Below are 144179 nucleotides of genomic sequence, written 5' to 3' on the forward strand. Positions count from 1 at the left end.
TTTAATGTCTGATTATGCCTTTCTACAAGGCCTGCTGCTTCTGGGTGTCGGACACAATGGAACTTCCACTGGTATCCCAATAACAAGGAAACTTCTTTCATTAGGGCAGACGAGAATGGCTGACCGTTATCTGAGTACACAACACGAGGCAAGCCGTACCGTGGGAAAAATTCACGAACCAACTGTTTGGCAGTGGTCGGAGCAGTGTAATCTGGGACTGGGTAAGCTTCGGTCCAGCGGGACAGAGCACAGACAACTACGAGAACATATTTAAATCCTCGACAGCGGTCCATCTGGATATAATCCATCTGGAGGACTTCAAAAGGGTGATCGGGAGGATGAAATCCACCTTGCTCTACAGGGACGCTTTTACCTGGATTGAACTGACAACAGATCATGCAAGTACGCACTTTCTGTTTTGCGGCTGCTCGTAAGTGTTTATTGTTCCAGAGATTTTGCAAACTGTCTAGCATGGCTTTCTCTCCCAGGTGGGCAGGACTATGTGCTGTATTTATCATGACTTGAACCATAGAGTCAGGGAGAAACCATGTAGATTTTCCCTTCGTCATCCAACCCTGATCTGTCTGGATCCCTCCTAGTTCGATCCATTTCTTTATTTCGTCTGGAGTAGCATGTGTCTGTATGTCAATAACATCTAGTGTGGGATCTCTGACTGTCATGCAGTTTGTCGGATCTGTTGTCTTGATCGTGTCAGCTGTCTGAGTGTGAGTCAGTGCTGTATGTTTTGCTGTCTGATCTGCCAGGTCGTTACCCTGGGAGACAGAATCTGTGGCTTTAGTATGGGCTTTACACTTCATGACTGATATGGCTGAAGGCAGATGTATTGCTTCTAACAGTGCTTGAATGAGAGGACCGTGCTGAATCTTGGTACCATGAGAGGTCAGGAAACCTCGATCCTGCCAGAGCATGCCGAAGTCGTGTACGACTCCAAACGCATAACGGGAATCTGTGTATATGTTAACATTTCTGTTCTTTGCTAGAATACAGGCTCGGGTCAGAGCGATGAGCTCTGCCGCTTGAGCAGACAGTGTATCAATACGATGTGTTTCTTTAACTTCAGTTTCAGTGGTCACGGCATATGCGGCCACTAACTCTCCTGTACTTGTTCTCATGCATGAACCATCCACATAAAGTGTCAGGTCTGGATTTGTCAGTGGAACATCTGTTAAATCTCGTCTGGGCTTTGTTACTGCATTAATAATCTCTATACAATCATGTGGGGCTGGATCTGTCATAACTGTAGGTAACAATGTTGCTGGGTTCAAGATACTGCAGCGTCTGATTTCTATGTGTGGCTGGAATAATGTCAATTCATAACCTGTCAATCGTGCTATAGTCAAGTGTTGAGTCTGGGTTCTGTTTAACAGAACCTCTACAGAATGTGGAACTTGTACTGTTAACTGATGACCTAAAACAATTGAATCGCTTTGTCTGATTGCTAACGCTGTTGCTGCTACTGACTTTAAGCATGCAGGGAGTGCCTGTGCTACTGAATCCAATGTACTTGAAAAATAAGCGCAAGGCTTATGTGAACCTGCTTGATCTTGAGTGAGGACAGACAATGCTGTACCATCACGTTCTGTAACAAAAAGTGTAAACGGTTTACTGTAGCATGGTGTCGCTAAAACCGGTGCTTGGCATAAAGCTTTCTTTAATTCCTCAAAGGCTTGTGTGTGTTCCTGAGTCCAAGGAAGGACAGTCGAAGTCGCTGCCTCCTGTGTCGTTAACTGGATGAGTGGTTTAGCTAGAAATGCATATTGAGGAATCCATTGTCTGCAGTACGAGGTGAGGCCTATGAAGGCCCGCACTTCTTTTTGTGACTGGGGTCGGGGCATGTTTACTATTAACTGAATGCGATCGGGAGTGAGCTGTCTCCCCACTTTGGACAGCAAGTGACCCAAGTACACAACTTGCTGAACACAGAATTGTAGCTTCGAAGGAGACACCTTGTGTCCCTTGTCGGCCAGAAAATGCAAAACCATCAGAGATGCTTGTTCACATTCGGGCTCACTTCGTGCGGTGATCAGCAGATCATCGACGTACTGTAGTAAAGCTGTATTAACTGGCATTTGGATACAATCTAGTTGTCTTTTCAGTGCTTGACTATAGATGCTGGGGCTTTCTGTAAATCCTTGAGGTGCGCGGGAAAATTTGAAACTTCGTCCATTTAAACTGAATCCGAAGAGATATTGGCTCTCCGGGTCAATGGGTACACTGAAGAAGGCGTTCTTGAGATCTATTACAGTAAAGAACGTTGCTTCTGAATCAATAGCAGTTAACAGGGTGGAGATATCGGGGACCACAGGATACTGTGGTACAATGCATTTGTTCAGTTCTCGAAGATCAATCACCAACCGGTATACTGGCGGTGCATTGCGGTCTGTACGTTTAAGAATTGGAATGATAGGCGAATTACAGATATTGGAGTCGGTCTCTACGACCACTCCTTGGGCGATAAGCTCTTCAATGATTTTCAGTAAGGCCACTACAGCATCGGGTGGTAACTTGTATTGTCTGATTCTGGGTAGAACAACACCTGTCTTGAGTGTAACACGGTATGGTGTGATATGCATACAACCTACATCAGCTGGGCCTTTTGCCCATAAGTGATCTGGTACATTTTTCAATCTGACATCAAAGTCACGTAGAACATAATGACCTTTGAAATCTCGTAGAAAGAGTCTGACTCCCTCCGGGGAACAGCAAATTATAGCTCCTAAAGCCTTTAGTGTTTTAATTCCTAACAGATTTTCGGGACATGATTTCGTAAGTAACAAGTCTGTAACTCGAGATAATGGACCCACAGCTAGTGGTACTGGTTCTGATACTTCATTTACAATGGGCTGTCCTGAAAAACCAAGGGAAACATTCTGTGAGCCTGAGAGGGGTGCCCCTGGAACTTCATTATGACTTATAGTAGTGCGACTTGCCCCTGTGTCAATTAAAAACTTTCTGTCTTTTCCTAATACGTGACTATGTACATATGGACCTTCTTGATCTACAGGAATTTCAATAAGAGGCAAATCACTTTCCCTCCCTAGGCTGTTTCATGTGTAACGCTGATAGTCCGGATATGCCGACTGGGCATACTGGTACATTTGTTGTGAGACTTCTCTAGTTGCAGCAGCGGGCTGTGTCTGAGCATGCTGTGGCTGCGGTACTGCTACTGTCTGTACTGTATGGGACTGATCATGCATAGGCTGTGTATTCTGCACTGTCTGTTCGTTCTGTGAGGTCTGTTGATGACCCTGTTCATGTCTAGGCGGACGCGGTCTTTCTTTAGTTTTACCTGTCTCGATGTTATGTTTCAGGACTGGACATTCATGTACGTAGTGACCTGGCTGTTTGCAATAATTACATGTCCCTTTAACGGGAGCAGCAGAATGATTTGTCTGAGCCCCACCTTTTCTATGACCCTCGGCTGGAATTGTCTGAGCTACTAACATTTTCATTTTCGTGTCTTTCATACGTTTCTGTTCCTGCTCTTGTTCTTCCCTAATTCTATTCTGGTGATATTGTAACATTTGTAACATCTGTGATGGCGTATTTGCCTGCCAAGTACTTTCAACCTTGTACACTCTATTTTTAACCAGTGGTAGGGCGTTCTCTACTAATTTCGTTACAAAAAGGTGTGGATATGACTCGCTACTTGTTTTTAGACCACTATTGATAATGAAACATTTCTCGAATCTTGAATAAAAGTCACTAGTATCTTCATCTTGTTTCTGTTTGCAGGACGAGATTGCGTCCCAATCTTCCTTTCTAGTTGTCAATAATCTTGGCAGAACCTGTACTATTAAACCTGGTAATGCTTTAGTCAGATCCCCAAGGCCTAACCCTGGGACTCGTTTCTTTTCTTCGTCTTCTATCTCCGCCCATGCTATCTTTGACTCTCCCACTTCCCAATCCTTCTCCTTTAATTTCTCGTAAATGCCCGTGGGCAACAGTACTTTCAACATTTTCATAATATCATCATACGTGTAATCTCCCATCAATAACATGTCTTTAAGCTCTCTGTGAAAACCTGCAGGGTCTTTATCATGGCACGGAACTAATTTCTTCATTTCTAATAGTTCTAACTTAGTCAGTGGTGTGTGAACATACACACGTTTCAGGTGTTGGTCCGCACCCATAACTGGGTGTACTTCTCGTAAGGGATTCTGGCTTTCAATGCCGCCACCGCATTGCATGTGGTACATTTTTCTTTCTGGAGGCGGGGCGGGAACATATTCAGAGCTCAGGAAAGTGTTATACTTACGTCGTTGTTCTAGAATTATTTGTATTAATTTGGTACTAAAACCTCTCCATCTATCCATGATTAGTGCTTCTAATGTTTCGTGTAAGGGACCTGGATCAGAATGATGGTTTCTGAACTTGATGAGGAGGTGCTGAATCATGTATACACCTGCTATTTTCTGCTCTTCCGGGGAAAGGTTCAAGAATGTCTGCACTAACGTGTCATCATTATATATATCTGGGTTTTCTGCCCACAACACGGCGGACCGGGCTAGTTCCTGTTCATCCATAGAATTGAGTATATGATACCCTACTCGATCTCGAAGCCTTTTATCAGTTTCCTGGAACTGATGTTCAGAAGAATTCGGATTTGTTAAAGCGGAGAAAAGAACTCTCTTGCTCTCCGGACGGACACCTTTCCTAAGGTAGTTTCCCCTACCTACATACGCTATGATATCTGTAGACTTTTCTGATGTTTCATCTTCATCTTCCTCCCCGGAGGACGTTTTATCTGTTTCTTCCTGATGTGCAGTTAATACTGCCTTTCTAATTTTCTGGGACATAGTGGCTATACATGATAGCTTGTCATGTTTCGCGTCTGCTATATTTTGGCCCCACTTGTTTAATGCGTCTAACTCACTTTGATCTGTCCCGGGCCTGTCTCGTTCTCTTATCACACAATTTATGAAGAATCGTAAAATCTGTTTTTGAACGTCAACTTTCTGTTTATACATGGCAGCTTTGACACTGTCGGGGTCTTTCCCCGTCTGTATGAATTTGTATAGTCTGTCGAGAGCTTCCTGCATTCCTACATAGCATAGCAAGCTATCGGTGGCAGATCTTAAGCGTAGTGATGCTAATACCATCAGATCGTCTGTTCCGGGTACTGGATCATATCTGCAGAATGACATCCTATCTTTGAATGCGTCAAGCCGGGCTGAATAGGGAGACTGGAAAGGATTCTGTGTGTCCTTTAAATGTAATCTGTGTGTCGGTGGCGGGGTCTGTAGACCCGCTGTCGCACCTCCTGAGGCGGATGCTTGGGCATTATCTCTCCGCGGAGTCTGTATCTGGACTTGAATCTGTCTTTTAGTAAGATCAGGTAGTACTGGTTTCGGTAGGTCTGTCTTAAGTACGGGGGGTGGCGGAGCTGGCGGAGCGGGAGAGGTCTGTTGCGGTACCGGCGGAACTGGATCTGGGGGCGTAGTGCCACCCCCATCCCTGTCAGTAGGCAGGGCACGAACCGGCAGATTGGTGTAAGCTGGTGCTACATCCTCTAGATATGAATTCAGGAATATGTCTTTAGTAGTTTTATGCATTACCTTAGTTGGAACTAATGGTGTCGGTAAGTTTTTCGGTATTTCTGATTCAGTTTCGGATGGGCCATCTGCTGCGAGGTACATACCGTTTACAAGATTATTTCGGGCACGGTCTATTTGTTCTGTTTTTACTCGGATCCCTTCAGTAACTAATTCGTTTTCTCGCTCTTTATCTGATTCTTTAAGTCTGTCTTCTCTACGGAGTGCTTTGTCAGCACGCTTACGTGATTCCTTACGCCAAAATTCTATGGCGTCCTTCTGAGATTGCCTAGCTTTCTTTTTCCATAATGCTTCTTCTACCCTCATGATGCACTCGGCATCCCACGTTCCGGTAACAGGCCATCTGTGTCTCTCGTCTAGGTGTTTGGTGTAATCGGCCCATAAATCTAGATATAATATGGCATCTATGCCGTGCTTCTGATACATAAAATTGCCTGGAGTGTCCCTAGGGGGGATAGGAATTTCTTCCTCTAGTAACCCTTTCCTAGTTCCTATCTGTTTTAACTTGCTGAGGAACGGCATCTTGTTTACTTATTACTTGAACGCTAGATCTTTATTCCTTGATACGAGTTGCTAGTTGATGCAAGAAATACAATAATACACAGTAAAACAGTCACATTCATACCACAACATTAATCACATGAAAACATTGAAGACATAGCTAACTACCCCCTACACTGAATGTACCGCTCAACGGTACGGATACACTGGTATAACAGTGCAGAAATTCGGAATACTTTATATACTGCTAAACAGTACAGATACACTGCCTAAAAACAGTGCAGACCGGACTTGCGTACCCAAACCCGTCTAGATACGACCCGGCAATGGTACTCACCGGGAAGCACGGAAACAGAAGGCCTCGGAAAACTCGACTGGACTCGACTCGGAACTTCGGAAAACTTCGGAAAACTTCGGAAAACTTCGGAAAACTTCGGAAAACTTCGGAAAACTGGTGGGCCTCTTCACACCTCGGACCTTGCTTCTTTCGGCTGGGCTCTGGTCGGGATCCTCCGCACTCCTCACCGCCTCGTCTGGGCACTGATCGCAGTCTTCGTCACCTCCGTGTGTCAGAGGGGGATGCAGGAAATCCTGCCAGTACACGTGTTGTCCGTCTAACTGATGGCAGGGGACACGGATTGCAACGCACCTTCCGGCGCGTGAGGTGGGGGAGGGGTCCCTATTCGGGCGCCAAAATGACGTAAATAATTAATTTACTCTCTTAATTTCTAGGCAGGTAAGTACTTAATCAATAATAACTCAATCAGAAGGAAAGAAAACAGAGTCCGTGGTGTTAGAGTTTCTAAGGGTTTTATTCCTCATAAAGGAATCAGGATATCATGTTCTGACCACCACAGGGGTGTCAGAAGGGATAGATGAGCGCGCGCTCTCGTTTATTGACATTACATAGCTTATATACTTGATTTACATCATAGGTTTCAGTGTGAGAGGCGTAACAGCTGAGAGAAGACAAGATAACAGTATACACGTGGTACCAATACATCATCAAGAGGCGTAAACTAGGCGTGAACTAGAGGTGTGTGCTAGAAACGTCACTGATAGGTGACGCAAGTGGGTGGCACCAAAGGGGTGGTGCTAACAGAATGTTGCAATGTCAGCAGAAATCGGAAGCTTGGATGCGCGCGCAGCTGCATGACGTGTGACTGACGGGGTGCAGGGGTCTTGACATTTACACTGACGGAAAGAGACAGAAGTCTGGCATGTCAGATCAACTTGTACTTCTATCATATCTGATATCTGATGTTTAGGAACTATACTATCTGGGCGGAAAGGTCTCTAGGGTAGAAGCTATTCTATGCTAACTGTGGATGCGTGTATAAGCGCCTGAGTGTCTACATGTGAAGCGTGGGGGCACGGGGCCTTCCATGGCAGCATGGCAACGGAGGCTATGAATTACTTGCATTAAGACAGATCGGCCTCTTGGCTCTGCAGCTGGAGAGGATGTTTACAGGATCTAGTAGGCAGGAATGTATTCTCGGGGAGCGGAACAGATAACTCGAAGGTTATAGTCAGTCTTGGCAGAAAGCAGGCTTGAGCTGAGCGCGAGGGGCCGCGCTGAATATAGGGCATAGTTCATGAGTACAGAGGTAGCCTGGGCAGAGCCAGGAGCCACAAAAGAGGTTCAGATGGCAGGAATTCAGGGCCTACTCTGGCTAGAGCAGGAAAAAGCGAAAAGTGTACTACAAAAAGACGTTGGCATAGCATACTTAGGAACGGACTATATAATCCATTCATGGTGCGTCTGAAAGAGGACAAGTTGACGGTGGACGCAAATGTATTTGCGTCTTCATAACTGGTACAGGAGGGAAGTTACATGCACTTTAAGCTGTTACATGGAGTCGGTGGGGTACGCGCTAGGGAACACAACATGGCCAAAATTTAATTTTCCTCAATACCACAATATACATCTGCAGTATGCAATTTGTCTTGTATGATGCAAACATGTACATCTCAATGGAGAAGTGTGGCTCAATGGTTAGAGTGGCAGACCTTGATGCAGAGGTCTAGCCCGGGACCAGGGTTCAATACCCTGCCTCGGCGGGTCTTGGGCTCAAAAATTCCACGGACCTGATAATTCTCGCCTCGGTGCCTATTCTAATCATGGAGTCCCACTCTGCAACTCTGGGCAATAGCTTGCTTAATCTCCACAACGGCCCCAACAGCGCTAAGGATGCCTGGCCTCCACCTTGGGGGTGCCCAGGAGTGGACGCCTCACAGGGAAAGGCCAGGAAGGGTTCCACAGCGGTATGAATACAGCGCCAGGACACCCCAGTTGGGGTATTAGTGCGCTTTACAAGTACAAATTACATTTACAAGTACAAATTACATCTCTTCCTTAGCCAAAGCGTGTAATTTGCTTGTCTATTTGCCCTGTAATGCTACCACAAACCGTGTAAACTCATTCTCTATAAAATGCACTTTGCCAGCAATTTTTTATTAGTTAAAAATGATGGGGCTTATTCACAAATAAGTAAAGTAATACTACTTACATACTTCAAAACGCCATTCACAAACCTAAGACTATAGATCTCCTCCATGCCTATCTTTTCTAGGTAGCGGTCTATACCACACGTGAACGCGTTTTTGTAGAAAATGTAGAAAGCACCAGGAGAGAATACTAAATGGAAAGGGTTTAAGAAAATTTAAGGAGGGGTAAACAGGCATGTAAAGAAGGGTTTATGAAAGGGCATACCAATACGAACACACCCAGATTGAGATCCTTGCTATTCTACATATGGAACATTTTGAAGGTGACCTTGAAACCTGAGATGGCAACACACTAATCTAGTTTCCCCTTATCTTCCAAATTGACTCCATAGTCGTCAATGGAGCCATCATAATGTCTGCCAACCTGTGATGTACATGTTCCAGATGTGATTTCTCAGATTGCAACACCCCTCTATCTTTTCCTAGCCAGTAGTTCTACTGACAAAACAAATATGGTTGAGAGGAGGGGGTGTTGTGCAACCTGGTCACACTTGCTGGCCAAAGTAAAACTGTTTGGTTTGGCATAGAGTGCACTTAGCAGTGCTGGATTCTTCTGACTTCTTCTGTATAAAAGGTTTATTAACAATGTCAACTCTGTACTGGTAAATCACAATGGCCCGTCTATCCCTTTTCCTTGTGATGACAAATAGCCTTTGTGAGTTCCTCTTCCGACTTCAATGTTTCGAAAGCATTTTTGCCTCATAACCGCTTTGAAGGCATGTATAACAATGAAGGATTCTTCTCTTCCCATTGGGCGTCAAAAAATCCTTTATCTGCAACTTAATCTTTAAGCATAATCCTTGACAGTTCTGATAGTTCCTTCAAGTGACAACACCTTAATCCTCAACCAAGTGACTGATGGTCAGAAGCAGCAATATAGTCCTTTAGACACAGTCCAGGGATTGTGGTGTTTGTCTCTGTGAATATGTTGAAGTCTCTCGCTGTATGACCTTGGGTAAAGAATGATCCTGTGTTGTCCAACAGGCTCTTAGATGGAATAAAATATCCCTTCTAGTCTTCTGCCACAGTCATTTGCAATTTTAGGATTGGTTCAAGACCTACACGACAACACATGGTGTAGAGTATTATTGGGGGGGGAAAGAGGCCTATCCCAGCTCATACCATCTGCAAATGGCCTCAAACAGGGTTGCCTCCTTGCCCCCCTGTTATTTTCCCTATATGTAAGTGACCTTCCCCGTATAATATCTGCAGGTGACGGTATTGCCCCTCGCTTAGGAGACTCATACATCTCTTGCCTAATGTATGCGGATGACATATTGATCTTAGACCTCACCCCAAAGGGACTTAACAATCGTCTCCAATTATTACATGCATTTTCCGAAGAGCATTACCTGAAAATAAACATCTCTAAAAGTAAGGTAATGTGTATGGAGGGGAGGAAAAAACTAAGATTCGAAACCATCAGCTGGGAATTGGGAGGAAAGAAATTAGAAAGAGTAGTATCCTACGTATTCCTGGGCAAGGTTGTGAACAGCAATCTAAGCAATAAATCACATATTGAAAATAGCACCCACAAGGCAAAAACACAGGGAAATGGCTTAAGAGCACTATATAAGTCGACTGGTAAAAGGCACTTTGATTACCTATTGGAGGCATTCCGGGCAAAAATCCCCCCAACTTTGCTTTATGGTATAGAGTTTATTAAATTAGCTGAATGGGGCTTCTTAGATACAGTTGAGGGATCCCTCTTGAGAAGCTTAATATCAGCTAATAATAGCTGTAGCACTGCAGCTCTTCGTCTGGAACTCGGGCTAAGAAGCAGCTGGGCACAGGCTCTGGCAGGAGTCATTCGCTGGGTAATATGTCTGATCAAGGGAAAGCCGGCATCATTAAGATCCCTAATTAAAAAAGAGTTGATGGGCCCATTAAAAGAGTACTCTTTGCTTATAAGGAATTATAGGAAGGCCCTCAAACTCTTGAATCTGGAGGAAGTTTCCCTCCTAGCCCTTTCTACTCAACAACTAAAGCTCACATTAAAGCATGCCACCTGGAAGTTGAGCTATGAAAGGGATCGTACCCTGACCTTACAAAAAAGGGGGACAAACCAAGCTGTTGATTCTTGTATGGTAAAACAATTACAACCCTACGTCACTTTGAATATGCCCCATGGCTTGCGCCGCTTCTGGCTACTCCTTAGGCATGATATACTTCCATTGAATAAGCTGCTAGCTAAATGGTACGGCACTACCAATATATGTAACTTTTGTAACAGCTCAGTCCAAGACTCCCTACATGTCTTGATAGTTTGCCCAGCTCTAATGACGCAGCGTCGGCAGTGGGTAAAGCCCGTATGTATCCAATTTGGTATTTTAAATGCTAAATCTTTGATTAATGCAATCATCTGTCCCCCGAATGAAATTTTCTGTAACAGAATTTTTAACTTTTTTAAATGTTTCTTAGAATTGTATTAGACGAATGGCATATCACTGTTAAATAGGTTGATAACATGTGGTGTTATTTTATTATGTTTAATTTGTATTATTGTAATATGTGGATCTCCACGGAGTTCCAAAATCATATTCAAATAAAATTGAATTGAATTGTATGTCCTTGTGGATTGCAACAAACCAACCACATTTATTCAGTGAGAAATATTCCAATGGGAAAGTTGAGTGAGAACAGGTATGCATAACATTTTCAATGAGTGGGTCTCATGGAGACATACACAATTCTGTCTATCAATCTTGTTTCTCCAAACAAGATTGATAGGCATTTCCTGCCTAGAGGTCAGAATCTGGGTGTACTGTGCGCATCAATTTTGAGTAGTATAATTTTTCAGTTTCAAGTCAATTCTTTTCTTGCTTTCCTTGGATAAGAGGACAAACTATCCTTTATCTATCAAGTGTGTGATAATGCTCAATTGTTTAAATCATTTTGTAGACAGTGGCTGTGCATTGAGCCCTCTGCCTCAAAGGGCCCTTAAAAAAAAGCCCTGTGAAGAAGTTTGCTGCTGTTGCTTTATTCATTCTCAGACCCTTTACAGTCCCCCCCCCATCCAATCAAAGTCCTACGACTTCTGTTATTGCATTACGGGCATACAGGTAGTTAGACAATTTAGGTAAACTCAAAACTCAACACCTTACTTTTATTAAACCCTAGATCATAATTTAACAGATTGCAATTCCATATTGTAGTAGGAAATTCCTGCCCCACCAAACAAAAAAACAGATGGTGACCATTAGACATGTTTCGCTCTTCTCAGCCTGTAAGCCCAGATATTTTGTCTATCCCTTTTCCTTGTGATGACAAATAGCCTTTGTGAGTTCCTCTTCCGACTTCAATGTTTCGAAAGCATTTTTGCCTCATAACCGCTTTGAAGGCATGTATAACAATGAAGGATTCCTCTCTTCCCATTGGGCGTCAAAAAATCCTTTATCTGCAACTTAATCTTTAAGCATAATCCTTGACAGTTCTGATAGTTCCTTCAAGTGACAACACCTTAATCCTCAACCAAGTGACTGATGGTCAGAAGCAGCAATATAGTCCTTTAGACACAGTCCAGGGATTGTGGTGTTTGTCTCTGTGAATATGTTGAAGTCTCTTGCTGTATGACCTTGGGTAAAGAATGATCCTGTGTTGTCCAACAGGCTCTTAGATAGAATAAAATATCCCTTCTAGTCTTCTGCCACAGTCATTTGCAATTGTATGTCCTTGTGGATTGCAACAAACCAAACACATTTATTCAGTGAGAAATATTCCAATGGGAAAGTTGAGTGAGAACAGGTATGCATAACATTTTCAATGAGTGGGTCTCATGGAGACATACACAATTCTGTCTATCAATCTTGTTTCTCCAAACAAGATTAATAGGCATTTCCTGCCTAGAGGTCAGAATCTGGGTGTACTGTGCGCATCAATTTTGAGTAGTATAATTTGTCAGTTTCAAGTCAATTCTTTTCATGCTTTCCTTGGATAAGAAGGCCAACCTATCCTTTATCTATCAAGTGTGTGATAATGCTCAATTGTTTAAATCATTTTGTAGACAGTGGCTGTGCATTGAGCCCTCTGCCTCAAAGGGCCCTTAAAAAAAAGCCCTGTGAAGAAGTTTGCTGCTGTTGCTTTATTCATTCTCAGACCCTTTACAGTCCCCCCATCCAATCAAAGTCCTAAAACTTCTGTTATTGCATTAGGGGCATACAGGTAGTTAGACAATTTAGGTAAACTCAAAACTCAACACCTTACTTTTATTAAACCCTATATCATAATTTAACAGATTGCAATTCCATATTGTAGTAGGAAATCCCTGCCCCACCAAACAAAAAAACAGATGGTGACCATTAGACATGTTTCGCTCTTCTCAGCCTGTAAGCCCAGATATTTTGTCTATCCCTTTTCCTTGTGATGACAAATAGCCTTTGTGAGTTCCTCTTCCGACTTCAATGTTTCGAAAGCATTTTTGCCTCATAACCGCTTTGAAGGCATGTATAACAATGAAGGATTCCTCTCTTCCCATTGGGCGTCAAAAAATCCTTTATCTGCAACCTAATCTTTAAGCATAATCCTTGACAGTTCTGATAGTTCCTTCAAGTGACAACACCTTAATCCTCAACCAAGTGACTGATGGTCAGAAGCAGCAATATAGTCCTTTAGACACAGTCCAGGGATTGTGGTGTTTGTCTCTGTGAATATGTTGAAGTCTCTCGCTGTATGACCTTGGGTAAAGAATGATCCTGTGTTGTCCAACAGGCTCTTAGATAGAATAAAATATCCCTTCTAGTCTTCTGCCACAGTCATTTGCAATTGTATGTCCTTGTGGATTGCAACAAACCAACCACATTTATTCAGTGAGAAATATTCCAATGGGAAAGTTGATTGAGAACAGGTATGCATAACATTTTCAATGAGTGGGTCTCATGGAGACATACACAATTCTGTCTATCAATCTTGTTTCTCCAAATATTGTGTCATATAATAGAGGAGGTGAAGTTTTTAAAATCCAATGTTAAAAACAAAATGTAATCTGGTTTGAGCTCAGATTCTTTAACAACACACATTGGGTGTCTGTCTCCAGGTGGGAACTTTTAGAATAGATCAACCCCTTGTGATGAACAATGCCTACTCTCACCATGTGAGACAGATGATATTAGTTGCCCCTCCACCTTTTATGATCTATGGGTAATCATCCTTACGGTACATTCACTTATGAGTATGACTGTTTACTGCTCTTTTCCACATATCCTGACATACCTTTTCTGCTTTTGGATGACATATTTCTGTTAGCAGGGCAGCATGAGATAGTAGGACTTTAAATCCACTGAGGATCTAATAGTACCCGAGGCCATGATGAGCTGAAAATGCATTACAAGAGAAAAGCCACCTGTACTTAAGATCATGTTTGGTTCCTTAGGCCATGCTGAGCTGAGGTGTTCCTCAGTATCTTCGTGCATCTCCAATGATCTGCTTGATGTTATCGAATGTAGTTGGAGACTGTCTTGATTTGTACCTTGTTACCACAAAAGCTAGTAATGTCCTGCTTCCTTTCTTGTCTGATTTATTCTGCCCTTGACTTGGCTTTTCCCTTGAGTTTGACCTGGCATCCATCCATCTTCCTTTTGGGAGACTTCCTCTGGGGCTCTCAAAATTATAGTGCACAGGTAGGCCTCTTCCAAAATGTCTCAGACATATGTGTTTGGAAACTCTAAATAGTCACGTTCTTCCAAAACCTTCATGTTTTTCATCCTAATGTTAAGCCTTGGAGATCAATATTCCAAATCGACCACCAGTCACAAAAATCCTGTAGTTAGACCTAGCTTTCCTTTTGACTTTTCTCTTGAGAGTTTACTTGGGGAAACTAGAGACCAACTTTCATTACATATGTTGCTTCTTATCCCTGACATGGCAGCAAAGCACTCAGATTTGCATGAGGGCCCTGGCTCTTTTTCTGAGCGTGTGTTAAAGGGGCGTTGAATGCCTCTGTCTTGTGTAGGAAGCATCTGCAGAGGATTATCCTATCCAGAAACATTTTCAAACATGATGTAGGGTGCGTCACAGCACTTAATCATGTAACGTTAATATTGAGGTATTATTAATGTCTATTATTGCAGCTAATGTGACTAAATATTGTGATCATTTAAATCTTATTTGTGCTTTAAAGAGAAGATGTGGTTTGAGCTTCTGAGTTTTAAACGGGGGCCCCAGGTTCAAATTCTGGCCCTGGTGCTTAGTTTAATATTGTGTGATTCTCCGTAAACCACTTATTCACTATGTGCCTAAAACATTTTTTGTAAAATGTAAAATATGCTGTGTGGAACTAGTTTCTGTAATTCCCACTTGATGTATTTGATCTTGTAGATCGTGTTCCATGCCCCAACCTCCCCTTAAGATGTAACCTAGCGCTTCGTTTGCTACATGAATACCAATACAGACATGCATGTCTTCTTGTGCCTTATACCATTCTGCGATACTGTACATATCAATTTTTTTCTACTATGACTGCTAATACTATGTACATGTGGTAATACTTGCAACAGTGCAGTGTTATCAGTGCCTTTCCATCTTTCCACATTCCATCACAAGCAGAGAACTCTTTTACCCCACAATCAGAAAGCATACAACCTGAGGGAACACTGTTGGAACCAACAGTTCCTATATTGGGACAGTACCCTGCAATAACACAAAGATATCACAAGCAAAGAAAATAAGTTAAAAAACACACAACACAAGAGTTCATAAAGACGTTATACTTTTGTCATTGGATGCCATAAACTCATCACTCTTAATCTACCCTAAATGCTTATGAATTTTGAGACATTCGGGTGATTTTGTACAGTTTTCAAAATGAGTCATGTTATCCAATGACGAAGTTTAATGTCTTCATGAACTCTCAGGTTGTGTGTTTTTTAACTTATTTTCTTTCTTTTTTATATCTTTGTGTTATTGCTGCATTTGTGAATTAGGAACTTCTCCTTATGGGCCATATGTATCAAGGCAAAATGGGTTCCCAAACGCCGAAATTCGCAGAATTCCGGCATTTGCGAACCCATTTTCGCTAAATGGTATGCATGAAACATTTTTGGTGCAAAATAAGGAAATGCTAAATTTGCCATTCCTTATTTTGCGATTGCATTTAAGGAATTGCAAATTTTGCGATTCCTTAAATGCAATGTATCAAGGAAAAAAATTCCAAAATGCCATCACAAATTACCACCAACTTCTAGTTGGTGGTAAGTTGCGAATTCTTTTAAAAAAGCATTTTTTTTTTAAATCAAAAGGTGCCATGTGACGCTTATACATGCCCTTAGGGCATGTATGTGCGCCATATGCGCACACATGTCATTTTCAGGGTTGCAGCAGGGTGTTCTTGAGACACCCCTGCACCCTTGAAAATATTCACAATTTGCGATTAGCATATTGCGATTCGCAATTTCCCCTTCATTCCTATGGGCCTCCTGGCCCATAAAAATGAAAGGGAAATTATTCCTTAATTGCGATTAGCAATTTGCTAATCGCAATTATGGAATTTTAATGAATCGCTAAAAATAAGCGATTTTCTACATACATACCATTTTGCGATTTCTAAATAGCGATTACTTAAAAATCGCTATTTAGGAATCGCAAAACGGAATGTTGATACATATGGCCTATGTCCTGTATAAAAAGTTTTTAATTTTGTACTATATTTTTTATAAATTGACTATATCAATGTATAATATAGGAACTGTTGGTTCCAACAGTGTTCCCTCAAGTTGTATGCTTTCTGATTGTGGGGTAAAAGAGGTCTCTGCTTGTGGTGGAATGTTCTGTAAGTAGATTTAATTATTCCCAAAGGATGTTCCTTTTTTGAGTTTCTGCTTGAATCCTAGTTCTTTGGGTACCAAAGGGTCCCTCTCTTTTTTAAGAAGTCTTATGACTGATACTGCCACAAAACCAATGGCCTTTAGGAAGCACAGGTCTGGTTTGTGATAGTCAGAAGCACTGATTACCATCAATGTAGAGATTTCCTTTTTAGTCAACTTCCATAACTTTGATGGTAACACTATTGAGGTTCGATAATGTAATGTAATGTAATGTAATGGCTTATTTATACCACGCAACTCTCGCTCCAAGGAGCATCTAGGCACCCATGAGTGACCAGGAGATGTAAAATGGTCCAGCTGCTTAGTCTTCACCAGTCCAATTATCACACTAATGCTCTAGCAGTGGTATCTTGTAGCTTAAAAATCCAGGTTTTCAGTTCTTTACGGAATTCTGTTTCTCTCTCTAGGGTACTTAGGTGGGGTGGAGGAGTATTCCATGCTTTCGAGCCCAACACTGACAGTGATTTACCCCCTCGCGCCCTAAGTCTAAACCCTGGGACAGCCAATAGATTGGCTTTTGAGGAGCGTAGGGGTCGTGTTGGATGATACCTAGAGAACTTCTTCCGTAGATATGTTGGCCCTAAGGAGTGGACTGCTCTGAAGGTAATAATCAGTATCTTAAAAAGGACCCTTTTGATTATTGGTAGCCAATGTAGGATATTTAATGCGTCCGTTGCTGACGATCTTTTCGGCCATTTCAGCACCAACCTGGCTGCTGCATGTTGCACCATCTGGAGTCTATGAGTGACCCCTTTGTTAGTGCCTGCGTAAAGACTGTTACAGTAATCTATTCATGATGTCACCAGGGCTATTGTAACCGTTTCACTTGCTCCCAGTGGCAGTAAGTCAAAAAACTTCCTTAGTCCCTTTATGATACTGAAACATGTCCCTGCTACTTTTGATGCCTGTTGCTTGAAAGACAGGGCGAGATCAAAGTTAACCCCCAGGTTACGGGCCGATAAGGGCCCAAAAGTAGATTTTCCTTTGTAAAGTCTTCTTTTGGGGCTTGTTTGAAGGCTTGGAGGCTGAGAGGGAGCTTCTGAAGACTATCTGGTTGCGTGTAAAGGAGAACTGGGGTACCTCAGGGAATATAGTCATGTCTGTGGACAGACTGGTGGAATCTGAGGGCAGCTGATGGTGGGTATTTTCAGGTAAGCGGATAGTCTGTGAGATCTGGCTTGGGAAATTTAAAGACTGACTTGGGTGTCCGGAAGGAGACAGAGCACTTCTGAGGGCCAGCCAGGTTGTGACTGAAGATGACCTGGGAGCCAATGGAGAAACGCTGGGGGTGTTTGAGGACCAACCAGTTGGGCCAGAAGACATGCAAGGGATATCATTGGATGGGATGAGGGTTTCTTTTCTGCTAACTTCTTGCCCGTGATTGAAAGCTGAAAGTCTCTGAGAGCTAGCTAGTGGTGTTTAATGACCAGCTTAACTGTTTGAAAGCTGTCTGACTGCCTTTTAGGGTAAGAAAGGCTGCTCTCTGGGCTATTTGTTCATAATACAGGCTGAAGGAATCTGGAGGACTGCAAGATGTCTTTTGCTGTGGAACTCAGCATGCTGGCTTGGATTGTCCAAGGATGGGTTGGGCCCTTCTAACCTCTAGTCAGGGGTGTCTGTGAACCCGTTCTAACGTCCAGCTGAAGGTGTTTGGGCCTCTGCAGGGTATCCCTGGAAGAAAAGTGATAAAAGAGAACTAGAGGGAGAGCTGTTGTGTGGATTAGTCTTACAGTTTTTAGATTCCCATATTTTTTTTGAGAAAATGTCCATTATGAACAAACGCATCCTGGCTTCTTTCGACTGTAGACAATACAGTCCTTTTGCTGGGGTCTCTGAATGTGTAACTTTAAATTAACAATGTGCATTATCTGTGCGTGATTGGCCAACGCAGGGGATGATAATAGGAGACATTTGCAATGACATAGTCACTCAACATTTAATGAAAAGTGTTGATATTGTCCATCACTAGTATAGAAACCAGCTCTATAAGAAATGTTGGCAATTTAAAATATACATTTAACTGAAATGTGCTTTTAACTTTCCTGTTCTTTTTCTCTGTCTCTTATTTTGTCTTTCTTTCTCTCGCTGTCAGTCAGACACACTCTCTCGTTTTCCCGACTTCACGCTCCAAACAGATCAGGGATAATTCAATATAGCCAATGTGGTAAAGACTTTAGATGAGTTATTGTGGAGTGTGAAAATTTGTCATCACATTTGACCCAACCCCTGATTCTGGTCTCAAGGTTCCCTGATCGCCCATGTGCCCAACATCACCAAAACATTCTATACTAGACAAATGCTAGCCAAACCCATGTGGGTTCTGTGCGGTCATTGTATATGAAGGATTTACGAATGACCGTCATGGAAAGTATAATAGTGGCTGTATGATTAATGCAAAATCATTTAATTTTTTTGTATTGTCTTTTTAAGAGAACCTTATGTATTAGACATATTTAAGGGACCTCCACTTGTTTCAGTACAACAATTGGAAGTGTTTTGAACCATGCATTTCTCAATTAAAAAAAATACGCGATATTATGAAACAGAAAATGTATTGTTAAAAGTCAAAAGAGCAAAACAAATGCCACTTTCCAAATGTTCAAAGAAACCGTGCCACTTGTGGCTCACACGTAGTGGGATATCATTGTGGAAAAGTCTTTCTAAATGTGCTTTTTATCTGCTGATAATCTTTTTCTTGTTGTTCCTTGGTGGGTAACCAGATCCAGGGCACGATTGAAAGATTATGTATTACAGTAAATCGTCTGAATCACTGCAGACATTGCTGTTCCAAAAGTGTTTCTTAAAAACAAATATTGAGGTCAGATTGCAGAGTGATAATTCTATGCATGTCGCAGGATGTTAACTTTTTCTGTAGCCATTATTTGAAAATAACATTCTGACACTGCTGAATCATACAGAGATAGCATTAAATTCCCATTGTCCACAACATCAATGATCCAGATAGAATGTTTATTGGTGGAGAAAGTTAATAATTAAAGATTACATTGTCTAGTATTCTATTCCTCATAAGTACCACTATTGGATAGAATTATGAAAAAAATATGTTTTACAAAATTTTCACGTAAAAGATTCATACTGTATGGATTTGGAAAGAAAGGTCATCCTCATAATTATTTAATATCCATGTTGTTTATAATATTGGGCGCGAGCCACTACATCGTTGGAATAGTCATGGCCGGTTGTACGACTGTCCACTTGTGAGTAGTTTCTGATGTTTCCGGGGCCAGCATTATATGCAGCAATTCCACCTACAGTTAAAAGTAAATGAAACACACAGAAATAAACGCAATTAATTTTCCGCAAGTTTGTTTACCATACGCAAAATAATGTTTAAATTAATTAAATAATACACCTGTTACAGAGTGCAGGCCCCTCTATTTCTTATCTAGGTCACACACCTGGAGAGCGACCTTTGCTCAAATGTTGCTGAAACAGTATTGACTAGCCACAATTTATGAAGAAAAGTTCTGTACTTGCTAATAATCTAATTGTTTTTCTCACAAGAAAGGGGCATGAAACCTTTACTGATTGGCCATTGTGGCTTCCAGAGTGCGAGTGGTCATGCCATTGTCATAACTCTCTTAAACAAGCATTTGCAACACAATCAGTCTCGCCTTTGGGACCTTTTATGTATTTAGCTATGCAGCACAATCGCCTGGGTGCTGAAACATCTATTGTTTTTTAACATGGAGGGAAAAGGAGCACAAAACTGCGTGATACGCTAGGTATGGGAGCACATGGAGAGAAATATTGCCTTTTAGTGGGAAATGGTATAGTCCAAAGCTCTGTTTTTAAAATAAAAGCAGGGCCTTCGGTGGTCATATCACTGAAAATACTGGATTTGAAAAAAATATTATTGTCTACAGGTTCTCGTGAAAGACAATTTCTATGGCCTGGAATCTAGAGAATACTAAAGTGATTCTGGTATTTTACTGACCTCTGCCCGTGGTTGTCTATCAAGACAGGTAAATAGAGGCAGTTGAACAGTAAAAAAAGTACCTAAGCGGAAGCAGACAAGTTCTAGGGCTGATCTCCAGAGCCCACAGAGTACATATACATATAAGTATATACTAAAGTATATATGCTAAAGTATATACAGAAGTATATACAAAAGATCATGAATGTTCGACCTAAAAACCCAAGGCCGATCCCACACCGCTGGTGAACCTCCTCCCCATATCCATTTTGCCTTTCATTTCTAAACTCACCAGATCATGGTACATTTGCAACTTTAGGTGTTTATTGAAGAACGTGGCCTACTAGATGCTGCCCAATCAGGTCTGCACAAGGGGATAAGGCCATTCTGTTTTCTTTCCTTCATAACCTTAGTCTGGTTCAGGACCATAGTAGTGCTTCCGTCCAGGTCCTTTTTAACCTTCCTGATGCATTCAGACAGTCTCACATGCTCTCAATCGTCTCTGGAGATTGCGGTGAGAGAAAGTGCCGTGGAAGATATGAGCTTGTTTTTTGCTGATTGCACCCTTCAGCAAATTGCTGATTGCTACCTTCCTCAGAATCTACAACTATGCAGACGACATGCAGGAACTCTTTACTATTAACAACTTGTCAGAATCACAAGAAGCCTTTTGAAACACAATGCTATTAATCCATGATTGGACCAACGGCAACCATCTAAATGTAAATTCAGAAAAACTGAAATTTTCATAACCAGAAACAAGTATGATTTTTGGAGTCCCTCTTTTTAGCCACCAGCGATGGTAGTTGCTCCACAGCCCAAGAAATAATTAAAAAGTTTTGGGGTCTTCATTGATGAGGATCTCTCTATGAACCCTTAGGTAGGAGAGACTACTTCTTCCTGTTTCTTACAAATCCGAAAAATCAAGAAAATCAGGAAACTCCTTAACTTTCAGACCCATGTCCAAGTAGTCATTACTTTGGTCATAGAATCTAAATTCCTGGTAACCAGGTCTAGAGCAGGCGCTCAACTTTTGGTAAGGGTGTAATCTTAATAAGCACACATATCAATCAGTGGTGCATTTAAAAGGGTAGAAAAGGAGGTAGGCTACCAAACAACCCCAAATGTACTCACGACGTGAGCACTTAAACAATAATAATATATTCTTCCCTGAGCACTCAAATAGTAAGTTTCACTGTGAACTCCAACGGTCTCAAATAAATAAAATATCCGCATAGATATAGCAAAAGTCCATAATATGATGATCCACTGTAATTCCTCAGTTAATTGGAAACTTACTATTTGAGTGCTCAGGGAAGAATATAATATTATTACTTTGGTCATGTCTAGGATAGACTACAGAAACTCTCTCTACCTGCGCCTCCCAAAAGGCCACAGTTGCTGACTTCAATTTGCTCAGATCCTGGCAACCCGGCTCATTTTCCATAAACCCAGGCACTGCCACATTACCCTTCTGATGAGAAAATGACACTGACTTCCTGGAGAACAAAGGAACGTATTCATTTCAGCCTGCATCATTTTTAAATCCCCTCACAGAAGAAACCCAGCTTTCATATCAGCCCCAATTCAAAAATACATTCCCAACCATAAACTAAGATCCATCCACATGAACCTTCTCACAAATCCCAAATTTAAAAAGGAAAGAGATGGGAGGTTCCAGATTTTCAATTCTGCCCTCTGTGATAAAAGCCACACCTAGCTATAAGAGATTCAGGCAAATAACAAAAACATGGATTTTGCAACAAGCATATGACTAGACAACCACTTCTCAGGAACAAACAACTATTCAGGCAAGATGGCGACTGGCTGACCAGCACCTTCATGATGCTCTGGTGAGCATCCTCTGTAAAATGGAATTTTAATGGTTAGAAACAGAAAATCCATACCGATAAAAATCAGCCCAGCCATACCGCAAAGATCACAAACCAAACTCCTGTTTCTGATCTGGCGACAGCCGGGGGGAGAGAGGCAATCACCGACCTTGAGACACTGTCACTCGCAGACTGTGTTTTGGGAGTCCTGAGAAGACATCCCCGGGACAGGATTACTCGTGGCCCCTCCCGAGTGGTCTATCAGGGAGCGGGTGAGCAAGCAGCAGCGGTGCTGCAAACTTGTTGGCGTACGGAGGGGAGATAGGAAACTGACCGTGTTGAAACACTGGCAGTATCAACAGGCTTCTCTCCGCTCTGATGCCTCAGAAGTACAACATCTACTGAACACTCAGGAAATACAAGTAAGGATGGCTAACAGGGGGGGCCGCAGCACAAAAGTGAACATCTACAAGTATATGACTAATCCCTGTGAGTAGTGCTCAGTACTTCTGTTATCCAAGTGGCAAAAAAACCTTCCTGGTATCCGTGTGCTCAACAAACACTAGTAACACATAAAAAAAACACATAGGACTAAAGAGGGTATGGCACTCGTACAGCACCCATTAGACAAGGTCTATTGCTACTATTCATCAGTCCACAATTTGAATGTTCAATTGGACAGAATGGTGGGCACCCGGTCCCTCCTACCACTTATTGTAAAATCAGCATATTGAAATGAAGTAAGGTCCTCCAATGAATTTGATTAATATGTATAGCTTTATTTAAGATAAGCTTACAAGTTGTCTATACATAAAAGCCTGGGTCAAACTGTCTCAACTGGAATCTGGGAAATCCCGTGTTCCAGATTCCAGCTGTGACATCACCAAGATACCACACATTCCCCTTCGTAGCAATTCAACAATGTTAACAAAAATAAAAGAACAGTATAATCAAAAATAGATTAACAGAGAACATTAAACGCATAGGAAAAGAAATTACACAACATTAGGTATAAACAGACGGTGATCAATAATCCACATAATAATCCTTGAACCATGCAGGACGTTGACGATATCTTTGCACAATTTGATCTGAAAAAGAATCATCACAAGTATTGGTGAACTTTCTCCAATTCTTACTGTTATTGACAGATCTGGAGAACCTGTGAGAAACAGAATCATCAGACTTTACATCAGGCCATAGCCATTGTGGAATTTTGACAATTTTGGACATGTTCCACACATTACCATCAGATAATTCCACAACCTGACGCCCAACTCGAAGAACTTTCAAAGGATTAGAAAATTTAGATTCACCGGATTTAACAAACCTACCTTTTTTAACTCTAGCCTAGTTGTTGACATTGATAAGAGGGTTTTTCACATTACCACAGTTTTTCACATTTCTACTCAGAACAACTCTATCCCTCTTATCCTTCTCCTCAAGAAACAGGTCTTTCATCCAAGAGTGATACATGTTGGAAATGCATTTCCTACCTCTCATTTTTTCAAAAGGAGTTAAATCATACATACTTCTAGGAGTATTTCTGTACCACCACAATATTTTGCTCAAAGTCTGTTTACAATCCTTCCCATGGGACATTGCCAATTATAAACCTTCTTTAAAAACCCTAATCCACCTTTCAACAATACCATTACTTTGTGGGTAATAAACAGAAGCACGTTTGTGAATAATCCCATCCTTGTCGCCAGTGAAATGAAGTAAGGTCCTCCAATGAATTTGATTAATATGTATAGCTTTATTTAAGATAAGCTTACAAGTTGTCTATACATAAAAGCCTGGGTCAAACTGTCTCAACTGGAATCTGGGACATCCCGTGTTCCAGATTCCAGCTGTGACACCACCAAGATACCACACATATCTGGGGAGAACACATTCCGATCATAAACCCCTGTTGTTTCAGATTAGTTGGGAGGCAGACCGTCCCCCTGTCTCGACGTGGAGGTTGCAGCCTGTTGCACTGGAGGATGCGAAATTCCGCTCCTCATTAGGCACGGCCATTCTAGCTTACTTGGATGCCAATGAGGGGACTGCGAGCAACACCATGGTTGAGTGGGATGCACACAAAGTAGCTATCAGGGGGCATTGCATGGGGGCCACGTGGAATATACGCAAAATGCTCTCCACCTCTCTCTAGCGCATCTGGAAGCTGAGCTCCTACAATACGAAAAGGAGGGGAAAGGCCCGGGTGGGCACTCGCGTAAGCAAGGAGACCTTCACACCAGGCATGCGGTGCTCCTGGAGAGATTAAGGTGTCACAACTATGCAGCGCACAGGGCTAGAACACATGCCAGTGCGGATAGGGAGGGCCGACTATTGGCTTGGCTGATACAGCGGGAGGGGCATGGTGTCCCAATAGGAGCCCTATGTACATCTAGGAGAGAGATGGTGTACAGGCAGCACAAAATTCACTGAGCCTTAACTGATCACTATACGCAGCTGTGCTGGTTAGGGCTCGGGGTATTGCCCCAGGCATGTTTTGGAGGGGTTCCTAGACTCTATCCACTTACCTGTGGCCTCTGAGGAGCAGAGTGACTCACTCAGTGCACCCCTTATACTGGAAGAGGCCGGAGAGGCAATTCGGTCTATGGCAACAGGGAAGACCCCGGGCCGGATTGCCTGGCTGCTGAATACTATAAAGCACACAGGGAAATCCTGACACCATTACTCCACAAGGTATATGCTACTGCGATAGAAGAGGGCTTGTTCACCCCCTCTTTGCAGGAGGTTTTTTGTTTTCCCTGCCTAAACCGGACAGAGACCCTACAGTCCTGGGCTCATAGCGGCCACTGGCAATGCTCAACGTGGACTATAAGGTCTTTGCTAAGATACTGGCATAACAATTGGTGCCGGTGGTCCCTCATTTAATTCATACTGACCAAAACGGGTTCGTAAAAGCGAGATCCACATCCTTGAATCTCAGGAGATACTTCAGAATGGCAGCTTAGGCCTCGAGGGAATGGCCTAAGGCAGGGTGCCTGATATTAGACCTAGAGAAGGCGTTTGATTGCCTGGAGTGGGGTTCCCTGTCGACTGTCCTGAGGCGCTATGGGCTTGACTTCGAATTTCTGCAAATCTTTGATTTTTTATACAAGAACCCCATAGTCCGCGTGCGCCTGGGTCCTTACATCTCAGAGGCGGTGGCGGTGGGCTGGGGAACCGCCAGGGATGTCCCCTGTCCCTGCTGGTGTTTGTGCTGGCTATCGAACCCCTGGCGGCTGCCATTCGTCAGACACTCGGCAATGGCATCCCACTGGGAGATGCAGTTCTTCAGTTATCGCTTTATGCAGGCAATCTGCTGGTGTTCGTGAGGGATGTGGGATGTATACCAGACCAACTGGCCCAGCTGCTACACACTTTCACGGATGTCTCGGGGCTCCGAGTAAATGCGGGTAAATCCTGACTTTACACATTCAGTGACGAGTCTACAGACCCGGGATACCACCTCAAGGGCACACGAGTCCAATAGCAAGCGGACACCTTTCAGTATCTGGGGATCCAGATATACCATCACCCGACTGACCTATTTGACGGGAATCTCGGGAGGGCAGTTGCAGCGCTCAGGTCTCAGATGGGCTTTTGGGCCACACTCCCGCTGATGACCATGGGCAGAGTGGCCCTTGCCAAAATGGTCCTGCTTCCCCGACTCCTGTACTACTTCGTCAACCTACCTCTGTTCATTCCGGCTTCCTTTTTTACCATGCTCAACAGGCTGCTGCGTGATTTTATCTGCGGCACCTCTAGGCACAGGCTGGCATTAGCGAAACTCTTCCTCCCCACAGATAAAGGGGGGCTGGTTGCTACCTGTTTTGAGGACTAATACCTAGCTGCGCAGCTCCAATGGGTTGCCCACTGGTTAACAGATAGAGGTAGGGAAGACACAGCTACGTCAATGCTGCCATACTCCCTAGCACGTATAACCTGTCATTTTCACCCGATAGCACCGATAGAGCGCCCTACCCCGCTCCTGCTGGCTGTGGCATATAAGGGCTACGGAAAGGCCTTGCGCCTTACACGTGGCACGATTCCCTACGTGTCTGCTATACTATTGGAGGGCTCTCCTGGAGGTGAGGGGGTGCTCACATCCCACATGCTTATGGAGTGGCGGGAGGCTGACATCCAGACACTTGGCGATCTATATAGAGATGGGGCACTCATGGCGTACGAGATGCTGGTGACAGAGGAGAGCCCCCCTCCTGGAGGGTTCTTAATGCATCGTTCGCTGACAGCGAAACTGTCTGCCAGATGGGGGGACATGGTGACAGAGCCTGAACAACATTTAACTATACAGTATCTCCATGTCATGGGAAGGGGCAAGCACTTGACTCGCTGGTTTGCGGCATCGTCACCGGCACATGTAGCATCTAACTTGGGGCCACTTAGAGGCAAGTGGAAGCTGGATCTGGGAAGGCCACTAACTGACAAAGAGTGGAAAAGGGTCCTTAAAAGCCCGGTGCACATCCCCACAAGCAGGCCATTCCGCAAGATTCAGCTTTTTAATGTCCACAGGGCTTATCTTACCCCTGAGTTGATCAGCAAGTACTTCTGTCGTACTGACGCGTTCTGCCGCAGATGCAATGAGATGGGGGCGGGATTACTGCTCACAATGTGGAGTTGTCCTGGGTTGGGCACTTACTGGAGCGCCATTAGCGAGCTGCTAAGAAGATGCACAAACCGCACTATACCCTTTAATTGGCCCGAGTATATTTTGCACCATTTCAGGAGACCCCCCAAAGACAAGGTGTCGTCCCGCTTCCTGGACTTGGGACTGGTGGTGGCAAAGTGCCTCCTCAGAGGGGTTGGAAGGCGCGTGACCCGACATGTGTACAGGCGTGGACTTCCTCCCTCCAGGCATGGGCCCGGGCAGAGTGGACCGCCATATGTAGGGATGAGAAGTTGGGGCTCCAGAAGGAGCCCATGGTGGAACGCTGGAGTACATGCTTACTACACTGCAGCAGCTGGCTGGGGAGGGGGACACGGGTGGCAAGGAGGAGACGGGGGCGCACATGGGGATGGGAGCATTACACAGATCGTATCTCCTGTCGAGGTAATTCGCTATGTACAGTTTTTGCTCCTACGAGGCATGAAGGCAACCACGCAAGCGCAGTCGAGTCCCGAGGGTGTGCAAATGCTCTGGGGGTGGGGGGGTGGGGGTTGAGGGCCCGGTAGGAGGGGAAGAGAGAGAGGGAGGGTAGAAGGAGGGTTGGAGTACGAATGTGGTTTTGCCGCTGCAGTTAAAGTTTTCTCTTTCTGTTTCATGAAATAAATCATCAGTTTGTAAGCCCAAGTGGGAGGGTTTTCCCTTAATCACGTGGTTGGACAAGAATCCAGCATGCTGGTTATCATGCACAACAGCAATTTAATCTGAGCACATAGTTAATAGGATTCTTATGTTAAAAAAACAGAAGCCTGGGGCAAAAGTTCGCGCCAAACTCCGAAACAAGATATAAATCAATTATTCAAGACATCAGATTTTGGAGGATAAAACATACAAACACAGACCAAGAATAATTTGTCCACCAAACAATTTAATGTATTCGTATTCAAGTGGAGACTCTTTTGATATTCAAGGAGTAACAGTTAGATTGAGGTTGCTCGAAGAGGGATCGTGCTAATAGAGTGAGATGTGCTCAGTGTAAAGGAAGAGAAGGATTCAGTGACATAGAGGAGAGAAACTGCGTATTATTTCAAAGAGCAATATGAAATGGTTAACATTCACCATCATATGCAGCCTAGCCATACAAAATGATATAATCCGTTAAATTGTAACATGTATGACTACAGAATTGAATTCAGCTTCTTGCACGATAAGGGACAGCAAAATAATATTCATAGTCTAGGCCTTAATCAAGAGCGTCAACGTTTCGATCCAACTTAAGGCACAAGGGAATTTCCAAAATAGAACAAGAAAAACAGTCTGCCCCTTCGAATATATCAAGGCTCGGCACGAGTCCTTAGGTTAAATACGCATTGTTAGGCTCACTGAGACGGGAGAGACATCAAGACATCAACTCATTTATGAAAAAGTTTCCTTAATTTATTTCATTCCTTTTTTAATAAAAACATCTAAAGTAAATATAAATACATGTTATACAATAGCAATTAAAGAGAAGCTGGACATCTTAAACAAAATGCGGTAGGCATTCAATCAATCATTCAATTTCCCACACATCCCTTCATGCATTCAACTGGATTCAAAACTCAACCATTCTTCAAACATCCCAAGCCTAAAAGGATTCACACATACTCTCACATCCTTGAGTCATCCAATACAAATCACACAACAGTTGCCAGATTTAACGATATCTTATGTCCTGTGATGGCTACCTAGGAAAACCAGGAGACCAGATGGTTAGGTAACAGGACAGGTTCAAGGCGCCAACGTGCGTTTCGGAGCTAGGGCCAATCTATGGCCACACCTTCATTAGAGCAAACTGCAGAAGGGAGGGGGATGAAAAAGGCAACTGCAAACAATCTTTCTCACAGAAGCTTGAATTTCAAGTATGAGCAAGCAGTTTCCAAGTTTTTATAAATCGTGCCAAAAAGACTGCAGAACGGCACACCGCAGATCACGGATGTAACTCGAAATCACAACCGGAGATGATCCCGTTTCCCCAAAAATGTCCACCAAGTGAATCGAGGCCAATGCCAGGGCTGGGGCTCCATGAATAAGAGTGCCTCGCGGTCTCGGGCGCTTAAACTTCCAAACACTCTCGAATGTTTTTTTACGCACTCAGCTGGTCCATTATGGCGAGAAAAAACAAACAGTCTTCGCTCTGTATCTTAGTGGGGAAGATCCTTCTCCAAAATCAGTCCGATCGGCATGCAGTACGGGGTTCCAGACAAACTGCAAATAGTTAATACACCCTCTGCATGTGGCCGTCTTGAGCCAGCGAGGGATGTTCGCTGTGCCGTATCCAGCAAAGGATGGATACGGCATGGCGACCATCCCTTGCTGGCTCATGACGGCCGATCTATTCACCGTGACTCAGACACGGTTTGAGGCGGCATCCGCCCCTTTCCTGGCTTGATTCCTGACTACAAATAGAGTGGCCAATCCTTGATGCCTAGATGAAGATGTATTACACATTGAACAGCCATTGACTGGATGTACTTTCTTGTGGCCCCATGCCACACGCAGAGGGTGTATTAACTACCTCCCTCCAGGTTGCCCCACTACCCCAGTCCTGATGAAGATCCGCACAGCCTAGCTGGAAATTCCCATGTGCCTTAAGTCGGTTCAAAACGTCGATGCCCTTGATTAAGGCATAGACTATAAATATTATTTTGCTGTCCCTTATCGTGCATGAAGCTGAATTCAATTATGTAGTCATACATGTTACAATTTAACGGTTTATATAATTTTGTATAGCTAGGCTGCATATGATGGTGAATGTTAACCATTTCATATTGCTCTTTGCCATAATACGCAGTTTCTCTCCTCTATGTCACTCAATCCTTTTATTTCTTTACACTGAGCACATCTCACTCTATTAGCAAGTTCCCACTTGAAGCAACTTCAATCTAACTGTTACTCCTTTAATATCAAAAGAGTCTCCACTTGAAAACAAATACATTAAATTGTTTGGTGGACAAATTATTCTTAGTCTGTGTTTGTATGTTTTATCCTCCAAAATCTGATGTCGTGAATAATTGATTTATATCTTTTTTAGGAGTTTGGCACGAATTTTAGCCTCAGGCTCCTGTTTTTTTAACATAAGAATCCTATTAACTATGTGCTCAGATTAAATTGCTGTTTTAAATAAGGTTCTAGGACCATTGTTTTCTGTATCACGTTGTGCCCAGGTCCAGGACTAACCTTGGGAATACCCCATTTTTTAAAATGGTTATCATGCACAGTCCCGGAGTATGCATTTGGACAAGAGCATCATGGCTCCATCAACTCTGGGCGAATATTCCATGTCTTACTTCTTGCACGCCTTGAACATTGTACACTTAGCATACTATCTTGTTGTGCTCGTGCTTGTATGACTAATATGCCTATACCATGGTGCCTGCATTGATGATGCTGCTACTGTGATATGTAACGTATCCTTTTAAAAATGCCAATAAAAAAGATTTGACAAAAAAAGAGGGTATGGCACTCAGAAAGAATGAGCATAATTTAATGGCCTACTTGGTCCTCCATGCCATTTCTCCTCACTCATTGCAATACCCTCAATGTGCAAACAGGTGGTTCTCTACTGTTTACGTGAATGTGTTTAAGGGAGACTTGCATGTAGAGCATTATACATGGGTTTCTACTCAAAACGAAGACTGTATTTAACACCTTAGGTTAAGCTGTGTGTTGATTGAATATGATGTTGCACAGGCCTTCAATGGAACAATAAACTAGACTAACATCATAGCTGCCCACTGCCCTTGAGGGAACTTCTGTACTTTACAGGTCCTCTCTAAAGCAGTGATCCTTTTATGGATGTCATCCCCCTCCTGGTAAGGAGGGACTACCTGCCCAGGTTCCTAGTTTCAAAGTAGTGTTCCCTGACCTTAGGTTCCCTAATGCTGCTACCATGGGATCCTGCACCCAAATTCTTCATAGCACTCTGAACTTCCAGGGTCTCCTTATCAAGGGCCAACTGCTCCTTCTTGACTCTGAGCTTTGCTCTTTCAAGCTTGAGCAGGTGATATTCCCTCTTTAAGGAGTCCTCTCTCTTGCTCAAGATGGAGGTCCCTATGGAGTGGTTAGAGGAGGTTGAATTGACAGAGGAGGACCTAGAACTCCCATAGACTCTTTGCAACCTTCCAGGAGGAATTAAGATGGGCGTACCTCCAGGTACTTCCTCTGTACCTTCTGTACTATTCCCTGGGGATTAGAGTTTACAGTGAGGGATCTTTAGACTCCTCCTGGTCAGGATCAAATTGGGGTCACTGGGGTGAGACACCCCTGACTATTTATCTTGAGCCCCACCAATCATACCCACATTGTCTTAGTCTTCTGACCTGTCAGGATTCTGGAGGTCACACTACATGAGCAGATCTAAGAGTTACTGTGTGTTAGGGTTGCTGCCTGTCTTTATTCTTCTCGATGAAGGAAAGGCCTTATTTCCTGGAAGTTAAGACCACTGTATGTCCAGGGTGGGGGCTCACTGGACCCACAAATTAAAGTTACTAGGTATATTAGTGAAATATAAACTTCCAAAGATTGGAGAAAGGGTTATGCTAGACCCTTAACTACCAATCCAAATGGTTTAGTACAACTTACTAAATCACAAAAGTATTATATGTGCCTAGCTAGTGATGTCTTTTCATGTAAGCCTCACCTTGATTAAATGGTAAAACAGAGCAGGCTTTAATCACACTGCTGCCACCAATGTAGGAGGCTGACTTAGTTTATGGTGCACACTTATTTAAAGTTATGCACCTTGTACTAACCCAGGCAAACTCAGGGTGATTTTAGTGGGCTTTGATAACCATAGAAATCTCTAAAAGTGGTAGCTGTGGAGAACAGCCTTCAGACTTAAAGGAGTGTAATGTAGCTTGTTTTACCAGTTTAATAAATAGTGTGAGTTAACTTAAAATAACCACATAGTGTTTATATGAAAACAATTCTATTTATTACACAACACTTACTATTGGTATATCTCCTACCTGGAGATCTCAACACAGTATAACAAAATACTTCAAATGCAATCAGGTAAGTAACACAACATACAGTGGTCTCTAGGCGTAGACCCAGCCATTTACTAAAAAAGTGAAATGCAGACTGCAACCGGGGAAGGGACTTAGACCAGCAAATCCAGAGCAGCTGGGGACACAAGGAACCACCCACTGTAAGTAAACAGAAACCCCATGTAGGCTCTGCGCTGAGTGGAAACACATAAACACAGCTGCATGTCCAAAAGAAGTCAATGTGGAAGTCGCAGTTGCAGTTTTCCATTAGAAGGACCCTTCCCAGAGGACACCGAAGAATTCCATTAGAGCGCGACCCCACCCGTGGATGAACCAGATACCAGGTTATAACACCAGGCCAGCCATGTTCAATGGGGTGAGGAGACGTCTGAAACCTTTTAGACAACAATGGAAGACTTGGAAGAAAATGCCTCTGGAGAAGAAGGTGAAGAAGTCTGGTGGGATACAAGGGTGGCAGCCGTGGCCCGTGGAGGGAGTTGCAGTGGGGCAGACATGCGGGGCGGGGGGACGCCCAGGGTGGGGGGTGATAAACACCGGAATATGGATGATTGCAGGTAAGTAAACAATTAAATTAATAAAACAAATTTCGTAGCGTGCCCTGCATCGCATTTTGCGATGCAGGGCACGGATCAAAATTCGTTTTATTCATTTAATTGTTTACTTACCTGCAATCACCCATATTCCGGTGTTTATCACCTCCCACCCGGCCCTTCCCCCGCCCCGCCTGTCTGCCCCACCGCAACTCCCTCCACAGGCCGCAGCTGAAGTGTGTATTCAGGAAGTGAAGAACCTGCAAGCAGAGGGGACAGAGGCTATGCCACTCAGAGGTGACCAGGAGTCACGGATGATCAATGCTCACCAATGTTGGGAGGTTCAGAAGAGTGAATGGTGACCTTGTTGCTCCAGCTTTGAAGACCAGAAGACAGTGAGGAAGACAAGGACCGATGCACAAGCTTCCTATGTCGGTGACTAGGTAGTCAGTGTCTAGCACGGACACCAATGAGCCTTGATAGCCGTAAATTGCATGGCTAATGATGAAGGAGCAACGGTGGGGAGAGCAAGGTCCAAGATACTCACCAACAGCAGGAGAGTCAGAGCAGGCCGAGCTAGCAGCAGAGCCCGTGGAAGCAGTAGAAGACCCTGAGGAGTATCCACAGGCCAAAGACACAGGAGTTGGAAGAGGACCTCAAGCAGATCGCCAAGGAGGAGTGTCTCCCGTGGAGAAGATGTGGTGAGGGCAATGATCTTGAAGGAAAGAGATGTTGGAGGCTGTAGTTTCTTGTAGCCTGAAGATTTAAGAAGTGCAGTCTTGACAACGACAAGGCAATGCAGTGCACACCAATTCGGTCCCAGCAGTTCCTACGAGAGATACTGGCATCAAAATTGCAGAGAGGACAGGTCAGGTCTTGAGGGAGTCGCAGAACCACCACCTCTGCTGAGCCTACGGACGTACACAGGATGACAGTAGCAGCAGACCGCCAGCTTTGTTGCTGCAGCTGCAGATGCAGGGCAGTGACTCCTTCACTTCAAGGGAGATTTCTTTGGATGTCCCTGATGGCCACAGCTCTGTTGAAGAACCTAGATGGAACACTGATAACGAAAAAGACTTGAAGAACAGCGAGGCCAGGAGCGGCAGGAGTCTTTCTTGGTGGAGTCTCGGTTCCAGTTGTAGTCCAACAAAGTCCAAGTGTCCAGACAAGTGAAACGCAACATAGTTTCAGGGTTGAGCCTTGTCCCATGAAAAATGAAGGACCCACCAACATGTAAGCCCTCAATTAGCCTAGGGAAAGGGTAGGACCGCTCATAGGTCTCTCTCAGAGGAGGTTGTTACAATAAACAGGTAATCCGAAATTAGAAGGAGTCAAGAGGAATCGGAGTTTGAAAAACACAGTGGACTTTTTTGGGTTACCCCATTTGCTATAATAGTCTCTGAGAAGAAGGGCTTATCAGATGGAAGAAAACTCCCATGTTCTGTGTACGGTTTTGCGTCAGAGCAATTGCCAAGGGCTCCCTGAACTGGCTCAAACTGGAGGGCATGTAATGTGTCCTTTAAAGCAGTCAGATGGCACTGGTAAGCACCCCCACCCCATCCCCGTACACTAATTCCTGTCTGGGAGATGGTCACACTTCCCTGTGAAAGGAAACTTATTGTTCTACCTTCCCTTTCTCGAGCTTGGCTAAGCAGCCGAAGGGCAGCATCGCGTCTGTGGTCAGCAGCAGCACTAGCTGGCTGGCTGACACTGAAAGGCTGTGATCTGGTGTACAGGGGGTACCCAAGGGAGCCCCCAGCACATGGGATCATACTTCCAACGCTGAACTCGGTGTTGGGGTATGATTCTCGCATGCTTGGAACCAAACATGACTGGGTTCAGTGAAAGCATTATATAGTCAGACATGTCGTAATGAATGATGTCCACTAAATGTATTAAAATGGCTGACCTCACTTACAAATCCTGGAACATCAACTCCGGGGTTTGTAGGGGTGTCCTGCTTAGGCAGCCATACCCTCACACTTATACCCAAGCCCCCTGCCCTCAGTACTGAATAGCCTGCCAAAGGGGTGACTTATAGGTTTTAGGTGTAGTGACCTTAAATATAAGAAAATATATCTGTTGTGAGAGGTGGAAGCGCCAAATCACACAGGCTGCAATGGCAGGCCTGTAGTCACAGTTTGAGTGGACCCATGGGTAGCACAATACTTGCTGCAGCTCATGGGGGACCCCTGGTGTACCTATGCCCTGAGTATCTTAAAACCACATACTAGGGACTTCCAAGGGTGCATCAGTAGCCAATTGAGGATGTACATAAGCTAGTTACCATGGCCAATTTAGTATAGAAAGCACAGTTTTTGGTGTTCTGATTAGCAGGATCCCGTCAGACTTTGCCAAAAACACACTTACACAGGGCAAAAATGGGGGTAACCATGCTAGATGGATCCTACCTTCCTAAACCCACCACTGTTTGCTGTCCTATATGCCTTCCTGTCAAGATATGTGTAATCCAGATGCAACATAATTGATATACTACAATGGCTGTTGAAAATTGTTTAAAGTTTTTAAGAAACAAGTTCCTAGCAGTGATATAAATACAATTTATCTAGGTTGGCGAACCTAAACTTTTTATCCTTTAATAGGAATATTTCCTGGAACCAAAGCTAAATTCCTATGCAGAGGGAGGGAATATTTAGCTGTCTATTGTAATTAAAGTATTGTATATAATATCCTTTGCCTCTCTCCAAAAAGAAAAATATGATGGTTCAGGAAAACAGCCTTCAGCAAGACTCAATTATGATTTTAGAACTGGAATAAGTGGGTTAGTGTTTACACTCATGGAGCAGAGCATTTTAATGCAGGTCCTTAAAGGGAGAAAAAGGGGCAGGAAAAGGAAGGCTGCAGATATTAGGTTTATTGTCAGAGAGTTCTTCAAAGATTTCCACGACCAAAAATCAAGCTATCTGGAGCGAGTTCAAAACACTAACTGAGGAAGAGGTCAACAAGATCTTACTATCTATGAAACCAACTTCACATTTCAATGACCCCATCCCCTCCACAACACTAAAGGAACTAAGTAACCTCTTCTCACCTATACTAGTGAAGACTGTAAACTCATCACTAACACAAGGCAGTATACCAGAATACCTGAAGACTGGGCAAGTGACATCCCACTTGGAAAAAGTGGGTGCTGACTATACATTACTGAGCAAATTTTGTACGGTGCACAACCAACTGAGCCATCACATTGATCAATTCAACCTACGCAACAAATTTCAATCAGGATTTAGAACAGGACACAACAATGAATCAGCCATAGTTTACATAATGGACAACACCCTTACGATACTAGACAAAAACGCCTCATGCCAACTCATTCTCCTAGACCTCTCATCAGCGTTTGACATGGTCAATCACAACATCCTACTTAAACTACTAGAAAACAGAATTGGGTTGTCTGGGAAAGTCCTTTCTTGGTTCCCTTGCTTCCTGCAGAATCACTCACAACCCATCAAACTAGGCAACTAATTCTCTGCCTCCTCACCATTGAGGTGCGAAGTCCACCAAGGGTCGACAATTTCCCCACACTCTTTAACCTTTATATGGAACCACTAACTAAAATTCTCAATCAATTGAACTCTGCATACCACATTTACAAGACAGCACACAAATATACTTGAAGATAACCTCCCTATATGACGTCATTCAACTAAATAACACTCTAGTCAAAACTCAGTGATGCCTCTCTCAAAACAACCTCAAAGGGAACTCTACAAAAACAGAATACCTTTCCTCCCCACAAAACAGTTCCACACTTATACAAGATTGGCTCTAGCAATAGACACCCTCAATTGCAAACCTCCCATCATTGGCTCCACGAAATCCCCTGGAATAACACTAGACACGAATCTAAACATGAGCTATCACATCAGTGCTGAAACATGCAGTACGGCATTCCAACTCAGATTACTGAAGTAATTGAAACCATTTCTGCACCTTCAGACTTCAAACAAGCAGTACAATCACTTGTGGTCTCCAGACTAGAATAGGGTTTGTTGACCCTGGGAGGTCTGACCAAAGCGAGAATAGCTCCACTCAAAATTACTTTTAATGATGCAGTGATAATGGTAAAAGGAACTAGAAGCTTTGACCACATCACCACATCGCTTAGGTATCTATACTGTCTTCCCTTCGAGGCAAGACCTCAACTGAAAATTGCCTGCCTCACACACAAATCATGACATTTTAATTAACCAAGTTACCTGGCAGAAAAGGTTTGAATCTCAGTTGGTGTCCGCTACCTAATAAGTGCTAACTCTCTCAGGCTTGAACCTCCTAGATTCCGAAAACAAAACATTTACGCATGCTCCTTCTCTGGGGCAGCACCAAGGATCTGAAACTTCTTACCACCCAAAGTGCTTTCAAACCCATCGACCCTCTTTTTAAAAATAGAGGTGAAAAAGATCCTAATGGATAGATTCCTGGCATAGACTTTCGGAGAACTCATCCCTAGGGCGCAATGGACGTCACAATGGCAGCAATTTCTAGAATGGTCAGAAGCATGTCATTTACAGGACAACCCCATGAAAAACATTGCTCCCCTGGTTACCTGGAACTGAATTGTTTCAAAGCGGCAGCAAAATACCCACCATGAGGATGCTAGACCAATGCTGATTAATGAAATATTAATGGACTGACTGTCATTTATTGTGATTACTGCTGCAACAGCCTAGTGTGGCACTGTACTTTTGATGTACCTGTCTATACCTATTATTTTGTTATTTCAATCCTTTGTACAGCACTCTGATACCCTTAGGTCATATGTGTGCTTCAATACCTCTGAGCACATTCAAAATAACTTTACGTAAATGCAGACCAATGCATTTTATTCAAGTGCAGACAGGGTTTGGATAGTTTGTGACTAGTCCCCCATGGACAACCTAACCTGAGCTCTTTCACCAGACTGATGGTGTCCCTGACCCTATTTGAACCAATGACTCACTTCACCGCATATTCCTGGTAATTTGTCTTTTTAGAAGAGGGTGTGATTGAGAAGTGTTGCATTCAATGCTTTCTTTACGAGCCAGCAAATTATTTGTTTATTCAGAGACAACAAATATTACCAGGTACATGGACATCACATGCCGGAACACTGGAATGACACAAAATGCGTGGCAATACGCATATTCAGGTTTCACACACTACTGCGGTAAAGTAAGATGTAAGAGCAATCAAATGTGCCTACAGTTCTTTCTTTGATTTTCAGTTTAGTTCTCCAGAGTGGTTTCAATTATAAGGGTAAATTATTGCCTGTTACCTGTTAACTGCAGCGACTGTGCAGGTTACTGGAATGCTAGAATCTTCTTTTTGAACTTCAACTTTGGGGGAGTAGTCAAGACAAGGATTTATGTCTTACTCTTGCAGGGCTTAGTAGATTAAGTAACCAAGATACAGTTAAATAATGTGAAGTAAATAGAAGGTACAATTTAAGCAAAATATTTTAGACAAAGAACTGTTTTTTTAGATCAAGCTATTGGTGAAGATTTTTTTGTATCATATTTGTTGCATTACTTCTACTAGGGGTTGAAATCTGTTTATTAGACATTAAAAACCAATAAATATTATTAAAATATATAATTAAAATCACAAATATATCAATAAAGAGAAAAAAAGGGAAGGAAAAGATAATCAATAATCAGACACCTTAAGATGACATCTAAAAACCCAGGTCTCTGTACCCATATAGCCTTCATTATTATAAGGCCAGGGTCCTTACTAGTTAAACAAAATACTATTAATAAAATGCCTAGGGCAGTGGAAGTGACATCATATATCCTTTCAACTTAATGACACCACAGGATTAGGAAGTGATATCATATGACCAGCGATCCCCTGACTGTTCCCAGAAAGTGATGTCACATGACCCTACCCCTGAGGCTACCAAGATAACTGACATTGCTGAGGTTCCATAGTAACTGCATGATTATAGCAACACAATAGAGGCACATGTATTTGTTAGATAACACATAAATTATGATGACATCCTAATCTTGGAAAGTGGTGGTGCATAATAATAGTCTTGATTTGTGCTAATCAAGTGAGTCAGACCTCATCTAGTAGGGCTCAAGGGGGTTGTTCCTCAAGCCCATTAAAAAAAATGCTAGGCCGTGTGGTGCATTTAAAGCATTTTTCAAACACTTTTGCTAAAATGCCCCTAACTCTGAAAAGGCTCTCATGAAATATTTGAGTCCTTTCACAGGTTGCAGAGCCAATGAAACATGACGCTCCTCAGGAGTTAACCTCATTTCTTTCAAAATGTGTTCTGATTACCACTATATGACAGAAATGTCTCCAATGTGCCAGGGCCAATGTTTTGTCATGTACTCTTCTTATATCCCATGGATGCCCTTATGTCAAATATCATATAGGCTATGCCGGTGCTAAAACTTTGCCGCTGGTACCCCATATGCCAAGGCATACCACTACTACACCAGTACTAGTATTTTACCATAGGTGCCCATTATTCCTAGAACTATCTCCAGTATTCCATTACCGGTATTTTGTGACAGGTGCTTGTCCTCCTAAGAATCACCTGAAGCATACTAGTGCCAGTGTTTTGCCATAGGCAACTTTCCAACCAATAATGACTATCAGTATGCTATGGCCATTCATAAAATTTACAAGTATATTACTACATTGTTACTAATGCCTATTTACATTCACTCACTTGTACGCATTCTATTTCCTTCTCATTTATTTGCACTCACTTGCACTCATTTGTTTTCACTCTCTTGCACTCACTCTTTCTTGCTCATTCTCACTCACTCATTCTTACTCGGTGCACTCATACTTTCTCGTTCAATCACTCTCACCCAAACTCTCACTGCATTATTCCCACACACTCTCACTTTTTCTCAGACTGAATCACTAATTCTCCATAATTCATTCAAACTAGCTCACTCATATTCAGTCTTAGTGTTGCTCACTCACACTTTGTCACCTATTCACAACCAATTGCATTCACTGATACTCTCACTTATTCTCACATGCAATTAAACTCATTCTGACTCACTCTAATACTCCCTCACACTCACTCTTAATCATTTAATCATTCATTCTCATTCATCCGCTCATATTCACTTACAGTCACTCTTACTCTAACTCACTCTGACTCTCCAATACTCATTTACTGAGACTCAATAATTCCCACTCAATACCTGTAACCGACTCTGACCCACTTACTTTCACCTACACATACATGCTCACACATACAGATGTGCACTTTCACACATATACACCATCTCACACAAACTCCCACCCGCAAACATTCAAACAACAAACATTAAAAAACATTGATCTTCTTACCTACTCTGCCAGCAAAAGTCTGGTTCCAGCTTCTGGTGCTCCATAATGTATGACACAAATAATGAATAATAACGTATTATTCCCTTTTAGTGTAACTAAAAAAGGGTGGTAGGCAAAACTTGAGTGCCAACAACCAAAAAAGCAAGCTGGCCATGTATTCTTAGATTCTTGCACTGATTTGGCAATCTCTGAGGCCGGGGGTTGCAAAAGCAATGCCAGGGTTAGGAAGGGACAAGTAAGGGGTCTCAAATGCCACTCCTGTCGACCCCTAAATGATTTTGTTGACTATTTGTAGAGATAAATTAAGTTTATTCACATTTAGTTTAACTATAGCTAATGCAGGCCTGAATATCAAAATGAGTTTATGGTTGTTGCCATCTTAGCTTTGTCATATGGGAACACTTCGGGGCATTTTCTCAAGAACGTGTGATAACCATCGCAAAAGAAACTTAAATCAACTCTCATCGTCGCAGTCTATTGTGGGAAAATGATGCTGTGTTAACTAAGTATTCACAATACAGTGGTACCATGTGATAGTCGCCAGATAACGTGTCAAATGGCCACGTTAAAATCAATGCCAAGCCGCAAAAATGCGAAACACGAATGCAAAAAATGCTGCGATGAGGACAATCGCAATACAAAAATCAGCGAAAACCATTAACAAGCCGGCAATTCACACGCGACAGGCGGGAAAAATCACCATAAAATATGAAAAAAACAGACAAACAAATGCCAAACAATAGCAAAGCACAATGGATGTTGCTGGAGCAAGTACGGAGGAGAACCAGAACCCCACAAGCCCCCCAGAAGCCCAGTCTGGGACATCAGGGTCCGGGAAGGACAAGGAGAAAAAGAGTAGCAAGAAGCGGTTCAGTCCGCAGGAAAACAGGATCCTGATAACGGAGGTGGTAGAACGCCATCAACAACTGTTTGTCACCTCCACTGTGTCATTGGCAACCAAAAATGGACTATGGCAGTCCATTGTGGACAAGGTGAATGCAGTGGGAGTGCTGAAGAGGCCTAGAGGCGCTGGAATGATGTCAAGTGCAAAACCAAGCTGAAACTCGCCAAAACCCGGAAGGCAGTAATGCAGACTGGAGGTGGGAGTCCTGCACCACAGGAGGAGCTGGACGATAAGGAGGAAATGGAGTCCATGGTCATCAGTGGGGAAACGGTGGCAGGAGTTGGGGGAACGGACACTGCTCAAAATGACCGGACACCAAAGCACCAGGGTGAGTAACGAACAGGGACTGGAGGGACGGAAAGATGGGCACACTGGCACACATGCACAAATGAGCTGAGCACATCTGCGGACACACCATGCCCCAGACCCCCAACTCCCACCAACACACCAATGTACCCAAGTATGCTACATCTCAGCACTGTATATGCACAGAAGTCAAAAGCACACCTCAGGAGAGGGATAAGGGGCATAAAAATCAGAGCTGCAGGGGCACTCCCCCAAAAATGCATCACATAACATGCAGAGCACATCAACACTGCCAACAATCTGGTACAAACTGAAACACGTCCACAACAGAACACAGGACACAACTGGTGCCGACTGGGTGTATACACTGGTCAATCACAATTGGCATTGCAGGGAAATGTGAGTTGATAATGTTCAAATACAGACACACACACACATCTGTTGCCGAAATGTCCACTGTCCGCCGTCAAATAGGCAGCTCCTCCCAAACAGCCGCAATGTACACAGTCATGCAGACTGTATGCGACCATGCACAATGTAACAACATACATGTGGACACATTGTTAAACTGAATCTCCCGTTCACATTGCAGAGGGAGAATCAACACCTCTCTTCTCTGATGATGAAGAGGACCACCACAGCTTCGACTTCGACAACCTCCAAGAGTTAATTAACAACCTCTGTAGCCCACCTCCAAGAGCGGGGTAGCCCAGCTGCAACGAGGAGACCCCACCCACTGCACAGACCGCACAGCAGGCAGCACCCACCACCACGGCTGCCTCACAGAACTTTGGCGAAGAACACATGGCCTTCCAACGTGGTGTGTTGGGGTGCCAGGAGCAGCTGGCTGAACAGGTGCAGGTGGGCTTTGACCACATGCCAGACAAACTAGATGCCATATGTGGGTGTCTGAGTCCCATCAGGGACCACTCTCAGTCCCTAACGGACATCCACAGTCCACTCTATGCTCTCCAATGGACCATGGCTGACATCGCTGGATCCCTGACTCAGAGAATAGAACAACTCTCTAGTCGGTGTGGCTGTAGTGATGTCACACAGGAGTTGGGCGAATGCGGAAAGAGCGGCTGCCACGGCTGCACACCAGCGAGTTACTCAATGAACTCAAAGCCATCCTCATGGCATTGCTGCCACAAGGCCTGGCACTGATGCATGCTGCTGCTTCTACTACATCCACATCTCTGCCCCCTGAAGTGCCAGTGCCACACAGTGTGGCAGACATTCTGCTTCCGGCCCTTGAGGTCTCACTGCCACACAGTGCTGGAGAAAGGCTTTCAGCACCCACACGTGAGGCCCATGAAACAGTAGTGGACGAATATGCAGATGAACCTGTCTTCATGGTAATAAGGACGCAGTAGCATTCATCTCTGCCATATGGCCTGTTTCTGCTTGGTTCTGCCCTCTGCATCAGCACCTTTCACTGTCCCCGATGCATCCTGCGCCACTCACCTTGAACCTCGACATGGACTGCCGTATTCTGTTTGATCGCCAATGACCCAGCAATCAGATTGCGGACTGAACTCTTCCCCTTCCTTTGGACTTGTCATTCCCTGAAGGACTCTGGATTTCCCTTCACGGGCCAAAATCATCATGTGGGGTTTGCATGGCCCTGTACTGCTCCAGATGCAACACTCCACTGAATGTGCATTAAACATTCCTAATCACATAGATATGTCATGTCTATGGTCTTTCAATTATGGAAGTATGGATGAATGTAGGGTCAGTGAATTCCTCTTACGTCAATGTGGCTCATGTCGTTGGATATGGGTCACAGGGTGACACATTGCCGAATGTGGTCCGGGTGGTGCTGATGCAACAACAGGGACACAGGCATTAGTAACTTCCTTGTCTAGCCCCGTACAGAACCACACCCAGAGCCCCAGGGTCATTGTTCAAACCCTTACGCTGAACTGGCATACGCCAGGCCAGCCCACTCCACTTACACTCACAGGGGGGACGGCAACACTGCATGTCCCAGGTCTGCCCTGTAGTAATCTGCTGTTCGCAGGTCTAGTTGTCGGCATGCCACAGCCACTTCTTCAAGGCTGGTATACACCCACACCATGCCCATTCAACACACGCACTACAGGACATGTGACTCTGCCAATAAAAAAGTCCGGGAGCACGTGCTCGACGCCATTTCCAACATGTCTCGGGGTGTATCTGTGTGGTGTTCATGTAGGCATGGGGCCCAAGGCCCTGCAACATCACATTCCGCAGGCCCAGTGAGACATGATGGCGTCCGCACCACAATACCCCATCATACAGGGTACATGACTTGTGGGGCAAAGACTTTGTGGCACCGGATACTCTGTGGCTGGCACAGGCACACCGCCACAGGACAGTGACTTTCGGTGCACTGAGGTAGGGGCACCTTAAGTGCTGAGCAGGTGCACCCTGCGATGATGCCCCGTCCCAGCGGTCCGGACTGCTCAGGTTTTGTGAGCCCTGCTGGACCACAGTGTAAGCCAGATACAGCCAACAGAGGGGGACTACCACCATATGGCGTCGCCTCCTGGATCACAGAGTTGGTGGCACCTCAAAGTCTGAGTGGGTGTGCAGCCTGTGATGATGCTGGGTGGACGGGTATGTCCTCTGCCATAGTGAAATTAAGACTCAGAATCAAATATGAGACCTGGTGGACTGCGGAGCGGGGCAGCATGATGTGGAGGGTGCTATGTCTGTGGGCCCCAGGCTTGTGGCTTGCACCAGCACGTGGTGGGCCCTCATTGTTTCATGCCAGTGGTGGAAGGGGAGCAGTGAGGCCTGGGTGCGCAGTGATGGGCATGCACCGCTGGGTGGTGGGAGGAGCTGAGGTGCATCTGCCTGGGTGCGCAGGGGCGGACAGGCGATGATATCATGTGCAATTGTGTGTACTTTGCCATTCATATGTCTGGACTCTGTTTCAGATGACGGATCTGTTTCAGATGTGGGACCTGGTGAACTGCACTATATACCGGCTCATGGTGGAAGATATACTACCGGTGTCAGCAGGTGAGCAGTGTGGCCTGGGTGTGCAGTGTCGGCCCTCTCTCTCCCTATCACCTGTCCATATCTTCTGTTATCTGTGTCTCTCTCCACCTCTCTGTCTGTCTATCTCTCTCTTCCACTCTCTGTCCGTATTTCACTCTCTCTCCCTCTCTGTACGTCTTTCTATCGCTCCCCCTCTCTGTCCGTCTTTCTCTCTCTCTCCTTCTCTGTCTGTCTTTCTATCACTCCACCTCTCTGTCTCTCTTACTATCGCTCAACCTTTCTATCCGTCTATCTCTCTCTCCCCCTCTTTCCTTCTTTCTCTCGCTCCCTCTCTTTCTCTCTCTCTGTATCTCTCTCCTTCGCGCTCTTTCTCTCCTTTTGATGTTGCCAAGACACACCCTCTCATCATGATTTTTGTCTTGCAGTCTGTGACCTACGGATTGTCCCGCGGGGAGCCGATGTGTCTTTATCTGTCTTTATTTGAATACATTTTCATTTTTTAATTCAAAGGTTAATGTGTGATGCTCATTTTTGTGACAACACATGCATGTCACCAAATATGATTGTGCGACATCAGGTGGATTATTTGGTACATGATTCCATGTAGTTGATGTAGCATGTCTTTGATCCGGGGGGCGGGGATAGGGGCTTCTGGGGTTGGTGGCGGTGGATGTTGTGGTCCTGTTGGTGCTTCCAGCTGCATGATTAATGGCTCCATGGCATCGGTTATATTTCTGGTGTGGCTGTGGGTTGGGCTCTATTTTGTTTTGCAGGCTGTAGTCCGACTTTACACCAGTTTGGAGCAGATGATAATTTCCTGCTGCTAACGTGCCTTATCGCACGTTTTGTGGTCGTGTCATTGATCTGTCTGGTCATGGAGAATGTTGCGGAGTCGTGTTGACGCGGCTTTTGGCACGGAAACGCATATTCTGCCTCTAATTAGCGATAGTTGCTGGCGATGTTTTTTGCAGCAGCTATCGCAGGTAAACTGGTGATTTTGGCTGTTAGCACCTGCTTGTGAATGGGGTGAATATTTTATCGCGACATTGGCTGCGATAAAGTTCCACTAACTCAGCTATAACTCCTTGAGAATATGCCCGTTTATTTCTAGGTAAGGTGGTGTTCTAAGTATCAAATGTTTTTTATTCTTCTTTCCCAAGTGAAAAAATGTTTCTTTTTCTTTGTTATTATTGTGGGATATTGCTTTAATGAATATCACATTCAAGAGACACCCGCAGTGTGTAGACTGGTCCACAAATCTTATCCAGTTAAGATAAGTGTAAGTTTGGAGGGCGCCAAAAGAAGCTTACATTGTAAAAAAACTCCAGAACATAATGAAAGTTTAATTGTCTTCCTTTGCTTTAATCTGATTGCACAGTCTTCTTGAGGAGTGTAAAATGTTAAACTTTATGTGGTTTTAGCACAGGTGAGAGCAGAGCTGTATAAGAGCTTTTTAGTGTGCACTTTCGGAGAGATGACTAACTTTTATCTTGTCCTGCCTTATGAGACAATCGAAGGCTGGTTTGTCCTCTGCTTTGCCAAATTTGATTGTTTATTAATTGAACAATATGAATTCTGAATATTAATTTCTGCCAACTTGATTTTTGACTTCCGTAAACCATTACCTTTATTAAAGCATCTTGGTTTATAATTTATATATATATATATTTTTTTTTAATATATATTTATTTGAGCAGGTTCAAAAATATACAACATACAAATTATAGGTAGAAAAGGTATAAATACTTAAAAACCATACATTGCATCCAGCGTTACAGAATCACATTGCAAAACTTTTAAACATAGTTTTAGCTATGATTAATTAGAAACATGGCTGTGTAAAATTGTAGCATACATACTGATAGATACTGAGTTCCCATAGCAAGTCATTTTAGCAGCTTACAAATTTATTTTGTTCTCATACCAGGCTGAAACAGGAGCCCATATCTTAGCCCCAAGAATTCTAGATTTTTTCCCCCTGGTTTTATAGATGGAAATCTCCTGTTTATATATTCCCAAAAGTCTACTTAACCACATTTGAAAAGTGGGAGCGTCAGCCTCTTTCCAGCGAGCTGCCAGGATGATTGGGAGTACAGAGGTACCCAGAAAAACGGATATTACTTCCTCCTTACTGTATCCAAGAGAGTCATCATAACCTAAAACATAACGTGTCGATGATATCCTTAATTCATGCCCAAAAATTTCTGCCCAATATTCAGAGATCTTTTTTTTAATTACTTCTAACTTAGGGCAGTCAGCAAGCATATGTATAAGATTAGCTGGACCAAGAGCACATCTTGGACACTGATCGTTTGGCCTTTTACCCCAGGTAAACAACTTTGCAGGGGTATAATAAAGATCGTATATTGTTTTATACATTTGGGCCTTTAGGTCAGAAGCTAAAAACAGTTTAGAGGATAGCATCAAGGACATATCAACATCAGTATTTGAATTGTCTAATTTAGTGGCCCAACCACTTTCAACCCGTTCTAGATCGTCAGGGTAGTTATTCATCAGTAGTTCATAAATATTTCCTATCCTGGTGGTCCGCCTAACTATTAATTCTAAAAATGGGATACCTTTTAGTTCTATTCTAGGTACAACTTGTGCGATGGTCGTATAAACTTGTATGTATTTCAAATAGTCAGTAAAGGGGATCATAAATTTATCCCGTAGTTCCTCAAATGATGGTGTAAGATCTTGACCAAGGAAATCCCCTACTTTCACGATCCCCAAGCTCTCCCATTTCCTGGAAATGCTGTCATTAAGTTGAATTGGTATAATTGAACTGTGCCAGAGAGGAGTGTATTTTGTATATTTTGGTATTATCAGATGTTTACTAGTGTGTTTCCAGATTTTCCATGCATCAATAATGATCTTAAATTTAATCTTTTTAAAATATGAGGGTTCAACTTGTTTTAAGAGCAGTCCTCTGGCTTTGTCCCCTAATACCAATTCATATATTGAGGGTATAGTATGGCCTGGAATAATGCTTACGGTTGGTTTAGTGTCAAAAAGAGGGGTCATTTGTTGAAGGAGAGTTGCCCATAAGTAAAATGTCAGATTTGGTATAGCTAGCCCTCCTCTTTGCTGTGGTAGTGTTAGCTTTGGCAAGGCCCTCCTGACTTTCCCATAATTCCACATAAATTTCGACATGCAGGAATCAAGAGTATTAATAATACCATTCTCAACCAAAGATGGGATTGCCCGGAAAAAATACAATATTTTTCGGGAAAATACTCATTTTGAGGTAGTTCCCTCTGCCGATAATTGACAAATGTTAACTCTATTAAGATCTTTTTTGATTTTCTTAATGAGTGGGTCGTAATTAAGTTGATTAATTTCATTTACTTTGGGAGAGATGGATACACCTAGATATACCGCATTATTAACTCTATATGGGCTTTCAAAAGATGTATTTTCAGTACACATGACCATTGTCTTGTCTCTATTCAGAGAATACCCTGAATAGGAATCGAAGGATCGGGTAATTAATTCAATCTCCTGGATTGCCTCTGTGGGGTTAGGTGTTAATACCGCCACGTCATCGGCATATGCCAGTACTTTGGTATAGAAACTACCAACTTTCACAGGCTCAATTACGGGAGAGGTGAGCAATTTCAAAATAAGTGGGTGAGCTTAGCCTTAGGGTCAATATACATTGCTTTGATGGATTTTACAAGAGTTGGTCCGAAGTTATTTAACTCCAGAACTTCCCATAGGAACAGCCAAGAGACCCGATCAAAGGCCTTCTCGGCATCCAGCAGGATCATCGACATCTGGCCCCCCGAAACTCCCATGGTGTCAAAAAGGGAGATGGCTCTACAGGTGTGATCTGTAGTGCCCTTACCGGGGATGAAACCATACTGCCACGGGGAGACCAGATGTTCGATAACCCCGCTGAGCCGGTTGGCAAAGATCTTGGCATAAAGCTTCGAATCAGAATTAATAAGTGAGATGGGTCGATATGAGGAAGGTAACTCAGGAGGCTTACCTTTTTTAGGGAAAATGGCTATATTTGTGTGTTTCCAGGAATCAGGTGGATTACCATGCCATTGCACGCCAAGAAACAAATCTAATAAATAAGGTACGATCTGCTTTCCAAGCACTTTATAAAGATCAATAGGGATTTTTTTCTGGGCCTGCAGCCTTTCCAGTAGCAAGTTCTGACAGTGCTAATTCCACCTCAGTAGTTGAAATCTCTTTATCCAGATCATCCCTAGTCAAATCATCAATAGTCTTGCCCAGGTTTGTCTCCAAAAGCCAGTTATTTAAAATTGTTGGTATCGGATGTTGAAAGTTGATCTTCATTTTGATATAGCTTCTGATAGTAGCTTTGGAAAGCCCCTGCAATGCCTTCTGAGGACGTGTGTTTGTGCCCCTCATATTCAATGGATTGTATAGCATTCTGTGTTTGTTTCTGGCGTGTTCGAAGAGCGAGATGTTTCCCGACATTTTCCCCATTTTCATATGCTTTATTCTGATTTGCCTGAAAAAGTTCCGCTGCTTTTTGGGACAAACCGCTATTAATTTCTGCTTTTAGGACTAGAATTTTACATAGAGTGCTCTGACATTCATCTCCTCGGTGGATCTGACTAGCATGCTGTTGCTCTAGGTTTATTAGCTCTGAATTCAGTTGTTCGTTCAGTTTATCCTGATCCTTTTTTCGTTTGGCAACAAAGGCGATAGTTTCCCCCCTTAGGGCAGCTTTAAAGCAATCCCAGACCACCAGCCTGGGGGCACTATACTGATTAAAATCAAAAAATTCTTGTGCCCAGAGCTTTATATATGTTATATATTCTTTGTTTACTAGGAGCTTACGATCAAATGACCATTGAGAGTATGGCCTCTTGTAATTGGGGATGTCAAAAGTAATTATAAGGGCATTATGGTCTGATATAGTTTTTGGGGATTTAGTCATTACAGAGTTTAAGGCAATATCTATGGATGCCATTATGTAGTCGATCCGGACGTACTTGTTATGGGGGTAGGAAAAGTATGTATAGCCAGGATCCTGATTGTTTTTAAAGGTCCAGATGTCAATTAAATTATGGCTATCCATAAGTTGCCTTACAGCCCCATACACTTTGGGCTTACGTCCATTATATGCCGGCTGTATTTGCCTACTCTGTGTATACCCTAGTGCTATATTAAAATCTCCACAGATAACCAATGATCCTGTCCAAGAGGCCAACTCCAATTCTAGGTCATAAAATATCTGTGGGTCGTCCAGGTTCGACCCATAGACTGAGCATATAGTGATGCCTAGATTAAGCTGTACTATGACCCACCTACCTTGGGGGTCTGCCGATTTTCGCCTAGGTTTGCCCAAAAATGTTTTTGCTAGAATAACAACTCCACGTGTCTTAGATGTTTGTGTTGTCAAGTCGAGAATGTTATATCCAGCAATTCTTAACAATTCTTTATCCCCCACTGGGATATGGGTCTCCTGTAGGCAGAGGAGATCATATGAACCTTGACGAATTATTTGGTATAATTGTGCCCTCTTACCCCTATCATTAAGGCCCGCCACATTCCAGCAGCATAGTTTTAATTTCCCCATAATACACATTGGATATTCAGACAAAATATAGCACTACATAGTGTTAGATGATTAAATAAGTAAGCACACATTCTTAATGTTTCACATTGCCTTACAACTGGTTGAGCCTCCTTTGCTACCTTGTTTGTTGATCCATTGATTAAATTAATTGTATATTTTGACTTGCTCTTTTTGTGTTTTTGCCGACCCACCCTCCCTAGTGGGGAGCTCCCCCCCACATACCCCTCCCCCATTACACCCCAAAAACGGGCAATGAGACTCTGTAAGAGTCTGTGGTGATGGACTAGTGCTACCTGACCAGTACACAGTAAATATACAAAATAAGAAAGAGAGAACAGAAAAAAAAAAGAAAAGAAAAAATTGGGTAAAGAGAAACAAAACCATAGCAACCCCAAGAGTCACCGATAAGAAGACAGGATAGGGGAAATGGACGAGAAGATAGATCATCTTAATTGCTCTATCCTATCCCATCATATAGAATCATATCGTATCATATCGTATCATGTCACCAAACTTAATTTTCAAAGCAACTACCTTTTCAATCATTACTAAGAACAGAGAAAAAAAACAGATCTATACGAATACAGTCATGCCGCCTCCCTTCCTGATAATAAAGTTAATTCAGACTATCTAGGTATACACACTTATTTTAGGGTATCTAGATATTCTTTCTGCCTTAATCTCGGAAATGAAGAATCTAGTTTGGCCTCCGAAAATTACTTTCAATCTAGCTGGGTTATTAAGATAAGCCTGTGCCTTCTTCTCTAGGAATGGTTTAATCATTTGTTGCAGGCGCCATCTCCTCTCTACAGTTATGTGACAAAAGTCCGGTCGGACAAAGTAGGAGATCGAGTCTTTACTGCGTCGCGCTTCAGGTCTGGCTTTCTCTGAGATAGCTTGTCTTAGGAGAAAGTTCCCAAAATATACCAATATCGCTCGGGGGTAACCTCCCGGTTTTACTGGAGTTTTCAAGGTCAATGGGACTCTATATGCACGTTGGACTTCCATGTCCCAATTCCAGCTGGACAATTCAGGCAGAGTATCTCGAAAGAGTTGTATTATATATGCGCGGACATCCTCTCCCTCACTTTTTTCTGGAATACCTAAGACACGCAGATTATTTCTGCGTAGACGATTTTCGCAGTCTTCCAGCTTCCACCTTACGTCTGCTAGTTCTGCCTCATGGAAATCAACTCGTTCTTGGGTCGCAGTGGCTTCTGCTTCGTTTGACAAAATGCGGGCTTCCGCTTCGGTCATTCGATCATTAAAAGAGCTAACAGTTCTTGTTAACTTGCGTACCACCCCTTGCACCTTGTGAAGTGCTGCCTGCGCCTTACGACCATCTTTAGACGTTTCTTCGCGATGCGAGGCGATGGCCTGTAATACAGTGTCCATAACAGAAGTTAGCGTGGCGTCCGGTTGGGTTGCATGATCTAATACCTCTGGGCGGGAGGAGGGAGGTGGGTGCATATGAGTAATAGACTGAGTTGAAGGAGAGTAATCCCAGACCAGCTCTGCAGCCCCATGACAGCTTTTTTTCTTTTTTAAAACTGTTTTCCTGCCACCCCTGGGGTCATTAAGTTTCAAGTTTTGGTCGCTCTCTGTGGTAAAGTCAAATTCAGCATCCTCCTCCATATCCTCCTCTGTTTCTCCTGACCACCCAGCTTCCTCTGAAAATGAAAAAAAGTCAGTTGGATCTTTATCTGTCTCTGCTGTCTCTGCTGACTCTGCTGCTGCTCCCATTGTCTCTACACCACTATGTTCGTGCATCTTATTTCTCTCAATAATCTCAGGAATAGCCTCGGTGGTAATTAGACTGTCTCTGCCAGAGCCATGTATCAGCGCCACCGCGCCTGACTGGCCATCTGGGGTACCAGGGGTGTTTATCAAGTTACTCTCTGTACTAGGTAATTCCGCAGGCTCTAATATCGAAGTCTCAGAGAGGGCCTGGATATTTACAATAGACAATGGGGAGGTCGTACCTTGGAGCTGAGTCTCCTCCTCGGGTAATCCGATATGTTCGCTTACCTCAGGCATAGCGCTGCAGGCCTCTGTATTTAGATCTATTATCGCCGGAGCAATGGGAGCTGTAATGCCAGAGGGAGCCTCTGCCTCAATATTGCCTCCAGTCTCTCGATGCAGCTCAGGCTCAGGCTCATGCAATCCACCCCTGGTTTTTGGTTCTGCTGGTACAACTGTCAGTACTGCCGAGTGTCTCTTCTCCCCGCTGGCTGAGGGCGTTTTCGCAGGTGTTTTTGCTGGAGTTGTCCCCGGAGCTCTGCGAAGCAAATCAACCACCGAGGGGCCAGGCTGTTTCAGCGATTTGGGGGTAGGTAGCGTCTCCGTGTTAGGCACTCCTGCATCGCCGGTGCTGGCAACACTTACGTGACCCCCTCGCTTCAATGCGAGCTCCCGGTCTCGTACTGCTTGTTTGGCTGCTCTAGTCTTTGCGGCGGCCGCTAATGCTGCTGCATTCTTAGGAGCCATATCGTCTTCTGGTTCTGGTTCCAGGTACACCCTTTCACTTTCAGTCGTGAACTCCGCTGTTTGTGTACAAATCAAAAAAAACTCGTTTGCTCTTAAGCCCCCAAGGAGCCGTATAACCGTAGCGCCGATTAGGGATGTGAAGAGTGACAGCTGATCTTTTACCACTCTCCTCTCACTCGTGGCTGTGGGCTTAAGGGTCGATGTATTTCCGATCACCATTCTCATCTGATTTCGAATATCACTATATTCAGGGACAGCTGTGCAGCATCATGTTCCGTTTTGTTAAGCCTGTGAAATCACGACTGCCGGTGTTGATTCTGTTCTGCATTCATCATCATTGTGGTGAGTACTGGTCAGGATGCACAGTACAGCGGTCTAGCACACCGCCGCCATCTTGCCCAAACTCACCCTTCCTTTTCGGTTTATAATTTTGAATGCATTTTTTCTTGGCCATGCTCAGGTGTGGAGCACTAACATCCTTAGGGGATTAACACCGTTTCTGCTCCATCCGGAGAAAAGCTTTACGGTTCTCGAATGTGCTAACATTATGAAAGTATCCTGAAATGCATCATTCAGTAACATTATGGCTAATAAAGGCATCTTTTGGATACTCATCTCTCTGCATTCTGTCTGCCAGCATTATAGTAAAGAGAAAAGCATTACTGTAAAGAGAAAATACAGAACCTGAACCTTGCACAATAGATTTGTATGCAGAGGCTGTCAGAGTTCAATTTTGTAAAATCTAGTTATTCTGATGTGTGAGGAGCTTGTTCTAATTTAAGATAGTTACAATGCTGAAATGACTGGGAGTGTTGAGGTTCGAGTTCTTTGTCATGTATGTCCCTTGGTACAAGATACAGGCTAATGCAACCGGGATAGTTGTTTCGGTTCAGGGTGTGGGTGCTGCTAGGAGGTCTTAAGGCACACACAGAAGGCTTACAAAGGAACTCAGCCAATAACAGATGTTAGTTCACAATATTTTTTCAGCAACTTAATTTGCTGCATAGTTTATTTCCAACAGGGCCGGCAGAGAGGATAGATTTTATATTGTACAGCTTCAGTGTATACATAAGTATCTCAGGGTGACCTCAACAATTAGGTTACTGATAGATCCTGGTGGGATGAAAAACCACTGCAAGGATGAATGAAATGGAAACGAGATCAGAAACGTGATTTGGGCGGTTGTTTGGTCGAGAGGGTTCATGAGCTGCAACAGATCAAGCCCTGATAATGAAGCGTCCACTGACCTTCATTCTTGGGTTGTCTTGTTTTCAGGTAATTACAGCTGCAAGGACATCTGTACAGTCACTCAGGCTTTCATGCAGAGGCCTATATCATTTGCAGGGGGATCAAAGATATAACAACAAGTACTGAGAAACATGAGCCTTGACACTGGAGTCATGCTGCCCAAAGAAGATAGTAGGTCATTTCTCCAGGCTTGGCAGGTTTCAATCCTTCCAAACTACTTATGGCTACACACTGGGTTGTTCATCTTTGCCTCTAATATCCAGGAGAGCCACATAAAAGTTCTGCCTCTGGTCCCACATTTCCTTTGTGTGCAGGTGCACAGAGCTGTTGCAAGTAAATGTGAACCTGTTATGCAAATAGGTCAGCTTATGTACCAAACTAGACTAGATACCAAACTAGACTTGACAAAACACATTAAGATCTTGGCAAAGAGTGCATTCTTTAACTTGAAACTACTAAAAAAAATTAAACCTTACATTCCACCCAAAGACCTCAAACAAGCCACCCAAGCATTGGTGTTGTCTCGATTGGACTATGGAAATGCAATCTTCTCTGGAATAGCCAGAACTCATCTTGTTCCTCTGAAAACAACCTTCAACGCAGCTGCCAGAACGGTCACTGGAATGAAGAAATTTGATAACATCTCTCCAGCACTAAAAGAACTCAAGTGGCTACCAATTGAAATGCGGGCGAACTTTAGAACAGCTTGCCTCACACACAAAGCCCTTCACACAGGCAAACCTGAATATCTGGCTTCCAAACTCAGAAAAGCGGGTCAGAACTGGACTCTCAGAAGATTTAAAAACTCTACTTCTTATCCCGCTAAAAGCAAGGAAACAAAAAACTATGGCCAGATCCTTTGCCGGTAATGCGGCCAAAATATGGAACTCTATCCCCCCCACATCAGAACTATTCCTTCCTTCCCCAAATTCAAAAGCCAGCTCAAAACCCTTTCCCTCGACCGCTCCCTATCGAACAGATAGGAGTAGCTCGGAGTTCTCAACGTCACTGCTCCTTTCCTCGAGGTGGTTGTCAAGACTCTGTATTTAGAACTCATCAGCATCCTCTCTTACGATCTGTACTCTGAATGTATTGCTTACTGTACTATGTTTACCTTCTTTTGCACTGCTCTATACTTGTTGTGAAGCACTCCGATACCTTCAGGTCAGGCTAGCGCTATATAAAACTTCCTAAATAAAAGAAAATAAAAAAATGAAAGTGATTTTCTTTCAGATGTGCCATAGTTGTGTTGCAATCAGCAAAATCGGACGCTTTTGCTTAGTTCTTCCTTCTTGGGAGAATTAAGGGCCCAAGATGTATGGGGTTGCACACCAATTGCAATCAGAGGTCTCAATCAGGCAAACCTACACTGATTTACACAAGGAGAGTCATTATGTATTCTCCTCACTGGTATAGAGATGAAAAGGCCTGTACCCTGCTCTTTTAATCAGCGGGCACCACCCACTAGGGGCATTATGATCTGGTCATGGTATTAGTAATCATCCAGGTAAATAGAAATGTGACTTTTAGTATGCCTCTATCGCCCAGCAGACTCTAGCTTTATCTTCATGGGCTACAGACAAAACAATACAGAGCTATGTCAAGGGTGTTGCAAAATGATATCCTGCAGGTGCAAACACTTAGTGGGCGATTACGATGTTGGTCCGAACGGGATTCGGATTTGGAGAATCTGATTCGAAACCTACATTTCTGACCAAATTGGATACATTTGCAACCAACAGATAATGAGGAAAGGAAACGGTTTGGGCAGTCCGATTTGGTTCTGATTGGCATTCCGACAGCCAGAGTCATTCATAGCCAAATCGTACAGCTCTATGGACATTGTTTCCGACCGATTACGATGTTTGATTCTGACAACCGTTCCGAATCAGTCTGCCCGACACAAAATAGCTGTCAGAATCTGAATTAGGGGACCCATAGCAGGCCCCCACTTCACCCATAGCCCTCCGTTTGGGGCCTGTGGGGGTACCCAGGACACCCCTCTTTACAACCATGCACAGTGTGACAGGCAGCTTGGGGTGTCCGTAACAGGGTGACATGTTTTCCCCAGCCACCGCTTTTTTCAATGGGAGCCTGCGTTTTAGTTCGGAACACAGGCTCCCATTGAAGTCAATGTAAGACTGACGAATAGTGTTCAGACGCCTTGTAATCGGTCGGTTGGACTTTCAGAACCCGATTTGTTCAGAAATTATTCTGAAACCGATTCTACTTTGTTATTTTGGTGTCAAATGATTAATTACATTTACTCTAATTTTCTAACTCAGTGTGATATTTGTCTTGAGTTGAGTTTTAATTTATTACTGTTGGTGTGCTGCATAAAAACTTTACAAATTATCTCTAAGTTAAACCTGACTGCTTTTTGTGCCAAGGAACCCGGAGTTAAGCACAAGTTAAACTAGTGACTTTTTGTGGTTCACCATGCCAGGTATTGCGGCTGTTGCTTGAGCTGGGCCAACATACGAGTCAACTAACAACCCAATTTCTTACAAAAAACCTTGAGCAGTTTGTTTTTGTATTTACTATTTTGAATTGATTTCAATCATACTATATTTTCATGTGTTTACTACTGTTTTTTGGCAACATTAAATGATTTGAGTTTGTATCTTTGCTAATCTGCTACTAAACTTTCATGGTTTGTAAATCAACTACCCTCTCTTATCATTGTGGGGCCTAATTGATTCACTGTCTTTGATTTATTGTTGATTTCTTGAGTCTTGCCTCAGTCTGAGGCTAAAGGTTCATCCGCTGGAGTGCAGCTTCTACTTGAGTTTGCACTAACGATCTGCACCAATGCAAATCCATTCCACCCTGCAATAGTACACTCCTAGTGCCCTGCCCATAAATCAATGGTCACAACCCACTTAGGTTCAACGCAGAGGTAAGTGCAGACCTCACTCCTTAGGAAACACAATTCTCAAGAAAGTTATCACCTCCTAGAGGTCAGAGGAGATTTGAGGATTGGAAGTGAGACTGAAGGCGAGCAGTAGGAATTAACTCCTGGTGTCCAATGCCTACCTTTCAAGTCCTGATTCTGAGACCAACTTGAAAACTTCTTATGGATTGACTTGATCATGGTGATTAGAATCTCTGTACCCTGTGAAATATTTTCTTCACTGTTCCAAGCACCTCTGATCTTGTGCCAGCGTTTGTCAATCTAAAATACAAAGCAACATTGGTACTATGCTTTCATATGACCAGTACAGACACTTATTTGAAGACACAATTTTCAATGAGGATTATGTATGTAACACCATGTCACTGCTTTATTGGTGATGGTGCTTACCTGCATCAAACCAAAGGCATTTCCTCCATCACCCCATCCATTCCTAAGGACAGCACCAGCACGGGATTCACGAGAAATGATTCCAGCAATCACAGCCGGATCCATACACAAACTGCGGCCAACTGCCAAAATCTCTGTTTTGTATTTGTTCATGTTTCGGAGGTCAGTTGCTGCCATCTGGTGGGACGCACGGACCCCTGCAGTGAAGATGATAAAGTAGTAAAAATTATTGTTGGCATAGTTGTTTGATCACTGACATCCTTCCAAGTCAAATATCCAGAGCCACAGGGACAGGCATCAATACAGCAACAGCCAAACCCCTTTTCTAGAGGCTTCAGTACGATTTGCTAACAACATCAAAGAAATGCCCAGCTGCAGGACTGCCTGTGCCTAAAACTGATTTTATACACATTCACAAAAGGGAAGGGGTCCCTTGAGGACCCCTTACAGTTTGCAAATGGGTTACCACCTACTTGAAAGAGGTGGTAAAAGGCGAATGATTTGTGACCGCATTCTGGTCACAAAACATTCACACATACCACTATGAGTCACTATTAGGTAGGGATGCCCTTATAATGCCCCTTATTAATATTGAATTGCAAACCCATCTTGCGATTTTATAATTGGTTACCGAATTGCAAAATAGGGCTTTGTATATAGAATTTTTCCAGTCGCAAATGGCCAGATTTTCTAAATAGAGCCATTTGTGACCTAAACAATGCATAGTACATCAGGCCCTTGGAAACATAGCTCACATAAAATATGACATGGATAAATCACAATGAAGCACAGGTGACTTAAAAATTTAGCAAATCTGTCTTTTATGCATGGCTATCCCAGATATTTTACCTTTTTCTTGATCATATTTTTGCTGGGTATTGAACTCTGTGCACTAAACAGAAGTAAAGTGCTGGTGCTTCCCTTTTAAACATGGTTAAATTGGCTTATCCCTTATTGACATTTTAATTTGCGGACAATTACCTAGTATATGGTGTAGAAATGTGCTTAGGACCTGGAAGTTAAATGACACCTCTTGACTGCAGCATCTATTGTGCTATCTATACGATTGGCCTACCATGTGTAGTCAGACTACTGTAGCGTAAAATCTGCTGTCAAACCTTTTATTGGTGGCAAACCCTTCTTTTAAATATTAACACTCTTTTCCCCACACAGTAGAGTCTCTGATATTTAAAAGTGGTGCATGCACAGAATTAAAGTTGGCATTTATCTCAAGGGACTAACCCCAAAAAGTAATTTATATTTATTCTGCTATAGCTGGATCCTAGAAAATATCAAAATACAATTATAAACTTTAATCTATAGCTTCTAACAAGAAACAGCTATAATATTCATGAAGTCCCCTTGGCTTTGGAGGGTTGGTGGGGCCAAGAACCCCTGTTGTTGCCACAACTAAGTCCCCAACAGCTGGGTCAGTGAGTGGGTCTGTGAGTCTCTGATAGGGGTGGGTGGTAAACTCCAGCAGAACTTACCCATGCGGTCTTACATAGGCGCGGCCATAAAGCTTAATTGAAGCAAGAACAGCTCCCTTTGCTCAAAAACAATGCTGGCTTCTGCAGGAAAAAGCAAAGGAGGCAGGTAGATGGTGGGACCGTGGGGGTATTAGGGCTGCCCCCACGGTCCCAATAACAGAGCCCAGGTCCCGGGGGAAGGGGTCACTGGGACCAAAAGTGGCCCGGAGGTGGGCCAAAAAGCCCCATACCTTCTAATAAAAAATAAATCATAATATTAAAAAATGAAAAGGCCGGCCCAGGGGGTCCCCATGGCCGAAATTGGCCTTGGGAAGAGCCCCCTTCCCATCTTTTTAATGAATAGGGGTCAGACCCTGGGGGATAGGGTCGCCAGGGCCCAAACAATGTAAAAGAAGGGGGGCTACACAGCCCCTTTGTAAAAATAAATATTAAAAAAGGGTATCTTGCCGAGACCAAGTCCCCTTTTTACACCACTCTGCAAAAGTGCTTCCTGGTCTCAGACCACCTCTCTGCAATCCAGCTGTGTGCCACACATTGGAGGTACCTGGTTGGCTAGTTGGCCCCCAGGGACCCTCAGTATTTAATTAAAATTAATTCCCCAACTAACAACACACCTGGGGTGCATTTTCAGAGTGGTGGAGAAAGGGTGTGTGGCCTTTGTCTACCTCTCAGCAATCCCACTGTGTGGGGCTTACTGGAGGTAAGAGGTTGGCTAGTTGGCCCCTAAAGGACCCCCAGCAGCGAAGGGGACTTCAATCCCCATCCAAGAGCATGCCATGGAGCGCATTTGTAGACTGGTGGGAAAAGGGGCATGGCCTGGTACAAGTACTTACCAATACTGCTGTTTGGGACTTACTGGAGGCAATAGGGGGGGAAGTTGGCCCCAACGATGTCCTTGGGGCCAACTACCCCTCTTGTTATCTCTAGTAAGTCCCACACAGTAGGACTGCTAAGTCATCTTTGGAGGCCATGCCCCCCTTTCTTCACCACTCTGCAAACGCACCTCTTGGAAGACTACAGGATGGGGGATGAAGTCAAATTTAGTTTTGAGGGAGTTCTGGGGCCAAGAAGCATTCCAGGTACCTCCTGTAAGTGCTATGCAGCGTAATTCCTGAGTGCTGGTCGGAGGCCCAGCACCCTTTCTCCACCACTCTGCAAACATGACTACTACTTAAAGAAGCATCTTTTGGCCGATTTCGTTTTTTGACAAAATGCTTTTTTGGGGCCCCCTGAGCAGGATTCACGAGAAATGATTCCAGCAATCACAGCCGGATCCATACACAAACTGCGGCCAACTGCCAAAATCTCTGTTTTGTATTTGTTCATGTTTCGGAGGTCAGTTGCTGCCATCTGGTGGGACGCACGGACCCCTGCAGTGAAGATGATAAAGTAGTAAAAATTATTGTTGGCATAGTTGTTTGATCACTGACATCCTTCCAAGTCAAATATCCAGAGCCACAGGGACAGGCATCAATACAGCAACAGCCAAACCCCTTTTCTAGAGGCTTCAGTACGATTTGCTAACAACATCAAAGAAATGCCCAGCTGCAGGACTGCCTGTGCCTAAAACTGATTTTATACACATTCACAAAAGGGAAGGGGTCCCTTGAGGACCCCTTACAGTTTGCAAATGGGTTACCACCTACTTGAAAGAGGTGGTAAAAGGCGAATGATTTGTGACCGCATTCTGGTCACAAAACATTCACACATACCACTATGAGTCACTATTAGGTAGGGATGCCCTTATAATGCCCCTTATTAATATTGAATTGCAAACCCATCTTGCGATTTTATAATTGGTTACCGAATTGCAAAATAGGGCTTTGTATATAGAATTTTTCCAGTCGCAAATGGCCAGATTTTCTAAATAGAGCCATTTGTGACCTAAACAATGCATAGTACATCAGGCCCTTGGAAACATAGCTCACATAAAATATGACATGGATAAATCACAATGAAGCACAGGTGACTTAAAAATTTAGCAAATCTGTCTTTTATGCATGGCTATCCCAGATATTTTACCTTTTTCTTGATCATATTTTTGCTGGGTATTGAACTCTGTGCACTAAACAGAAGTAAAGTGCTGGTGCTTCCCTTTTAAACATGGTTAAATTGGCTTATCCCTTATTGACATTTTAATTTGCGGACAATTACCTAGTATATGGTGTAGAAATGTGCTTAGGACCTGGAAGTTAAATGACACCTCTTGACTGCAGCATCTATTGTGCTATCTATACGATTGGCCTACCATGTGTAGTCAGACTACTGTAGCGTAAAATCTGCTGTCAAACCTTTTATTGGTGGCAAACCCTTCTTTTAAATATTAACACTCTTTTCCCCACACAGTAGAGTCTCTGATATTTAAAAGTGGTGCATGCACAGAATTAAAGTTGGCATTTATCTCAAGGGACTAACCCCAAAAAGTAATTTATATTTATTCTGCTATAGCTGGATCCTAGAAAATATCAAAATACAATTATAAACTTTAATCTATAGCTTCTAACAAGAAACAGCTATAATATTCATGAAGTCCCCTTGGCTTTGGAGGGTTGGTGGGGCCAAGAACCCCTGTTGTTGCCACAACTAAGTCCCCAACAGCTGGGTCAGTGAGTGGGTCTGTGAGTCTCTGATAGGGGTGGGTGGTAAACTCCAGCAGAACTTACCCATGCGGTCTTACATAGGCGCGGCCATAAAGCTTAATTGAAGCAAGAACAGCTCCCTTTGCTCAAAAACAATGCTGGCTTCTGCAGGAAAAAGCAAAGGAGGCAGGTAGATGGTGGGACCGTGGGGGTATTAGGGCTGCCCCCACGGTCCCAATAACAGAGCCCAGGTCCCGGGGGAAGGGGTCACTGGGACCAAAAGTGGCCCGGAGGTGGGCCAAAAAGCCCCATACCTTCTAATAAAAAATAAATCATAATATTAAAAAATGAAAAGGCCGGCCCAGGGGGTCCCCATGGCCGAAATTGGCCTTGGGAAGAGCCCCCTTCCCATCTTTTTAATGAATAGGGGTCAGACCCTGGGGGATAGGGTCGCCAGGGCCCAAACAATGTAAAAGAAGGGGGGCTACACAGCCCCTTTGTAAAAATAAATATTAAAAAAGGGTATCTTGCCGAGACCAAGTCCCCTTTTTACACCACTCTGCAAAAGTGCTTCCTGGTCTCAGACCACCTCTCTGCAATCCAGCTGTGTGCCACACATTGGAGGTACCTGGTTGGCTAGTTGGCCCCCAGGGACCCTCAGTATTTAATTAAAATTAATTCCCCAACTAACAACACACCTGGGGTGCATTTTCAGAGTGGTGGAGAAAGGGTGTGTGGCCTTTGTCTACCTCTCAGCAATCCCACTGTGTGGGGCTTACTGGAGGTAAGAGGTTGGCTAGTTGGCCCCTAAAGGACCCCCAGCAGCGAAGGGGACTTCAATCCCCATCCAAGAGCATGCCATGGAGCGCATTTGTAGACTGGTGGGAAAAGGGGCATGGCCTGGTACAAGTACTTACCAATACTGCTGTTTGGGACTTACTGGAGGCAATAGGGGGGGAAGTTGGCCCCAACGATGTCCTTGGGGCCAACTACCCCTCTTGTTATCTCTAGTAAGTCCCACACAGTAGGACTGCTAAGTCATCTTTGGAGGCCATGCCCCCCTTTCTTCACCACTCTGCAAACGCACCTCTTGGAAGACTACAGGATGGGGGATGAAGTCAAATTTAGTTTTGAGGGAGTTCTGGGGCCAAGAAGCATTCCAGGTACCTCCTGTAAGTGCTATGCAGCGTAATTCCTGAGTGCTGGTCGGAGGCCCAGCACCCTTTCTCCACCACTCTGCAAACATGACTACTACTTAAAGAAGCATCTTTTGGCCGATTTCGTTTTTTGACAAAATGCTTTTTTGGGGCCCCCTGAGCAGGATTCATGAGAAATGATTCCAGCAATCACAGCCGGATCCATACACAAACTGCGGCCAACTGCCAAAATCTCTGTTTTGTATTTGTTCATGTTTCGGAGGTCAGTTGCTGCCATCTGGTGGGACGCACGGACCCCTGCAGTGAAGATGATAAAGTAGTAAAAATTATTGTTGGCATAGTTGTTTGATCACTGACATCCTTCCAAGTCAAATATCCAGAGCCACAGGGACAGGCATCAATACAGCAACAGCCAAACCCCTTTTCTAGAGGCTTCAGTACGATTTGCTAACAACATCAAAGAAATGCCCAGCTGCAGGACTGCCTGTGCCTAAAACTGATTTTATACACATTCACAAAAGGGAAGGGGTCCCTTGAGGACCCCTTACAGTTTGCAAATGGGTTACCACCTACTTGAAAGAGGTGGTAAAAGGCGAATGATTTGTGACCGCATTCTGGTCACAAAACATTCACACATACCACTATGAGTCACTATTAGGTAGGGATGCCCTTATAATGCCCCTTATTAATATTGAATTGCAAACCCATCTTGCGATTTTATAATTGGTTACCGAATTGCAAAATAGGGCTTTGTATATAGAATTTTTCCAGTCGCAAATGGCCAGATTTTCTAAATAGAGCCATTTGTGACCTAAACAATGCATAGTACATCAGGCCCTTGGAAACATGGCTCACATAAAATATGACATGGATAAATCACAATGAAGCACAGGTGACTTAAAAATTTAGCAAATCTGTCTTTTATGCATGGCTATCCCAGATATTTTACCTTTTTCTTGATCATATTTTTGCTGGGTATTGAACTCTGTGCACTAAACAGAAGTAAAGTGCTGGTGCTTCCCTTTTAAACATGGTTAAATTGGCTTATCCCTTATTGACATTTTAATTTGCGGACAATTACCTAGTATATGGTGTAGAAATGTGCTTAGGACCTGGAAGTTAAATGACACCTCTTGACTGCAGCATCTATTGTGCTATCTATACGATTGGCCTACCATGTGTAGTCAGACTACTGTAGCGTAAAATCTGCTGTCAAACCTTTTATTGGTGGCAAACCCTTCTTTTAAATATTAACACTCTTTTCCCCACACAGTAGAGTCTCTGATATTTAAAAGTGGTGCATGCACAGAATTAAAGTTGGCATTTATCTCAAGGGACTAACCCCAAAAAGTAATTTATATTTATTCTGCTATAGCTGGATCCTAGAAAATATCAAAATACAATTATAAACTTTAATCTATAGCTTCTAACAAGAAACAGCTATAATATTCATGAAGTCCCCTTGGCTTTGGAGGGTTGGTGGGGCCAAGAACCCCTGTTGTTGCCACAACTAAGTCCCCAACAGCTGGGTCAGTGAGTGGGTCTGTGAGTCTCTGATAGGGGTGGGTGGTAAACTCCAGCAGAACTTACCCATGCGGTTTTACCTAGGCACGGCCATAAAGCTTAATTGAAGCAAGAACAGCTCCCTTTGCTCAAAAACAATGCTGGCTTCTGCAGGAAAAAGCAAAGGAGGCAGGTAGATGGTGGGACCGTGGGGGTATTAGGGCTGCCCCCACGGTCCCAATAACAGAGCCCAGGTCCCGGGGGAAGGGGTCACTGGGACCAAAAGTGGCCCGGAGGTGGGCCAAAAAGCCCCATACCTTCTAATAAAAAATAAATCATAATATTAAAAAATGAAAAGGCCGGCCCAGGGGGTCCCCATGGCCGAAATTGGCCTTGGGAAGAGCCCCCTTCCCATCTTTTTAATGAATAGGGGTCAGACCCTGGGGGATAGGGTCGCCAGGGCCCAAACAATGTAAAAGAAGGGGGGCTACACAGCCCCTTTGTAAAAAATAAATATTAAAAAAGGGTATCTTGCCGAGACCAAGTCCCCTTTTTGCACCACTCTGCAAAAGTGCTTCCTGGTCTCAGACCACCTCTCTGCAATCCAGCTGTGTGCCACACATTGGAGGTACCTGGTTGGCTAGTTGGCCCCCAGGGACCCTCAGTATTTAATTAAAATTAATTCCCCAACTAACAACACACCTGGGGTGCATTTTCAGAGTGGTGGAGAAAGGGTGTGTGGCCTTTGTCTACCTCTCAGCAATCCCACTGTGTGGGGCTTACTGGAGGTAAGAGGTTGGCTAGTTGGCCCCTAAAGGACCCCCAGCAGCGAAGGGGACTTCAATCCCCATCCAAGAGCATGCCATGGAGCGCATTTGTAGACTGGTGGGAAAAGGGGCATGGCCTGGTACAAGTACTTACCAATACTGCTGTTTGGGACTTACTGGAGGCAATAGGGGGGGAAGTTGGCCCCAACGATGTCCTTGGGGCCAACTACCCCTCTTGTTATCTCTAGTAAGTCCCACACAGTAGGACTGCTAAGACATCTTTGGAGGCCATGCCCCCCTTTCTTCACCACTCTGCAAACGCACCTCTTGGAAGACTACAGGATGGGGGATGAAGTCAAATTTAGTTTTGAGGGAGTTCTGGGGCCAAGAAGCATTCCAGGTACCTCCTGTAAGTGCTATGCAGCGTAATTCCTGAGTGCTGGTCGGAGGCCCAGCACCCTTTCTCCACCACTCTGCAAACATGACTACTACTTAAAGAAGCATCTTTTGGCCGATTTCGTTTTTTGACAAAATGCTTTTTTGGGGCCCCCTGAGCAGGCCTAGGGGTCAGGGTGTTTCTACCCTGCCCCTTTTCTTTTTTTTGCGTTTCTCATTCTGATTGGTTGCCAACACTTCCTGGTTTGGAGTGTTGACAGACAATTAGAATAAAGCTCGTCATCAGGAGGGTGCGAGGATCCTCTGTGCCTCTAAATATCGAAACTTTAATTTTTTCTTTTCTCAGCAACTTCTGAACGGATTTACACCATTTAAAAAAAAGGATGCTTTCCGAAGCAAGCAGTACCTTTTTGCCAAATTTAGTCTAATTCCATTCAGCAGATCCAGCTGTAGCAGTGTCTAAAGTTTCCTATGGGAAATTGATTTTCCGACCTCTATTTTTTTAATTTCGCAGGAACTACTGAACTGATTTACACCATTTAAAAAAAGGTCTCTTTTGGAACCAAGGGCTACCTTTTTGCAAAATTTTGTGTAGTTCCGTTCAGCAGTTCGGGCTGTATCCGTGTCTAAAGTTTCTGATACAAATTTATGTGGAGAAAACACGTTTTGGGACCCCCCTTTTTTCTCGGCCTCTGCTTGCCGCATCTGACTGGAGCGCCCCACTAGTTTTGTAAATTTCGCAAAGACTCTTCAATTAGCACCAAAGTTATTGAGAAAAGAAAAAATGTGTTTTGAATAGAAACAAGGTCCTAATTATAGCTACCTACTGGTGACCGCCAGTAGGTAATATATATATATATATATAATTTTTTTGGGGGGGGGGTCCCCCTGAGCAGGCCTAGTGTTCAGGGTGTTTCTACCCTGCCCCCTTTTCTTTTTTTTTGCGTTTTTCATTCTGATTGGTTGCCAACACTTCCTGGTTTGGAGTGTTGACAGACAATTAGAATAAAGCTCGTCATCAGTAGGGTGCGAGGATCCTCTGTGCCTCTAAATATCGAAACTTTTATTTTTTATTTTCTCAGCAACTTCTGAACGGATTTACACCATTTAAAAAAAGGATGCTTTCCGAAGCAAGCAGTACCTTTTTGCCAAATTTAGTCTAATTCCATTCAGCAGATCCAGCTGTAGCAGTGTCTAAAGTTTCCTATGGGAAATTGATTTTCCGACCTCTATTTTTTTAATTTCGTAGGAACTACTGAACTGATTTACACCATTTAAAAAAAAGTCTATTTTGGAACCAAGGGCTACCTTTTTGCAAAATTTTGTGTAGTTCCGTTCAGCAGTTCGGGCTGTAGCCGTGTCTAAAGTTTCTGATGGAAATTTACGTGGAGAAAACACGTTTTGGGACCCCCCTTTTTTCTCGGCCCCTGCTTGCCTAATCTGACTGGAGCGCCCCACTAGTTTTGTAAATTTCGCAAAGATTCTTCAATTAGCGCCAAAGTTATTGAGAAAAGAAAAAATGCTTTTTGAATAGAAACAAGGTCCTAATTATAACTACCTACTGGCGACTGCCAGTAGGTAATATATATATATATATATATATACAGAGAGAGAGAGAGAGAGAGAGAGAGAGAGAGAGAGAGAGAGAGAGAGATAGGCAGAACTGTACTGCCTGATAAGGGGACACAAGTGATGTGAGCTGGACAATCTTACTCTTGGGCAGACTACGACAGATTATACGGCACGTCGCCACTGGGTGTTTTGGACTCACTCCATCACTGTATGAGGGTTCCACGATGAACTACTTGATCCAGCATGCTGTCTTCCCGGAGACGCTGTGTGAGGAGGTACATAACTCTAATTAGGAGGAGTAGCTGAGAGACTGCTACACAGGGAGTGGTTTTAGAAATGCTTTAGGAGCTCCAGATGATTCGACCATACCTGGGATACCGGCACTGATGAAAGCCTCTCCGGCTAGAAACGCTTCTGCCACAGCGTTTCACTGACTTTTTCCACACTTGAATTTACTCAGGATACGCCTTCCGTTATCGGGGATCCCTGCGGCTGAGCGAGACACTTTACACGACAACATCAAGGTTGCCCAGGTGGGGAGCCACACACCTATGGACACACAGGATTCTCGCAGGCGGTAGTGCAGTCAGCTAACACCTCGCATTCCAAATTGCCATACGCGTTTTGAGCGCAAGCAGTGATTTATTTGAATATATTAAGTCCCGCCCCAGTGGGCGTGTTAAAGGGCATGGTGGTTAAGGAATTCCAAAAAATATTGCCCATGACTTTCAAAACTTCTCTAACCAAGTGGCCTCTCTACTGCCCCTCATTAAAATAATGTTCTTTGCCAGGCGAAATGCTAAAGGCGCCCTGCGGCTCCGCATCATCAATGTCTCCACGAGTGAGGCTCCATAAGTCCTAAGAGTGCCGGTAGTGCCAGTATTGCTGGGATGTCCCGAGCCCATCTTTCCCACTTTTCACGAAAACACTGGTGTCCGGATAAACACTTATGCGCTCACAAAATAAGTCCCATTCACGTACAGCACACTTTGCACCCTTAATCCATACCTCCATCATCAGTAGTTGACCGCAAGATATTTGTCTCCAAGTTGTAAGGGTATTGTTATGAACGAATAATTTGGCAGCAAAATATCATTTTTGGCCTCGGAAATTTTTTGTGTGGTGGACTTCCAAGGCCTGTTTATGAATAGCTTTGTCCTCTAGATTAAAGTGTTTGCGGCATACCCTTTCCAGGCTCTTGCAGGAGCATTTAATCTGCCTGAGGACTTCATTAAACCACGGGACGGTAATTCTGGTTGCCTTGGAAGAGCAGGTGGGCATAGGAGGAAGAGCGGGGGTGCGTTGCTGCAGGCAATTCTCAAGGCAAAGAGCAATACTCCCCAGATTGCCACTTAATGAGAGCTAGTTATGTTTCAATCAGTGATTTTATAGAACATGCCATGAGTGATGTTGTGAGGAAACCGGCTATTAGTGTAAACATTTCTGTGACATAGCACACTTACCGTCACTTTGGCTGCTGCACTTCTGCGGGACCACACACACTCTCCTTTTATATGTGGCTGCACAAAAGCTGTCCTGAGGCCACCACAAGCAGCAGCAATCTTTCTTGGTCCATTGCAGGCCCTGTTGGGCATTATGGGGAGATCCCTCCCAAAAGCGTGCATGCATAATGAGCGTCTCCATTCATGACTTTGTTTCCATTGTGCAGGCTTCCCCGTGTCTTCTTTTTGTTGCCTTTTATCTTTTTTATTGGGGGTTGTCTGATCCCGGGGGGTAACCCGTTGGGTGCTTACGTTGGGGAAAGCAAGAGGAACCCACCACCGGCTGCCCTACCAGTACTTTATTGCTGGCTCAGGACTTCTCCCCTTCCTGCTCCATGTGGGCAGGGTGTGCAAAGTTGGGGGCTTCCCCCTGACACTAGCATGTGGTGGGAGAGCGATTACGCTCCCACGTCTTTTCCATCGGTGGGGCCAGAATTGGAGCCAGACCCCTTCCTTCCTTCTTAGTGGGGTGATGGTGTTCCTCCCTTGCCTTGCTTTAATGGGGCTCAGTAGTGGGGTCGTGGCACCCTTTTTCATGAACTGGTAGCTCTTTGTTCACCCCCAGGCACTGGCCCACCCTGGGGATTTTTGCTAGTGTTCCAGCAGAGTTCACACACTCTGTTTTCTCTGCTGAGGGTCGTTTTGCATAATTATCATCTTATTTTGCTCCTGGTGGCATGCCCTGGCCACATGGAGCCTTTTCCACAGGCCTCCTGGCCTCTAAGTTGGCACACTTTGCAAGGATATTATTCCACCAGCTCCCTACACCAGCCTATTGCCTTTTTGTTCCCCTCTTGTGGGATGTATGACATCACAAAGCATGCTTTTACATCGCATTCTTTTACATCACAAGTTTTACAGCGCATGCCTTTACAACGCATAGTGTTGAGGGGTGCTGGATAGTGAATAGTTTAATTTACTATTCCAACTCCAGTCCCCGTGGATAGTAGAGAAGGTGTTGGATAGTAAATTAAATCTGTTCCCTATCCTAGAGCGCGCCCCAGTGAAATGCGTTGTAATGGTTGCGTTGTAAAAGTTGCGATGTAAAAGCACTGCTTGGTAAAAGTTGCGTTGTAAAGGATGTTTCCCCCTCTGGTGCTTCTCTCCTCCTGTTTGTGCACAAACATCTAGTTCTTACCCCTTCCCTATGAGGTTTAAAGGGACCTCTTTCCCTGGTCCTGGAGAGACATACTGTCCTGAGGACAACTGTTGGTAGAGTCCTTAGTCCAGAAGGGCATCAAGGGCTTATCTTTCCAGTTGTTTATGAGGCTGCCACGGTTCAGTCCCAGTGTCCAAATCCAACAACTACATTTCCGTTGTGCAAGAGTTTTAAATGGGGTGGAAAGTTCTTGGAGCCAGGCCATCATGGCCAATCCTAGAGTGTCACAAAACCCCTCCACACATGTCACAGCCTCCTCCACAGCATGCTTGGACAATTCAAAATGGTGCCATCAAGAAGTCACTGCTAACATCTACTCAGGGATCCGCAGCCTCACCCCTAGCCAACATCATCGCTAGGGCCTTTCCCACAAACACTTCAAAGAGGAGAGGCCCTTCCTGTGATGGCTCAGGAGGTCTAGGCCTCATCCTTTGTTCAGTGGGCCTAGGTTGTCCCAATCCTGGCACAGTTTGAGAGCTAATTAACAGGTGCAGATTTTCTTTTCCACCCCTCAGGCAATTAAGTGAACCACTGCTAAATGCTCCCTCCATGTAGAAGGCCTTTGTTCCTTCTACTGGGAAGCAGGGTAATTAACTTGGCCCAGCAGAGTGACAAAAGGACTGGGCTCTGATTCAGAGCTGATCCAGGGAAATATAACATGTATGGATAACCCATGAGGTGCGAATGTATCAGATTGGGACTTGCATATTTAAAATGGGTGCACACCTTTCACCCCAGTTTGATACTTTGCTGGACTTCGTTGTCCAAAGGGAAGCAAAACGTCACTCTAAGGCAGTGTTTCCCCTATGTGCATAATGATGTGTCACTGCAGACAAAACCATAGACCATTTTGACTTTACCTATGAGTGCCCACTAATATAATAAGGCCTCCCCCAGTTTGATATCAAACTCTGCAGAGTCCCCTCTGTGCCTGTGTGTCAGGTTACCTGTGAGCAGTTACCAAGTTGCACACACCCATGGTCCTACATGTGCAGCCCTCACACGTGTGCACAAGTGTTCACATGTAGGCAGAAAATTGCCCCTTACCCTTTCTGCATTGCAGCGGCTTTATCCTAATAGGGAGGCACTGGCGGTAAACATTCGCAGTCTGTTAACCATGTAATTACTATGGGTGACACAGCTGTTGTGAGGCTTACCTACAGTAACAAGTCCAAGTCCAGGTGATTCAAAAACAAAAAATCTGGGAAGGCTAAATGGGCAGAATCCATTTAGCTACAGATGTAATACGGGAGATAATTACCAGTGCAGGGTGAAGGCTTGATCTATGCCCAGACAGTTTATATACTGTTACACAATGAGCCACATTACGCCGCATAATTTGTCTTTCCTTGCTGCTTCTTTAAGTCAACCTATTGCATAATTTGGCCCTCCCCATTGCATAATTCCATTGGCCCTGGACTGTATGCTTTTTGCAGATATGCACGCTAAAATGATATTTACATAAAATGAGATGGAGAATGATTTTGTTGGTTCATGCTCTTCAGGAATTAAATGGTACCTACCACAATATGATAGCCTGTCTTGCCTTGCGGTTGCACAGTTAGCCCCAGTTGTTGGAACCTCCATGATATTTCCATAGCATCCCGATCCTGCGGTGACATCTATAGGGAGTGAACAAAACAGACATTGCCTTACCCTGTTTACAAAATTCTGAATGTGTGCATGCTCATGAGCTGGCATGTATAGCTCATTTTTAACGCTTTTAAATTATACTGTAACCTGTTTAGTACTATTACTATCAAATCTTCTGGGAACCTAGCACAAGCTGGGGTGAGTAACTGGAAACGTTGCCTTAGCGGTTTACAAATGTGTGTGAACAAATCATGCAGTGTGTTCCCCTGCGCACCTCCACCCGGTCTCTGCAGGTCCCAAGACAATGTTCTCTTTTCTTCCACCTTCATTAGCTTGGCTAAATGTCTTCAACCTATACCCGGGCAAGGCCCTTGTGATCAGGACTTCATTTTCAACTTTCATGTCTTGGAAGCACAGTTTTATGGAACGCAGGTCCGTGGAAGTAGTAAACTCACTGTTTGACCATTGTGAGGTCTTCATTGGTGATTAGGCATTGACTCTCTGTCGACTATTGAAGGACAAAAGCATTGACTCTCAGTCGACTATTGAAGGGCAAAAAAAATCTATTCAATCTTGCATAAAATGTAAATTATAGCTTAGTGCGTTATTAATTATTATTAAGGGGCATTTCTAGAGCGCCTGGTTACGCAGAATGCGTGTCCCCGCGCTGAACTGAAGCACTCTGAAGGAGAAGTAGGGGAGGAGCCCACTTATTTTGAGAAGAGGTAAGTTTTTAATTTCCTCCGGAAACTAGATTCGGAGGGGTCCAGACGGAGATTGAGAGGTAAATTATTCCAGCTTTTTGCCGCCAGGTATCGGAAGGATCTTCCTCCCATACGGGCCTTTTTCACCCTAGGGACCTTAAGTAAGCCTCCATGCGAGGAGCGCAGTGCACGAGTTGGTGCATACCTTGTAATAAGGTTCTGGAGTGGTGCTGGCGCTTTTTTAGCGAGGATACGGTGGCAGGTACAGAGGGATTTAAATTCAACTCTGCTCCTCACTGGCAGCCAATGGAGTGACTGGAGGGCGGCCTTGGAGTTCGATCTTTTTGGGAGGTTTAAGATGAGGCGAGCTGCAGCATTCTGTAGCACCTGAAGTCGATTTATCGCTTTACAGGTAGCTCCCAAATAGAGTAGGTTGCCAAAGTCCAAGCGTGAGGTGACTAGGGCATGCACCAGCGTTCTGCGGGCGGCGGTAGGAAGGAGGATTAGGACTTTCCGCAGAGTTTTTAGAATGCTGAAGCAAATGCCCGTCACCCTGTTAATCTGTGGTCCGAAGGACAGGTCAGTATCTAGCCAGACCCCGAGATTTCTGACTTCTTTCCGAGGTGTGGGGGCCTCGCCTAGGCATGGTGGCCACCATGCCGGCGTCCAGACAGATGGGCTGCCTCCCACCACGAGCACCTCGGTCTTGTTGCCATTTAATTTCAGGCAATTAGTGGACATCCAGGTAGCAAGATCTTGCATGCAAGCCCTGAAACTGTCCATGGCAAGACCGGGTGCACGCGAGAGGGAGACAACCAGCTGCGTGTCGTCGGCATAGGTAACAATTTGTAGTCCGTGTCCCACCACAATTGAAGCCACTGGGGAGACATAGAGATTGAAAAGAGTTGGGCTCAGGGACGAGCCCTGAGGAACGCCCTGACCCAATTCTATGTCTCGGGAATAGTAGGCCCCTTGACGGACCTGGAAACTTCTCCCCGTTAGGAAGGATTGGATCCATTGGAGTGCGGCTCCAGTTATGCCTCCATCATTCAGACACTGTAGCAAGGTGGAATGAGCTACAGTGTCGAATGCCGCACTCAGGTCCAATAGGATAAGGGCCATAGTATGACCTTCATCCACCCCCTGCCGTAGGGATTCCACAGCCGTCAATAGTGCCGATTCCGTAGAGTGGCGGGGGCGGAAGCCAAATTGTGTGTCGTGGAGTAAGGCAGCTTTGTCTATGAAATCCATTAGTTGGAGATTGACCGTTTTTTCTGCTACCTTGGCCAGATATGGTAACAGAGAGATGGGCCGCAAATTGTCTAATTTATCAAAGCTGATGGTACTTTTATGGGATACACAGGCAGGGCAGTTTATGGCTATAGAAAGGGCAGGGTCTGCTCCACAAGAGTTTATTTACTGGAAAAAAGAAATTATAAATTTGCTCCCTAAGGTCCTCCTTCTTTTCAGTCTCTTTTTACTGATTTGAGAAGAAAAATGAGATTCTGCCCACATTGGTATTTCAAGTAATGACATTTCTGCACGTTTTGATGAATCAAACACAGTGGAGTTAATCCCTATAATTTTGACGTGGAAATTGTGAAAAACATGCCAAATTTGGGGGCATATTACCAACAACTAGCGATAATTATCACTATGTTGGCTTAGCGGCAATATTTTTATCGCCGAGCTGCAGCGATTTTTATCGCTTAGGAACCTTGCTATTATCAAGGTTTATCTCCTAAGCGATAAAAATCGTCCGAAATGCATGAATATCGCTGAAAAGTCCGCAATATTCATGCATTACCGAGCTAACGCTCTTAGCCATGTTATCCACCCACCATTGGATAACATGGCTAAGAACTGCTCAGGGGCAGGTGTTAGCTTTTGGAGATATTCACGCTTAGCGCGAATATCTCCAAAAGTTGGTAATAGGAGATAGTGATGAAGGCGACTGTTTCAAACATCTTGGCACGCCCACTTTGCATGTCATTAGTGATACATTTCACTGACATGCAAAGCGGGGCCCAAGATGGTCGCTATCTCCTACTAGCTGTCGCTAATTGGTGTTAGCAACAGCTAGGTAATAGGGAGATAATTTTATCTCCGCTTTCTAGGCTTTTAAAGCCAAAAAAGCGGAGATAAACCCCCTTGATGATATGCCCCTTGGTGTGGTAGCAATGATTACTAGTGTTATATTTCATTCCGTAGGGGATCTATAGGTGATTCTTCAAAAACAAGATCATATTGCACTTTGGAATTAATGATACCCATGCTGTCAGTAATTCCTGGTGTGAAATGACTACATTGGAATTAGTGATATAGTTGTGATGTGACGCTGGGAGTTACCCCTCCTTTGAAGAAAATGTCTTTCTTAACAGGAATTCAAAATGAATTCAGTACTGCGTCTGGAATCCTGAGATTGTTCCAGATGCCCAGGACTCGAGTACTCACATGCATATATATTTCTGCAGTCGAAATGCATTAGCTACGAGACAAAGTCCTACTAAGCCTGAAAGAGTGTTTTAAATGTTTCAGTATGGAGAAACTCATACAGTCTATTTATCGCTTTCAATTTACAGTGTGCTGTTTTAAAAAACGCATTCACTCTCATCCTAGCTTGACTAAATTACATTTTTAGGTTTTTACAGTGTGGAAAACAACTTGCAATCCAAATAATTTGGAATTTGTGAGTGTTCAAAAACTTCTTATGGACCTTACAAGGAATGCTAGTGACAAGTCTATTAGGAAATTTGTTGCACAGAAATGTCATCAAACAAGTGAAATTTCTGTCTCATCACATGGCATTTTAAATATAATTTGCAAAGGCATATGCAAAGGTGAATTTCCAACATTCCTGATTCCTTTAATGAAGATTTGGATTTCGCTCTTATCAATGACATTCTTTGCACATCTTAGTTGTAATTAGGTGTGTACATAAAATCTGAATTTAGCTCTTCATAATTACATTGAAGGACCCCGTGCTTATTGTATTCTCAAGACACTGCAGTCATGTCCGTCATTTAGGGGTCGCCAGGGGTCACAGTTGCGACCCCTAAGTTGCCACTTGCTACTTTCGGCCTTGCCTATGTGTCCATTCGCCTCAGAGGTTATGAAATCAGCATATGGGGAAATTTGGAAGTGCTGGATCATCCCACTTTGCAAGAATTTGAGCTTTAGGCACTGTGCTCTTGCCTGTAGAGTCTTAACTTATGACACTACCCCCCCCCCCCTCCATTGTCTTTGCTGTTTCCCGGTTTCTTCTCGGTATGTGGAGGAGAAGATCCGCAATAATCCACAAGGACTAAGGGACGACTGCTTCTACTTTTAATTATTACTTTGATATCCGCTGTTAATAACTTTTTAACTCGATGTATTTATATTTTAATACTGTGCTTGTACATATTTTATTGCACTTTTATGGTCTTTGACCGAAATAAAGTTATCAAAGTAAGTAAGTAAGAAATCAGTGCGAAGGACACATTTGTCTTGCATTATCAGAATCAGGGTCTAACCTCTTTCTGATCATTTTTATTATATTATTATTGAATAATAGTTAATTATTCACTATTAGCATAATAACAAGTGGAGCAGTAAGATAGTTCACTGGCATCTTAGATAAAATGATTTTAATGTTTGTTGTGTGCGAGCATGTGGGTGAGAGTGAGTTTTGGTGAAAGAGCGTGTATATGTATGAGAATGTATGTTTCTATATGGGATTGTGGATGTGTGTCAAAATGAGTAAGTATTGGTTAGTAAGAGTAAGAGTGAGTGAGAGTGTGCGAATGAGGGATTGAGGGTGAGAGTGAATGCACAAGAGTAGGTGAAAATTAATGAGTGCAAGTCAGTGCTAATGATATAATGAGTGTGAATAAGTGAATGTAAGTAAGCATATGTTATGCCTGCAGTTCCGCTGTTGGACCTCGCATGCTCTTGGCTTATAGAAGCACCCTTGAAATGTTGGCAATTAAATACTGGAGGCAATACTTGCAAATGGGATACCCTTGGCAAAATGCACTGCTGGCGCTTTGTAGGTACATTTTGGCAAGGAGCACCCATGAAAAAATTCCAGCGCTGGCATTCTGGAGGAAATTCTTTGCATAGTTGGCACCTGTAGCAAATTGCTTGTGATGGCACTTGGAATATGGGAAGACAACTGTGGCAAGATCATGGGCCATACATGACAACATTTGGTCCCCGTCATATTAGAGATAGCCTTTGACAAAAGGGACCTCCCTAGTGCAAGAGAAGCAGTTTTACGAAAAGAAAAAGTCTGGCACTGGCATATTGTATGTAATGTATGTGCAAAATGTTGGCCCTAGCTATGGAGGTAATTTTTGACATAAGGGGGCACCTATAGGACATTTAAAATACCTAACTGGGTGATCTCATGAGGAGTCAGATTTCAATAGCTTGGCACACCATGAAAGGACTTGAATATTTAGTGAGTGTTTTTAGAGCCTATGGCTTTTTAGCAGATGTAAAAATTGTGCATTAACATGCACTATTAAAGCCCATATTTTCAAACCTTTCTCAGAAAAGAGAAACCCCCACCCTTTGTTCTGCCCTAGAAAAATATATAACATTTGTTATGCAAATATGTGAGTTCAGTAATGGCAATTATTGTGATATCATCGGGATTAAGGTTATGTGACATCACTCCTTTGGATGATGCAGTTGCAAAAGTCATATGATGTAACTTCATGTGCCATTGTTAAGGTCAAAGGATATATAATGTCTCTTCTGTTACCTTTGGCATTTTGGTGAATAAACTTCAATGACTATAATTTGTATACAATATCATAGCATGCATTCACAGCACCAACAGCAATAATTTCAGATTTTGCTAGCACTCGCGTAGTGTAAGGTAAAGAATAGTCCCAAAATTAGTTTCTCTAAGGCATAAAGTCAGCTGTATTCCTAGACAATAATGTACAACATTTACTTTATTCTTTTTTTTACTGGGAATTTGTGGGTATTAGACCCAAATATAAACCATAAATAACAACTCCCTTCTGAGGTTTACCATTTGTCATTTATTTACTGTCCCATTTTGAAAAGGGGAGACCAGTTAAACATAAGTGTGACGTTGAAGAGGATATTAAAGTGTTAAATGAGTGCTCACTAATTCCTAATTCACAGCAAGATGAACATCACCTAAAGCCGTTGAAATACTCAAACTAGTTGTGTACTCAGATTTGAGCACTTTTTTAAACCAATGCTCAACTAAACACCTAATGGGTATCTTGAATCCTTAAATATCATTACTAAATATCATTATCAGAACCAAAAAGCGTAAATCTCCAACTGTGGTTAATCTGATTGTGCTGGACCGGAAACAAATCACAAGTTCAGGTCAACTGCGATGGAGCATGGACCAGTTACAGAGATCCAGTTAGGTCTGCTGGACAGAGTACCTTAAACACTGGTTGGTTGAGCATTGTGTGGAGGCACGTTGACGATGAGTTGCACAGCCGAAGCACCTTCCAAGGGTCAGGACTTGAGTGGTACCACTTGGCAAGGTAGACTCACAGATGGCAGAGTCCAGGAGCAGTTCCAAGGTTGTCGGAAGCCCGATATGTCAATGAGGCTTCAGATCAGGAGGCCAGCCAACTATCCCTCGGAGCAAATCTGGAGTCAAGAAGAGTGGCAGCACTTTAGCAGCACAGCAGTCCTTCTTCCTGGCAGAGTATCCACAGGTCCAGCAGTGTACTGAAGAGTTAGTGTCCGAGGTCATTCTTTTATACACAACTGTGCATTTAAAGGCTGGAGAAGCCTCTAAAGGCATGCCTTTGAAGTGCACAGTTACCCTGCCGTTCCTGCCTCCACGATAACTACAGGGGGTATGCAGGCATTTCAGTGGAGACAGGACACAGCCTATTTAAGTGTAGGTGGTTCTGTGCCTAACTTCTCCCTCCCATCCTGCCAGTGGTGGCCCATCCAGTCACACCTAAGCTCCCATTGTGTGAGGCTGTCTAGGAGTAATACCCAAAGCCCAACTGCCAACTACATCCAGTCATGTGATCAGAGACACAATGCAGGCACCAAATGGCTAAAGCAAGAAAAAGCCAACTTTCTAAAAGTGGCATATTCAGAATTGTAATGTAACATCCGACCTCACCATGAGTTTGGATTTTAAAGTAGGATTCCAGAGACCCAAAACACGAACTGGTAATCTCTTCCCATTTGCAAATTACACTTATAAAATGTAATAAGGCAACTTAAATGTTATCCTATGGGAGAGATATGACTTGTAGTAGTGACAACAAAAGTTTTTCACTACCAGGACACATAACACTTAAAGGTACAGGTCCTACTTTTTAAATACATTGCACCATGCCATCTGGACAGTCCAGGGCCTACCCTAGTGTTGACTTATATGTATTAAAAGGAAGGTTTGGGCTTGGCAAAAGGTTTATTTTGTCAGGTTGAAATGACAGTTTGAACTGCACACATAGGCTCAGAATTGTTAAAGTGTTGCGTAAGTGGGAGGAACAACTAGTGCTGCAGGCCCAATAGAAGCATTTATGTACATGCCCTGGCCACATGTAGTGCCACTTTATTTTGGACTTACAAGTAAATTAAATATGCTAATTGGGTATAAGCCAATGTAATATCAATACACCAAGACCTGTTCATCAAAGGCCCCACTTTTGAGGATAATTAAAAAAGTGGAAGTAGGGGTTCCATAACTCTATCTCCATGTACACCCCTCACTTGTAATCAGAGGTAGTGACCTCCCACTTTATTGCTTCTAAATGTGTAAAATATGTATTTTACAGATGACAGTCACTAAAATGTCCCTATCAAAAATAAAAGAGTGTAGCTGTCAATAATGTATCAGAAACAGATCACATCAATATATGTGTGAACTTAGAAAAATAGTGAGGGGGCAAGATGGAACCTCATATGCGCACCATTATTGGAGCTTGCTGATTGGTACTTACCAGCCATACCCACTTGTTTCATCATTAGTAGCCATCTTGCCTTAAAGAATAAGAAAGTGTCCAGAACAAACAAAAATGGTGCTGACAAAACGTGAAGCATTTGCTCCAGCTTTTGTCGCTTGCCCTATCAGTGATGCTTGCCCTGCCAATTGTTGCTTGTGATGCCCCTTCCCAAATTGACGTTTGTCCTGTCCCTCTTTATCCCTTTATACCTCCTGTGTTGTTGCTGGCCCCCTCTAATCCATCTCCCACCAGAAAAAAAAGCATTGGCAAAGTCATTAGGTCTGGCCTACTCAAGAGCTATTGTTGTTGTCACAGTTTTTTTAGCCACGTTGGGCAAGCGTGTCTACTGTGGAGCATGGCTGAAAGTAAAAATGACATTGTCAGTGCTAACAGAACCATAGTGCTTTTTTAAAAACGTTCAGCCATGCTCAAAGAATGTCTAAAAAACACACTGACAAAGCCAATAACTCTTGGCTAGACCTATTGGCTTTGCCAATGCTTGTTTGGTTAGGGGATAGGATGTCAAAGTGTAGCCATTGAACTCATACCGTAAACATACATGTAGCGTTTTGTGTCCATACACATCTATACCATGAAGGGCATTTATGTACAGGAATCAAGGTGATGAATGCTATAAATAATATTGGAGTAAGTGTATGAATGAATTACTCATGATATTTTAAGTATTTTAAACAGAAGATGATGCCTTTATTGTAGGTCTTTGAGACATCATATTTTGTCTCATTAGAATCAGGGTGTTTAGATGCATAAAAGCTGAGTTTTGACAAGTTTAACCCTTCTCTCCCGAATTTTAGAGTAAGTGTAGGAATGAACTACTCATGATATTTTAAAGAGATGATGATGCCTCTCTTATAAGTTTTTGAGACATTATAGTTTTGTCTCATCAGAACCAGAGTGTTTAGCTCTATAAAAGCTGAGGTATGACATGTTTGACCTTTCTCTCCCGAGTATTGACATAACATGTCAACAAACCATGTTTTATTTATACATTCATAGGAGGCTAGACATGAGGTCCTCTATCTTTATACTTGAATGATTTGGTTCGTTTTGATCAGCAAACACGATCAAAGTAGGTAGAGAAGAATTACTTTGGGTGCAAGCGATGTGATCACTCTCTACAATCTAAATCTATGGATCTCATTCACCTACAACCAATTCACCCTTGGGTTAAGGTTCAAGCTGCACAGTATGGCCAAATCAAATATGTGCCATCCTTCTTTTCTTTTTCTTCACACAGGTTATCTTCTCTTTCTTCTTTTAAATTATGTAATTTTAAACTATTTTTGAGTAATCTTATATTATATTCATACAGGGATCTCTTTTTAAATAATTTACTGTCCGTCCTGAAGATGGTCTGACGGACGCTACCGTCACAATAGACCGAAACGTTGACTACTACATCTACTTCGCCAGCACGTTTGGCTATTAAGGAATTGTTTTCTATTGTTTTAGATACATTTCCTTATTTTGGATTTTTAATGAAATAGATGTTTACATCATTGATTTGTAGGCTCTTTCATGCATCCTCAATCATGGTGTTTTATTGTTTCTGATTATACCCTTTTGCAATCTTTTTGTTTATATTAAAATTGTTTAATTATGAGAAAAGCAGACAAACCTGTGTCTGAGAAAATCTGTTACATATTTTTTACACAGTGTCATTTATGTTTTGATTGACTCAAGGTTGGTCCACTTCCTCAAGGTTGGTCCACTTCTTGGGGCCCACCATACAAATAATTAAGCTGTACAACTGTTGACTGAGATTACTGAAAGAAATCACTTTTAGGCACTGTTAGACCCGTCTGCTTCTGAGAGTCCCCTCACCACTATGATTTCTTTTGTTCCCCTGTACCTCCCAAAATTTGTCGCTTTTCTTTGTCTACCAGGACCTTTTGTGTGCTGTTTCATGGGGCTGGATGTTCCTTGACGCCCAGTTGTTCACAAGGGTTTTGGCACCTATTTACAAGGAACCTGTGACCTTATAGACTGGGATTGACAACCTGTATGAATGGCCTCAAAATGGTGGCCATCCATTTTCCTCATGTGAGTGACTCCCCTTGGAGCCTCCATGAACCTTGACCTTTCAAGGTTTTGGCGCCCTTTTGCTTGGCGCGCATTCCTGACAGGAATTACTTCATTTCCCTCAGGTACACAAAATGGCTGCTCTAGAACCCCAGTATGGTGGCTGTTAGGGTCCCAAATACCCCAGAAGTGCCATGTCATTGGCATAGGCCAAAGAAGGTTCTAGAACCTACTGGCACGAGCCAGCACCTCAGGGCACTGGCTATATAAGGGCCAGTGCATGGCGGCCATTTTAGATGACTAGAAGACTAGATAGGATAATGATTTTCCAGATCTAGGTGAAAAAGGAGATTCCAGACTTGACACCAGATTGACACCTGCCCTGTTGACCCCTGAGGCGGCTGGTAGTGCAGACAGTAGAGCAAGCAAGGGTTACTGGCGTGGACCCTGACTGGCGTTCCAGTCAGCTGTGTGTACGGTGACCTCGCGCCTACAGCGCCTACCCAGTGAGTGCCTCGTCACCCCCAAGAGACTTTGGCCGTTTCCGTGTGCCTCCCCGCCCCCCCCCGGTGGTGAATTACGACAGACTCGGGTCACGAGGCGAGAGCAAGTTCGCCGCGACCGAGAGCGTCCTCTGTGCCTCCTTGTGACAGGCGCCTCCAGCGAGGAGCTCGGACGTCTCCGAGCTCCACCGGCGTAGAGTGCTTCCTGCGCAGACTGAGGTGAGGTGGTGCGCCGGGGCGGGGAAAGGCCGGCCTTCGTTGGGCGGGACTACTGTCTCTGCCCCTCCCCAGTGACTCGGCGGCTGTAGCTGTGGGCGGGAACCATCCCTGTTTGAGGTAGTCGGAGGGAGGTCCGTGGAGCCCCTGAAAACCCGTCGCTGGCGAGAGAAGTGCTGAACCTGACTGAATCGCTTTTCGATTGCAGCCAATGTGAGGTGTGCCCGTTTCTTCAGGTGGGAAGCGCTGTTGTAAAGGAACTGTGAACCGGCATTTACATGACTGAGCGCGAAGATTGTGTGACCTCTTCGGCAGCCCCGTTCGGCAGTCTAAAGACTTGGAACTGGTGCCGCCTGAGTGCTAGTGTTGGTAGAAACCCCTAGGCGCGCTTAGACCCCCACCGGCAAGCAGAGATCTCAACCCGGTGGCAGCCGAGTGTAAATGAAGTGTTCACTGTCTTTCCTTGCCTTTTAGATATACGCGCATAACCCCCGTGTGACTCTTAAAGAGTCCCAGTACTCCCTTCTGTGCCCAGAGAAGCCTGTGTACATTAGTGGTGAAAACGTCATAAACTGTAAGAGTTATCTTTCCAACCTGAAATGTATTTACAAATGTAGTGTTCCTGAACTATTTAATTGGTGGCAGCGATACCAGAAAGAATATGTGGTTGTCTATTTAACTGAACCAGTGTTTCTTCTGCTAAACAGAAATATTTATGCTATTTATTGAAGATATTTATTCCAGATATTTATTCTATTTATTTATTATTTACTCCTAAGCTTATTTATTGAAGCTATTCCAAAATCGAAACCCAGCAAGTTATGACCAAAAGAAATGTAAATGTGCTTTCCTAATTGATCCCCATTCACAACAGAGAATTTTTACATAAAGGAATCGTATTTTTCTACAACAGTGGTGTGGTGTCCTTCTTTTTGGTGGTTGTACAAGGAGATATTATTGGGTCAAAGCCGGCTTAACACGATAGCCTTCACTTGCCTTGACACTTGAGCCAAGCTACCCCCTTTGTGCTGGGCTTGCCCATCGCAGGTCCAACAGGCACCCTTACTTATCAATAGTTTATCTGCCCAAGCCTCCAAGGGTTTTTTGTGTTTCCCCCTGTGTTGTTACTCTATTGGACTCATACCGGCATTGTCCATGCTCAGTGGATTCTGAAGGGGGAGAAAAGAGATCATAGTCTAGAATCACCCCTTTAGTACTGCACAACCACTTCACGCCAAACACTTTTGTGAATCTTTCTGTATTGGAGAAAAGGATTTTGTATAATTAAGAAAATTGTGATGCCTCTTGTCATTGGCACCAATGCCCACTGCTTGTCTAGTGCCAGAATCTTGAGAACATGAGTGAGACTCCGTGTTTGCAACACAACAGTGAAGCAAACCAGCACAAAATGTTTTTTTTTTGTTCTTCACAACACAAAACTTGTTTTGCACTGGAAAGTCGCCCTAAAGTAATGCAAAGAAGCACAAAGTGCTGCTTTGCATTACTTAGCTTCAAGGCAACGTTCCATGGATGGTACATGGATGTTCCCATGCTGCCACCCATGCTTTTTGATGCAAAACCCTATCTACTAACATTAGTAGATAGGATTTTGTACCCAAAAATAATTCTGCTTTGAAGCAGGCGTTAAATTGGAGAAATGATTTATTTCTCCTAATACTTGTCACTTTGCATGTGTGCTGCACTATACAGAACACATTTAAAGTGGGAACACTTTTACATGTTGTCCAGCTGCAGTATTTTGTACTGGAATTCTACTGTTCCAGTACAAAACCTATGCTAGACTCACACACACAGCCTTGCACTATGGCACAAAGGTGCATGGTGCTCGGCAGCCTTATTGTGAGCCTGTAGGAGGTAGGGGGAGGACAGTGCCATATTTTTATAGATATTGTGCTGTCCTTCTCTCGCTCTATCACACAAAGCAGCTTAGCATTTTTGGGTGCTGTGCTGCCATTTGTTCTGTAAATCTGGGCCCTCTATTATCCATGAGGGCTCATTTGGGAGTGTTACATTCACGTGCAACTCTAGCTATTAGATCATGGAACTTTGAGTGGTAGAACTCTGGAAATAGGATTCCAGAGCTGGGATAGAGGAGAAGCAAGGGCAAATAAATGGAAGCTGGAGAGATGGGGAACCATATTCCTGGAAGCTGAATAAAAACACATCAACCAACTTACCTGTGGTATGACGGATGAATGAACATAACAATGGTGACGAGTGTTCTTCGACTACCAGTCTTGTGATCTGACTTCGCTACAATAAGCCTCCAGTGTTTCCTGTTGATGATTCCACAGCTGGTTTTAAAGGAAGCGCTGTAAGACTATATGGTTTCAGTAGTGGCAATGGTGCAGATGGGTGTGACTGTGCTGAGAGCTAACCGGTAAGAGAAGCTGTTTTCGGATCTTTCAACAGTCGGTGGAGGCAGTTGGTTGCCATATCAAATAGGAGCATTGCCTAAACCACGTATCCCATCGACCGTTGGCCATCACCAGCACTACCTGGCTGGTGTTGGGAACAGTTAACGGCCGACGCGGCCTCACCCACTCCTTAGAACGCCCACACTGCGCCGAAATAACAGTAGCGGTAAACAGGTTGAAGGCCCATATCTTTATTGAATATGGAAATCATGGTCCTCATTAAGGTCTTGGTGAATCGTCTTACAGGAGTGATTCCATCATTTTTTTTTTTACTCTATTTAGCAGTTTTTGTGAAAAGTAAAGCAGAGCACAGAGTTCAATTGCATTACATATCAGGTACATTTTCAACACAGTCATTCTAGCATAGTCATTAAGGCACAATAGGACAATGCAGCGTTAATCATAGCACAGCTGATGCAGTCTGAAACCCCAGCAATTGACATGTAATTCCTTCAATCTGAGGAGACTCTTCCCGACCCTCTATTAGTCCACATATACCCAAAAGTAGCTTCAGCTCCAGTTATCATACTATGTAGGATATACGCAGTCACATTATGAGTACAGTGTCACCTTCAACCCACCCCGTCGGTTCTATACCATGCCCCTGTTGTGTAGGGGGGGCTTGCTGCTGCGATGCAAGTAAAGCTCTGAACGGTCCCCAAATGTCTTTAGGTCTGGAAGAAGTCGGAACAGTACCAGCATACAAATCACTCTTTATTGAACAATTCGCTAAGCTTTGGATCCATCCAGTTGTTGTCAGTGGTCTCTTGCAACCCCAATAAATTGCGACTTCTCTTTTAGCTAGGAGTAGGGAAATGGCAGCAAATCTGCGAACTTTCGGAGGAATCTGCACCACGTATCCCAGTAGTGCTATCTCGGGTAAAGGTTCCTTCGGGATTTTAATCATTCTGCTGAGAAGCTAATGTACTTCTACCCAAAAGGCGTGAATTCGAGGGCAAGTCCAGGCAAGATCTGAAAAGTCCGCTTGTGGGGTCTGGCAAGGCTGGCAGTAGTGAGGTCTGGAGTGATCTATCTTGTGTGTTCGGGGGGGTGTCACATAGATTCTACGTAAGAACTTAAAGTGTATCAATTTATGTTTGCTGTTCAATGATACTGTTCTAGTAACATTGCAGCAGGCTAGCGACTGCTCGTCCGTGATTGGGTTGCCCAAATCAAATTCTCATGCAGAGCGTACCCTTACATCGTCCACCGGGACCAGGTCAGAGCAAACCCTATACAACTGGGATATAAGATGGAGCCCCTTGCTGCTGTCTATCACCAGTGTGAGAGGGGAATTGAAGGGGGTTCCAACGGGTAGTCCGGAAATCTTTCTCGTAACGCTGAGCGTGTTCTGCCAGAATGAACCTGTCCATGAACGTAGCTTTCGAAAATGTGGACATATCCTCCAGGTCAAAGACATGGCCCACAGGAAAGAGATCTCCTAGCATGTAAATGTTAAATTTGCACCAACTTTTCACCAGTTATAGGTAATAAGTGAGCATTTGGTAGGGGAAGGGAGGAGGAGTACAGTGTCTGCGTGTGGGTGATATGGCTCAGTTTAAGCCATGCCCAGCTCATAGTGGAAACTGGCTGCATATCTTTAGGGTCTTGAGGGATAACAGTGGGCAAAGCGGAGGCAAGTGTGTCGGGCAGGATGAAGTCCGATTCAGGACAGAGGTATGTAATCCTTACATCTGGGTGGTACCATATGTGTGCGAAACTGCACTGTGCAGCCAAATAGTATAAGTGTAGATCAGGGACACCATACCCACCCCGGTCATAGGGGAGTGTCATCACTTGCCATTTCACCCTGGGTGCCTCGTTGCCCCAAACTCGCTTGATTAATTGTGACCGTTAAGTACTGAAAAACTTGTTGGTGAGTGGGATTGGAATATTATGGAATAAATATAAAAACTTAGGGAGGACTATCATTTTTATCGAGGCGACTCGCCCCGCCGTGGAAAGAGGGAGTTTGAACCAGGAGTCAATTTGCGTCTTTAATTGGGAGATTGCCACCCCATAGTTGCGGCCCACAATCTGCTCAGTGTCATGGTGGATATAAATCCCTAAATATTTCACCAAATCAGTGCACCAGTCTAGTGGAAATTCCGGGGTCCAGCGCAGCGTCCCCGTCATAATAAGAGAAAAAATAAACCGACTTGCGCCAGTTGATCCCCAGGCTGGAGAAGGTGCCAAATCGGAGGATCTCCCTAAGTAGCGGGTCAAGGTTTGTTTGGGGGTCATGGACATATAGAATTGTGTTGTCTGCATATAGGGAGACTAATAGTGGGCCTGTGTTGAATACCAAGCCTCTGTGGAGGTGTCTTTCTTAAAAGTGTTTAATCAATGGATCCATTTCTAAAATAAACAATAGAGGGGAAAGGGGACATCCCTGCCGCATGCCGCGTGACAAGGCAAAGGGGGCAGAGAGGGCACCGTTCAGTCGGAGCCTAGCTGTCGGTTGTGTATATAACAGGGCTGTCGTAGCGAACCATGATGGCGACTGTGCATTGGTCAATTGGTAAGCGGCCCGTGTCCCTGGCCTCTTGAAAGATAGTTAAGGTATACAACGTTCGTCATGTTCTTGAATAGCTCCGCTGGTAGGACATTCAGCCCTGGGTCCTTCCTGGACTGTACGACTTAGATTGCCACTTCTATTTCCTTGATTGCAAAATCTTTGTTCATACTTTCCCAATCTACAATGGACAGAATAGGTATTCGGCCGTCAACCAGCACTTCTCGTCATTCAGCTTCCATTCTAGTGGGGTTCGAGAAATAAACCTCCTCATAGTATTTCGCAATGTTTCTGCTATCCCCTCCCCGTTAAATGCAGTTTCCCCCGTGAGTCACAAATCTCTGCCACCGAATTAGGTTCTCTATCCCTCCTCTCCAGCCAAGAAATCATCTTGTTGGCTTTATCACCAAGGTCATACACCCACCCCTGTGTTGCCAGGAATGCTGCTCTCGCAGAGTTATTTGCAAGGCTCTTTCTCTCCTGCCTTTTAAGCTCAAGTTAATGATAAGCAGCGGATCCATCTCCTCTTTAGCCAGGATTTTGGCCTCCAGGGTAAAAACCTCAGCGTCTAGTGTGTCCTATTGGATCCTTTTTTCTGTTTCACAGCTCCCTAGATGGGCCTGTATATGCCCCCTTATCACCGGTTTGAACACTTCCCAGAGGGTGGAAGCTGAATCTACTGATCCTTTGTTCTCCTGAAAGTACAGTTTAGCCCACTCACTCATTTGGACTAGCATGGCCCTATTTGAATAGGCCTAGTTATCACAAGCATCAAGGTTTGACTTAGTTGCGCACACTTCAGCTGATGTAATAACAATACAACTTAAAAATCAAATCTTAACAATATATTTCAGTGTTTATTTCTTCGTTTTCAAAATATATTCTTATTGAAGAATTCATTGATTAGTAAACGTGCATGGTACGTTTTCAATTAGGTTTTGTAGATCTTTTTATTTCAATCGGGACATATTTTTCAGGCTTTGGCCAGTAGTAAGTAAAACAGTTCCTCAAAGATTGGCACATCAGTATGACATCTAGGAGGGTTTACATATTGTGGACAGTGTTTACAATTCACATTATTTTGGCCTCGAAATAGGTACTCAGACCGTTTTTCCTTCTCATTGATTTACTTTATCTATTTTCGAATTCTAGCAGTAAAACCTAAATACCCTTGACAATTCCTCACTCAGTTTACTACTTCCAATCTCGGCACTATTATAAGCCAAGTACTTCATCTTAAGATGGCGGCCGCCAAAAGTAAACAACATTGGCCTCAGTCTTCTGAAGTCCGTTTTTTTGTATTCAGAATACAATCTTTATTATTCTCGCGACACTGCGATGATGTACATGGAAAACACGGAAGTCGGTTTACACGTTTGCACCTAACGGTTTGGCAGGTATGTTTACGGTGCGCCGATCTACATTAGGATTCGTCATAGATGCTGGGACAGTTGCATGGGTAATACAGGAGTTGCACACATGGCCATTTTTTTGTTTTTTTCAGAGAATTTTTCAAGGGCACTCAGTTAGAGGTAAGAGTGTGCTGAAGATGCACTCCATGTATGTTGCAAGGTGACCATTGGGGTTCACTTGTATTGGTCATAACGGCAGTTATTGGTATTTGTTTACAGTTCACGAAGCTTGTGAGAGGAAGTTGAGGTAAGCGAGTGATACAATGGTGGCTTAGAAAACATTATATATATGGTTTAATACATCAGAGTGGTATTGAACTTAGATACCTTTGGTTGTTTTCAGATTTTGTTCACAGGCATACTGGCGGTTGAGGCTCGCTTACAATGAAAGAAGGTAGGGTACACATTACACAGCTAAGATGGCAATGCAAAGTGTTTTTGAGCTAAACATGGAAATTGATAGAATTTGTTCTATGTTTAATTTACAGATTATCCCCTGAAGAAGGAACTCATATAGTTCTGAAATGCATTGGGCGCCAACACTAGAACAACAAATGAATTTGTGAAAATGACTGTTAACATCAGTTTTGTATAAATACATGAATGTTAATATTGTTTCAATGATTAACTTTTAGTTAGTGGTAATGTAAAGCACAATGATGAATAATTGTTTTTCAGTTCAATAAATATCATTTTGAAAACGAAGAAATAAACACTGAAATATATATCGTTAAGATTTGATTTTTAAGTTGTGGTGTTATTACACCAGGTGACGTGTGCGCAACTAAGTCAAGCCTGATGCTTGTGTTAGCTAGGTTACATTAATAACAAGGCTCGACAGCCTTTGTTGGTTGCAGCACCCCATAAAGATAAGAGGTGAAAAAGGAGTACTACTGGAGTGCACCCCTACTCATAAATGCACCTATTCATTTAGACCCAGATGTTTAATTTGGGCAGAAAGACAGTGGTTGGTATTGGGCCCTGGAGGGTTACTTCTACTGGGGAATAGCCTGAGAGCCCTCATGATTTGATGTGGGCATTGCCAAACCACCCTTCCTTTATCCAGAAGAGTCAGAACATATTCGAGGCAGGAGTAGCTGCAATGTAGGGCAGAATAAAAGGTGTACTGTTGCTCCTGGGAATTTTGGAGATTACATATATCTGTTAGGCCCATGGCTTCTGCAAAGGTATGTAGTGGCTCCACCCCCTCCTCCTTATTGCCCTAATTACCCTATTCCTCCCCGGACCATGGTGGAATTCATATCCCGACCCTAATAATAAAATACCCAATGGGAGGTCCACCAGCAAGGCCCGACAGCACTTCAGTATGTAACGCTGGTGGTATATAGCCCAATATTATGTTCAGCGTCTGGCTCTCCCACTTCCCAATAAGTGCCACATATCTTCCTAAGGGGTCATGCCAAATGTTCCCCACTACAAATGGGAGGCCATTCCTAATCAGAATCCCTACCTCCCTTGAACCCATTGGGTAACCGAAGTGTGCAGCAAGCTTATAGCCAAATCTATCTAGTCCCTTGTACGTATTGCCTTTTAAGTGTGTTTGCTGGAGTAGGACCAGATCTGGGGCATGTCTATGGAGGTATTCCAAGACTACAGTACATTTAATACGATTACCCAAACCATTAACATTCCAGGACAGAACCCTAAGATTATTTAAATGTCGATTATTCCCCTGGCGCATCACATCTACACTCTGATATTCCATTTGGAAGGAAACTGCCCCTTCACTGGCATTCAGATATCAACCACGTCAACAGAACGACCGAGTACTGTATGAAACCTGCATAGCAATGTTTTATAAACAAAAAGTGAACATGCCTAAAAAAAAACTAGAATAACCCCCACACTCCAATCACCCATCCCCCCTCGCTGCTACCTTGCTGGTGGGTGAAACAACAACCCACCTCCCCAACTCACAGAGTGCCTGTCACCCTGAACTGAATAACTGCTTAAGGGTTTGGCAGGTGTTGAGCAGAATAGTGCACCATCCCCGACATCCCAAAAACACATCTAATCTAGACCAGTCCTGCCGGCCTTACATCTGGCCATCAGCCAATTATAGTTCCCTGTGGGCAAAGTCTTGTGAACATTGTCTCATCATCTATTCGATGGAGGGCGGCCCCCGCTTGTCACTAACTGAAAAAACAAAACAAATTTCAAGTACTGCACTGATACTTAACCATTAGTAGAAGAGACAATGAATAAAACAATTGCCCAGTTGATTGAATAGTATGCATGTCCACATTCTGTCCAACTTCCAAACTGGCTGAAAAAACAGATTAATCAGAATTGGCACCTATTAAAGAACGTAGCTCCTAAACTCATTGAGGTGCCTCTCTTTGCGTTAAAAAAAGATAAAAGGATCTCTAATCAGATTGTCAGAGCTGAGTTACCCAAACAAAAAACTGCCAATCTGCGGGACTATGTTGGCCTACTGCCAATCAAAGGCCACCACAAATGTGGAACATGTATTTGCTGCTCCCTCACTGTTGAAGGAGATGTATTCGAACACAATGGGATCTACTGGAAACATGAAAATGTTACGAACTGCAAGTCTAAATATGTAGTTTATTGTATGTTGTGCCCATGCAAAAAACTATACATTGGGAAAACCAATCAAGAAGTCAGACACTGAATAATACAACATAAGCCCAGGATTAAAAGGAATATAAAGACGGCACCATTAATACATCATTGGCTGACCCATGCCCACACTGAGAAAGATTTTAGATGGACTGTGATTTCTAAAGTTGACCAACATGCTAAAGGAGGTGATCTGGAGGCCAAACGGATCAAAAGAGAAGCTACACTAATTATAAAGTACAACACAGCTGTTGACAAATTGAACGAGTTATCAGAGATTTATCATCTGTAGAATGATATTTAAAACTCTGAAGTTATGACCTGGCAATTCAAAGTATTGTGGCCCGGATATCTAGAGTTGAAGAAGATTTACATAACAGAAACACCAATCTTAAGAAAGTTGGGATGTATGGGCTTGTATGGTATCTGGGTAATATATTTAATTTTTTGTTATTTGGACCAAATAAATTACATTTTTTAATGTATGGCCTTGGACATTGTGTAATTTAGTCTACCATTAGTGCTCTGGATTGAGCTGTTTTTATAAGTTTGTGTTACCACAGTTACATTACTGTGTCTTTGAAATCATTTAAATAACATCAAGCTGACACATCTCGAAATCACACCGAGTTACCTACAAAGGAATAGATAATAAACATTATATCAGCTCTACAATAGTCCAACAACTTCGATTAGCAATCAGCATTTCAACTGTAAACTACCTTTCCCAGCATGCTTTTCAGAATGATGACGTTTAAAATTCTGCGCCGTTCAATTATGGTGCATAATCTACCATTGTGGAAACAAGTGGAGATTATCTAAATGTCCTGCCTCGTTCGGGAGCCTCGGATTACGAATAAGGTAAAAAGCTGATTAAATCTTTGTCAACACCCCGTTCTTTAAATGTATCGAACAATTCGCAAAGCCAGTAAAAATGGGTGCCATTCACGAAGCACTGGCTCCCCGTTAAATTCCGGCAAACACTTATTTATGGAGCCAGGAAATGTTGGCAGTTTGAACTATGAGTTCTGTCCTTCTCAAAAAATGCCCCGAAAAGATGGCAATTAAACTTTTGACTACATCGCCTTTCTTCAAATATATCTAATGGCTTGGCAAGCCAGTTAAAATGTGTGGCATTTATGAAGCACCGACTCAGCAAGTGACAGCAGCCTGAAGTATAGGTTTGGTCCTTTTCGAAAATGACCATATCTATGTTAAATCTAGAGAACATAGAGTCCCTCTATTTAGTTTAATGTCTAGCGCTGTGCCAGATATTAATCCAGCACATATGAAGCACCCAAATGCTGGCTTGGCCATAGAGTTGATTTTATACATATGCAGCCAGATGGTAAAGGGCTACATCACCGATAAATCCAGACAACTAAATTATTCATCCTGTTTCAGGACCAGATTGATGTCATCGGCCTTGAATTCGATCCCCAAAAAAGTAAAAGACCACATGATCTAAATCAGGTATATCGATTACCCATTTTTGGTAGATCGCTTAATAACAGCAAACACAGAATGGATTTTTTTGACACAATGTATTTCCCCGTAGAGAACGACTAAAGACAAGCTAAAGAAGCTCATCTTGACGGCGTCATACTCGAAGCTTGATCACACCTTGAACTCTAACCAAGAAAGTATTTGCCCATACCTTTGAGCTCTAAAGACCACATTGAAGAGCAGTCATGACTATAGCTCCCATTGTGTTTGTTCTTACAGAATTCTGCCATGAAAATTCCTTTTCCAGAATAGGAAGGTAAGATGAGAATGCTGAGTGAGTGAATAATTTGGATGGTTGCTCTAGAGTACAGGCAGTAAGAAGGTTGTGTTGTTTTTGTCTTTCAGAAACAGCTTTGGTCCTGAGGAGAATCCCCATAGTGAGGGCGATTCGAAACGCGTAGACCTTATTTCATGCTTTAGGCCGATCTGTATTGTTTCATTTGTTTGCTAACACTTGGATTTTGTTATATTGTGAGATGGCCTTGTTTTTGCAAATTTCTTTCTATTAAATTTGAAAATTCCGCACTAAAAATAGGGTTTAGTAAAACATTCCCAGGGCAGGCATTCTGTGTATGTATGGTATGTGAATGTTTATACGGATGTGTGAAGTAGTTTAATAAGTGTATGACTGGGTCACTTTGTATATATGGTGTATAAAAAGCAGGTTTTTAGAGTATGATTGTGAATTTCAATACTATGATAAGGCTCCAAGATAAGCAAAAAAGATAAAATTGAGTCCATTCTAGCTTTTAAGAAATCGGGGAAAATTGTAAAAATGATATAAAAAGATTTTTGATGAATATAAATAAAATTAATTTTGATTAAATTCAAACTAAAAGATTGGTTTTGAAAGGGCAATTGTTTTATTCATTGTCTCTTTTACTAATGGTTAAGTATCAGTGCAGTACTAGCAATTTGTTTTGTTCTTTCAAATTGTGGCGTGACCTTGCTGAAGCCAAACCCTTGTTGTTTTTTCTCGCTTGTCACTAGGCACCAAACTTACAATGTCGCTTTACCTGCTGAAGCTGAATCCGTTTTCCCAAGCATACCTCAGTCCGAAGCCTGTGTCCCATGCTCTGTTGTGCCCACTTGCTGGTCTTTCGTAAGGCCCCATTGTCTCACTGTACCCCAACACTCCAGCCATTACCAGGCCTCATCAGCCGTACCGAAGTACCACGTCTTCCCCTGAGAGACCACTCTCAACTTTGCAGGGGACAACATGAAGTATTTAATGTCTTTACCATGCAGTTCCCTTTTGACGCCTTCAAAGGTTTGCCGCTGTTGTTGGACCTGAAGGGTGAAGTCAGGAAAGAAACATATCACTGCGTTTTCATGATGCAGATCCCCGCATGCTCATGCTGTTGGCAAAATTGCATCTTTGTCCTAATAAATGAGGACTCATGCTATGATTGTTCTGGGTAGGGCTCCAGGCTTCGGCTTATGGATGGGTGCCCTATGTGAGTGTTCAATAGTAAAATACATAGAAAGTCGTGGGGCTTCAGATGGTTGAGGATATGATCTTCCAGAAACAGGTCTACATTTGGTTCTTCCATCCCCTCCAGGACACCGAAAACTCAAATGTATTCCCTCCGTGCCCGCCCTTCCTGGTCTTCGATCTTGGCCGCCATCACCTCCTGCTGCTTCGTAAGGGACCAAACTTGCTCCTTAGGGCTTTTTGTGCTGGTATATAGGTGTGTCACATCTTTCTCTGTAGCTGCCACTTTGTAGGCCATTTTGTAAAATCGGTCCTCAGGAGGGTCACAACCACAGTTAGAGTGTCTAATTTAGGATCAAGCGAGCTCTTGAGATCCGCAATTGCCGTCGTTATTGCACCCAAGGATGGTTCTGCCATGCACTCCGATCGCTGCTCCTGGCAGCCATTGGTTTAGGGATGGCATACTTGTTTATTTTGTTTGTTTGTGTCCCGTGTTGCCCCTTGGGCTTCATCCAAGGACTCAGCGTCATCGTCGATGCTCTTTCTGGCAAGTACCTTGATGTGGGGCACTGGAGATAGTTCGTCCTCCTGCACCAGTTGCTGTTCTCACCCTGCGGGCCCAACCGGGAACACAGGGTAGACCCAACACCAAGGGAAGTCCAGGCCTGGTGTGTTACTACTTCCTTGTTGCCTCTCTATGGGTGCCTAGGCTCAGCTAAATGTCTTTTATGGGGGTCCCTGGATCTGTGACAGGGCTAAAAATATCCACTAGACCTCTCGCGTTTTCGAGCTAAATTTAATGAGGGTGAGCTCTTTTTAGGTCCCACTCGCCCTTTTTGACTAACTTTTGTGCACTGTCTCTGAAAAAGGAGCAAATGTGACAAGATAACAAGATTTAAAGGCATTTTTATTGCTCACATAGTGGATGAGCAATAAAGATTCCTTTAAATCTTATTATCTTGTCACATTTGCTCCGCTTTCGGTGACGGAGGTCGAGGAGATTTTTTGAGGTACTAGACATGCAGGACTAAAACCATTATTTGGATTTTTAAAGCCCTTTGTGAGATCACGCTTACCCTCTCCCTGGTCGACACTGGTCACACTCTTTCTGGCTGTTCAGGGGCACCTCTCACCCATGAACTCCTTCAGTCCCTAGGTTCGCTCCAGCCCCGGCCACACCATAGCATGTTTTTCCAAAATATCCTGCTCCAAAGGGGATGGTGCTCCTGGTCGAGCCGTAAATGTGCACTTCCAAGGCCTCAGCAATGACTAATCTCCCCCTTGAGCTTGCCTCTATAGGTGCTGTGGTATCTACCACTCATGGGGGCAGTCCACACATGCCTCCCCATCTGAGGAAAGCCGCAGGGGGGATTGCACTGCTCGGCAGTGGCTCGAGGTATGGTCGAATCCCCCGGTCACGCCCCCACATAAGGAAAGGTGCTTCCGGGGTCGCAGCGGGGGACTGCAGTCAGAGCATGCCACCCTGGACACAGGACTGCCTCGCTGGCTTACTGATGTTTCTGGAGTGCTCCGCGGCCGCAGGCTCCAAGGTGGCAGGATCGCCACTTTAGTCTCTCACTCCCAAGGCCCAGCCACATCACAGGCCATAGATAAGTGTAGAGGCCTGCCTCACTTCAGGCCACCGGTGGAAGCCGGGTATGCGACCTCCGCTCTCAGCTGCGTTAGCATGTCAGAAGGCCCTTTCAAGGCAGCAGCTGCCTCGATGTGAAAGGCGGCTCGTCTGCAGTGTCTCCAGGATTGCGCTCAGCCCCAGTTCAGTCCCCGGGGTTTCTAATGCTCCATCGGCACAAACCACCGGCAGGATTGGATGGGCAGACGGGTTACTGGGGGGATTTCGGAGTCGGTTGACAGAGCTCCTTGGCCACCCCCCAACTTCTCCTCATTTTTTGCTGTTTCAATATGGGCAACACACATGGAAACAGTAAAATGCCATTGATTGTTTATGTGCCCGTTCCTGCATATAAGCAATCATTTAAAAAAAATTAAGTTTTGTAACTTTTATTTGTGGCTCATTAAGCAGCAAGTATCAAAGTTAGAAAAAGCAATTTAAAGATTGTTTTTGCAGTATCACTGTTCAATTTCATTGTGGAAAAATTAATAGGCAAAAAGTACTTTGGGATACCCCTTTTTCTCTGTACCCACCTGACGGTCCATCACAAAACTTTCCAGGAAGGAGCTGAGGTATATTAATCTTCTTTTTGGAATTCGCCATGAGGATTCATGAAATAGTGTTAAAGTTCTAAGCCTCATTAGGTCCGCTAATACTTTGATGTCATTTAACCAATCTTCACAAAACTTTCCCCAAAAAATGTTCATCCATCTCAGCTCCTTTCTGGAATGTTTTGAGGTGATTCATCAAAAAGGGTTGAGGTAAAGGGGGGATCTGAAATGCAATTTCTCCATCACAGGGCAAGGCCGCAGGCCGTGCCTGGCAGTGGGTGGTATAGTTTTGTATAGTTATAAAATATTACTTTACATTAAGAAAAACTATCTAGAAATTCACTGAAAAAAAGGAAAAGTTTAAATGAGGTTATAGTTGAGTGAAAATGTCAGTTTTCACATAACATTTTAAATTAAAGAAACACTGAAATTCACCAGTTTAGTTAATTGAAGTAACTGTAATTCTTGCCATCTCTGTGCACTGCATATGACCCCACATATTACAATGCTCATGAAATATTCCAAAATATCATTCATGAAGTCTAAAATTACATAATTGATGAAAACACTGAGCATTTATAGAGAGTGTGAGAGATATGATAGAAAACACTAGCCTGCTCCCTTAAAAAACAGTTTTTAGCAGGTGTCTGTCCTAGATTTGATAGTTCTCCAATACTATCCATGCATGGAAATATATCAAACAATTTGTAAATATAAAACTAAACTAAGTAATAAGAAAGGATAATAGTTGTGCGATATACTGCATTACAACATGTAGGTTAATAAAAGGAAAGAAACAACAAAGATATTTATTGAAGTCATATTCTATACATACATAAACACTGTGTATGTGCTGATAAGATTAAAATAAATTGCATATAACTTGAAGGTTGTAAATCTAAATTGCATTAGGGGAAAATTAGTCATTCATCTTTCAGTGGTTGATACAATGAATACTTTAGAGTTAAGTTTTATTAAGCATACTTCACTAAAGAAGCATGTAATACTTAACCCCTTGTCTGCTGATGACGGAACCGCTCCGTCATCAGCTGCGGTGGCGCTGTACTGATGACGGAGCGGTTTCCGCGCCTGCGCTGAGCGTTCCATTGAGCGGGGCGGGCCATGACGGAACCGCTTCGTCATAAGCACAGCGCCACCGACGCTGGTGACGGAGTGGTTCCATCACCAGCATGCGGCCGCCCCGCCCCCTTAGCACTGCGGCGGAATAGCCTCCGCAGTGAAGGGGTTAAACAACATTGAACGTTTACACATTCAGGACGATAAATATAAAAGAACAAATATTAGTACTTGAATCTAAGTTGAATTTCAAAGACATACTACTGGAAAGTACTAATCATAAATGAAGGGGAAGTGGATCAAAGTACTTCAACCACATTTCTTTCACTATGTATTGGGAAACAAACATTGGCAAAGCTAACAAGGCTTGAAAGTATTTTTCAAGGGTTTGCAAATTAGTGACTGCAGTTGTCTGGTTAGTGAGATGGCTGGGAGAATGGATCAATGGCTAGAAGAATGGACGGGTTGCTGAGTTTTTTAAATGATGGCTTAGAGGATGACTTAATTAGATACATTTTTGAGGCATGAGCAAAATGAGCAATGGCCCAGGGCCCCACTTTCCAAGAGCCCCCCTCAGAAAGTAAACACTTTGGGGCACATTAGGATGGTGGGCGGACTTTGTCCGCCCACCGTCCCAACGTGAAAAGGGACCACCTGCCATATGGGCGTGGGTCCCGTGGTGGCCATTAGGATGCACCCGCAACAGTGGCGGGCGCATCCCACATATTTAACATTGCGGCGGGCGGTGCTGAAAGCACCGCCCGCCGCAATTCAAAAAATGCACATCATGCATTTTAATGCACCACGAGGTGCCTGCCATGTTGCATATTGAAATGCAGGGGTTACTATAGGGACCCCCCCAGTGTACCCCCCACCTCCAGAGTCCCTGGGGGCCTGCAACAGGCCTATGCAAGAGATTCCTGGATGCCTTTCCATGGCGCCTTGGGCATTTGTTGCCCCTTCATAATATGGATGGCGGTGTCTAGCAGACACCGCCACCATATTAGACTCTTTTCTGCCCGGTCCACCGGGCGCAAAAGCGGCAGACGGTCTTTCCGTCCGCCGCGGTCCCCCCTGCCATAGTAATATAGCGGGGGAAATGGGTGGCGGGCGGGGACGTTTCTCGGGCCGATCGCCAGTGCTATGTGAGCGGTGGTGATCAGCCCGAGAGCCTAATGACCCCCTAAGTGTCTCTTGAACATCTCTGTATATATTTCAATATGTAATTGGGTTACTGGTTGAGGGGGTTGGAACTGTACAAATGCAGCAGCAAGCACAATCTCTGTCAAAGTCAAAAGAAAAAAACAAGCAAACCTGAAAATAACCTGTGCTCAACCCTCTGGTAGCTTGGTACAAAAGGAGTCAGGCTTAACTTAAGAGACAATGTGTAAAGTATTCATACAGTAGTTAAGGGGATTGACCGAATAACCCTATGCAAACCTGGTCAACTATTTTTCATAGGAAAAGTTATTCTGCCAATCATGTGCATCTCTATTGGAAACAACATGGATTCTGTAACTTGAGAAGGTAATGTCTTTCTCCCCTAGTGATTTCCTTAGTGTTATTAGTTATAGCATGCATGTTATCACCTCTATTTTTTAACTTGCGGTGTGTTCCAGTAAGTCCACAGCATGGCACCTGCATGCATCGCAGTTATAAAGATATTCCTTTCGGTCTGATTCAAAATCATCCCTCAATATATGTTTTTTTAAAACCTTCTACATTATATGATGCACAAGTTATCATATGGGTCATAAGGGTGAGGACACCACCTGTTACACAACTTTAATGTGTATATGTATACATATGTAGTTATAATATAATTGAACTAGAGATATATGTGTTTGTTTGAAGGTGGATTTTATGAGTCACTCAAATCATTTTGCAATGTCCTGAGGCGGTCTAGATTAAAGGTCCGAAAGCATCAACTAATTCTATTGTATGTAGTACCTCAAACTATGAAAATACGGTTCATTTGTGGATGGTTTAAGGAGCACCGTAAGGCCATACAAGGGCCACAAAGTTTTTAGCGGGCTGGTTATGGACATTGTTGGAACTACCACAGGAGTGAACTTTTTTTATAACTGATTTTGCGATATTCAAATAAATGATTTCACAAGGATCATAAGAATCAAGTAATTATGAACTGTGATCATTTAATGTTTCATCTATTTGTGGTCTAATATGTTGTATAACTTCTAGTATTCAAATGATGTATCTCCTAAGTGTAGCAGTTCTATAATAAAGTAAGCAAACTCAAGTTGCATAACTGAAATGACGTATGTTATATCTCTAGTAGTGAACTATGTCTCTGTTGTAGAGCTAAGAATTATAATAAGATTAATACCTAAAGTGAACCCAAGTTGTCCTGTGAAAGAAAGTATTTATGCAGTATTTCAAACAGTAATAAAGTGAAAACCCAGCACAAGAAAAAACCCACACCAATTTAGATAAGTAGAGTAACAGAATTTAAATTATTGGGGGCCAAAACACTAAACATTCAAACAGTAAAATCTAAGATGTGGAACTTTAAAGATTTCAGTGGAATAGCACCTAGAAGCACAAAGGGCCAACAGTGGCCTGGGAAATAGTCACAAGTTCAGACGGACAGCGGTGGAGCCTGTGTGATTGTCAAGTGTGCTGTTGATGAGGTGTATGTGATGCGAAGGCCTGCTTCAAGAATGCAATGCGCAGTGGTGAGTCCAAGAAAGCTGTGGGCAGTGATGCCGGGTCCTGCATTGGGTTTGCATTGCACACCAGCTGTTTCCCATGCAACCGCATGGAGATTCATCGGGTCACATCAGGTCTGCTGACAGGACCACAGCTGTGAAGTAAAAGAACCTTCAGTCCTACTTCCAAGAATGCAGGATTGGGGTGGCACAACTTGGGTGGTAGGAATCAAAGCAGACAGAACCCAGGTGATGGGTTCAAGTTAGGTGAAGCCTTTTCTTTCCCTGAGGACCTTGGTACAAGATGCAAGTCCAGTCCTTAATCAGGCATGAGGGCAGCAGGGCAACAGAGTTGTGGTCCTTCTTGCAGAGCAGCACTGCTGTCCTTAAAATATTCTACCGGTCGAGAGGTGTAGTAAAGAGTGGAGTCTGAGGGCCCAATATTCATACCTGATGCACACTTTGAAGTAGGAGAAGGTTTTGGTTTGTTTGTTGCTCTAAAGTAATAGGACAAAATAGAGCCAGGCCCCCATTTTCGTGGGTTCAACTTTCTAAAAAATGCCATTTTCAGAATTGTGACTTAAATTACAACTTTGCTATTAAAGAGGGTATTAAATTACAATACTTTAGATGCCATACTCTACATTCCTACTCACCTCAAATTGAATGTTATCACTTATTACATGTAATAGGTTAGCCCAATGCTGTCCTATGAGAGAAGTAGGCCTTGCAGTACTGAAAAATAAATGTAAGAGTTTTTCACTACCAGGACATGTAAAACTTACAAGTACGTGTCTAACTTTGGGAATACACTTCACTCAGCTCTATGTGCTATTAGGGTGTATTCTAGGAGTGACATATGTATTAAAAAGGAATATTTGGACCTGGAAAATGGTTTACTTTCCCCGGTCGAACTGCCAGTGTAACACTGCACACAGAATGCAATTGCAGGCCTGAGATATTTTTAAAAGGCTACTTAAGTGGTTGAGACAATCAGTGCTGCAGACCCACTAGTATAATTTTAATTTACAAGCCCTGAGTACATGCAGTACAACTGTACTAGGACTTACAAGCAAAATAAATGTGCCAATCGGCTGTAAGCAAATTTTACAGCACAGGCACTTTAGCTCTGGTTGGCAAGTGGTAAAGTGTGCAGAGAACTAACAGCCAACAAAAATGGGTTAAGAAAACAGGAGGCTGAAGGCAAAATGTTTGGAGATGACAGTGCAAAAAGGGACAACTCCAACATATGGGTAACGAATTTCAACATTGTTACGAACTGGGAGCCCAAAATATGTCTCTCCCGGGCCTTAACAAGGCTCAAGACAACAGTGTGGATAGTTTAAATGGGATGTGACACTATATATCAAACATTATTGTTGGGTTTTGGTTTTAAACATAGGGTTTCTATTGTTTTTTTTTTTTTAATCCTTATATATTTCCTTCTCTTATGGCTGGCTTCATAAGTGCAAAAATTGCATTTTCTATGAAGTCTGGTGAAAACCTTAACTACAGACAGACGTTTATATCTTCCTGATATGTATATTTTTAGCCACAGGAGGAATGGCATACAGTTGAAACTGTCTCCAAATGGCCACACATGGCAAATGATGTAAATTGACAATAACAAACAAATAGGTTCGGTGATAGGTATCTGCTGTGCGAACTGTTCTAGTTCGTGCAAAATGAAAATAGGAGGGTTGGGGAATAATGGGCTGTGCCAGAGAAAGACGGGTTAAACAAATGTATACCCTTATATCTCATTTTTTGCGAGGTATAGTTTATAGTCCAACATAATAGTTCGGAAAAATTCAATAAAACTAATTTTGGAAACATTTGTTTCTGGCTTTCAGATCTATAAAAAACAAGGGTAAACGGTGCACAGAAACTCTAGAGTTGTGTTATTTTTTTTAAAAGTTGTGTATCTGGTTTTGAAAATATTTATTAAATTAACTATTTGCTTTAGGTTTCAGCTAAATACTTATTCATGTGTTCGGTAGAAATCCAAGTATACTATTTGGAAAATCCCTCTACATTAAGAAATGAATACATAATGATTTTAGAGCAGTTCATGTTTGATAAGCTCACCATAACATTATGAATACTTTGCTGCTCCTTCAAATACCAGTGAGAACAGTGGTTCTTAAAGTTGGGACATCTGTGAACCCTCACCGATTCACTATTGAAAAGGTAAGCAATTTCTACGATTTGAGTCTCAAAATAATACACAAAATACAGAAACTGGCATGCTTCAAACAAATACACAAATAATGAAGTATTAATTTATTTTACAAACAAAAAATAAGCAAAAATCAAAATTATATTTTCCTCTAACTATAAAGTTTCAAAATGTTGGTTTATTTCTAAAAAAATTAAATGATATGCTAGACTATAGTCTATCACTTTGTACTTTTTGCTCCTAGTTCATCTTCTCTTTTTATCCGTGCATACCAATGCTTCTTCAATTGAGGCAACCCGTTGTCCAATCTAGAACCAGTATGCTGTACTTGCACTGTTCCCCCCCCCAAATCAAGATATGGATACCAACTGACTGATTGGCATATGGCCATGTCTGAACTGAGGTGGCAGAGTGAGCTAAAGAATGATGATGGACTAAACCCAGATCAATTGACTGGGGGTGAGTGTTTGCAATGTTCAACACTCCGTTCATCATCCCCTCTGGTATTGCTATGGATACCAACTTAGGCCCAGATTTACTAACATATGACACAGCGCGACGCAACACTACAACTTCCTGTGCTGCGTCAAATTAGGAGAGCATTAATGAGCCACATCTACTAAGATGCAGTGCTTTCTTGCAGTCTCTAAGCATTGGCCCACACAGTGTAGCATCAGCATAGGGACGCTTGCGCCTTGGTGTAAGAATGCCTTCTTTACAAGCAGGCTTGTTTTTGTGGAAGAAGGGACACCTTCCTGCACAAAAACAATCCTCAGAGGTATTTTCCTCTTTCTAAATGTGCTCCAGAGTGCAGCACACATAGACAGTGGAAATAATGAGGAGAACTATAGATATTTCTTCTAGTTAGGCCTCTGTTGAAAAGGCCTAGAATTTTGATGCATTTTCAGGTTTACTAGTCTTAGTAAATCTAAGAAAATGCCAAATCCATGGGTAGAGGTATGAGAACACCCACACTCCACCGGTGAAAAACCTTCTCAAGGCAGAGTAACGAAAGGGAGCCACTTTTGCTGCTTTGCGTTACTCAACATTTATGAAGATATGCAGAGCCAGGCAAGCCAATTTTGCGTGGCTTAGTAAATCTGACATAAGCCGTTACGTTGCCCTATACCACATTGCAGTATGCAATTGCAATGCAAGGACTTAGTAAATCTATCTCTTAATTTGAACTTAAACTTCCAAATGTAATCTCTTTTACATGGTATTTGAAAATCTTCAATTTTCCTTTTTATGTATATATTTTTTATTTATTTAGTACTATTATTTAATTTTCTAAACAGTTGTGAATCCCCTGAGTAAGTGTAATCGACCCCCCCAGGCCGTCCAACAACCGGTTATGAATCACTGAATTGGAACATTCTGGAAGCTGTGAGTTGTTCATCTGTACTCTTTCTGACTTTTTCTTAAGCTATACTTCTGACTGAATCTCTTTGTATTGGTAGAATTGAGCAAACTATCCTCCAACTGAAAAAGTGAATTCTGCAGACGTGCACTGCTTACTCAACTTTGCCTGAAGTTGCACTTACCAATGGAACCAGCTAAACACAGGCCAATGAGTACAATCCACATGGTGCCAGTAGTTTTCAGCTGCCTGAAAAAAAATACAATTAATAATAACAATAATCATAATAACAATATACACATAAGCATGCCATCCCCATTGACTAACGGATCATTTCTATACATTTGTGTTCCTCTAGTTCTCATGATCACATGCTAGGCAAACTCTAATTTCTACCATGTAATTTACCCACTCACTCGACCATTACCCCTTTCAGCCTCTTACAGAACTACTCCATGAGAGTGCATTATTGGACCAACATACCTGTATAATTTTACTCGTAACTTCTTTTTCCTCTCTGTGGGTGGCTGCTTGGATGCAGAGTGTTATGTATTCTGCTATAGACTGGCACCATGTTCTTCCTTTATAAACAGAGCTAGTCCTGTGAATGTTCTTTTAAGGTTATTGATAAGAAATGCAAACATCAAATATGGATCTTGCTAAGAGCAAGCTTATCAATCCCTTTGTTGTGCACTTATGTTTTCTCATACTGCCAAACCCTTTTGAATCTCAAGTGGATAAGATTAAAAGATTAGATTAATATGTGGTTATGAAACAATCACAAATAAGTCATTTTGCAACTGAAATGATCACTTTAAGAGCAATGCATGTACTGGCACGAATAACATCGACTCTCTCATTGTGATAGAACACAAAAGTTTATCAACTATTTAGAAGAGACATTTAGAATTACTAGCCTAAATGTAGAGACCTTACTTACAGTCTGGACTGACCCTTTCTACATGTTCCCACCACCTAGAGTTCAGAGAGTTAGGTCCTACTCCCCTGACCTTAAATTGCACATTCTGAAAAATGGCACACCGAAACAGGAGGTATCACCAATGTTTTGAGATACACAGCTATGGTGACACTACAACTGCTGCTTAGTAATGCCACCAGTTCTTGTTAATTACAGTGATTCGTCTCTCTGGGGCTTTGCAGCTGATTCAACCTTCAGGTGCAGACACAATTAGCAAAATGGTGATGACCCAGAAGCTTCCTGTCAAGCTCATCTGGCTAGAGACCACTATAAGAGAAAGTCCATGCTACTTTAAGTCTTGTATATTGGTTTCAAAGTTTCAAAGTTTCAAAGTAAGCTTTATTCGATTTTTCAGTTAAAATCATAAAAGCACTGCAAAGACATTTATACATGCAACATTTAAAGTGACGTGTGCATAATCAATACAAGTTAAACGCTTACTTGATCATTAAAAAACATTTAATAAAATTCATAAAAAACCATAAAAAATAAGCATTTCATTAGTGACAAATAACAATGTACCACGAGAAGATGATTTATTACAATGATTTTCTATATGTTATTACCATTTTTAGAAAACATGAGACGGCGTAAACGACATGATCTCCTTCTAACTGTAACATTTTCAGGTATGCTGGTCTACATTTTCGTAACCCCCAGCGTTTTAATAACGGCATCAAAAATTGTTTTCTGGGGTTCGTATATAAGTTACAAAAAAACATAATGTGAATGTTAGACTGCGCCGATGTGCTGTCACAAGAGCATAATAATTTAGTAGAGGACCAGTCATTAATGTTAGGTAAGGTAACCATGCGGAAGAAGGAACCCAGACGCAAGCGGGTCAACAACATTCGAAGATATGGACTCTGTACCAGGACGAGGTAAGTTTGCAGACCCTCGGTTGGTGTAATTTCCTGGTAATATAACACTGTGCGTCTTAATTTTTCAGTGTTCCATCTGGCAGTTTCCAGATGGATGGTCATCATTTTTTTCAAGGCTGATCTTGATAACCCATCTAGAGTTGTAGGGTTATCAAAAAACTCTGAATGGCCTAAGTCAGTAAATGTGGATTTCACATAAGTTAACCATTTAACATTAGCTGCTCCCTCTAGGGCTAAACAATCTTCAATAAGGTCTCTGTTAAAACTGGCTTCATGTGTAACCCATACTTTGTGCCAGAGCAAAATGGGGGCCATCTTAATGATGTCATTAGGATATGTAACTCCTACTTCAATGTGTGACATATACTTGCAGGTACTTTTAGCCACTCCCAAAAGATGACAGATGAATTGCTTTTCGCAACTTTGTAGGGAGTGGTCTTTCTCAATACCCCATATGCCAGCACCGTAGGTAGCCGTGGATACGCATTTAGCCCGATAAATCTGGGTCAGCTCCTTAACAGGCTTGCCACCAGTTTTATCGGAGAAAGCACGCAGCGCACCTATGGTACGGCTATAAGCCAGCTTCCTAGCAGCTATGGCTGCCTGCCAGCGACACCGTCTATCAAACAAAATTCCTAGATAACAGAATTTATCTGTTGTGGCTATTTTTTGATTATCTAGGAATGTAGTACAAGGAGTTCTATTGATCTTCCGGGTACAGGGCATCGTGAAGGTTTTTGAGATGTTAACTCTGAGGCCTCTATCCCTCATGTAGCACGTGAACTTATTTACCGCCCGCTGTAGACCGACTTTAGTCTGGGACATTATAGCCGCATGGTCGGCATATAGTAAAATTGGGACCGGGGAGCCCTTAACAGTTGGGTAGTCATTAGGTAGGGTTGAAAGGTTCTGGCCAATTGAATTGATATAGTATGTGAAAAGCAATGGGGCCAGTATACAACCTTGTCTCACCCCTCTAGTGATCGGGAATTTCTCTGTACATTCCCCGTGTTTCCCATACCTAACTCTTGCCCCTGCGTCTTTATAGAGCTCTTTAATGAAAGTAATGATGCGATTGTTGATACCCATTTCTCCCAGTGTTGCCCACAGGAAGGCATGATCAACACAATCAAACGCAGAGCTAAGATCAATAAAAGTTATATAAAGTGCTCCGCGTTTGGCATGTGTATACTTGGAGACAAGAAGGGACAAATTTAAGCACTGTTCTGTTGTCCCTATTCCTTTTCTGAACCCATACTGTAGATGGGAAATGACATTATGGTCTTCCTCCCAGAGTTGAATTCTCTTTAGGATTATTCTTCCAGCCACCTTCATAAGGCCATCCAAAAGGGATATCGGCCTATAGTAAGTAGGGTTGTCCCTATTACCTTTTTTAAATATAGGGATCACAATAGCATCAGTCCAGGTATCAATAAACCCACTCTGATTTCCCTTATTTAAAACATTTGTGAGCAAGGGAGCCCAAAAGTCCCGTTCTGCTTTATAAACATCCACCGGCATGCAGTCTGGTCCTGGGGCTTTGCCTGGTGCACTTTCCCTGATGGCATCGTAGACTTCCTGAACGGTGAATAATAGGTCTATGGGAAATGGGTGTACTGGGGAATGCTCTGCGGCACTATTATGTCGTCCCCTTTCTGTCGATGACCATACCCCGGCTGATGATGTACTTTCTCCGGGGATGGGATGGTTATACAGTTGTCTAAAGTGACTTACCCATGTTTCACCCGTTATGGCTAAGTCCATGGTGTTATCATTATCCTTTGACTGATATAAAGATGTTACCACCCTCCAGAAAGCAGAGCTATTCTTCTGCCTCAATGCCTTCAGTAATGACTCCCATGCCTCCTTTTTCAGGGTCAACTTTCTTTCTTTAATAGATAGTTTATATACCCTCCTGGTCTCACGTAGTAGGTCTAGGTGTTTAGGTTTTAAGGACAGAGCTCTTTTTAAGTCTTTCAGTGCATTAGTGCACTTGCTATTGAACCACCCTTGGGGCTTTTTAGTATTCCCTTTAGGCTCTCGGACCAACACATTTTTAATGTGGTGCTTCTATTTTTGAAAAGGCAACCATTACGTTCTTTGGGTCATTGTGTTCTTCTAGGCATGCAGAAACATCAGCAGCACACGATGTGAGCACATTTTGGAGAAACACTAGGGGCTGGATCTTTTCCCATTTAACAACATATCCGTTGGTTTTGGTTAAGTTGATCTTATGTGGATAGGTGCATGCAGTCGCTTTCTTACTATAGTGCCCTGTAACATTTACACCGATGGTCAGTGGATAGTGATCACTCAATAGGTCTTTCCCAATTTCCCAGAAGCTTATAAATCCCGGGATGACGGGGGTAATTAGGGCAAAATCTATTGTCGAGTTACAACCTCGACCGTTAAAGGTTGGCTCAAATGGGACAGGTGGTGAACAGATCCGATTAACAAATGAAAAATCAAAATGGAAAACAATATAATTAAGGAGAGACCCCATCTTAGTGTGGGAGAAGTGTATGGGACCATCCTCCCCCTAGTCTGACAGACCGCACAAATCTGTTTCATGAGACGGGCAGATGGTGCAATTAAAATCCCCCACCCATACAATCATTTTTTCCCCTACAAGTTCTTCAGCCAGTTGATTGATACAACTCAACATTTTTGCCATAGTAGGCTCCATCTCATTACTTGACATATTGTTATAGAAGTTCACTAATATAATATTATGAGTAAGGCCACACTTAAATGATAGTATTTGGAAGTACTGGCTGGAGTGGAATTTGCACACTTTGACATCCCCTGTGGTTGATACATAAATACAAAGACCCCCCTTATTACGGCCCTGGGTGGATGGAATAGCCGGTGAATGAAAGGTCTGGTATCCTAACATATGTACTTCCTCCAGGAGCCATGTCTCTTGAAAACACAGTATACCGTGTTTTGGATAATATCCAACCAGGGCTTATAAATAGTTTTACTTCCAAGACCTGCCACATTCCATGAGAGCAGTGTGTGAAAATTCTTACTGAAATCCTCACGGTTGTGTCCGGGTCTCCCATTTGGTTTAGGAGTATGCAAGGGGGGTACATGTAATGAGTCCACAGTTATCGTGGGGGTAACAAGATTATGATCATTTGGAGATAACTGGGGTTGATACAAATCTGGATAGGGATCTAAATATGTTCTGTTTATGTTTTCCCCAGTTAATAGCGGCACTAAGCCTTCCATCGAGTTTAAGGCCGTTATAAGTGGCCTTGGACTATCCTTTGTTGTCAAGCTTGGCTCTTCCGATGATAGATTACATGGGGATACTGATTGTGGTGTCTTGATTAAGGATGGTGTCTCCTCCTTTACAGAGTACGTTGCCTGTCAATCTAGGTCTTCGAGTCCTGACAGAGCATCGTATCTATTATCCAGAGGAATTTGCCAGTATGGTAAGTATGAGGGACGCGAGATAAAATCGCCTGGTCTCCCCCAGGCACTATGGTTTTGTCTGGGCAATCTGGGTCTCGGGATACTCCACAGAGGCCTCCTGGGTCCAATGTGCATATCCAATAATGAGGGAACAAAAGGGCGGTGTGAAGGGTTGTCAAAAGAGGTTCCGTTATACCGGTGAGCAACTGTTGGTTGGGGATAAAAGTAGCTTAGATCCCTAGAGGAAATGCCATTTGCCCCCCGGGTATCATACCAGTCTGTGATGTGTGTCACCACCCGGTGATCTCTAAAATTAATCACAATCTCATCTCCCGGAATATCTTTTGGTCTCTTCCCCACCCACCATAGGCGCCTTACATTCACTATTTCCCCATCCAAGTGCGGTGGTAACGGCCTATTATTTCTGAGCCAGTGTGTGACCTTATTTTTTAAATCATAATAACCTTCCCATCTGCCCTCTACAAGCTCAGGTACACCTGTGAGTATGATGACAAATGGGGCAGAATCAGGGGATAGATCAATGTGCTTAGAAATGTTAGGGTTCTTTCTCTTGCGAGGTCGGTCATTATTTGGTTTCCTGGACAAGTTAGTCCTATTAGGAGGAGTATTTTTGTGTAAGGCGGGTGTTCCCTCAACTTTTTTTCTGTGGGTATAGGTCCCACTGTCTCTGGGGGATTGGCCGCTGTAGTATTCAGTGTTATTTTAAGTAGGTCCTGCCTAACAGTTTTAGGTGGAGCAGATTCCTTAACCTTTCTATTAGTTGGAGTATCCTTCGGATTATGATGTAGTGTTGGATGTGCCGTAACTGTACTTAGTGCGGGCGCCATGATATCGGGCTGCTAGCCTTCAGTAGGCTCGGGTACCTTTGAGCTAGAAGGTTTCGTATTGAGTGATAGTTCTGTCAGAAGTTTATTAATTTCACTGAGCAATTTGGTGTTTTCGTTTGTTACAGCTGACAGGTTAGTCAAGTCATTACCCAGTCTTTTTACTCTTTCTACCAATGGCATAACTAATGTTTTCATGAGATGCTCTATGTTTTCAAGGGTACAGGAAAAGGACCCATCTACCTGCACTGGAGTATATAAATTATTAAGAGACTCAGGGCGTTCTGAAACTTTTCTGATATTATTATGAAGGGGTTTTCTTGGGATAGATTTTCTCGAAATTCTAGGTACTTTCGAGATTCTCCCCTTCGGTGGCGAGCCCCTTTTCCTCTTTAAATGTGCCCTTATTAACGGTTTGTCAGATGATGGCTTATCAGGAGCTCTCTTAGGTGTTGGTACAGGTAGTTGTAACAGTGAGGGTTCTATTGATGAAAGATCCGAAGAGAGTTCCACAAGTACATCACTAGGAGAAGGACTGTTTACTGTTATTTGTGGGGGTGAATTTTCTTGAAATATGAGCGGGACATCTAGGTATGTCGATGTGCCTATCTGTGTAGGGGAAGGTATGAATTGAGTACTGGTGTCTATTGGGGAAAGTTTGCTTCTCTGCAAGTCAAAAGACAAGCGTCTTTCCACGAGAGAAATCTCTTGATCAATAGCTGCAACCCTCTTTATTAGATAGGCATCAAGGGGTCCTTTCGTGTTAGTCCTCCCCAATGGGGTTAGCGAGTTAGCAGCACTCTTGCAAGGCGTAGCCATAATAGAGATCTATAGGCGATACTAAGGTGGATAGTTCAATGTTCAGTGTGAAGCATCCGTCCAGTAGTAGTTATCATAGGACCAGAATGTTAACAATACGGGTTGGATATAGATAAAGCAGTCAATAGGTACATAAAGGTATAAGTCCTTACTGTTTATAGGGCAGCTGTTAGGGGGGTAGCCCGGCCCGATCCTGGATGGTCTTGGACGGGCTTAGACGGGCCCGCCCTTGGTCCAGGCTTCGTCCGGGCGTCCCGCTCGCGTCCCGCGTTGCGGGCGTGCCCCCACTTTGTAGCGCCGGCAGGCGCTAGATGATGACGCACTCCCAAGAAGGGTTGCAATGCCCCCTGGAAAGCCGAGTTCCTCCGAACTGCGCCCGCTGATGTTATTGTGGTGCTGCGGCAGGAGGACCCGGCAGGGGAATGCAGGCAGACAGGCAGTCTGCAGGAGTCAGTGCAGGTCGGTGGGAGACAAAACGGGCAGCAGGTAAGTCTCCAAGGTCAGGGATTCAATTCACGGTCCCCTCGTGTCCACAACAAAATGCTCAGATGGCCGGGCGTGCCCCCACTTTGTAGCGCCGGCAGGCGCTAGATGATGACGCGCTCCCAAGCGCGGTTGCAATGCCCCCTGGGAAGCCGAGTTCCTCCCAACTGCGGCCGCTGATGTTATTGCGGTGCGGCGGCAGGAGGACTCGGCAGGGGAAGGCAGGCAGGCAGTCTGCAGGAGTCAGCGCAGGTCGGTGGGAGACAAAACGGGCAGCAGGCAAGACTCCAAGGTCAGGGATTCAATTCACGGTCCCCTCGTGTCCACAACAAAATGCTCAGATGGCCGGGCGTGCCCCCACTTTGTAGCGCCGGCAGGCGCTAGATGATGACGCGCTCCCAAGCGCGGTTGCAATGCCCCCTGGGAAGCCGAGTTCCTCCCAACTGCGGCCGCTGATGTTATTGCGGTGTGGCGGCAGGAGGACTCGGCAGGGGAAGGCAGGCAGGCAGACAGTCTGCAGGAGTCAGCGCAGGTCGGTGGGAGACAAAACGGGCAGCAGGCAAGTCTCCAAGGTCAGGGATTCAATTCACGGTCCTCTTTTGTCCACAACAAAATGCTCAGATGGCCGGGCGTGCCCCCACTTTGTAGCGCCGGCAGGCGCTAGATGATGACGCGCTCCCAAGCGCGGTTGCAATGCCCCCTGGGAAGCTGAGTTCCTCCCAACTGCGGCCGCTGATGTTATTGCGGTGCGGCGGCAGGAGGACTCGGCAGGGGAAGGCAGGCAGGCAGGCAGTCTGCAGGAGTCAGCGCAGGTCGGTGGGAGACAAAACGGGCAGCAGGCAAGTCTCCAAGGTCAGGGATTCAATTCACGGTCCCCTAGTGTCCACAATAAAATGCTCAGATGGCCGGGCGTGCCCCCACTTTGTAGCGCCGGCAGGCGCTAGATGATGACGCGCTCCCAAGCGCGGTTGCAATGCCCCCTGGGAAGCTGAGTTCCTCCCAACTGCGGCCGCTGATGTTATTGCGGTGCGGCGGCAGGAGGACTCGGCAGGGGAAGGCAGGCAGGCAGGCAGTCTGCAGGAGTCAGCGCAGGTCGGTGGGAGACAAAACGGGCAGCAGGCAAGTCTCCAAGGTCAGGGATTCAATTCACGGTCCCCTCGTGTCCACAACAAAATGGTTTTCATTCACAACCTGCAAGGCAAACAACAGCTGGCTAGCTGGCCTCTAAATTGCACTTCAGGTCCTGAGACTCATCCGGATAGCAGCTGCTCCCATATCTTCTTCCTTTCCCTTGGCTTGATAACTCTAATGCTCCAAGCTTCCTAGAGGACTAATTTGTTTTGTCCTTTCTGCTACTCAGTCACTTTGAAGTCCCATTTTTAGAAAGGGGGGTCTCTGATTGGCATTGGCTGATGCCACTGTCCAAATAGGGACCCTTCCTCCTAAATCAGGGCAAGTGGGTCACTCCATCCGACAACCCCTGCTCAACCCTATGGTAATATAGGACAAGCAGTTAGGCCAGTGCTTAATTTATAAAATATGAAGTGCAGGTGCTTACAGTTTTGAAAGAGTCATATCCACTTCCCCAGCTCCCCCCACGTCCTCTAGTGGCTCATCTATGTCCTTTATTTGCTCCATCGACATCCACATGTCTCAACATATCAGAGCCACCTCCTCACTTTTTGAGTTCCACAAGAAGCTAAAGGCCTAGCTCTTCACAAAAGCACCTCAGATACCTCACATCTATAAACCTGCCCATCCCCTTGGATACCTTGCTGGGTGATTAGGGCACTATACTTATCAATATAACATAATATAACATATAGGAAGCCTATGACCACAACTTAAAAGTGAACTCGCATTAGAGACTGTGTGTAAATATAAAAAAAATAGAGCTTTAGAAAAGGTCATTTGAGGACTTGAGACCGCTTTGCAAATGAAGGAAAATGTGATTGTACTGTGCTGCTTAAAAAAAGGAAAGGATGAAGGAAGGAATACATTAAAGAAGGCAATATTTACAAACGGCAGTGGTGGAACAATTGATAGCACATCTATTCCCCTTGTGAATACAATGTTAGCATACAAGTATTGGTGCCCCTCGAGGTTACAAAGACTGCACCTCACTGCCTAAGGTGCTATAACACAAATGCACAATTGGACCCGGTGATAGCATAAAACAGAAATGATCCTCAGCACTCCTATTCAAGTGTATGTTATTTCATAAAGTTAATCAAGCAAATCAATTCAAAGTACCAGCAGAACTTCAAAATTGTTCTTGCCGAATCAGTTTAATATGAATACATGCCCAAATTACAAGATTTGAAACATTAGCAATATAATCAGGATGATCATCTTGGTGTAGCAATCCTCCTTCCAAACATTAAACCGGCAGCCAACACATGTTTCGTTTCATAGAAACTTTTTCAAGGTTTCAATCAATATTTAGCATGAATGACCAAACAGTAGTATTTGTCCGTCCAAGTCTTGTTGTGGGGATTCGTTTCTCTCTAGGTATGTTTCTTTAAGTAGGAGAAAGGCAAGGCACAAAGAGTGGACAGCGGGCAGCGTGTGAGAGTAGAGTGGAAGGGAAAGGTGGAAGGGTGAATATAAAGATCCAAGGAAACAGGTGAATGAATTAAACGAGTAATTTAATTCTTTAGTACAGTTGAAGCACAGCACATCAGTCAAGGATACAGACTTCTATAAAGATACAGTTGGCATGGAATCTGGAACCCAGGATGCACGATGCAAGCACGCATCATACATTCCAGGTACCAGAACCACACAGGGAAATGCAAGGGGAGGAAAATAACATAGAAGTACAAACAGGATACAACACATCATACCCCTTAAAAAAAATGAATGAAAGCAGAGTAAAACATTAAAATGCACTAAACTAAATATCTGCAGGGAACATTCTTTTGTCTATTGCAAGCTTTAACTCTAGAAGCAACAGAAGAGTTATCGTGAACAACATTAGGAGAAGGCATAGCGAAATCAACATCAGATCTCCTAAAGCTATTACCAAGATCAGAAGAAGAAGAACTATGTACATTTTCAACATTGACATGCTTAGCCACCCTACGGACATTCCAGACTCTTCCATCCTGCGTGACTACACTATTTTTAAAAACCTTGACAATTTTGATGGGAGGAAAAAACTTAGAAAAACCCTTAACAAGAAAACCAGGTTTTTTAATACGTACCCATTCCCCCACAACAAAATCATTATCTCTGGTCTTCATCTTGGAATCAAACAAGGTTTTCATGTGCAGTTGTTTGTCTTCAACCCGTTTGGCTACATCAGCAAGGTCCACAACAGAATCATTTATATCAAGTTTCTTAATCCACCAAGGACAAATATCAGTAGGAGGTTCTCTTCCCTTAAGGAGTTTGAAGGGACTAACCCCAGTAACAGAATGGGGTGTGATGCGATACGCCCATAACCTTTTCCTCACCACATCCAACCATCCATCATCAGAAACTTGCACACCATTTAAACAATCCTTAAGGACACGATTAAATCGTTCGACCTGACCGTTTTCCCTGGGTTCATACAAGGAGGTAGTGTAATGCTTAATACCACAACTTCTAAGGAATTTCTCAAAATCAGCCGAAATAAGCTGAGCACCATTGTCAGTGACACAAGTCTCAGGATACCCTTCCCTGGCAAACACCTCTTTGAGGAAAAGAATAACAGAGTGAGAAGACACCGTGCTAACAAACTTTACCTCGGGCCACTTGGAGTGGTAGTCCACAAGTACCAAGGCATAACGAGCATTGTACGGCAACTGTTTAAAATGGCCAGAAATGTCAAAACCTACTTTCTGCCAGGGAAAATTGGGCCAAGGTACAGGCTTAAGGGGAGCTGAGGTCAAATGAAGCATTTTATCGCTGTTAACACAGTGTGGACAATCCCTTACAAGCCTATCCACCATTTTATCGACTCCCTGCCACCAAAAACTTTCTCTAATAAGGCGTTTCATTGACGACATGCCAATGTGACTCTGATGGGCGAGGAGTAAAATTCTCCTTTGTAAAGATTGGGGCGGGATTAACTTACCAGCTTTGAAAAGTAGACCAGAAAACTCTTCGACTTCAGATGAAACCTGACAAAAAGGGGCTACATCTGGTGAAATACCTTTAGAGGATGGCCAACCATTCCTTACAAAATCAAAAAGTTGTTGACAAATAACATCCTTTTTTTTTTTTTTAATTATATTTTTATTGCAGAGTTATAAACAGCAGGAAAAAAGTAAACAGCCAGTGCACTTGTGGGCCCCCCCCGTCCAATAACAGTTCACAGTTGTACACAGCCATTCAGCCCGCATCCCGGAGGCCGGGCGGCATATCAGATCGCTCTAGAGGAGCACAACACAGTGTACGTCCCATTGGGACCCTGGCGTAAGATCGTTTTACGTATCTGCTTTTACCCCCCCACCCGCAACAACATTCCCGTCAGCCATCCCCATGGTATCAACGTAATTGCCCCCGTTGGGGCCTGCTCTAGGCTATTCGGGCCTTCGTGCCAGGCCGTCCCACCCAATCAGTCCGCCCGCCACTCAATACCCCCTGTCCCAGTGGGTCCAGGTCTCCAACAGCAACCCTCCAATGGCTTCCGGCCCCCCCCAGCCCCCCTACAACTAACCCCCCAACGCCCCCCCCCCTGGCAACTGCTAAGGTGTGTACTTCGCTCTACCGAACTGGATGGTTCCATTACAGTGCGTAATGACAGACTTCTGTGTTCGCCCCGCGGTGTCCAGCGGCTTAGTCCTCGCCGTCCTCGTCCTCAACCAAAGCATCACGCAGAGCCTGTACCACTAACTCCCATGCACGCGCCGCATCCAGAGCCTTCTCATTCCCCAACTTCACTGCTTGCTTCATCCGGAGCACGCTCTCGCAGTCAGACCATCGCAGCAACTCACTCTTCCATCTACGCAATGAGGGACCCCCCTGGCCTTCCAGTGCCACGATATTTCCCTTTGAGCCAATATCAGACCCAGATCTATGAATTTACTGGTCACCTTGGTGTGCTTAGTATGCGGGAACCAGAGCAATAGACACGTCGCCATGTTGAATTCTACCTCCCTGTCAGTCACTTCATTCAGGAGTTCCCCTACCTCCGCCCAATAAGTTCCTAGTTGTGGACACCCCCAAAACAAGTGGTCCATGTCCGCCCCTAGGGACGAGCACCGGGGGCAACAGGCATCCGGCACCCGAAAGTGCCGCTGTAGTTTCTCTGGAGTTAGATAGGCCCTATGGAGCACATAAAAGTGGACCTGCTGAAAGCGCGCGTTCCTGGTACCCTTCCACGTGCGTCGCAGGATATGGCCCCATGCCGTGTCCGGTATGGGCCGGCCAACGCTCCCCTCCCATTTAGCTTTGAGCCCATGGAGTGGTTCTAGCCCGTCGTTCAGCATCCTATTATGGAGGCACGTCACAGCTTTGAATGTACCAGCCGCCATCACCACATATTGGCATGCCATAGTCGTCGCAGGTTCCAGGAGCCCCTCTTTCCAGTGCTTTTGTATGGCAGCCACTACAGCCGCGTGTAGTAGGAAGCCCCCCTCAGGCAGTCCGAACTGGTCCCGGAGCACGTCGAACGGTGCCAACGCCCCATCAATATACAAGTCACCCACCACCTGCAACCCCGCGTCCTCCCAATCCATCAACGGGGACCAATCCCCTCCGTGCGGCAAAGCCGTCAACATCCCGATCGGAATCTCCGGGGCATAAGGCCGTGATGCCCTCGCTCTCCGGAGGCTCCTCTGCCAGCACAGCCGGAGCGTCCGCTCCTCCATGGTGAGGGCCCGTAATTCGAGCCGTTGCTGCATAATGATGTACGACAGCACGTGGCGCTGTATCCCCCGACCCCGGTCTTCCTCCGGCCCCCGGAACACCCTGGCTACGTTCTGCGTAAGGACCTGCAACTGCGCCGCTAAATAATACAGCTCCAGGTCGGGTACGGCCATGCCCCCCTCCAGCTTGGGGCGAAGTAGCGTGCTCAAGGCTATCCTGCGACGGCCATGCCCCCACAGAAAGCCAATAACCATTGACCGCAGTTCCTTAAACACCCCCTGGGGAATCCAGACAGGTAGCGTTCGGAAATAATAAAGGAAGCGGGGGAGCGCCACCATTTTCAACAACGCTATCCTGCCCAGAACTGTCAGCGGGAGGGTCGACCAGAAAGACAAGCTACCCCGCAGTGACCGGACACAACGGCCAATGTTACCCTCCAAAAGGTCAGTAGCCGAGTGGTAGATGCGGACACCCAAGTAGGTGATGCAAGAGGGTTCCCACACCACACCCAGGTCGCTGCTAGGGGCTGGCGATCCCGCTCTCAGCGGAAACACGCAGGTCTTCGCCCAATTGACCTTAAGGCCCGACATTCGGCCGAACTCGGACAGCAGATCCATCGCTCCAACCAGTGCCCCCGAAGTGTCAGCTAGGTACAGGAGCAGGTCATCCGCATAGAGCGATATATAATGCCATTGCCCATCACTCACCATTCCCGCGTATCGGTCGCCTGACCTCGCATGGACCGCCAAGGGTTCCATCGCCAGGGCAAACAACAGAGGGGAGAGAGAGCATCCCTGTCGTGTTCCCCTGCCCACCGGATACGCGGCAGATACCAGGCCGCCCAACCGAACTCTTGCCGTCGCCGAATTATACAAGACCCTCGTCCACCTCCGAAACCCATCGCCCATGCCAAACCGCTCCAGCACTCCTTCCAAGAAAGGCCATTCCAAACTATCGAAGGCCTTCTCAATATCCACGGACAGAACCGCCGGCGACCCCTCTCCATCCAAGATGGCGTCCATTATTCCCACCAGGCGGCGGATATTCATCGCCGTGCTCCTCGTGGGTATAAACCCGGCCTGATCCCTGTGCACCAGGCCCGTCATGTGCGGGGCTAGTCTAGAGGCTAGAATGCGACTCAGGATCTTATAGTCCACCGTTAGCATGGACAGCGGGCGATAAGATCTCACGTCCGCGGCATCCCGGCCGGGCTTGAGGAGTGGCACTATCAAGGCCTCCCGCATGGAGGCAGGCAACGCCCCCTTCTCGAAGGCCTCCGTATACACCACCAGCAGCCTGGGCGCCAGAGCGTCTACATAGTGCTGATAGAACTCGGTTGGGAGTCCGTCCACCCCTGGCGTCTTATTACGGGCCATCTGTTTGATAGCCACTCGAATTTCCGTCAGCGTGATCGGGCTACCCAGGTCCTTCGCGTCGTCCTCGTCCAAGACCGGAAGCGGCCTCTCCCCCAGGTACTCCACGATGTCCCGGACCCCCACTCCCAGCTGGCTCCGGTACAATTCCTCATAGTAACCCCTAAAGCGGTCCAATACAGCTGCCTGGGAGTACACCATCTCTCCCCGCGCGTCAGCAATGCTGAGGATCGGGCAACCCCTAAGTTCCGGGCTAGCTAATCTGGCTAAGAGGGTACCCACCTTGTCCCTTTCTGCGTGTGCCCTGATAATGTACTGCCTATAATCATAGCATCGCAAACGTTCCGTCTCCGCGGCTACCGCTTCCTTCGCTTCCAATAACTGGGCCTGTAGATCTGGCCTAGTGGGCCTGCGGCACTCCAGGTCCCTCAAAGCGTCCTCCGCTTTAATTAAGTCATTCAGCACAGTCGTTCGAGCATTCGAGAACCTGCCCAAGCACACCCCTCTCACCACCACTTTCATTGCATCCCATTCAACAGACCTGCTCGTCGCCGTTCCTTCGTTCACACCGAAATAACTATCAATGCCCTGCCGGACCGCATCGTCGAACACAGAATCCTCTAGCGTCTCCGGACGAAGCCGCCATGTTGGTATTGCTGAGCGCTCCCTCTGCCATTGGATATGTACCAACAGGGGGTTATGATCGGATATCGTCCTAGCAAGGTACTCAGCATGGGTAATCAATGGGGCTAGGGAGCTCCCGCAAAGCACCAAATCAATCCTAACATGTAAATCATGTAGAGCGGAATAAAAGGAGTAATCCCTGGTTCCCCTGTGCCTCTCCCTCCAGACATCCAGCAATCCCCATCGTTCTTGCCAGTCCTTCCTGTGCGCGGCCAGCCTGCGCACAGGAGAGTCTACTAGGGGGGGATGGGACCTATCCAGAGCCACATCCGTAATCGAATTGAAGTCCCCCCCTAGCACTATCGGGCCCGCCAGGAAAGAGGCCAAGGACCCCGAGAGGCTATCAAAGTATCGGCCTTGGTCAGAGTTCGGTGCATAAACACAACATAAAACCACATCCCGTCCATACAATCTCCCTTCCACCGCTACAAACCTGCCATCCGAATCTATTACCTGATTCAGCACCTGAAAGGGTATCCCCGCCCTCACCCAGATCAAGACCCCCCTGGCATACGCTGAATAAGTGGTGCCAAAAACCTGGCCCCGCCACCTTTTCTGCAAGGCAGCGCACTCTTTTTTGGTGAGGTGAGTCTCCTGGAGCATAGCTATCTGAACCCCCCTGCGTACCAGGTATGCATGTACTTTGTGGCGTTTCACCATAGTCCGCAGCCCCCGGACATTCCACGTCAGGCATTTCAAATTAGGTAATGTCCCCATACCAAGTCCGTACAGTCCGAATTAAACTCCAACGGTCCATGACCCCCCCAATGCAGTTGCCCCCCCCCAAATAACCCCAAAACTGAAACATTCCCCAAACCCCACTCCCCAGGACAGAGCACACGAACCCGATGGCCGCCCCCATCCAAACCTTGATGCAACTTCTCGCACACTTACCCTGTGGTCTCCACCACAGTCGACCTTAAGGGCCTAGGGGGGGTGAGTCGCCGCCGACCCCAGCTAGCGGAGCCCGCGTCCCGCCCTTCATCCCCTCTGATACCCTCAGCTCCCCCACCCGGCAACCCGCCCTCCAGCAACAGGATATCACCCTACCATGAAGTCCCGGTCTAGGCCAAAGTCTATCTTAGCCGCAGCAAATATTATCCGAGGTCTGTGGGGTCACTGTCGGCCCCTTCTGGCTCTCTGCCTCCGAAAGTTCCTCTCCTGTTCTGCTGCCTTCTCCTCCCGAGTCCGTTTCGGCCCGTTCACTGTTCTGTTGCGACCCTGTGATGGCCGCCGTCGCTGCGAGTGCATCCCTCTTCTCCGCCGCCATTTGAGCCTCCCGCTTCTCCCGCTGGCGCCTGTTGCGGGACCTGATGCGTTGTGACTGCCGCACCCGGGGCTGCTTGGGCTGGTCTCGCCTACTTTGGTGTGTCCTGTCCGTCCCCGCTCTGTACGATTCAAGCCAGTGCCAAACTTCGTCCGGAGTGAGGAAAAAGTGTGTGGTGCCATCCATGATAATCCGCAGCTTGGCCGGGTAGAGCAAGGAGTACTGAATGCCTTCCTCCCTGAGCTCCTTCTTCACAGCCAGGAACGATGCCCTGTCCCTCTGGACCGCCTGCGTATAGTCCGGAAAGATCGTTACCTTGCTGTTCTCCACCCCATAAGGGCCCGACATCCTGGCCCGCTGGATGAGGAGGTCTCGGTCTTTGTAGTGGAGGAGCCGCACCACCATTGGTCGGGGGGGGCGGCCCAGCCCCGGCGGGCGAGCGGGCACCCGGTGAGCTCGCTCCAGAGTGAAAAAGGGAGTAAGCCCCTCCGGCGCCACCACAGTGCGGAACCAGTTCTCCATGTAGGCCACCGCATCCTCCCCCTCAATCCGTTCCGGCAGGCCTACGACCCGCACGTTGTTCCGCCTATTGCGGCCTTCGGCATCCTCCGCCCTCCGCTCTAGAGTGTCCAGTCGGGCCAAAATGTCTGTAATCCTGTGCTCCGCGGTCACCACCGAGGGCTTCAGGTCCAGCAACAGTTGGTCATGATCCTTGACCCGATCCGCCAGCTTCGCGTGGTCCGCGCGTAGTAGCCCCAGGCCCGTGGCCACTTGGGCAATGTCGTTGTGCAACGCCTCCTTGGTGGAAGTGATCGCCTCAAGGATGGCATCCAAGCGCCGGTTCAGCCGCTGTTCCTGGTCAAGCTCCGGGGAGGGACTCTCACCCAGCCGGGTCGTTGTCGCGGAGTCCCCCTCGCGGCTCCCGGGCTTCGGCCCTCCGATCGCCGCCATGTCAGGGCGCTGCGTCACAAGTCCGGCCACCCGTACTGTGGGTGCTCCCGTGGGTCCGTGCCGATTACCGGGCACCGGGCAATGCAATGCCACCGCCAATGGCCTCAGGAGCAATGATCAGGCGGATGAGCTCCGTTCCGTCACCCCCACTGGACCTGTGGGGGGAGGATGAGCCGTGGGACGGTGGCCGACTAGAACCCCCGATCTCCTGGGTGAATCGGGCAGCGTCCCCCGGTCTCAGGTCTTCGCCCCGCCAATCCCAGTGCGTCGGGCAGCCGGGTGCAAGGTCCCTCTCTGCTTGGCGACAGTCGGACTCAGGGCTGAAGTTCGGGACCGTCCGACCTCCACGCCGCCATTTTCTTCACACCCCGGTCTACACCTCGGCCGCCTCTTCCTCGATCTCCTCGGGGCCAGCAGTCCCCCAGCGATTCACCGATTACGTCCAGCTGTCCCCTCACCCTTCAGAGGGCAGGAACGTTGTCTCCGGGTCGCCTAGGGTCCCGAAAAACAGGAGAATTAGCGGGATTCCGCGCGGAGCTGCGAGCTCACGCCGCCATCCCGATCGGCGTCCAAGCCACGCCCCCTTGACAAATAACATCCTTACCAAGTTCAGCAAACCACTCTTCTTCAGATAAGGAAATAAACTCCTTGGAGACACAATCCCCAACAGAAGCGACAACATCAACTTCGTTATCCACCTTGGGAGCATCCTCACAAGGAAACCTAGAAAGAAAATCCGCAGTAACATTGCATTTACCGGGAACATACACAATCTCGAAATCATACTCCTGGAGACGTGATGACAAACGAGCTATACGTGCTGTGGAATTCCATCCACCACCAGGAGACAAAATCCCAACCAAAGGTTTATGATCCGTCCGTAGTACGAATCGATTACCCCACACGTAATTCCTGAAATGTTCGACAGCCCATATACAGGCAAGAAGTTCCTTTTCAATGACAGAGTACCTTCTCTCTGTAGGAGACAAAGTCCTTGAGGAAAAGGCAACACACCACTCATCCTTACCCGACGATTGACTTAACACACTACCAATGCCATAAAGACTAGCATCGACTGTGATAATGCATTTCTTGTTAACACAGAAAGACTTTAAAGTAGAAGCGTTAACAATTTCCTCCTTGATTTGCTTAAATGCCTGTTCTTGTTTTTCAGTCCAAATAAATTTGACTGAGTTTCTTGTAAGTTCCCTAAGAGGCTCCATTTTACTGACCAAATTTTGGATGAACTTGCTATAGTATTCACAAAGCCCTGCAAACGAAAGTAGTTTTTCCCTATTGTCTGGGGAGGGAGCTTTAACAATAGCATCAACAAGGTTCTTTTTTGGCACAACCCCATCACCCGAAAGAGAATGACCTAAATAATCCACAGCTTTGCAAAAAAACTTGCACTTGCTAGCTTTGATAGTCAGACCAAATGCTTCCAACCTGGAACAAACCTCCTTAAGATGAACATAATGTTCTGAGAAGTTCTTTGAAAAAAATAAGGATATCATCCTGAAAGCACTTGACATAGACACTTAGATCTTTAAATATGTGGTACATTGCCCTTTGGAAGACTGAAGCAGCCGACGCTAGGCCAAAAGGCATCCTTTTAAATTGAAACAACCCATAAGGAGTGATGAAAGCTGTGAATTGCTTGGAATCCTCTGTGAGCTCAATCTGGTGACATGCGGATCTAAGATCCAAGGTTGAAAACACACAGGCTCCATCCAACATGCACAACATTTCATTTATGTTAGGTAATGGGTGACAGTCTATAACCAAACATTTGTTCAGAGCTCTCAGGTCCACACATAACCTAATTGTTTTGTCAGGTTTAATCGCCAAAACAATAGGCGAAACCCATTCGGAGGATTCTACCTCCTCAATAACACCATCTTTGACCATAGTATCCAACATAACTCTGAGCTCTTCTCTGACACTAATGGGAACACCTCTTAACTTTTGTTTAAGAGGGACAGTATTGGGTTTGACTTTAATTTTGTGTGTAAAACCATTCAACTTTCCTAGTTTTTCCGAAAATACATTTGGAAAAGAATCAGAAATTTCCTTAGACATAGAAGCTATGTCATACTCTCCATCAGATATAGCTAGTACACACGTTTCTAAACTTGGATCACCTAAAATCCATAATTGTTCCTGTACCTTCTTGCTCTTTACATGTACAACAATTTGATCTCTGATCATTTCGTCAGTTATCAAACCGAAATTACAATGCAAAGAAAGTGCACGTAAAGCAGTTAAAAATTCATCGAAACATTCATTTTCATCTTGTACCCTGGTATAAAATTTAAACCTATTTAAAGCTACACTAGTCACAGGTTTAAATCTTCCTTCTATCCTCTGTACTGCCTCATCATATACACTAGTATCACCCCCAGATCTCACAGGAGGTAAGGTTCTAAATACAAGTTGTCCTTCAGATCCAAGGCAATGTAGAAATATATATTTTTTTCTTTCTGCTGACATTCTCTCGCCATCCATAGCCTTGAGGTAAGTAAAGAATTCTTCTTTCCATCTGGTCCATGGAATGGGCGGGTCTCCTTTGGTTTGTAGGAATTTAGAAGGTGGGTCAAATTGCATTTTGGGTATATATATATTATATTCAAAAGAAACAGTTCTTCACAATAGTCAAGTGAAAGTTAAGTGTCTAAAAATTTTTTTTTTTTTTTAGATCGATATGTATAATCAAATAAAGGTCTAAATTGTTAAAAAAAACAAAGAACAGAGAATGTGTGTAGTCTTTTTCACCCTCCGGCGTGTAGAAATATAATTGTTTAACAGGAATAGTCTTTTTGTTTACCCTCCGGCGTGCGTTACGAACTCCTCGGCGTCTTCGGTAACTCCGTGTATCCCGTTACCATGGATACGCAAAATGGCGCTCACACGCACGACGCGATGACAAGGGAGTGCGTCTTAAGCAGTTATTGCGTATTGACGTGTGGACGAAACATACGTCAGTAGACGCCTCGGGCTGACACAGAGTCTCGTGCGTTGTACGCGCAATTTATACCAAAATTCAAAAACAGCACAAAATTCAATAACTTTGAAAAGCAGCATTACCCATCCGTCGGAGTAGGTGTACTGGAACGGTCTAAATGCGCGCCACAAATCAAGGTAGGAGCGATGACTTTTCCGTGGTACTTCTCTTTTATTTTTCCGTTGGTGAAATCCAGAGAGCTGTAGAATATGGTAACAGTGGATCAGTTGGTCGTAAATCTTCCTAAATACGACGTTGTGGATATGAACAATATCCTCTTTGAAGAAGAAGTGAATAAAGTCAATATTTTAAATTTCCTTTTTTTTTACGCCAGGTTCGAAATAAAAATCTTCGAATTTCTGCTCCTGTGCTTCAAGGATAGTGGCAGAAATCGTAAGATGTACCTCGTCGCCAATATAAAGATCCAAGGAAACAGGTGAATGAATTAAACGAGTAATTTAATTCTTTAGTACAGTTGAAGCACAGCACATAAGTCAAGGATACAGACTTCTATAAAGATACAGTTGGCATGGAATCTGGAACACAGGATGCACGATGCAAGCACGCATCATACATTCCAGGTACCAGAACCACACAGGGAAATGCAAGGGGAGGAAAATAACATAGAAGTACAAACAGGATACAACAGTGAACAATGAAAATTATTTAATGAGGGGAGAGGAGGCAGCCTTACGGCTAGAGCCGTCAACGTGGAAGCTGGGGAACCGGGTTCGAGTCTCAGCAAAGACGATCAACATCCTGTGATCCTGGGCAAACCCCTTAATCTCCCTGTGCTTAGCAAAAATGAATGTGTCCTTGTGTAACTAAACTTGTGCTATTTAAAGCACTCTGATACCCAATATCTTCTGATCTAGTTTGCGCTATATAAAACTAAAAAAAAATTAAATGAGGGGAGGCGGCGATTAAGTAAAAAGGGAAGGGCAGAAAGTGAAGGAAGATTGGAGAGAAAGGAAGGAGTGAGGTGTGAAGGGAAGGAAGAAAAGCCAATCCTGAGGGAGAGCAAGAAAAGAGTATACCTCTGCTTTATTAAATATACAGTAATTAATTATGTAACGTTGAGGGGTGGCAGGAGAGTCTCATTCTTGGTCTGTCTCATCAATGCATAGCAGTGTTGTCCAAGACACACAATAGTGATTTTTTTAACTGTGTTAAGTTTTATGCCATCAAAAGGTGTTTTGTGCCATCACAATAGGTATTCCGCATAAAACATAATCTACTTTTTAAGCAGGTTTCTGCCCTCATGTCAGTACCATCGATCACATTTTTAGATTCATGATGAATTATTGGAGTACTGTGGTTTTAGCAGGGGGGACTCTCTATGATGCATTTATAGATCTAAAATCAGCATTTGATTTGGTGGCGCGCTTTAAGTTGTGGGACACACTTAAGAACGTAGGGATGCCCCCTGAAATTTTACATTTTATTATTAAACTTTGTGAGTCTAATTATGCCCAGGTTCGGTGGGGTCAACAGGGTGAGTTAACAGACCGGTTTCTAGTGACTAAGGGGGTAAGGCAGGGCTGTGTTTTGGCCCCTACTCTCTTTCCTTTGTTTATTAATAATGTTATCTCATATTACTCTGAGTACCAAACTGATGCCCCTACTCTTGCTGGAACGAGGGTTCCACTTTTAATGTTTGCAAATGACACTTTAATTTTATCTAAAACACAATCGGGTATGCGACAAGCCTTCAATAGATTCACTTTATTTTGCAATGACCATGAACTAGTAGTCAATGTCGATAAGACTAAGTTCATGGTGCTGCATAAACATGAAATGTTGAAAGGCAGAGTAGAAATGAATAGTGCACCTTTGGAGCAAATTGACACCTTTACATACCTGGGTGTAACGATGGGTAAGAGGATGAATTGCAAGCCTCAGATCGATTTACTATTCCTTAGGCACAATCAACTAGCAGGGGCCCTTTTAAAAGAGTATTAGCTGTCTTACACCAAATCAGTATGTCCAGCATTAGCCATAAATATCTGGAAAATCAGGGCTTCCATATGTATGGTGCAGAACTATGGGGCTTCGAAAATCTAGCCCCCTTTGTTCTAGCCCAAAATAAGTTTTTGAGATCTTTGACTGGCCTTCCCCAATAGTCTCCCCTTAAACCTCTATTTTTAGATTTGGGAAGCATTTTCATCGAGGAGGCAGTGGGATTTAGACCACTAGCGAGTTAGTACCCTATGCCAAAGCAATCAACCATATCAGAGAAGCTGATATGTCCTCAAAAATGCACTGGCTGAAAAAAATGAAGGGCACACTATTTGACATGGGGCTTAGGCACTTGTGGGAGGACCCGGAAGGGAATCAATTCCCATAAAAAAATTATTTTAATATATAGGGACATGGTCTGTCTTAAGTCCATGTCACTGGTGGACGGCGTTTCCCTGACAGGCCTCTTTTTATTCCATAAGCATGAATATAGGTTGGAGACCTATTGGGATGTCATTACGAGTCCTAGTGACAGGAAACTGTATCACCAATTTAGAGTGGGCACCCTCTCCTTAAATTTTTTTACAGCAAGATGGGGAGATGGAGATACAAAATGCACCTTGTGCTTATCTCAGGAAGAGTCTATACTCCATGCATTATTTGTGTGCCCTGCATATAAGGGTCCCCGCAAAAAATGTCTAAAACCAATCTGTATAAATATTAGCACAAGATCATGTCAATTAGCATTGCGAATCTTAAGACAGATACAGGGGAACCTGGGGTCATAGCTATGGCTAAAATCTTGAGCTGGACATGGGCCCTCAGAAGGAGTAGTTTGGTTGCCAATGTAGGCTCTATTTTGCATTAATGAAATGAACATTATTATGATCGATGTTCCCCCTGTGATGGGTATTGTGGGCATATTGGTTCTATGTGGTTCCCTTTTTGATATAACTAACACCCTTTACATTTCTGTCTACCTTGTTGTTGCCGTCACTGGTGAACCCATTCTGTGAGGGAGTTCTGTTGTCTGTGGCCCCGCTGCTTGCCCAAGGTGCTTCCTCCACAACTGTGGACCGCGCGCTGCCCGGACTCTAACACTCAGAGGGCAGCGCGGTCTCGTGAGAGGTGATGAGCAGCTCCATCTGACCCCAGGTGTATAAAGTGCAACATGGGCTCTCGTGGTGTGGAACGCCCTTTTACATTTATGCCTACCTTGTTGTTGGCTTTACTGGTGAGTCCATTCTGTGAGGGATCTCTGTTCTCTGTGGCCCTGCTGCTTGCCCGAGCCACTTCCTCCACAACTGTGGACCGCGGGCTGCCCGGACTCTAACATCCAGAGGGCAGCGCAGTCTCGCGAGAGGCGAGGAGCAGTTGCATCTAACCCCGGGTGTATAAAGTGCATCTTGGCCTTCCGCTCCGCGGGACGCCCTTTTACATTTCTGCCTACCTTGTTGTTACCTTCACTGGTGAGCCCATTCTGTGAGGGATCGCTGTTCTCTGTGGCCTCGCTGCTTGCCCGAGCCTCTTCCTCCACAACCGCAGACCGCGCGCTGCCCGGACTCTAACACCCAGAGGGCAATACGGTCTTGCGAGAGGCGAGGAGCAGGTTCTGACCCTGGGTGTATAAAGTGCAATGTGGGCTTCTGCGGTGGGGACGCGCGCGGGCTCGTCCCGGCGAAGCCAGGGCCAAGGGCGGGCCCATCCTTACCAGTCTGTGACCGACTGAGGCCAGGGCAGGGCCTATCCCCTTGGTTTCTTTTTTCATCGCCACGTATCCTGTGATCCCATCAGACTTGAACTGTAAGCTTTTTTTCTGCATGTCCTTGGAAACTTTGTTTTTAACTGACATTTATTATCCTGATAAAGACTTTGGCCTGGAACTAGACTAATGCTGATCTTTGGAGTGATTCTGAAACTAGATTTTTAGCGTTTGATCTGCTTTTAAGTTAGACCGGTTGTGTATTGATGGGTAAAAGAAAGTTAACAAGTCCAAAACTCTCCTCAGGTACTAGACCAGTGGCAGACTCTCAGCAAACTTTGTTGAGTTATCTTTTTTTTTTTAAGGGAGATTTATAAAGCGCCTGGTTACGCAAGAGCGTGTCCCCGCGCTGGAACTGAAAGCTCAGAGATAGACGTAGGGGAAACCCAGTTATCCTAGAAAAAGATGTGTTTTAAGTTTCTTTCGATAGCTTGGTTCTGAGGGATCCAAGCGAAGGTTAAGAGGTAAGGCGTTCCAGCTCTTCGCCACCAAGTAGCGGAAGGACCTCCCTCCCATGTGGGTCCTGCTTACCTTGGGGACCTTTAGTAGGCCTCCGTATGCGGAGCGCAGAGCTCGAGATGGGACATGCCTAGTGACAAGGTTATGGAGTGGAGCTGGCGCCCTCTTAGCAAGGATGCGATGGCAGGTGCAGAGGGCTTTGAATTCAATTCTGCTTCTTACTGGCAGCCAATGGAGGGTCTGAAGGGCAGCTTTAGAGTTCGATCTTTTAGGGAGGTTTAGAATAAGGCGTGCTGCCGCATTCGCATGCTGCCGCATTCTGTAAAACCTGAAGGCGGTTTGTTGCCTTACAGGTTGCTCCCAGATACAATAGGTTACCGTAGTCCAACTGCGATGTGACAAGTGCATGCACCAACGTTCTACGGGCGGACGTAGGAAGGAGAACAAGGACCTTTCGTAAGCTTTTTAGGATGCTAAAACATACACCCGCCACACGGTTTATCTGGGGTATAAAGGATATGTCAGTATCGAGCCAGACGGTACACAGTCAAAATATCGAGTTGTAAATATCGACCTACCATAATATCGAGTCTGAAATATCGAAGGTGCATAATATCGAAGGCAAGAATATCGTAGGACAGAATATCGACCCAAGGTAAGTAATATCGAAATACTTAATATCGATGTAAGTAATATCGAAGTAAGTAATATCGATTGCATATATATCGATGTTACTAATTTCGATGACACTAATATCGATATTTGTATTATTGTATAGTTTTTTATTATGTATGTGTTATATGTTTAATTTAAGTATTTAAAATAATTACTATTATATGTGTATAAATTTTATATAATAATACATAATTTTATAAGTAAATTTTATGTTTTTGTACCGGAGCGGGTTGTGGGTTTATAGGAGAATAGGGTGGGAAGTAATTTAATTATGGTAAATTGTTTAGTAATCAGTAGGATTAATTAATTAATTATAATTAATTGGTAATTATGTGAAAATAATAGGAAAATATTTTTAATTAATTTATTAATTGATATATATATGTTCTGTAGCGGGTTGTGGGTTTATAGGGGAATAGGGTGGGAAGTAATTTAATTATGGTAAGTTGATTAATAATTAGTAGGATTAATTAATTATAATTAATTGCTAATTAATATTGATTAATTGGGAAAATAATTAATTGATTAATTGATATATATTTTCTGTAGCGGGATGTGGGTTTATAGGGGAATGGGGTGGGGAGTAAGTTAATATTAATTAATTAATTAATATATGTTTTTATAAATGTATATTTAATTTATTGGGAAATAATTAATATTAATTAGTTAATTCATTATTATTATTTTGTACATATTTAACATTATTAATTAATTGGTAATTAAATAATATTAATTAGTTACATTAATTAGAGTAATTTATTGATATATAATTTTTAATTACTGTTAATTAATTAATTGGGAAAAAATAATATTAATTATTAAATTATAATAATTACAGCAAATTTGCTAATATATTTACTTATTTTGTTATTGTTCATTAATAATTAATTGCTAATGAAATAATATTAATTAATTTTGGGTAAAGGAGTATTTTTAGTGTTTAGGGTCAGTTTTGAGTTTTTGGGTAAAGGGTTTATTTTAGGGTTTAGGGTCAGTTTTCAGTTTATGGGTAAAGGGGTATTTTTAGAGTTCAGGGTCAGTTTTCAGTTTTTGGGTAAGGGGGTATTTTTTGGTTTCAGGGTCAGTTTTCAGTTTATGGGTAAAGGGGTATTTTTAGGGTTCAGGGTCAGTTTTCAGTTTTTGGGTAAGGGGTTTTTTTTTGGTTTCAGGGTCAGTTTTCAGTTTATGGGTAATGGGGTATTTTTAGGGTTCAGGGTCAGTTTTCAGTTTTAGGGTAAGGGGGTATTTTTTGGTTCAGGGTCAGTTTTCAGATCTTGGGTAAAGGGGTATTTTTTGTGTTCAGGGTCAGTTTTCAGTTTTTGGGTAAAGGGGTATTTTTAGGGTTCAGGGTCAGTTTTCAGTTTTTGGGTAAAGGGGTATTTTTAGGGTTCTGGGTCAGTTTTCAGTTCTTGGGTAAAGGGATATTTTTAGGGTTCAGGGTCAGTTTTCAGTTTTTGGGTAAGGGGGTATTTTTTGAGTTCAGGGTCAGTTTTCAGTTCTTGGGTAAAGGGGTATTTTTGGGGTTCAGGGTCAGTTTTCAGTTCTTGGGTAAAGGGGTATTTTTAGGGTTCAGGGTCAGTTTTCAGTTTTTGGGTAAGGGGGTATTTTTTGGGTTCAGGGTCAGTTTTCAGTTCTTGGGTAAAGGGGTATTTTTAGGGTTCAGGGTCAGTTTTCAGTTTTTGGGTAAAGGGGTATTTTTAGGGTTCAGGGTCAGTTTCAGTTCTTGGGTAAAGGGGTGTTTTTTGAGTTCCGGGTCAGTTTTCCCTACTGTTGTACTCTCTGGAGTAGGAATAGAAATGTTTAGCCTTACGCTATCCAACGTTTTATTTAATTAATTGTTAAAATATCAAATATGTATTTTATTTTTTATATTACTTACATTTTATTTATGTTACTCTTTTATGTTTGTAAATGTGTTAGTAAATTAGAATATATTTCATTAATTTATAAATTCGTAAAATAAATATTAATACTTATTGTTCAGTGTATATATATTACATATTTACTGTATATATTTAATTAATGTATTCTTAATATATGTATTATTTATTACTTTTAAATATTATTAGATACTTTTAAATATGTTTCTTTTATTTATTAGTCTTATAGACTTAATTTTACATTTCTATATTAAAAAAAAAAAACGACATTTTTAACATCGATATTTTTTACATCGATATTTTTTTTTCGATATTTTTGTACTTACCATGTTGTAGATAGGATGTCGATATTTTTGCCCTCGATATTGTTGACTCGATATTCTTGTAGGTCGATATTTTTGTAGTCGAAATTCTGTTATAGATCCGAGCCAGACACCTAGGTTTTTGACTTCTTGACTGGGCGTTGGGACCTCTCCTAGACATGGGGGCCACCACGCAGATGACCAAATAGATGGGTTCTTCCCCACCACAAGCACCTCAGTCTTGTTGCCATTTAATTTAAGGCAATTAGTGGACATCCAGGCTGCCAGATCTTGCATGCAAGCTCTGAAACTTTCCATAGCAAGGCCGGGCGCTCGTGAGACAACCAGCTGCGTGTCATCGGCGTAGGACACAATTTGCAGCCCATGACCGATCGCAATGGAGGCCACTGGAGAGACATAAAGATTAAAAAGGGTGGGGCTCAGGGATGATCCCTGGGGAACGCCCTGGCCCAATCCTATGTCCCTAGAATAGTGGTCACCCTGGCGGACCTGGAATCTTCTCCCAGTCAGGAAGGATTGGATCCATTGGAGTGCAGCTCCTGATATTCCTCCATTGTTCAGACACTGTAGCAAGGTGGTATGAGCTACAGTGTCGAATGCTGCACTCAGATCCAATAGGATGAGGGCCATAGTATGACCCTCATCCGCCCCCTGACATAGGGACTCCACCGCCATCAGGAGCGCAGATTCCGTTGAGTGGCGGGGACGGAAGCCAAATTGGGCATCGTGTAGCAGGGCAGCCTTTTCCACGAAGTTGTAGATTGACCGTTTTTTCGGCCACTTTGGCCATGTAGGGTAGAAGGGAAATTGGCCGGAGGTTCTCTAGTTTGTCAAAACTGATATTAGGTTTCTTCCTAAGGGGTAGGACCACCGCCTTTTTCCAGTCGTTGGGCACGGTCTTGGTACTAAAGGACACGTCTAGTAGATGTCTAATGTAAGGTTCTAATATCACTAGGCTATCCACTAGACGTTTAGGTGTGGTTGGGTCCCATGGAGATCCCGACTTCACAGATCTGCAGATTTGTAAAAGTTCTTCTGCAGGCGGGGTGACAAAGTTGGTCAGTCTTTGTCTATCCCCCCATTCCCTAGGGCTTTCCACAAATTCCTGCCCATTACTGGGTTGAATTGGAAATGCCGAGTAAATTTTAGATATTTTTTCAGAGAAGAAATCTGCGATCCTGTCGCAGGATTCAGGCGAGCAGTCAACTGGAGTGGAGGCTGGTTTCCCACTCGATAAAGTTTTATAGAGCGAGAAAAGCTCTTCATCGAATTACTAGCTTCGGTGATTCTGGTCTTATAATATGTTGTTTTGGACTTTCTGATTAGACTATGGTAAAGGCGCCTTTCAATCAGGTAGGCGTTTCTGGTTACTTCAGACAGTGCCCTCCGCCACTGTCTTTCTACTTTCTTCAGTGAGGCTTTCCTGACTCGTAGTTCGTTGTTGAACCATGGGGCAGTTTTTTTGAACACGGCCACCAGTTTTGGCTTTTGAGAGAGGAGCTGTAGAGTCTAGCGCCTCATTGATGCGCTTACATAGGTTGGTATTAGCCGTATCGGCATCATTCCCTCCGGGGTTTCCCCCTTTAGTCAGCGCCTCGCAAAATATGGATTGGGAGAAAGTGGGCCATCTCCGCCTAAGGTGGTACAGTGCCGCTGGCTGCGGAGATCTTCTTCCAGGAATTCGTATAGAGAAAGATATGAGATAATGGTCCGTCCAGGGAATAGGGATAGGGGTCATAGCTTCTACTTCGTTCCAGTTAACAAATATTGGGTTGAGTAGATGTCCCAATTGATGAGTGGGACCCTTAACAATTTGGTTCAGTTGAAGGGCTCCCAATGCCTGACAAAAGTTCTTACTGACGTTATCTGATGGATTGTTAAGATGTAAATTGAGGTCTCCAAGTACCAAAAAGTTTTCTTTGCACAATGCAGTCTCTATAATGCCCTCGACCAGACTCTCTTCAAACCTGGCCAAAGGGCCTGGGGGTCTATAGATTAACACGCCCTTCAGCGTGCAGCCATTGTTCACTTTAATGGTGAAACTTCCTGCCTCACTGTCTAGGATGGGGGAATGGTCTAGTTGACAGCGTAAGTTTTCTTGGACTATGATTGCAATTCCCCCTCCTCTGTCCTGCCTATGCATTATGTATCCCTCTGGAAGTGCCTCTAGGGCATCGGGTGTAGACCCTTCATCTAGCCAGGTCTCAGTTAGAAACATAAGATCCCACTGTTTCTCTGTGAGTAGATCAAATATGTCTAACTTATGTTTCCGTAGCGAGCGTACGTTAAGTAATCCGCAGTGCAAAATATGGTCCGTAGTGGCCATATTCCTATCGAGATCAGGATCATAGGAGAAGTGACAGTATTCGCAACCTATGTTATCCTCCACCTGCAGGGTATGCATGCAGGATTCAGCAGTGTTGTGGCAGAAGGTTAATAGTTCCTGCTTGTTCCATCGTATGTGGTCCTCCCGAGGGGCATAAGGTATGGCCCTGGACCGCGTACGATCGCGGACGGGCGCAGACGGGCTTGCCTTAGGCGCCCCTTCGGAGCGCAATCGGCGCGCCCGCTGCGCTCGTCCGCTGCGCTTCCGGGGGAAGCAAATTTTTAAATATGAGGGGGCGTGGCCTAGAGTGGTGGGCGTGGCCACAGTGATTCCACTCAAATGGCGGCAACCGAGGAAAGTTTCCCCTGTGAGTGCTAGGGTCTGTAGCGCGGGGAGTGCATTGGGCGAGTGACAGGTACGATCTATTTTGGTTTTAAAACAAGCAAAGTATCACACAAGTTCTAAAAATATTAAAACACCAGAATTTTAGCAAATTCTCCCGGCTTTCCGCCACAGGAGCTTAGCAGTACTCTGGTCGCACTATTAGTTCAGCGCGCCTAAATACCGAAAGGAGGGGGCGTGGCCTAGAGTGGTGGGCGTGGCCGCAGTGATTCCACTCGAATGGCGGCAACCTTACAGTGGCAGTGGGGGTTCTGGATAAACAGATTTCTTCTGTTGAAGAATCTATAGAAGCAGGTACTTCGAGGTTAAGTTCTGACGTACCCCATTCAGATGATAGCCCCCTATTAGAGCAAGGTACTGCTAACAAAAATGCTCCCAATGGTTAGCCTAGCTTAGAGGAGATCATACTCAGTGATAGCGACTCTCCAACGCAACCACCCCAAAAAAGGCACAAGAACCCTATCCCTGTTGACATTCATGTTATTAACAAAAGTATAGCCCATGATATTAATTCTTCCTCTGCGCCGATTGTGACAAAAAAAAAGCAGAATTCACAAGGGAAAAAAACGCCCGGGGTGTAGTAAAGGTTCTAGCAGGGGCAAGGCTGAACCAAGTAGTAATCTTTCAGCGCATAGTAACGACATCAAGAACTTAGCCACCTTGGTCGAAATATTAGATCTTTATTTGAGAGTTAGGCTGGACCAATTATCGTCCAGATTGACTGTCATTGAAGATCTCATCTCTAGTAATTTGAATCAAGGGTTGGCTGTAAATCATCTTCCAGGAGCACAAGGTCATACAAATAAGGGTGGTAACTCACCCACTAGGAAAGTAGATCTCGCAACAAATGAAGCCCTTAGTAATATGGATAATGAGACTCGCCAGAATGGGCGTATTTCTATAAAAGACAGATTAATTGGCCAAGAGAGTAACTGGTATCAACTCGAGAAAATTTGACCATTGCTCAGTACGTTGGTCGCTAAAAGTGCTAGTGCCCCCAATAGGTTACCAGGATCCTTAGGCCCTACTTTTCCATCTCACCCCTCCGAAACCCGTTCCCATGTCGCCTCAAATTTACCACAGCAGTTCAGGGATATTTCTGCACCTGAATGTCTTTTAGATCTTGCTCCTGATGCCACCCCATACATTGTTGTTCTAGCAAACGTCCCAAAAAAGGACACAGCAGAAGTTCAATCTTGGAAATCTCTCAGAAACAAATCACTTTACTGGCTAGGCAGGAGGTTAGGCCTGACCAAACAATTGTTCTGTGACTTCAAGATGGCGAGAAGAGTTCAGTGGGTGGGCAACTGTGAAAAAATGGTAATGGGAGATTGCATAGTTCTTACATTTGGTTTCCCGCTACTGGTCAGGAAAATTCTTGGGGGGGGGGGAGAATCATTTTCTAGATGCGGTTCGGATTAACATACTGCCTCTTGGGTTTGTTATCCTCCCCGAAGCAGACAGATCCATTGGATCTGATCAAAGTCAGTCTTATACTCTTCCAACCTTTAATAGATTTAATCTGCTTTGTGGCCTGGAGGACAATGATTGACTGGCTCAATTAAATTCATTCTCCTAAGGGCACTTGCCCGTTCTTCCCCAACTGGATCAACCTCAAATGGGATGGTCATTGATACCTAAGCTTCCTTGTCCTACCAGTAAAACCAATCTACAAATATCAACACATCACTCCCCAGTAGAGAAATTAGATATAGTTCAAATAGGGAGTGAGGTGTCAATTCGGGAGAATAAAGTCCTAGTGGTGGTTCGTAACGCACACGAAGAGCCACCTATTCAAGTATCTATTGGCTCTTGTATTTCTCGAGAATTTAATCTCAACATTATTTATTGGAACGTGGCAGGTCTGCGTTCCAAAGTGATTAACAAAATTTGGATAGAACTAGTTGGAAATTTTAAGATTTTGTGTTTCCAAAAGACATGGGCAAGAACAGCCATCCATATAGAGGGATATAAAACCTATACCTCGTACGCGCTACCTTCACCTTCTGGGAGATAAAAAGGGGGTCTAACAATATTCATCTCAAACTCCCTAGATACTAAGGAAATTGTCCCATTAAGACTGGAATCTAATTTTCAGATTTTGATGCTCAAAATAAATAAAACTGTTATCTATGTGCTGGTCAATTTCTACAATAACCTTCATCAGGCGGAGTTAATAACAGTTCTACATTATATTTTTCACTCCTTACAGGAACTGAGGAAGAAGTACATTAAGAAAGTCTTTATATTAATTGGGGGCGGTGATTTTAATTTACTAACTTGTAAGAATATAAACAATAAAAATTGTGGTATCCTGGATGAACATATCAACACATTAACCCATTTTCCCCACATAATTATTGGCAATCTCTTGAATGAAATAATTTCTGTCCTGGAACAGGGTTTTGCCAACAAACTAGTGGTTTCCCCAGTCCCATTCTCCTACACCTTTAATAGTAGGGGTGCCTTTAGTATTATTGACTACATTTTTTTTTCATGTAATAAGGCGTCTAGTATTCAGGATCTTTGAACGCTTGATAACGCCACCAGTGATCACTTTCCTAATAGTCTCTTACTATCTTTACCTAACAGTCAGAAAAGTCCAACCCTATGAGCATCCTAGGGCATCAAACTTTAACTCTGGATAGATTAAACGGGTTTTCCCTTAAGTGGAGTAAAATAGACCCAGTCGAAATTAGTGAAGAAAGAGTTGCCTTCAATGGAAAAATGCTTAAACCCTGCCACCCCTAATGAAGAGATATCGTCCAGTTTCTCAATTATTACAAGAGCAGTAAAAGAAGTCCTCCATCTAAAATTGACATCCAGAGAGGACATTGCTAAAGGATGGTTTAATAAAGCGTGCACTAAAGCATATTCTAATTTGAAAGCAGCCCTTCACAAAACAGAAAGGGACAAAGAGGAAATTGTTAAGCTTAGAATGGCTTACAATCATGCCATAAAATCCCATAAAGTCGAACTAAAAAACGACCTATGGGAACAACTTTATAAAAGTTGTACTACGAAGGATAGTAACAACTTTTGGAAAGTTGTTGAATCTCGTTTCCTTTTAGGTGAGAAGGATCACTCTAAAATAGATATAGCTGTCGATGAAAGTACGTGGGTACAACACTACGCACGGATATTTAGTCTGCATCCACAGGAACATCTTATGCAAACCGTAAAGGACAGTCTAGGCCCTCACTGTACTCAAACTGTGTATCCCATTCCTCTCGAATTTACGCACATGGAAGTGGAAAATGCTTTGTTAGCTAGCAAGAGGGGGATAGCACCCGGTCTAAACATGGTCCCGGTTGACCTTTTTAAACATCATCTGGAACTGTGGTCTCCCATATTGACCAAAGTCCTTGAAGCTTCATGTGTTGTTGGGCTTGTTGAATCATGGTCAGCTTCAATCCTTGTTCCCACTTTTTAAAAAACAAGATCGCCAATGCCCATCGGGCTATTGCCCCATTTCCCAGACAGATTCCCTTGGCAAGGTCGCTGGATGTATAATTCTGGAACGTCATCTTGGGCAGACGATCTTAATATAGTATCCAACCTTCAGTATGGGTTTAGAAAAGGATTAGGCACAGTGGAACAAGCCCTCAATTTGTCCCTTATAGTGGGCAAATATGTTAGTGCAAAGGTTGGGCATTTACACATGGCTTCCGTTGACCTAACAGCAGCCTTTGACTGCGTAAGCCACTCCAAATTATGGTCAATTCTTTTAGAAATGGGAGTAGAATCACCCCTTGTTAACTTCCTTCGCGAACTTTATTCTGGTGCTATGGAAAGAGTGAGGTATGGTTTGGAGGGGGAACTCACTGCAGCATTCGGTGTGGAGAGGGGGGTAAGGCAGGACGGTGTCCTTGCTCCCTTCCTTTTCACTCTTTACATCAATGGATTCAAACTAGCCACTTTAGAGGGGAGCCAGGACTAAGCATGGGCGGAAAATCCGTTACGCTCGTGGATTTTGCGGATTTTCGGTAAATTCGCAATCCGCGAACACTCGCGAATTTACCGAAAATCCGCAAATTCGCACGCAGCGGATTTTTTTTTCTTTGCGGTGTAAGTTCGCAATTGCGAACATGTAGGTGCGGCGGGCAGCAACAATCTCGCACTCGCGAAATTACAAAAATTGCAATTCTGCACAAGAAATCTACTAGCAAGCAGCATAGACCTTCTGAAAATGATGATTTTTATCAGAATAACTCCTCAGGTTGACATTTGCCTGCACTTTTTTGGATTTGAGGCCTTTTGATTTTCTCTGGATAACTTTTGGATTAGAAATCAACTTTCTCATATAAGCTTGGTGGGGCATTACAGTTGCTGTAATGCTGTTCTGCAGAAAAACTAGTTTTTCAAAAGTGAAAGCAGGTTCAAAAGTTCAAACTCATCATTAGTAACCGTTCCCTGTAGTGCTTCCTGACAATTGTATGACCCTGCTCTGACCCTCACAGCAGGCTCATAGAATAGCTACAAGTAGGCCACAAAGGTCCTGGAAAAAAAATTGCACTGCAACAGAAAGCATATTACAGATAAGGAAGCAGGTGCCAGACTAGAATTTTAAAACAGTGACACATTAATAAATCAACCCCAAATTAATTCATGTCAGTTGAAGCAGGCAGGTGTGCTTGCTTTTTCCCCCATAATCTACAGTGATGATGAACCAGAGGGTGGCATTGATGTGCCAGAGGGTGGCATGGGTGAAACAGAGGGTGGCAGGGGTGAAACAGAGGGTGCTGGGAACCTGTGATGATGAATTAGACGTAGAAACAACATAATCGTGACCGTTGCGTAAGTTCGCAATTGAGAACTGTTACAAAACCCTCACGAACTGTCAGAAATCCTTGCGAACTGGCAGAAATCCTTGCGAACACACACAAAAAAAATCTGCAAATTCGCGAGAATTCGCGGATTTTGCGGATTGCGAGTTCGCAAATTTGCAAAATTCGCGAACGCCAGATTCGCAAAATTCGCCCATGCTTAGCCAGGACCTGCCCTTATTGGAAAATGCCCTATACCGGCCCTTCTCTACGCCAATGACGCTGTGATTTTAGCTAGGACTCCCCTGGAGCTTCAACATGCCATAGAGAGGTATCACAATTTTATGGCCATATTGGACCTTAGACTTAATATCAGAAAAACATTTATAATGCACTCAGGAACTAGACCTAAAAAAACAAGGGACATTTGTATTGAAAACGTAAAGTTGGACACAACAAATACATACCCCTATTTAGGGATTTTAATAGATGACAAGTCCTCTTGGAAACAGGCTATCGAGGCAAGGAAACTGCTTTTTTTAGGGCAACTACTGCACTTTAGCCTTTGCACAAAGGCTTGGAAAAAGGCCACCAACTGAAATGATTAAAATTTATCAAGCGAAATGCATTAGCTTAGTGACCTATGGAGCTTGGGTTTGGGGACACGGAAAGGTGGACGCCCTTCAAAAAGTCGAGAAAAGCTTTGTGAGACTTCTCCTCGCAGTCCCACAGAGTTCTTCAACTTATACTTGCCACTTAGAATTGGGGTTGATGTATGTATCTGACATTGTTAAACTCCAGCCAATTCTCCGGTGGCATTGTGTTTGGTCATCCACAAAAACTGAATTATGCCAAATCCTTTTGCCCGACTGCCTTTCGCTTGAAAATGGGCATAGGATCAGTTGGCTTGTTTATGTTAAACAATTTCTATATGATCTGGACCTGGCAAAGTGCTATCACTCCCTTTTAACAATTTCAGAATTATCCTGAAAGGAGTTGAAAAATTGATGTTCATCACACTTGGACCAATTACGATTAACCACTGAGGCAGGTAAACGTTTGGTTCAGCATATACTAACCATTCAGACTACCTTGGCTATTCAACTCTACTTAACATACAAACTGAGTGGTTATGAAAGATTTCTACTGATTCATTTTAGGTTGAACATCTTTCATCGATTGGTGACTTTTCTCCAAACAAATGATTGGTCTAAGAACCTATCGTTTTGTCCCTGTGACGAAGTATCCTCCCAATCCCCGATCCATATAGCCTTATTCTGTAAATTTTATAAAGAACCCAGGAAATGTTGGCTATTACCAATCTTAAAAATGTTGGGTCTTCGCAGATGTCGCCCTGCTTTCCTCGCTGTACAATTTTTGGAGGTAGAATGCTGTCCAAAAAATATCGCTCGTTTCCTTAAGTTTTGTGTTAAGCACAGATCAAACCTTGATTAAAGCTATGCCCTGTTAATATTGCTTAAACGTTGCACTATCTTCCAATGCATAACCTGTTTTCTATCGATATTTTAACATGCATTTTTATTCTTGTATTTTACCCCCTGGTTTGCTTGTCATTCCTTTTCTAACTTTTGTACCTTTAAATGAGATGACGTTTTTTTATTGTTTATATGTATTTTTAACTGTCTTTTTATGTTTTTTTTCCAACTTATGAAAACCGAATAAAGGAATTTGAATTGATACAACTAATGAATGTAAATAACTAGACAAAACTCTGATCTCTCTCCATTAGGGACAAATGGCTGTAAGTATCCAGCAGGGGTTTACAGGGCATGGGTTTTGGAGGTGTAAAGACAGTGTGGGTGACGGATCTCAAGCAGGGTCGTGGGGGTGGTGGGGTAGGAGCAGGGTGCCCAGCACAGCCTAGCCCCTTCGAGAGCACCTTTTGAATCAATGCTTTTTTTCTCCAGATTGAAGCTGAGAAATTCCCTGTGTATCTTCTCACTGGTTAGGGGTGAATTGGAAAAGTCTCCTGGTTCAAGTGGCCAAGACTGAGAAGGGCTTTGCGGTCTCACGTGCAAACTCTTAAAGCCCTTCTCAGTCTGGCCCAGCGTAGGCTTTAATACAAAGTGATGGTAGGGAGGAGTTCTGTGAGAGTGAGGGCGGGAGCCAAGGGGCACTGTAACAGGAGTGAGCGAATACTGCAGGCAGGAAGGGGTATTGAGTGGAAGGGGACTGTATGCAGAGGGGCACTGAGATATAGGTGAGAAAGGCACTGAGGAGTGAGGAACACTGTGTTTGCAGGAGAAGGCCACTGTGGAGAGAGGAGCACTGTTGGAGGTAGTGGTGGGGCACAGTCACAATGTCAGGGCTTGGAGGTGTTCTTCAAGGTGCTTGTGGTGACAACAGTGCCTATTGAGGTAGGGAGAGCACAGGTGTGATCGGGACGAGACAGTACTGGTATAGGTAGGAGCAAGTATGAGTATACACTTTCCCCCTAAATCTGTGCATTCTGTGTCGTTGAAGATCCGGAAGCTGCATACACCCTGCCAGTGTCAGCAAATCCTTTGCCTGCACATGCCTCATTACACTGCCCCTCTCGACAGAATGCTTTATTAATTACTCAGTAATATGCAGTGTACTGTTCGCAAACTTCCCACTATCTTGATGTTTTTAAAATAAAGCTTTCTCTGTATCAAACAAATCTCAGTGAAACCAGGTTTCACTCTGATGCCTATTGAAATGCCACCAATATCGTATTATCCAGGTACTAATACACTGACTGGCAGGAAGAAAAGTTTTCACTTTCGGACCACCCTCAGCTCCTTCCCGTTTTTTGCTACGCTGCAAGGCCTTGTCTGTGCTACTAAGAGCATGCAGTTACTGGACAGGTTGCTACAGGTGCCGCTGTGCAGTAATTTACTGATAGTGTCTCACAGCCAAGCTCTATTCTTTCACCCTGTTACCTGTAGGATAACAGTTGTGTGTAAAATAACACACACACAACTTACCTAACCTTGCAACTTCAGCTACCCTGGAAAATGCAGAACGCTGGCTGGCGCAGATGAAATTATGCTTCCAGTACAATGTGCATGCAGTTTATTATGCGCTTGACACAAATCGCCTGCCCTACCCCCACCCTGAAGACCAGGCATTAGGGCCCGCCAAAGCAAGCACTAGCAGCATGCACCAAATCTCAATGAGCAGCTGCATAAGCCTCACTCTGAAGCTGTGGGATTTTATTGACCTGTGCACAGTGCTGGCTATGTATGGGAGAAAAAATCAATAGACCACCATTCACCTGAGAAATAGTTGCAGGTGCTCAGCACCTGAAAGCACCGACACAAATTAAGCACTGCCTATCTTAGAGGCAGTGTGTGAAGCGTTTATGACCACGTACAACAAGGCAGTAATGACACCACAAAAGGACACAACTCAGGTAGGTATAAATAATATCTTTATCTAACAGTTTACCTCAACTCTCAAAGCGCTTGAAGAACCGGGTTTTAGAACCCAGCGGCTCCAGGGAAAACGCCCGATGTCTTCGAGTTCCCCTGCCTTTGCAAACAGAGACACGGGACACTTCTTGATGACGTCAAAGACCAAAGTTTATTGGCTGCAACCAGGAACAGAGGTCTACGAAGCACAACACGGGTGGTTCGCTAGAGACTGCACAATTTCAATGAGCGGAGCATGGTTTTTTATGCCAAAAATCCCTTTCCAACGTAGCATCGGTTACACACAAACTGTCCAATAGGATCATGACATTTCAAAAGTAGCGCATGACGACAATCCCACTTTCCGCTGTCCAGCCCACCAAAAATGACCAAGCACATTCCAATATCCTGTCGGATCAGGCCGGACAAACCCATCATAAAACCTTAACACAAATCAGTGATTATGTCGTAAAGGAAGGAGCATAAACAGATTGGAAGCAAGATAGAAAGTTGGGTGCAGTGTACTATAAACTTCGGCATGTCCTGCTCTTTGATCTTTATCTGACCAGCTGCTTAACAAGGAAACTGGCTCAGCGAGGACAGCCTCGGGCAAGGGAGTCAGGTCGGCCAGGTCATCCAAAAGTCAGCTAAGGTGTACGTGTCCCAAGGACTCGCTCGGCCGCAGTCATCGGCCTATGTGAGGGCAACCACACAAAATGGCTACCGTACACAAAATGGAACCCAAGGGTCCAAACGAAATCCCTGAATACGTAGTGTTCTCATTGATCGATTTAAGACGAAAACACTCGTACACACCGCACTTTTGATTTGCGGTCCGCTGACACCAAAATCGTCTGTTTCCGACGTCCTTTATGGAACGGGTTCGGAACCGTCGAACCGCAGACCCTCAAACCACGGAACTACAGACCCTCCTTTTGCCCTTACATAGGCAACAAACCCAAACCCATGTCAATCTGAATCTAGGTCTATCTTCATCAGGTCATCGATATGTTGCTGTAACATCACCCTAGTACTTAGTACCTCTCTTTGGACACGTCTCCTCGCACACGAAGTAGCAGAGAGGCCACAAATAGCAGGAGCACACTGTACACAGAGACAAAACAGGAAAAAGATAGCTAAGACCATCCCAAGACATCAAAATCTTCCATCCCCACGCGGATATCAATCCCCAAAACCATCCCATCAACGACCAATCTCCTTTGTCTATATGTACAGAGTCGGACATTTTATGTAGCCTGGAAATGGCCTGGAAGACTGACGGAGCATTGTCCGGAATGAAAACGCAGCAGCTCGATTGAATCAGTTTACATACTCTACCTCGGTCTGCAAGTATGACGTCAAGAGCAACTCTATTCTGAAGTGTCATAAGTCGATCCGACTGGAGCTCAGCAGTCAAGTTACTAAGGGCACCGGCAGTTTCGACTATGGTGGACTCAACCACTCTCGTCAACTGGCGAATTTTCCTGCTGTTAGCCATCGGTCCCCAGAACGACAGAAAACCCGTAAAGAAATCTCCCAACTCTTGCCCTGCGGTATCTTCCTGACTAAAGACTACTCTAGCAACTCTCGTCTTATGGTAATCTGCCGCAGCTGTAAAAGTGGGAGGCAACAGGAAAGAAACAAAACATGTGCCCGAAAAGTCAGGGGGCAACCATGTATACGCTTTGTCGTAGCAAACAAAATAGGTACCCTTAGCTGCTAGAAATGCTGGGGCAGTCTGAGACGTAAATACATAAGTCTCAGTGCAAACACTCTTCCCTAACTGAGCTTTCGGATTCTTGCCATTACCCTGCAGAAAATAGCGGCCCTGATGGGGCACTATCCAAATCGGTGGAGAACTTTTCGCTCGCTGGTTAACACTCAGACTAATTCCATATCCAGTAACGTCCCAACCACTATATGGTTCTTTCTCATCTTTCGGAATAGACTTAACCGCATTAGTCCCTTTAACCATGTCAAGTATGCCTCTAGCTAAAGCACTATTCTTCGGGTTGTCCTTTGGTGAACATAGGGGATAGACACTATTGGCATAAATGAACATAAATGAACATCGTTCTATAGGCCCAAATAGAACCATTAAGGCTGAAAGGTAAAACCAAGTATGGAATACCTTTACCGGTCGTATGGGGCAATAAACCACAAATCCAACAATTTGTTGTGTTCATAACTAACTGGTGTTGGTGCAAAAGTTGAATAAAGGAATTATTGGCGAATTCCAGTCTTCTAACTACTTCATGTTTGGGCAGAGGGTGAAAAGAATGAGAAGAAATAGTAGGTGGAGGTGTAGGTTGTGCAGTTGGAATAAACTCCACTTTAAAAGAGAGTGTCACATAACCAACTAAATATATCATCAAATTCAGTAGCATAAATAAGCATAATATTAAAAATCTTTTCAGTGTTATCAGTTTATGTATCTTACTCTTAAAACTCATTGTCTCTACAGGTCTCACCAACTCGAAGAAATCCATCCTCACTAGATATGCTGCTCGCGGCGGTAGGGTGTTCTATGCTAAGAAATACCTCTGTCAACCCAGGGCAACTCCCTTAGGCCAACCAGAACCGACCTATTGTCTCGGGCTTGCACTCCAAAGACTTATCAACTGCGACCCTACGGCTGAACCCGGATGGCGGTTCGAAAAACAAAAATAAGTAGTTCCTCGGAGGAGAGTTAACCTGCATACAGAAAAATCATAAAAACTTTATTTATTTTATTTGTCCATGACTCTTGGTCGCAAATTATAACGATCTTTCCCAGGCAATGTCTATAGGTTAAACAAGAGTTCAGGCTCGGTAGTGTTCAATCGATTCAAAGGAGGCACAGCTTCTTGCAGAAGATCGTCACTTTCTTTCTCAGTGTTTGTTCCAATCAAACGAGCATCGCTGAATGGCAAAAATCGTGGCACAGTTTCAGTTTCAGAGTCTGGAAGTCCCGTCTGGACCCACCGGTCGTACGGTATGGGCAACGGAGCCCGTTTGCAGTGTATGCCATGGATCCAGTTCTTCTTGCCTTGTACTGGGACTGCAGAACGTGTAGACAGTAGGACCAGGTATGGTCCTATCCAGCGGGGCTGCTCGTTCTTGCTCCTCTGAAAATTCTTCACGAATACCCAGGCGCCGGATTCAAGGGCATGGCCTGGATCTTCAGAAGCCTGTGGTAGACTATCGTGAACCTGTTGGTGTAAGACACGGAGTTTAGCCGTCAATTCGTACAAGTAATCAAGTAACACAGGGTACTCGAGTTCACTGAACTTTGTCGGTCTTGGCACGCCCCAAATATTCACCGGGCGACCAAACACGACCTCATACGGACTCAAACCCATTTGTGAATGCACAGTCATTCTTGTAACCAGAAGAGCTAGGGGCAAAGCATCTGGCCATTGCAAACCAGAGCTCGCTTGAATTTTGGCCAATTTTAATTTCAAAGTGCCATTATAGCACTCGACTAAACCAGCTGATTGGGGGTGATTAGCAGCGTGGAACTTCTGCCTAATACCTAATCCCTCACATACTCTCTTCATCACTTGACCCACAAATTCACTCCCATCGTCACTCCATATAATTCTCGGCAATCCAAATCTCGGGAAAAACTCTTTGATAAGGGCTTTCGCTGTGGACAAGGCAGTATTGTCCTTCAAAGGGTAGGCTTCAACCCATCTAGAAAAGGAGCAAACAACCACCAACACATATTTCTGGTTGT

General features: G+C 44.0%; 1 protein-coding gene across 1 annotated transcript; it reads right to left on the reverse strand.

Annotated features, from left to right (window-relative positions):
• Positions 1–19353: 19353 nt before the first annotated feature.
• Positions 19354–102614, reverse strand: LOC147697173 (lysozyme g-like). The gene is made up of 6 exons (XM_086934234.1): positions 102496–102614; positions 102197–102261; positions 70151–70249; positions 56503–56699; positions 56235–56373; positions 19354–19671 (listed from the first exon to the last, which is right to left on the reverse strand). The coding sequence occupies exons 2-6, from the start codon at positions 102237–102239 to the stop codon at positions 19538–19540; spliced, it is 612 nt and encodes a 203-aa protein (XP_086790360.1). The 5' UTR covers positions 102240–102261; positions 102496–102614; the 3' UTR covers positions 19354–19537.
• Between the last annotated feature and the right edge of the window lie 41565 nt (positions 102615–144179).

The sequence above is a fragment of the Lissotriton vulgaris genome, chromosome 8 (genome assembly GCF_964263255.1).
Source record: "Lissotriton vulgaris chromosome 8, aLisVul1.2, whole genome shotgun sequence".
NCBI lineage: Eukaryota > Metazoa > Chordata > Amphibia > Caudata > Salamandridae > Lissotriton > Lissotriton vulgaris.

Coding starts and splice junctions, on each gene's coding strand:
- LOC147697173 (XM_086934234.1), bottom strand. CDS start 102,239: ATGTGGATTGTACTCATTGGCCTGTGTTTAGCTGGTTCCATTG. Junction 70,250..102,196: donor GTGTTTAGCTGGTTCCATTG/GTAAGTGCAACT, acceptor CACTCCCTATAG/ATGTCACCGCAGGATCGGGA. Junction 19,672..56,234: donor TCAGAATCAGGACTTGAAAG/GTAGGCATTGGA, acceptor TTTTAACTGTAG/GTGGAATTGCTGCATATAAT.